This window comes from Ranitomeya variabilis, chromosome 6, assembly GCF_051348905.1.
Source record: "Ranitomeya variabilis isolate aRanVar5 chromosome 6, aRanVar5.hap1, whole genome shotgun sequence".
Taxonomy (NCBI): domain Eukaryota; kingdom Metazoa; phylum Chordata; class Amphibia; order Anura; family Dendrobatidae; genus Ranitomeya; species Ranitomeya variabilis.
Genome location: NC_135237.1, coordinates 166,323,681 through 166,467,859, shown reverse-complemented (window position 1 = coordinate 166,467,859; position 144,179 = coordinate 166,323,681). Strand labels below are relative to the sequence as shown.

Here is a 144,179-nt window from a genome sequence, read left to right as displayed (position 1 = left end):
ATGTACGCTCTGCACCCCATCTTGACTGGAAAAAAACCCAGAAATGTAGTAATTTTTGGAAATAATTTAAAAAAGAAAAACTGAAATTTCAAATGGTCTTAAGTATTCAGACCCTTTGCTCAGTATTGAGTTGAAGCACCCTTTTGAGCTAGTACAGCCATGAGTCTTATTCAGAATGATGCAACAAGTTTTTACAAGTGGATTTGGGGATCCTCTGCCATTTTTCCATTCATATCCTCACCAGTTCCATCAGGTTGGATGGTGAACGTTGGTGGACAGCCATTTTCAGGTCTCTCCTGAGATGCTCAATTGGGTTTAGGTCAGGGCTCTAGCTGGGCCAGTCAAGAATGATCACAGAGTTGTTCTGAAGCAACTCCTTTGTTATTTTAGCTGTGTGCTTAGGGTCACTGTCTTGTTGGAAGGTGAACCTTCGGCCAAGTCTCAGGTCCGGAGCACTCTGGAAGAGGTTTTCATCCAGGATATCTCTGTACTTGGCCGTATTCATGTTTCCTTCAATGACAACCAGTCGTCCTGTCCCTGCAGCTGAAAAACAGCCCCATAGCATGATGCTGCCACCAACATGTTTCACTGTTGGGATTGTACTGGGCAGGTGATGAGCAGTTGCCTGGTTTTCTCCACATACACCACTTAGAATTATCACCAAAAAGGTCTATCTTTATCTCATCAGACCAGAGAATCTTATTTCTTATAGTCTGGGAGTCCTTCATGTGTTTTTTAAGAAAACCCTATTCGGGCTTTCATATATCTTGCACTGAAGAGAGGCTTCCGTGGGGCCATAAAGGCCTGACTGGTGGATGGCTGCAGTGATAGTTGACTTTGTGGAACGTTCTCCCATCTCCCTACTACATCTGTGGAGCTCAGCCACAGTGATCTTGCGGTTCTTCTTTACCTCTCACATCGAGGCTCTTCTCCCACGATTGCTCAGTTTGGCTGGACGGACAGGTTTAGGAAGACTTCTGGTGGTCCCAAACTTTGTCCATTTAAGGATTGTGGAGGCCACTGTGCTCTTAGGAACCCTGAGTGCTGCAGAAATTCTGTTGTAGCCTTGGCCAGATCTGTGCCTTGCCACATTTCTGTTTCTGAGCACCTTGGCCAGTTCCTTTGACCTCATGATTCTCATTTGGTCTGACATGCACTGTGAGCTGTGAGGTCTTATATAGACAGGTGTTTGCCTTTCCAAATCAAGTCCTATCAGTTTAATTAAACACAGCTGGACTCCAATGGAGTAGAATATATCAAGGAGGATCATAAGGAAATGGACAGCATGGGACTTAAATATGAGTGCCCGAGCAAAAGGTCTGAATACTTATGACCATGTGATATTTCAGTTTTTCTTTTTTATTAAATTTGCAAAAATGTCTACATTTCTGTTTTTGTTCAGTCAAGATGGGGTGCAGAGTGTACATCAATGAGAAAGGAATTAACTTTTTTGAATTTACCAAATGGCTGCGATGAAACAGAGTGAAAAATTTAAGGGGGTCTGAATACTTTCCGTACCCACTGTATATTACTACTTACCCTCAGTATCAAAGCCAATTTTCTTTATTTGAACTTCCATTTTTACATTTTGTATTTATTTAAGAAACTAAAATTAATTTCTAAAGTATTCTGTTGGATTACAATATTAATATACAGTAACCTTGCAGTATAACATGAAATTTTGATTTCCATGTATGGACAAAAGATGTGCAGACTAGACATGAGTCTACTGACCCAAACTCAAGAGTATCATACTGTACATGCCTAGGAGACCGTTGTTATGGGGTCAGGAGACCCATGGCTTGTCTGTACATTATGGTCCATACACGGGCTGTGCTTCAGTGAAGTTTAAATTCAATGTTAACAGAAGGAAAACAAAATTGTTGATCTGGATTTGTTCATTTTTACATGAACCACAACCTAGTGCACCCAATATAAATAAGTGCATCAATTCAAGTAATCCTCAGAAACCAATGCTCCATATATATCTCATTTTTATGTACTACATCCTCTAATTATTGGATTACTGCTGCTTGTGAATTGAATAATTCTGATAATAACCATATATTAGGTAATTGTCAGACTTAAATCACAGTAATTATATAACTATGAATACAACCTTCCCAGCGCAACAATGTGTATGCCCTTCATCTGCACTGGATATACTAAACTTTCTAATCCCTTCAATTTCGATGAGTAATAAAAAAAACCTCCCTCATTTCTGTCTTCAATAAATTTTATAATTGTCAGAGATTTTCAATCAGTGTAAGTTAGGAAAAGATGTGGGGCCAATACGAAATGTGAAAATACATTGTGAGAGTAATGAAAATGATCTGATCAGTTTATGGTCTCTAACCAATAACACAGTGAGAAAAAATATTCACTAATAAACAAGTGCAAAACGTACTCGCAAAGTGAATATAAAATAATCCAAATTTCGGAAACTTAAAATAATTTTATTGATCACAGTATTAAAAACAAGGAGAAACTGACAACAGATAACATGAAAAATACCATATGTAATGCAGTGACCCCTGTTACAGCTAGGGGGCGCTGTATGTGCTCCTCAGGATGCACATGGAGGCGTTTCTCTGATTATGATGGTGAAACAGTGACCGGCAGGATTGTAAATGGCTGGAGTATGTGTCACAGAGGGAGTCTGCGCTGTAAGCCAGTAATGTTGTTGTTCTGGGACCTGTAGTCCCACAAGTATTTGTGTAGTTGTAAAGGGAGGCTTGCAGGGTTAGTTTGAGAGCTGGGCAGGTCAAACTAACCACACACACCACTCACCTATGGGAGTGGTTACAGGTTCATAATGTGACCATGGTGTGGTCACATGGGCTCTGTAATGGAGAGTGTGTAGATCCTGGATGGCTTGTGTGTTGGGAGGTCCTGTGTGTGGACTGGATCCCTGAATAGCGCACTGAGAGGCCATGGATCTGAGAGACTTGTGTGTTGGAAGATCCTGGAAGTAGGATCGGATCCCTGAATAGCGCACTGAGTGACCTGTGCTTTGGACGGTCCCAAGTGGAAACGGACATCCTGAACTGCACACGCAGATGGGGACGGACGTCCTGAAGAGCGCACAGAAAGGCCAAATGTATGCAGAGTCTACAACGGCACTGCATTGGGGGAGCTACAGGTCGTCTGAGGATCTGGACTGTCAGGTGGCCTAGTGAGCAAGGCATTGTTCGGGACGTTGAACTCAGTTCGTCAGCTTCCCTGGGAACAAAGACCGATGAGGAGTCAGCGTGTGGAGCAGAAGCTCCAGGAAGGTAACCCAAAGTTGGGGAACTGTGTGCACTGACAGGGGTCAGCTAATGAACTGTGGGGTCACCCATGGTAACTGGACGGAGACTGCAACTTAATGTCATCTGTTGGTGCCTATTGTGTTCTATGAAGTATATAATGAACTGTGCATAACCCGGTTTATGACTGCATAATAGATTGCATGGACTGTTTTTGTGAGAAAAACGTGCTTGTGTGACTGAATCCCGTTGCTAAGTGTCCTTCAACACATGCAGTAAGCGGTATCTCACACATAGTATAAGGAGATAATAAATACATGATTGGATGCACGGATCACATAACATAAAAATATATACCATCCCTGAATAATCTTCTTAAAGTGCAAAAATAGGAAGACTATGTGCAAAGCCTGGAATAAAGTGCATAAGAAATATATAAGGGAAATTATAGATACCAATTAGCAGTGATCCGTGACTCCCCAGGACTCCAACTCCAACATATGTTTCGCCAGCGTGGCTTTTTCAAGGAGACAGTTTATGGTCTCTGTTATAAGTGTGGCCTTGGTTCTATCTACTATTACAGTGATGGCAAAACTTTTAGAGACCGAGTGCCGAAATAACAACCCAAAACCCACTTATTTATCGCAAAGTGCCAACACGGCAATTTAACATCACATTACAGAAGACTTGCAAAATACTCCCCCTTACACACACACACAACCTCTCTGCAAAAGATATATATATATTTATACACACACACTGTCCCTTTGCAAAACATACGGTATATATATATACACACACACACTGTCCCTGTGTAAAACATACATACACGCACTGCCCTTCTGCAAAAAAACATACACACACACATGCTGCCGCTCTGCAAAATACACACACATGCACATACTGCCCCTCTGCAAAATACGGGCATCGCCGAGGAGGTACTGTACATAGATCACTGGGGGGACATAGAGATCATGGGGGGCACAAAGATCACAGGGGGGGCACATAACTGGGGGGCACAGAGATCACCAGGGGGTAGCACAAAGATCGCTGGGGGGGACAAGTATCACAGGAGGGCACATAGGTGAGGGCACAGAGATCATGGAGGGGCACATAGCTGGAGGGGACAGAGATCACAGAGGGCACAGAGATCACATGGGAGCACAAAAATCACAGGGGGAACATAGCAGGGGGGCACAGGGATCACAGTGGGCACCAAGCTGGGAGCCACAGAGATTACAGAGGTGTACATAGCTGGGGGGGCACAGAGATCACAGGGGGCATATAGCTGGAGGGCACAGAAATCACAGGGGGGCAGAGAGATCACAGGGGGAACTGAGATCGCTGGGGGCACAGAAATCACCTGCAGACAGGCACAGAGCTGCTGGACTCTCTGGCAGCAGCTCCTGTTCCTGGACAAGAGGACCGGAATGCATTGGGCACCGATGATGTCATCAGTCATGTACAGGCGGCATTCTGTAATGAACGCTGCGTACTGTGCACTTAGGGGTTAAAGCGCTGGCAGCTGGCAAGATACGGCTACCGCCCGAGCATTGCGGTCTCCGGGGACCGGAGGTTCCCCACCCCTGGTTTACATATATTAGCATCTCAAAGATGCAAATACATTTGAACATCGGAAGGGAGTGTAATGTGTGCGGTGGCAGGCCTGGCGTGCATGCCCACAGAGAGGGCTCTGCGTGCCCCCTGTGGCTCGCGTGTCATAGGTTCGCCATCACTGTACTATTATGATCTTAATTGGACTGTTCCTAGTCACATGGCTTTAGTGAAAAAATCATCACATTGGGATTGCTAAGGTCTGTGTTCCATATGATTTGTATTTCAGGTAGTGAACAAGCAGGAAACTGATATTCTTTTGTTTTCATAATGCTTTGTTTTAAAAAAAAAATTATTAGGGGATTTTTACAGTATAGGGGATAAGGGATCGGGGAAAAAATGACAGGAAAGGAAAGGCAACCAAACAAAGGAAAAAAGAAAAGGGGGTCGGGTGGAAGAGGGGAGAATACAAAAAAAAGGGAAAGGAAATAAAGATCATCTTAGCATAACTGTACCACAACAATTAACATACCTAATGCAAAGCAACATAAAAAAGTATAAATTAAAATAATTCTGACAAAGTAATAAATCATCATATAAAGAGGCTTTTCTTGCTTAGAGGAAAAATTGAGCTCCAAAAGGATCATTTGTAATTATATTTGGGATGAGAGTTATTCCTTAAAGCTTAGGAGATTTCAAAGGAGTTATGGGAGAACATAATGTCAATTATGTTGGATATACAGGGTGGGCCATTTATATGGATACACCTAAATGAAATGGGAATGGTTGGTGACCCAGATCGGCATGCTGAATTTGCAGAATGGGCAAAACAAAAATTGGAACAGTTTACACAGAACATTATGTTCAGTGATGAGGCAAACTTTTTTGGGTGGGACATTTATATGGATACACCAAAATAAAATGGGATTGGTGACAGTTTTCTTGCGTAGGGTGTCATTCATTGAAATCTGCTGCAATGACCCGGGTACTGCGTTCATCAGACAGCAACACAATTTATATCCGCACCTCACGTGTTAACCTCTGCGACATATCAATGGCTGTAAACAAAGAGAAACTTGTAAATAACTCATGAAAGAATAAAGTTACTTTAAAACCAAGCACACCATTGTTCCATTGTTTTTCTTGTGAAATTCTCAATAAGTATGATGTGTCACATGACCCTCTTCCAATTGAAAAAAAAAGTTGGATCCAAAATGGCTGACTTCAAAATGGCTGCCATGGTCACCACCCATCTTGAAAAGTTTCCCTCTCCCATGTACTAATGTGCCACAAATAGGAAGTTGATATCACCAACCATTCCCATTTTATTTAGGTGTATCCAAATAAATGGCCCACCCTGTAGAGGATGGGTATACATAATAAAAACAAGTACAATAATCTTAAACAGTACAAGTCACGACTGGTACAGTAGGCGAGAGGACCCTGCCCACAAGGGCTCACAATCTACAAGGGATGGGTGAGGATACAATAGGTGAGGGTAGAGCTGGTCGTGCAGCGGTTTGGTCGATCGGTGGTTACTGCAGGTTGTAGGCTTGTCGGAAGAGGTAGGTCTTCAGGTTCTTTTTGAAGGTTTTGATGGTAGGCGAGTGTCTGATATGTTGGGGTAGAGAGTTCCAGAGTAGGGGTGATGCGCAAGAGAAATCTTGTATGCGATTGTGGGAAGAGAAGATAAGAGGGGAGTAGAGAAGGAGATTTTGTGAGGATCGGAGGTTGTGTGCAGGTAAGTACCGGGAGACGAGGTCACAGATGTATGGAGGAGACAGGTTGTGCATGGCTTTTTATGTCATGGTTAGGGTTTTGTACTGGAGTCTCTGGGCAATGGGGACCAGTGAAGAGATTGACAGGGGGGAGAGGCCGGGGAATAGCGGGAGACAGGTAGATTAGTCGGGCAGCAGAGTTTAGAATAGACTGGAGGGGTGCGAGAGTGCTCGAGGGGAGGCCACAGAGCAGGAGGTTGCAGCAGTCAAGGTGGGAGATGATGAGGGCATGGACTAGAGTTTTTGCAGATTCTTGGTTTAGGAATGTACGGATCCATGAAATATTTTTGAGTTGAAGGTGGCAGGAAGTTGAAAGGGCTTGGATATGTGGTTTGAAGGAGAGATCAGTGTCAAGGATTATGTAATAACTAGATGGTGGCCCGATTCTAACGCATCGGGTATTCTAGAATATGTATGCGTAGTGTATAGCACAGGCCACGTAGTATATTGCACAGCCCACGCAGTACATTGCACAGACCACGCAGTACATTGCGCAGACCACGCAGTACATTGCGCAGCCCACGTTGTACATTGCGCAGCCCACGTATATTGCGCAGCCCACGTTGTACATTGCACAGCCCACGTTGTACATTGTGCAGCCCATGTTGTATATTGCGCAGCCCATGTTGTATATTGCGCAGCCCACGTTTTACATTGCGCAGCCCACGTTTTACATTGCGCAGCCCACATTTTATATTGCGCAGCTCACGTTGTATAGTCACGTAGTATATTGCCGAGCCACGTAGTATATAGCACAGCCCATGTAGTATATTGCCCAGCCACGTAGTATATAGCACAGCCCATGTAATATATTGCCCAGCGCACGGAGTATATTGCACAGCTCATGTAGTATATTGCCCAGCCCACGCAGTATATAGCAATGTGGGCATCATATTCCTGTTAAAAAAAAGAAATAAAATAAAAAATAGTTATATACTCACCTTCCGGAGCTCCTGGATCCAAGTGAGGCCTTTACCGACGCGAGGCCTTTACCGACGCTCCTCGTGCGCTCCGGTCCCTACGTCATCATCTCGCGAGATCGCAGCATGGAGCGGTCACCGGAGCATCGGGCAGGCCTGTTGTCGATCAAGGGGCCGACGGACGGTGAGTATATAACGATTTTTATTTTTTTAAATTATTTTTAACATTAGATCGTTTTACTATTCATGCCGCATAGGCAGCATGAATAGTAAAAAGGTGGTCACACAGGGTTAATAGCAGCGGTAACGAAGTGCGTTACCCGCGGCATAACGCGGTCTGTTACCGCCGGCATTAACCCTGTGTGAGCGGTGAGCGGAGGGGTGTATGCGGGTGCCGGGCAGTGAGTGCGGGGAGTAAGGAGCGGCCATTTTCTTCCGGACTGTGCGCGTCGCTGATTGGTCGCGGCAGCCATGACAGGCAGCTGCTGAGACCAATCAGCGAACGAATAACCGCGACAGAAAGAAGGACAGACAGAAAGACGGAAGTACCCCTTAGACAATTATATAGTAGATTATAGGGGATAACTCAGGAGACTCTTTGCGTGGAACAAGACAACTACAGGACACAGTTTTATAAGTGGTAAAGTCTATATTATCACACGGTGATTCAAATAGGTGCAGAGAGAAACTCAAATCCACAACACTTGGTGTAAATATTAAACGCAGCTTAGCAGTCTATAGGAAACTTCAGAGGAAAATGCAATCAAGCAGAAAGTCTATGAAGCACAGTTATTCTTGAGGATACTTGACACGAATAACTCCTTGTCTTAGTCCAAACACAGATAGATAAGCTTATAAGGCAGTTCAAATCATATCTTAGCTCAACCAGGGAGGCCTGGTTAATAGTCTCAGGTTTTTGCAGAGCAGAAACAGCTTACATGTCCAGCAAATGAGATGGAAGTAAACACGAACAGCAGATGAAGGAGGATTACTGGAAACTGGTGTATGCAGCAGGAACTCAGAGCAGAGTAGCAGGATCACCACACAGGTTCACAGGAGCAGGTATATAGCCAGGAAGTAATCAGAGGTCAGGAGCTGGATGCAAGGCAGAATACTCTAGAACAGACTGAAGGCTGGGGTGGAGTTTTATAGCAGGAAGACACAGTGCACATGAGACCAAAGACGCCATCTTGGAAAAGGGCAGTAATGCACAAAAGGTAAAAAATGTTCAGAGTCCTGACAGATTACTCCAACGCAACGAGCTTATGGGAATGGGGAGAGTGGGCAGCTGTTTACTGTAATGGATAGGTTCGTTGGGGGGGGTCGCGTGAGATGAGGGAAAGATGATAAACTCTGTTTTGTCCATGTTACGTTTGAGAAATCTAGAGGAGAAGAAGGATGAAATAGTGGACAGACATTCATAGGATTCTCTAAAAGAATAACAAGTTCGCTTGAAAGGGTTAAAGATAAAGACAATTTATTTTTACTATATTTCCTTAAAGAGAACCTGTCAGCAGTTTTGGCCGATGTAAGATACGGCCATCACTTTTCAGGGCTTATATACAGCATTCTATAATGCTGTATACGTATAGCCCCCTACCCGACCTGGACAAATTGAAAAATAAGTTTTATTATACTCACCTGTGGAGCGATCTGGTCCAATGGGTGTAGCTCGTCTTGGTCCGGCAACTCGCATCTTCTTATGATTGCCGCCTTCCTGCTTGTTTCTTGTGGTTGATGCGACCCTGCATCATCCACACAGGCTCCCCAGCATTGCGCACGTGTGTAAGCGTACTTCTCTGTCCTGTTGAGGACAGAGCAAAGTACTGTAGTGCGCACTGCAGTACTTTGCTCTGCCCTCAACAGGGCAGAGAAGTACGTCTGCACAGGAGTGTGATGCCGGGGAGCCTGTGTGAATTATGCAGGGTTGTGTCATTCACAAGAAGCAAGCAGGAGGGTGGCGATCATAAGAAGATGGGAGGCGCCGGACCAAGACGAGCGACACCCATTGGACCAGATCGCCCCACAGGTGAGTATAATAAAACGTATGTTTCAGTTCTTCCAGGTCGGGCTGGGAGCAGATATGCAGCATTATATAATGCTGTATATAAGCCCTGAAAGATGATGGCCGTATCTTATATCAACCAAAATTGCTGACAGGTTCCCTTTAGCTCTAAGAATTATAGCATTCTTGGTCAGGAAGATTGTAAATTTTAAATTGTTTTTAATGAATGAAAGTTTATAATTGAATCTAATTTATGCCCCATTATAAGTGAAGAACAGTCTAGAATTCCAAGTTTTTACAATTTTTTACATGGAAAATTTGGTAGAGCTGTATGAAAAATTGAGGTAGGAAGTTTGTTGAGATTAATGTTACATTTATTGTGCTTTGAGATACTATATAGCTTTTTACAAAGTAGATTTAATCAAAGAGTAATTAGGTAATGGAAGAGATTAATCCAATAAATGGAATATTATCAATGACGATAAAGAGCAATTATTATAAGCTTTTTCAAGTTCCATCCAGCCAGGTTTGTCAGACTCAAGATACCAGTATCTACTTTGAAGAATGATATTGAAGCATGGTAGGCATAGATTTTGGGTAGGCAGATTCCACCATTTTTCTTATGCTTAAACAGTGAAAGGTTTGTGATCCTAGCGGGTTTAGATTGCCATATAAATCTGGAGTTTAGGATGGATAATCATCTTAAAAAGAATAATCATGCCTAACCAAGATGTATCGGATTTATCAAAGTTGTCAAGATTATCTTGTATGGATTTCTGATTATTACATAGATTTTTATCTAAGATTTTGTATCTTGGATTAGTAATTTTTATCCCCAAATATGGAATATAAAATTTCTCCCATGAGTATGGAAATTCCTTTTTCAGTGATTTCCTTAATCTAGAATCTATGAAAAAACAGTGTTTTTTATTTCTTTATATTTATTTTATAATGAAAAACAAGGAAAAGAAATTAATCACTGAGGAAATTGCTTGTAACGAATTTACAGGATCTGAAAGGGTAATTGGTAATTAGTGTATTATCTGCAAAGAGCCTTATTTTATGGCGTCTTGAAGTTGCAACAATATCCCCTATTAAATTATTAGACCTAATAGATTCAGCAAAAGGCTCCATTATCTAGGTGAAGAGTAAAGGAGATAATGGGCACACCTGCAGAGTACCGTTGGAGATGGAGAAGTAATTAGAGAAATTATTATTAACAGAGACATTTGCTGAAGGAAAGGAGTAAAAAGCAGAGATAGCTTTCAGAATTTGCTCTTTAAACCCAAATTTTTCAAGGTTGGCAAATGTGTAGTTTATCCGGTCAATTGTCTTTTCGCCGTCCGGTGATAATAAAATTGACGGGGATCTCCTCTCCATTATGGATAATAACAAATACAAAATTATTCTTGTTCTATCCAATGCCTGCCTTCCCTTAACAAAGCCAACCTTGTCCGAATGTATAAGGCTTGGAAGAACTTTTAGCAGTCTGTAGGCAATTGTTTTAGCATAGATCTTTAAATTTGAAAGCAGATTGGCACATACCATCCCATGCAACAAAATCCTTTATTGTGGCATCATCATACCAACAGCAGGCAGATAAAACAGTGGAGCAAATACAGATGACGATCGTTTCACGCTTACATTGCGCTTCAACAGGTCATATGTAGGACAGAGCTCAAAGAATATTTATAAGCAACCATTGCCCTTGTTCCACCCACCATCAGGTGAAAGCATATCATTAATTGTGAACAAGTGAAAAGCAGATACATGCAATACAAAAAATACTGTTAAAACAAATAAATAAAAACAAGTCACAAAAACACAGCCATGTCGAGTTTGTCATCAAACCCTGATGGATCTTGAGCACGAGTCTGAATAATCCATCTAGCCTCCTTTCTTAATAATAATTTATTGAGGTCACCTCCTTGCGCAGCCATTTTAACGGTTTCAATCCCTGCAAACCGCAAAACTTGAGTATTGCCTGCATGTTTTTTCCTTATATGTTCAATTAGTCTAGGGACCCCTTTACCTGAGGTGATGGAATTAAAGTGGTCACGGCAATGTACAAATAAGGGACGAATAGTGTTTCCGATATAATGAAAACCGCATGGGCAAAAAACAACACATACAACGTAATTTGTGCGGCATGTGTGACGCCCCAGGGTCCTGGTTATCACAGTGGCATTGCTTCCCTCACAGGGAGAGTGATGTCATGCTTGGAAGCGACGGAGGATTCCTTTTAACAGGTAATTAGCACATACAACACCATTCTGACTTCAGGCCAGAAGGGGGAGCTCTACACCCCACTTCAGGGGAGCTGCTCTCTCTTTGGTCGGGAGGAGGAGTTAGTTGCTGGGCAGTTGCTAGGCAGTTAGGAAGATTTGGACACATGGTGCCAGACAGCAGACTGGAGCAGTCTGAGGCAGAAGGGCGGGTGAGGGGCCGTACAGCCTGAGGTACTGTAGCTCCCAGATGGTGAGATACAGAAGGAAGAACAGCTTTTAGCTAACGTGCCGGAGAGCGAAGCACAGGAGAGTGACAACAGGGGAGAATAGCTGGGACTGGGCTACATCCCTGATTGAGTTCAGACACCGGTAGCCGGAAGACCGAGGCTTTTGTGGGACTCTAAGACACATAGCAGAAACCGGCAGGACGGCTGGATTATACATCACCTGTTCGCCCTAACACTCAGGAGAGACAGTGACACATAGAGCCCTGGTCATGATAGAGACCCTGTTAAAAGTCTTGCGTCATATGGGTTTGTGTCCCAGTTCAACAAAGGACAGAGATAACTGAGAGGACCTTGCTACAAAGCCATAGGCAGTAAGGGACTATAACAACACAGCTCTAGAAGGAAGGCTTTTAACTCCACCTGATAAAGCTGGACTCTGAACTCGCTTCCAAGCCGGCCGGACCCTGCCTGTACCTGTGATCTGGTGCCCTGGACTGTGGCTACTTGCTAGCATCAGTAAACCAGGTAAAAAGACAGCACAACTGTGTCTTTCATTCTTTACTGCACCACTCACCATCCTCCATCTATTCACCCGGAGCCCTGGGGACCTACTTTACCTGTGGGAAGTTATAACATCTGGCTGCCATAACATCACCCCAGAGGACCCCTTTAAGCAGCGTTGGTCATCCCTGACCGAATACCACAGGTGGCGTCATGAACATTCCTTATTTCCACAACCCCTTTAAAGACATTCCCTTTAACATGGGCGCCCAGGGCCACGGACCGGGTCACCGCCGCCGTGACACGTCCCTTTAACCCCTTAACCCCAAGGGTGGTTTGCACGTTAATGACCGGGCCAATTTTTACAATTCTGACCACTGTCCCTTTATGAGGTTATAACTCTGGAACGCTTCAACGGATCCTGATGATTCTGAAATTTTTTTCTCGAGACATAGTGTACATCATGTTATTGGTAAAATTTCTTTGATATTACCTGCATTTATTTGTGAAAAAAACGGAAATTGGGGAAAAATTTCGCAATTTTCCAAATTTTATTTTTATGCCCTTAAATCACAGAGATATGTCACACAAAATACTTAATAAGTAACATTTCCCACATGTCAACTTTACATCAGCACAATTTTGGAACAAAAATTTTTTTTTGTTAGGGAGTTATAAGGGGTAAAAGTTGACCAGCAATTTCTCATCTTTACAACACCATTTTCTTTTTAGGGACCACATCACATTTGAAGTCACTTTGAGGGGTCTATATGATAGAAAATACCCAAGTGTGACACCATTCTAAAAACTGCACCCCTCAAGGTGCTCAAAACCATATTCAAGAAGTTTATTAATAGTGATGAGCGAATATACTCGCTAATCGAGCATGCTCGGAGGTCCTCCGAGTATATTTTAGTGCTCAGAGATTTAGTTTTTCTGGCCGCAGCTGAATTATTTACATCTGTTAGCCAGCATAAGTACATGTGGGGATTCCCTAGCAACCAGGCAACCCCCACATGAACTTATGCTGGCTAACAGATGTAAATCATTCAGCTGCGGCAAGAAAAACTAAATCTCTGAGCACTAAAAAATACTCGGAGGACCCCCGAGCCAGCTTGAGAAATCTCGAGTAACGAGTATATTCGCTCATCACTATTTATTAACCCTTCAGGTGTTTCACGGGAATTTTTGGAATATTTAAAAAAAATGAACATTTAACTTTTTTTCACAAAAAATTTACTTCAGCTCCAATTTGTTTTATTTTACCAAGGGTAACAGGAGATACTGGACCCCAAAAGTTGTTGTGCAATTTGTCCTGAGTGCGCTGATACCCCATATGTGGGGGTAAACCACTGTTTAGGCGCATGGCAGAGCTCGGAAGGGACGGAGCGAAGTTTGACTTTTCAATGCAAAATTAACTGGAATTGAGATGGGACGCCATGTTGCGTTTGGAGAGCCCCTGATGTGTCTAAACATTGAAACCCCCCACAAATGACACCATTTTGGAAAGTAGACCCCCTAAGGAACATATCTAGATGTGTGGTGAGCACTTTGATCCACCAAGTGCTTCACAGAAGTTTTTAATGTAGAGCCATAAAAATAAAAAATGATCTTTTCTCCCCCAATTTTTTATTTTCCTAAGGGTAACAGAAGAAATTGGACCCCAAAAGTTGTTGTGCAATTTGTCCTGAGTACGCTGATACCCCATATGTGGGGGTAAACCACTGTTTGGGTGCATGGCAGAGCTCGGAAGGGAAGGAGCGCCGTTTGACTTTTCAATGCAAAATTGACTGGAATTGAGATAGGACACCATGTCGTGTTTGGAGAGCCCCTGATGTGCCTAAACATTGAAACCCCCCACAAATGACACCATTTTTGGAAAGACCCCCTAAGTAACTTATTCAGATGTGTTATGAGAACTTTGAACCTCCAAGTGTTTCACCACAGTTTATAACGCAGAGCCATGAAAATAAAAATTCTTTTTTTCCACAAAAATTATTTTTTAGCCCCCAGTTTTCTATTTTCCCAAGGGTAACAGAAGAAATTGGACCCCAAAACTTGTTGTCCAATTTTCCCTGAGTACGCTGATACACCATATGTGGGGGGGAACCACCGTTTGGGCGCACGGGAGAGCTCGGAAGGGAAGGAGCACTGTTTTACTTTTTCAACGCAGAATTGGCTGGAATTGAGATCGGACGCCATGTCACGTTTGGAGAGCCCCTGATGTGCCTAAACAGTGGAAACCCCCAATTCTAACTGAAACCCTAACCCAAACACACCCCTAACCCTAATCCCAACCATAACCCTAATCACACCCCTAACCCGAACATGCCCCTAACCCTAATCCCAACCACACCCCTAACCCTAATCCCATCCCTAACCACACCCCTAACTCCAACACACCCCTAACCCTAATCCCAACCATAACCCTAACCACACCCCTAACCCTAATCCCAACCATAAATGTAATCCAAACCCTAACTTTAGCCCCAACCCTAACTTTAACCCCAACCCGAACCCTAACTTTAGCCCCAACCCTAACTTTAGTCCCAACCCTAACCTTAGCCCCAACCCTAACTGTATCTCCAACCCTAACTGTAGCCCTAACACTAACCTTAGCCCCAACCCTTACTTTAGCCCCAACCCTAACCCTAGCTGTAGCCCCAACCCTAGCTGTAGCCCCAACCCTACCTGTAGCCCCATCCCTAACTTTAGCCTCAACCCTAACCCTAACTTTAGCCCCAACCCTAACTGTAGCCCTAACCCTAACTTTAGCCATAAACCTAACCCTAAGCCTAATGGGAAAATGGAAATAAGTACATTTTTTTAACCCCTTCCCGACCTGTGACGCCACGTAGGCATCATGAAAGTCGGTGCCAATCCGACCTGTGACGCCTATGTGGTACCATGGAGGGATCGCATCCCTGCAGATCGAGTGAAAGGGTTAACTCCAATTTCACCCAATCTGCAGGGACAGGGGGAGTGGTACTTCAGTCCAGGGGGGGTGGCTTCACCCCCCGTGGCTACGATCGCTCTGATTGGCTGTTGAAAGTGAAACAGCCAATCAGAGCGATTTGTAATATTTCACCTATGAAAACTGGTGAAATATTACAATCCAGCCATGGCCGATACTGCAATATCATGCAACCCTGATCTGCCCCCCCCCCACCGCCACCGATCGCCTCCCCAGTCCTCTGTCCTGTGCTCCGCTCCCCTTCGTCCGCCTGTCTGCTCCCCCGTCCTCCTGTCTGCTCCCCCGTGCTCTGATCCCCCCGTGCTCCAATCCCCCCTCATACTTACCGAGCCTCCTGGTGTCCGTCCGTCTGCTCCATGGGCGCTGCCATCTTCCAAAATGGCGGGCGCATGCGCAGTGCGCCCACCGAATCTGCCGGCCTGCAGATTCGTTCCAGGTACATTTTGATCACTGTGATAAAACCTATCACAGTGATCAAAATAAAAAAACAGTTAATGAACCCCCCCTTTGTCACCCCCATAGGTAGGGACAATAATAAAATAAAGAAAATATATTTACTTTTATTTTTCCACTAGGTGTTAAAACTAGGGTTAGGGTTAGAACTAGGGTTAGGGCTAGGGTCAGAATTAGGGTTAGAATTAGGCTATGTGCACACGGTTCGGATTTGGCTGCAGATCCGCGGTGGATTGGCCGCTGAAGATTCATAGCAGTTTTCCATCAGGTTTACAGTACCATGTAAACCTATGGAAAACCAAATCTGCTGTGCCCATGGTGCGGAAAATACCGCGCGGAAACGCTGCATTGTATTTTCCGCAGCATGTCAATTCTTTGTGCGGATTCCGCAGCCTTTTACACCTGTTTCTCAAAAGGAATCCGCAGGTGAAATCCGCACAAAAACACTGGCAATCCGCGGTAAATCCGCAGGTAAAACGCAGTGCATTTTACCTGCGGGTTTTTAAAAAATGGTGCGGAAAAATCTCACACGAATCCGCAACGTGGGCACATAGCCTTAAGGTTAGGGTTGGAATAAGAGTTAGGGTTGGAATTAGGGCTATGGTTGGAAATAGCGTTACGATTAGGTTTGTGGTTAGGGTTTTGGTTGGGGGTGTGTTGGGGTTAGGGTTGTGGTTAGAGTTGGGATTAGGGTTAGGGTTGGGATTAGGGTTAGGATTAGGGTTGGGATTAGGGTTAGGGGTGTCGGGGTTAGGGTTGTGGTTAGAGTTGGGATTAGGGTTAGGGTTGGGATTAGGGTTAGGATTAGGGTTGGGATTAGGGTTAGGGGTGTCGGGGTTAGGGTTGTGGTTAGAGTTGGGATTAGGGTTAGGGTTGGGATTAGGGTTAGGATTAGGGTTGGGATTAGGGTTAGGGGTGTCGGGGTTAGGGTTGTGGTTAGAGTTGGGATTAGGGTTAGGGTTGGGATTAGGGTTAGGATTAGGGTTGGGATTAGGGTTAGGGGTGTCGGGGTTAGGGTTGTGGTTAGAGTTGGGATTAGGGTTAGGGTTGGGATTAGGGTTAGGATTAGGGTTGGGATTAGGGTTAGGGGTGTCGGGGTTAGGGTTGTGGTTAGAGTTGGGATTAGGGTTAGGGTTGGGATTAGGGTTAGGATTAGGGTTGGGATTAGGGTTAGGGGTGTCGGGGTTAGGGTTGTGGTTAGAGGTGTGTTGGGGTTAGGGTTGTGATTAGGGTTATGGCTAGAGTTGGGATTAGGGTTAGGGGTGTGTTGGGGTTAGTGTTGGAGTTAGAATTGAGGGGTTTTCACTGTTTAGGCACATCAGGGGTCTCCAAACGCAACATAGCGCCACTATTGATTCCAGCCAATCTTGCGTTCAAAAAGTCAAATGGTGCTCCCTCCCTTCCGAGCCCTGACGTGCACCCCAACAGTGGTTTACCCCCACATATGGGGTACCAGCATACTCAAGACAAACTGGGCAACAACTATTGGGGTCCAATTTCTCCGATTACCCTTGCAAAAATAAAAAATTACTTGCTAAAACCTAATTTTTGAGGAAAGAAAAATGATTTTTTATTTTCACAGCTCTGTGTTATAAACTTCTGTGAAGCACTTGGGGGTTCAAAGTGCTCACCACACATCTAGATAAGTTTCTTGGGGGGTCTACTTTCCAAAATGGGGTCACTTGTGGGGGGTTTACTGTTTAGGCACATCAGGGGCTCTGCAAACGCAACATGACACCCGCAGACCATTCCATCAAAGTCTGCATTTCAAAGCGTCACCACTTCCCTTCCGAGCCCCGACGTGTGCCCAAGCAGCGGTTTACCCCCACATATGGGGTATCAGCGTACTCAGGACAAACTGGACAACAATTTTGTGGTCCAATTTCTCTTGTTACTCTTGTGAAAATAAAAAATTGTGGGCTAAAAAATAATTTTTGAGGAAAAAAAAATGATTTTTTATTTTCACGGCTCTGCGTTATAAACTTCTGTGAAGCACTTGGGGGTTTAAAGTGATCACCGCACATCTAGATTAGTTCCATGGCAGGTCTAGTTTCCAAAATGGGGTCACATGTGGGGGAGCTCCAATGTTTAGGCACACAGGGGCTCTCCAAACATGGTATCCGCTAACGATTGGAGCAAATTTTTTATTCAAAAAGTCAAATGGCGCTCCTTCCCTTCCGAGCCCTGCCGTGTGCCCAAACAGTGCTTTTACCCCCACATGTGAGGTATCAGTGTACTCAGGAGACATTGCCCAATACATTTTAGGATCCATTTTATCCTGTTGCCCATGTGGAAATGAACAAATTGAGGCTAAAAGAATTTTTTTGTGAAAAAAATAGGTATTAGTCCAACCGGTAATTATGTTTCCAGGAGTCCATACTGACAGCACCCTGGAGGACGTCCTTCTCCTCCTTGCAGGGACAGGAAACACACGAGAGTTCAAATATCCGGTTCCACCCACCAATCCTCAGTGTTGTAACAAGAACCAAATCATGGAATAATGCAAATAAAACATTTTAATGACAGAATCATATTACAAAATAGTATATAGGCACAAATCTGGGTATACCTGAGTTTATTACATACATGGGGGGGAACTACCGGTGCTGTCAGTATGGACTCCTGGAAACATAATTACCGGTAGGACTAATACCTATTTTCCAGGACGTCCCTCCTGACAGCACCCTGGAGAGTACCAAAGCACCTCCTCAGGGTGGGATTACCGCTTGGAGGACTTTCCTCCCAAAAGCCGTGTGCTGACCAGATGTAACATCGAGCTTATAATGTTTACAGAAAGTGTCAGCCCTGGCCCATGTTGCGGCCTTACAGATTTGTTCTACAGAAGCCCCTGCACGCTCCGCCCAGGAGGCAGACACCCCACGGGTAGAGTGGGCTTTTAAGCCTAAAGGAGGGGACATACTTTCTGACTGATAAGCATCTGAGATCACCTCTGTGATCCAACGTGAAATTGAGGCCTTAGAGGCCTTCTTGCCCTTATTATCTTTCCCCCAAACAGAATAAAGAGGTTTGGATCTGTACGCCAAGAGTCTGTGGCTTTAAGGTAGTCCAAAACCCCCTTTCTAACGTCCAGTGAGTGGAGGACTCTTTCTTTCTCATTAGCAGGGTTATTACAAAATGAAGGAAGTATTACTTCCTGATTCCTGTTTTTAATAGAGGCTACTTTCGGGATAAAAGCTGGGTCTAATCTCAGAATTAGGCTGTCTTCCCTGATCTGTAGATAAGGATCTCTGATACATAGAGCCTGAATCTCTCCAACCCTCTTGGCCGTAGTGATCGCCACTAAGAAAGCCGTTTTACGAGTGAGAATAGAAATAGGCATATTATCCCCCGAAGAGTAAACGCCCTTACATAGTGCCCTAAGAACCAAGTTAAGGTCCCAGGATGGGGACAGCTGTCTAATGGTGGGACGCATTCTCTGAGTGGCCCGAATAAACCTTATTATCCCTGGGTGAGATGCCAAAGGGTAGTCCAGGAATGAGCTTAGCGCAGACACCTGGACTTTTAATGTGCTGGGTCGAAGACCCAAGTTAAACCCTTTCTGTAGAAAGTCTAAGATACCAGGGATGTCCGGAGAGCCTGATACAACATTGGACCTGCCACCTTCTAGACAAAAACGTTTCCAGATTTTTTGGTAAATGGCTGAGGTAATGGGTTTTCTACTACCCTGGATAATAGATATGACCTGGTCTGACAAGCCTTTTGACTTCAGGATGTCCCTTTCAGGATCCAAGCTGAAAGACGGAGTTTGCTTGGGTCTGGATGGTACACTGGGACCTTGGTGGATGACTCTTCCCCTGACGGGCAATTCGACTGGATTGTCGATTGCTAACGTCCCCAACACCAGAAACCAGCTTCGTATTGGCCAATACGGGACAATCAGGATGACCGTTGCCTGATCTTCCTTGATCTTTCGAAGTATCGCTGGAATTAATGCCAGGGGTGGAAATGCATATGACAGCGGTTGATCCCATTGGTGGCTCAGGGCATCTACCCCTTCTGGCAGATCCGAGGGGTTCAGGGAGAAGAATCTTGGGGTCTTTGCAATCCTCCTGCTTGCAAATAGGTCGATGTTGGGGGTTCCCCATCTGTGACATAATCTTCGGAAGATGCTCTGTTCCAATTCCCACTCTGTTGGACACAGATTCCGTCTGCTTAGGTAATCCGCTATCACATTCTGGGATCCTTCCAGATGGATAGCTGTTATAGATAGCACAGTGTCCTCTGCCCAGCTGAAGATCATCTCTGCTAGATCCTGCAGTGGTTGATATCTTGGACCTCCCTGATGGTTCAGGAATGAGACTGTTGTTACATTGTCGGAGAAGATTCTTACGTGGTGATCTGAGAGCATGAGCCGATTGTGTCTCAATGCTTGCCATACGGCGTAGAGCTCTCTGAAGTTGGACGATCTGTTTCTTATGCTTTCTGGCCACTTGCCTTGCAAGTTTCTGCCTTGTAGATGAGCTCCCCAGCCCCATGCGCTGGCGTTCGTAGTGATAACTACGTAAGGGGAGGTGATCCACAGAACTCCCACCTTTAAGTTCTCTGACCGTGTCCACCAGAGGAGAGATCTTCGCGTTAGAACAGTCAGCCTCAATGGCGCCTCTCGGGAAGACCGACGGCGATCCCAATCTGACAAGATCTGCTTTTGTAGATGTCTTGAGTGTGACTGCGCCCACCTGACGGATGGTATGCAGGCTGTCATTAGGCCGAGAACTTTCATAGCCATCCTTATGGTAATTCGATGTTCCAATAGATACCAGACCTGAGTCTGAATTATCCTTCTCTTAACTTCGGGTAGTAAAGATATTCTGCGTCTGGAGTCCAGATGCACCCCCAGGAAGGTTTTCCTTTGTTCTGGTAGAATGATCGGATTTCTGCCAGTTTAGTACCCAACCGAGATGCTCCATTAGTGCGATAGTCCGCTCTCTGTGATCTTCCAGGAGCTTTACGGAATCTGCCACGAGAAAGAAATCGTCCAGTTACGGAATTATTATGATGCCTTGTTTTCTCAGGAAGGCCACCATCTCTGATACGAGTTTGGTAAAAATACGAGGAGCAGAAGCCAGACCGAAGGGGAGGCCTTGAAATTGATAGTGGCAGGTCCGGGTTGGCAGAGCTACTGCAAATCTCAGCAGGTTCTGAGACAAGGGATGTACTGGGACCTGGTAGTAGGCCCTCTTTAGGTCGATAGTACACATGGCCACGTCCTGGTTTATAAGCGGAATTGCTGAACGAATGGATTCCATGCGGAACCTTTTGTATCTCACCCAGGCATTTAAAGGCTTTAAATTTATTATTGTGCGGGAGTCGCCCGATGGCCGAGTGATAGTGAATAGGGATGAGTAGTGACCTTTCCCCAACTCTGACTGAGGGACAGGAATTATTACCTCTGTCCTGAGCATGTCCCGTAAATCTTTTAGTATAGCCGTATCTGCCGAGACTATCGTAGGTGTAATGTACCTTTCTGGGGGAGGAGAGTAAAGTTCTATGCTGTATCCCTCGGAAACAGTACTGAGAACCCACTGATTTTGAGTAATCTGAGCCCAATTTTCGGCGAACATCCGAAGCCTCCCCCCGATGCAAGTGGCGTCATAGTGACTTATTTTTATAGGATGGGCTAAAGAACCTCTGTTCCTATTACTCTGTCCACGGGAGCCTCTGTAGGATCCTCTGCTGGACTGACCCTGACCTTTAGGATCGAACTGCTTTCTGGAGAAGAAACCTCTCTGAAAGGGCTGGGAACGTTTAGGTTTGTCCTCCGGAAAACCTTTCTTTTTGTCACAAGCTGACTCCAAGATAGAGTCCAAAGCAGGTCCAAACACCCTCTGTCCCGAAAATGGAATAGAGCAGAGTTTGGATTTAGATGCATTGTCACCTGACCATGAACTTAGCCACACCGCCCTCCTAGCCGCATTAGATAGTGAACTATTACGGGCTGAAAATCTAACGGATTCGGCTGTCATATCCGATAAGAAAGCCATTGCGGACTTCATTATGGGAAGGGAATGCAAAATATCTGATCTGGGGGTCTTATTGGATAATTGCTCTTCCCACTGCCCCATCCATAAGTACATAGATCTGGCCACCGAAGTGGTCGCTATGTTCGTTCTAATCAGGGCTGCAGAAGCTTCCCAAGCCCTTTTAAGGAGGATGTCGGCCTTCCTATCCATAGGATCACGAAGACTAGAGGAGTCTTCGAAGGGTATAGCAGTCTTTTTTGTGACTTTTGCTACGGGAACGTCAATTTTAGGGATCTCTTCCCAAAGCTTGACTTCCTCAGGATCGAACGGCAGGCGACTTTTGAAGTCACGAGATAGCACTAATCTGCGCTCAGCCTCCTTTCATTCCTCTAGGATCATAGCTTTGATATGATCACTAATGGGAAACACAGTCAGGTTTCGTGCCACAAGTCCCTCGAACATCAAGTCCTGTCTGGACTGTGGTTTAGAAGTATCTTCGATCTGCATCGTATTCCTAACGGTCTGGACCAGTTCGTCCGTCTCTTCAGACTGGAAGAGATACCTCCTGGCTCTGTCCTGATTTTCTACAGGAATTTCTCCCTCCTCCTCTGACAGCGAATCCCTGAGCTCGGAACTTTCATCAGAAGAGTACTCTGGCTCCCCATGGGCTTCCTCCTTCCTGGCACGCTTGCGACCAGCTATGGGACTGGCAGGCCGAGAATGCGAAAGGCTGGATATAGAAGCCTGCACCTCTTCCCGTATAAGGGATCGCATCTCAGAAAACAGTGAAGACTGCTCGTCCTTCATAACTTTAGACGTGCATGTGGCACAGAGGGTCTTGCCGTGGGAGTCTGGGAGTTTAGTATGGCATACAGGACATCTGTTGCTCTTCGCCGTGACCTTCCCAGATCTTTTGGCCGTGGCTGGGGGAGCAGCGGGGGTTCCCTTATCCTAAACAACATAAGATAGGGAGTAATAGGCTAGAGGGAGAGAGGGATTTTCTCAGTAAAAGGGGTGTACTGCCCAGGGCAGACTTACCCCCTCCTCGTCGTTTCTGTCTTCCATAGCCGGTTCTGACGCAGACGATACAATCCCCTCTGCAGGTGCTGGACGCTAGCACAGTAGCGACCGCTCTGTCAGCGTTCTCCTGGTGGAGCAACTGCTTTCCCCGCTCATAGAACACCACCGGAAGTGACGTTTCGCCGGCTCTAATGAGACCGGAAGTGACGCGGCTCCCCAGACCCGGAAGTGCCGTGCGGCTGCAGCGTCTCCTGACTGCGCGCTCTGCCGGATGAAGGTCTGCCTGGATCGCCGCCACGTCCTGAACCGAGAGCCCCCCACCGGGAGGAGCGGTTCAATCCCAGAGCATCGTCCCACTCCGGGCCTCTGGGGTAGAGGGACTCCCCCTCCGGGGAGTTTCGACCCTGAGCCACTTGACAGGGGGGAAGGATTGGATGACCGCCCGATCCCCCTGAGCTCCGTAAGCCTGCTGCTTCTCTACGTGTGTCCCTCCATGCAGGGACAGGAAAAAACACTGAGGATTGGTGTGTGGAACCGGATATTTGAACTCTCGTGTGTTTCCTGTCCCTGCAAGGAGGAGAAGGACGTCCTCCAGGGTGCTGTCAGGAGGGACGTCCTGGAAAAAGTACCTTTTCATTTTTACGTATCAATTTGTGAAGCACCTGGGGGTTCAAAGTGCTCACTATGCATCTAGATAAGCTCCTTGGGGAGTCTAGTTTCCAAAATGGGTCACTTGTGGGGGAGCTCCAATGTTTAGGCACACAGGGGCTCTCCAAACGCGATATGGTGACGCTAAAGATTGGAGCCAATTTTTCTTTGAAAAAGTCAAATGGCGCTCCATCCTTTCCTGTCGTGCGCCCAAACAGTGGTTCCCCCCCATATGGGGTATCGGCGTACTCAGGACAAATTGTACAATAACTTTTGGGGTCCAGTTTCTCTTTTTACCCTTGGGAAAATAAAAAAAATTGTTGCTAAAAGATCATTTTTGTGACTAAAAAGTTAAATGTTCATTTTTTCCTTCCATGTTGCTTCTGCTGCTGTGAAGCACCTGAAGGGTTAATAAACTTTTTGAATGTGGTTTGAGCACCATGAGGGGTGCAGTTTTTAGAATAGTGTACTTTTGGGTATTTTCAGCCATATAGACCCCTCAAACTGACTTCAAATGTGAGGTGGTCCCTAAAAAAAATGGTTTTGTAAATTTCGTTGTAAAAATGAGAAATCGCTGTTCAAATTTTAACCCTTATAACTTCCTAGCAAAAAAAAAGTTTCCAAAATTGTGCTGATGTAGACATGTGGGTAATGTTATTTATTAACTATTTTGTGTCACATAACTCTCTCGTTTAACAGAATAAAAATTCAAAATTTGAAAATTGCGAAATTTTCAAAATTTTCGCCAAATTTCCATTTTTTTCACAAATAAACGCAAAAATTATCGACCTAAATTTACCACTAACATGAAGCCTAATATGTCATGAAAAAACTAACTCAGAACCGCTAGGATCCGTTGAAGCGTTCCGGAGTTATTACCTCATAAAGGGACACTGGTCAGAATTGCAAAAAACGGCCAGGTCATTAAGGTCAAAATAGGCTGGGTCATGAAGGGGTTAATTTTATTTTTCCCTAACTTAAAAGGCTGGTTTCACACTTGTGTTTTTTGCCGCTACGTTTTAGCGCTAAAAAACGCATGCGTTTTTTTTCTATACTTAACATTAAAAACGCATGCATTTTTTTGCATGCGTTTTGACGCGTTTTTGGCAACGCATGCTTTTTTTATGCTTGCGTTTTGTTGCAGAAATGTAACCTGTAGTAATTTCTAGCGGCGTTTTTTTGCCGCAAAAAAAAAGCATGCGTTTTTTCGCGGCAAAAAAATGTATTGCTGTCTATGTAAACGCATGCGTTTTTAAGCACATGCGTTTGCATGCGTTTTTAAACGCATGCGTTTCTATAGAAAAACACAAGAAAACACAAGAAAAAACAAGAAAACCCTAACCCTAACCCTAGGGTTACTAGGGATCCTAACCCTAACCCTAAGGTTAGGATCCCTAGTAACCCTAGGGATCCTAACCTTAACCCTAACCCTAGGGATCCTAACCCTTAGGGTTAGGGTTAGGATCCCTAGGGTTAGGGTTTGGGTTAGGATCCCTAGGGTTAGGGTTAGGGTTGGGATCCCTAGGGTTAGGGTTAGGATCCCTAGGGTTAGGGTTAGGATCCCTAGGGTTACTAGGGATCCTAACCCTAACCCTAGCTATTTCAGTTTATAGTGGGTTTTGTAGTTGATTTTGATGATTGGCAGCTGTCACACACTTCTCATCATGCGTTTCAAAAACGCAAACGCAGGAAAAAATGCTTGTAAACGCGTCAAAACGCCGCTTTTTTTTACCACATGCAAAAACGCATGCGTCTAAAAACGCAGCGTTTAAACGCGTTTACATGCGTTTTTGCACCAAATGCGTTTGCATTAAAAACGCTGCGTTTTTAAAAGCAAATGTGAAACCAGCCTAAGGGGGTGATGAAGGGGGGTTTGATTTACTTTTATAGCAGGTTTTTTAGCAGATGTTTATGATTAGCAGCTGTCACACACTAAAAGACACTTTTTATTGCAAAAAATAGTTTTTGCGTCTCCACATTTTGAGAGCTATAATTTTTCCATATTTTGGTCCACAGAGTCATATGAGGTCTTGTTTTTCGCGGGATGAATTGATGTTTTTATTGGTACCATTTTCGGGCACGTGACATTTTTTGATCGCTTTTTATTTCAATTTTTGTGAGGCAAAATGACCAAAAACCAGCTATTCATGAATTTCTTTTGGGTTGGGAATGGCGTTTATACCGTTCCGCATTTGGTAAAATTGCTAAAGCAGTTTTATTCTTCGGATCAGTACGATTACAGCGATACCTCATTTACATCATTTTTTTATGTTTTGGCGCTTTTATACGATAAAAACTATTTTATATAAAAAATAATTATTTTGCATCGCTTTATTCTGAGGACTATAACTTTGTTATTTTTTCGCTGATGATGCTATATTGTGGCTCGTTTTTTGCGGGACAATTTAACGTTTTCAGTGGTACCATGGTTATTTATATGTGTCTTTTTGATTGCGTGTTATTCCACTTTTTGTTTGGCGGTACGATAATAAAGCGTTGTTTTGTGCATCTTTTTTTTTTACGTGTTCACTGAAGGGGTTAACTAGTGGGACAGTTTTATAGGTCAGTTCGTTACGGACGCGGCGATACTAAATATGTGTACTTTTATTGTTTTTTTATTTAGATAAAGAAATGTATTTACTGGAACAACATATATATTTTTTTATTTATTTAGGAATTTTTTTTTTAACACATGTAAATATTTTTTTTTTTTACTTTATAACATTGCCCCAGGGGGGACATCACTATATATTATCAGATTGCTGATCTGACACTTTGCAGTGCACTGTGTCAGATCAGTGATCTGACAGGCACTGCAGGGAGGCTTGCTGGCGCCTGCTCTGAGCAGGCGCTTGCAAGCGACCTCCCTGCAGGACCCCTGCGGCCATTTTGGATCCGGGTCCTGCAGGGAGGAGGAGGTAGGAGACCCTCTGAACAATGCGATCACATGGCGTTGTTCCGAAGGTCTCAGGGAAGCAAGCAGGGAGCCCCCTCCCTGCGCGATGCTTCCCTATGCCGCCGGAACACTGCGATCATGTTTGATCGCAGTGTTCCAGGGGTTAATGTGCCAGGAGCGGTCCATGACGGCTCCTGTCACATAGTGTCTTATGTCGGCTGTAATTATCAGCTGATTCCCAGCGGTGATCGGCCGCGCACCCCCCGTGAGCGCGGCCTATCGACTATGACGTACTATCCCATCAGTGGGAATGAAGTCCCAGGTCACCTTGACAGGATAGTACGTCAGATGGGATTAAGGGGTTAAAAGGTTTGTTTGGGGGGGTGGCTTAAAACCAGTTTCTGGACATGTTTACTCATAAAACTAGTGATGAGCGAATATACTCGTTACTCGAGATTTCTCGAGCATGCTCGGGGGTCCTCTGAGTATTTTTTAGTGCTCGGAGATTTAGTTTTTCTTGCCGCAGCTGTATGATTTACATCTGTTAGCCAGCATAAATACATGTGGGGGTTGCCTGGCTGCTAGGGAATCCACACATGTAATTATGCTGGCTAACAGATGTAAATCATACAGCTGCGGCAAGAAAAACGAAATCTCCGAGCACTAAAAAATACTCAGAGGACCCCCGAGCATGCTCGAGAAATCTCGAGTAACAAGTATATTCGCTCATCACTAATAAAAACGCATGCGTACACGAAAAGGCAATCGTACTCATGTCCTTGCGTACCTTTGCCTTCCCATATACTGTAATGCATTTTTTAATGCGTTCTCTCCACAAGCGTCTGCATGCGTATAGCAGTGGAAATTTGCCGCCTCAAAAAATGCAACATGTTGCGCTAGCCGCGCCCCGACGCATGCGTACGCCAACGCAGACTAACACATCCAAACCCATGTCCCTGAGTGCACAATGTTAAAGATATGTACACTGGACGCATGCGGATGTAACGCTGCGTTGACGCAAATGTGAAACCAGCCTAACACATCCAGTGTGCACATTATTATGTACCATGTGATGTCTGTAGCCATAGAATATATTAATCTGTATACTGTCTGCGCTTAGTGTGTGCACAGAGGTCGGATGGTCAGTGTTCTATGGGCCTCCGATGCAAAATTTTGACTGGGGCCCCGACCAGCATGTTGGTCAGGTCTATGTGCCCGTTATATTATCTGTCCTGGCCCTATTCTGTAATAATATTCCTACTCTGCATGTAATAATGTCCCTGTCCTGGGCCCTGTATGTAATACTGTCCGAATGTAAAAAAAAAAAAAAACACACAAAAAAATATTTTGTGGTACAGTAACTGTGTAGTACCCTATACATGTGTGTGGCCAGCTTTACTCCAGATGTTTTTTTTAGGAATGTCGAAAAGCACAGCATACCCTGCGTTACTGCGCTTCTAAAAACGTATCCTTAGCTTGAAGATAGTAATATGGTAGAATGTGTACTACATCTGACCACAGCAATCTGTGGCTCTGCAGAGCAGAACCTTAAGTCTATGTGCACACGCTGTAGATTTTGCTGCAGATCTGCAGCTGTTTTCCATGCGTTGTACAGTACCTACAGTACCATGTAAATGTATGGAAAACAAAATCCGCAGTGCACATGCTGCGGAAAAAAACACGGCAGGGTTGTTTTTTCCACAGCATGTCAATTCTTTGTGCGGATTACGCAGCGGTTTACACCTGCTCCTCAATAGGAATCCGCAGGTGTAAAACCACAGGTGGAATCAGCACAAAAACCGCAGGAAATCGGCGGTAAATCCGCAGTAATTCCACGGTAAATCCGCAGTGCGGTTTACATGCGGATTTACCAAAAACAGTGCGGAAAAATCTGCACACCAGTCCGCACTGTGTGCACATAGCCTTAATTTTTTTAAATTTTTTTTTTAAACACGTACTCACTTGGCCAATTGCTGCAACTGTAAAGCTGGGGTCTGATAGCCGTTGTTTTCTCACAAGAATCTGGAAGATGATGCTAATGACACTTGGCTTAAACTTTTTCTATCTGATCCGAGTGTCATCTTATTGTGATCCAGTTGTCTCGCATAAGAGTATCAGAGCACATGTGCGCAGAAAACAAGAGAACGTAATTTATCCATCTTCTCCACTGTCAGTGTCCACAGTAATTGGACTACACTCGGATGTTATCCAAATGCAGTCCGATGTTTCACAAACACCCATAGACTTGTATGGCGACATGTGATCTGAATATCGGAACCACTCATAGTATGCTGCAATTTTTTTCTCATGTCAAATCGACATGAGCAAATAATTGCAGATCTGCACTGCACCATAGTACAACACTGGGCCAAGTGGCAGCAGATAAAGCATCAGATGGCACGAGCCCTAAGGCTGAATATGCACCAGATTTCTAAATGTAATCAGGTCCACTATAAATAAAAGAAATAACATGGGGACAGTGATGATAATGTATGTAAAGCGCTGCGGAATAAGATAGCGCTATATAAGCAAAGCAACATAATAACTTTGTCAATTTTATTCTGCTTTAAAGAAGCAAATGTTTTTTCCCCCTAAACGTGTTTATACAGTGTGTCCGTAAAGTCATGGTGCACTTTTGACCAGTCACTGGAAAGCAACAAAATACGATAGAAATGTGAAATCTGCTCCAAGCAAAACTCTCCCAGTTTCATACCTATTCAGTGCGGTTCGATGTGCGCTCCATTTGTTGCCCTACACAGATCCAAATGATAGGGACGTTCTTGCCACACACGTGTAAAGTCTGGTGTAACAGAGTGAATAACATCTATAATTCTCTGTTTTAAGTGATTAATGTCATTGAAACGTTCAATGTACAGATGTTGCTTCACATTACTCCAAAAGTAAAAGTCTAAGGGCGTCAGATCTGGGAATCGATTGACAGAACCCCTGCCTATCCACTGCCGGAGGAATGTTCTATCCAGAAACTCACAAACAATGGTGGTGTAGTGTGGAGGAGCGCGGTCCTGTTGAAAGATGACACCTTCTGGAAATTGTGGCACTGCATACAATTCCAACATGTCAAGATACGTGTTTGCCGTCACAGACAGCTCAGTGTAAAAAAAATGGGTCTATCACGGGGCTTCACCACCAAACTGCTGGTTTCCTTCAACTGCTTATCTCCATTCCTATGTGGTGGCGCTTCGTTATAAACGCGCCAATATTCACGTAGCACTTTGGTCACAGATTCAAATTTCGCGAGCCACAACACACACTGAACTTTCCTCTGTACCATCCACATCTCGACTGGCATGGAAAACCACACAGCTGGCATAAGTTATTGGTTGCATGATGTCACAGACCTGGCAGTGTATTAATCAGAGTTCAGTTAATCAGAAGTTAATCTGACTGGAGGCTCAGCAACAGCTTAAATAAGTTTGTGTTGTTTGATTGGTTCTTGTTACCTCTCATGAACAGGTCTGATATGATTGGGACAGTGAAGGGGCGCCAAAATGTAAACTATAAATAGATCCTGTGACTGGTCAAAAGTGCACCATGACTTTACAGACACACTGTAGTGTACAGTCAGAGCGGTAACACATTCACCTTCCACCGTCTTCTCCAGTGTCCAGCGCTGTTCTGCTCCTCTTCTGATGGTGATTCAGACTCTACACATTACAGTGCACTCTATATGTCAGCTGGAAGTCTCTGTAAGGCCTCTTTCACACATCAGTATTTTTGAAAAGTATTTGTATGCCAAAACGTGGCTTTGGCGCTAAATGTGTCACGTCTTCTAACCTCTTCCGTTTCCAAACCCTAAAAGAGGTAACAAAACACCGAACACATGAACCACATTACCGTTTTTACATTGCTGTGCTTTATGTTCATTTTTGCATCCACCTGAAAGATGTCATAGGTATATACCCTAAGGCTATCTTAGATGCAGGGGTTGTGTTTTTTGCTTTGTTTTTATGCACATTAAATGCTGCCTTTTACTGTAACAACAAATGCTACAAGATTTCTGAAATCTCATGCACACAACTCATTTTTGTAGCTTTTTTTTCACCCATGGAAAGCAATGAGAAAGTGAATAAATGTTTCAAAAACACACAAAAGCATTTTTGGCTCTGTTTTGGTGAATAAAACTAATTTTATAAAACGTACTGTAGACAAAACACACATGTAATATGTACCCAAAAATGCCACTAAAGCACTGAAAATTGGAGTTTCACTGCTGAGAGAACAATTTTGGCTGCAGAGAAAAAGAAAAAAAAGAAACGCAGCAAAAACGCTGCATGCGACTATAGCCTAAGCTTTGTTTTGGTACCATATCTGTGTAGCAGGCTTGTGTTCTTACTGCTTCTAGTATCATTTCTGTGTAATGACCATGAGATTTTTGGCAAGGTTGTTTCTGTGGTCTGCGCCTTCTTCCCAGCACTCTGTTCTATCACCGCTGTATATTTGTTCAATAGAAAATTGTATTCACATCAATGACCACAATCCCGGTTCTCCCCTTTTTTCTGTCTATTCATTTCTATGTAAAAATGACTTGCTGTTCACACATTCAGGCCCTTGAGTGCCTTTTAACCGATTCAGGTTTCGATTCTTCAGCTGTCTTCTGCTCTGGGAAGGCTCTGTACTGTACAAGTCTATATGGGAAGGCTCCAGATGTCTTTTTGACCATTTCCCCATCGTTTATGCTTCAAATCCCGCTAGATTTTCTTCATCGTTGAAAAGAGTTAAAAGAAAACACCAGTGAATAAAAAATACACCACAAAAATGTGACGTCCCAGGGTCCTGGTTGTCACAGTAGCATTGCTTTCCTCACAGGGAGAGTGATGTTACGTTTGGAAGCGATGAAGGAATATCTTTTATCATGTAAACACAATGCATACAACATGTTCACACTCCAGATCAGAAGGGGGAGCTCTAAACCTGTTTAAGGTGAACTTCCCTATAAATACATCCTGATCTGGAGAGAAAGAGTTCAGTTTCAATTCAGAAAGTGAGACACACAGAATAGAGCAGACTGACAGAGTGTCAGAAGGTCTGAAGGGGCGTGTAGTCTGAAGGACTGCAGCCTCCGGAGGAAGAGACATACAGAAAGCCGAACATTGTTCAGTGAGTGTGCAGGAGAGCGAAGCACAGGAAAGTAACATCAGGGGAGATGAGCTAAGATCAGGCTGCCTCCCTCTGAAGCGCAGATAACCAGTAGCCGGACCACCGAGGTTGTATGGACTCTACGACTTACAGCAGAAACCGGCAGGACAGTTGAATTGCAAGTTATCTGTCCCCACACACACCTGAAGACACAGTGACACCTTCAGAGCCCGGGGCGTGCTAGAGTTCCCTATAAACAGACTCAAGTCACTGGTCATACGGGTTATTGTCCTATCCTATACGGGGGACAGAGAGAACATCTGTGAGGACCTTATCTGAAGCCATAGGCAGTAAGGGACTACAACACCACCGCGCTAGAGGAAGGCTTTTAACTCCACTTGGTAAAGGGGACTCTGGATTCGCTTCCAAGCTGGCCGGACTGTGCCTGCCCTGTGATCTGGTGCCCTGAACTGTGGCTGCCTGAAGTCTTCAGTAAACAAGGTAAAGAGACTGCAAACCTGCGTCCTCGTTCTTTACTGCGACATTCACCATCTTCCATTTACACATCGGGAGCCCTAGGGATATACTTCACCTGTGGGAAGTTATACCATTTAGCTGCCATAACATCACCCCAGAGGACCCCTTAAAGCAGCGTCGGTCCCCACTGATCGAATACCACAGGTGGCGTCACAAACTTTATTCCCTTTAAAGACCTTTCCCTTTTACATGGGTGCCCAGGGCCACGAACTGGGTCACCGCCGTGACATCCCCCTGTGTTCTCAGGACCCGGTACCGAGTACCCCACGGCCCATGCAGGGCGACTCATCTTGGCGTCACAAACAGGACGCTGAAAAGTGCAGAGCGACGCACCGGAGGAACCGCTACAAACTTCGGAGGAGAGACGCCAGCCCCTATAAGGTTAGCAAGGGGGAGAAGCTATGTCAGACCAGGGGGAAGAAATGGTGGCGGACGCAGCCGCAGCCCCTGTGATGCCCCAAGACCTCCGGGTGGACACAGCCGCTGGACTCCTGGCACCACCAGGCCCCGCCGCAGACGCACCGGCAGGCCCCGCCGCAGACGCACCGGCAGGCCCCGCAGCTTCTACCAGCAGGCCGGACCCCGCTGTAGCTACAGTGCCCATCATGCCGCTGTCCATGCCCTATATTCCTGGATCAGCCTGGCTTCCACAGTATTCCGGGGAGTCCCATACATTGACTTTAGGGAAAGACATTGCAGCCTATTTGAGGTATATCCCCTGACCGAGCATCAAAAGGTAAGCATCTTAATTGGACAATTGATAGGCGCAGCCCTAAGAGAAGTGAAATCCTGGCCAAATATGGAAAACGGAACTGTGCAGTAGATATTTGCTAAACTTAAAACCACCTTTGACACCTGCACCGCTTTAGAAATCAAATGAAGTTCTTTGGGTGTTAGCAGAGAGCACAGGACAGCATACGGGACTATGCCCTTAATCTCCAGGAGGCACTGCGGGCTGTCAGACAGGCTTACCCTAACAGCGTGCAGGATGGAGACAAACTCTTAAAGGAACAGTTCATTGAGGGTCTCCTGTCCAGCAACCACAGGACACAGCTGCGCCTCCTGGCCTTGCAAAACCCTGACCTGGACTTTGCGCAATTTAAGGACAGAGCCATCCGGGTGCTGCACGAACCTCAGCCCAGCCGCACAGTGCCCCATAGGCGTCCAGCTCTCACGTACCACCAGGAGGTGGCATCATATCATCAGGTCCCAGTTGAGGCCGACGCACAGATCCTGGATGATGACTCTCCCACCGGACTACGCCTTCAGATCCAGGAACTGACTAAAAGTGTAGCTGCACTAGCCAAAACAGTGCAGTCCCTGCAGGAGTCGCAGAAAGAAAAGATCAAGCTGGCTTCCAGACAGGAGGACGACCCCTGGCGACAACAGAAGAGGATCCCGCCGACCAGAGGGAGAGACGACGATCGCTATCATCAGGACGGACGACCCATCTGCCGCCGCTGCGACCAGGCAGGACACATCGCAAGGTACTGTCATTTAAACGAGCGACCCATGGGGCAGAGGGCCAACCCCCAGGAGGACAACCAGGCCCACAAAACTGGCGAGCCAAGTACGTCGGAGGACGACCTGTCCTTCCCATTGTAATTGACGGCATCCCGATGAACGCATTATTGGACACCGGTTCTCAGGTGACAACTATGCCTTATATTCTATATAAATGGCACTGGGCTGACACAGACATTAATCATGGCCCAGATGATGATTTGACAATAGTAGCCAGTAACGGTCAGCCGTTGCCACAGATGGGGTACAAAGAGGTCACCAGTAAGGTGGGGCGGGTAGAATTGAAGGCCCAAGGAATGGTGATTGTTGATATTGACCAACGTGAATGTAACCCCATGATGACCATTGGTACTAATGTCATAGAAAATTGTCTTGCAGAGGTTATTGTCTTATTGCAACAGGTGGCCGAAACTGCTGGTTCCAGTGAACAACAAATCCTGCAGAAAGAAATCAGAGTTCTGGTGCAGAGACAGCAGGTAGAACTATCTGGTGGAGAGATTGGCCGTGCCACAGTGAGTGATTCAATCCCAATCGCAATACCCCCCAGGAGTGAAATGTTAATATGGTGTTGGGCAGCAATAGGCCTCAGAGGGAAAGACTACCAGGCCCTGGTAGAACCTGTGTATTCAGATAGTAGGCCCACAATCCTGACAGTCAGAAGGGTGGTTAAAGTCCGCAAGGGAAGGGTTCCAGTACATGTCCTTAACTGTGGAGAGAAGGAGGTCCACCTAACCAAATATGCCACACTTTCCAAACTGTTTACTGTTGATAATAATGTAATACAGGCAACAGAACCCTTGGTCCCGTCCAACCAGGCGGAGGACAATGGCTCTGTAGGACAAATGGAAGATTGGTGTCAGAAATTACACGTGGGCACTGACTCTACACCATCACACCAAAACAAGGGGCTTACTGAGTGGTCCATGAGTATGAGCGAGTATTCAGCAAACACTCACTAGATTTTGGGCAGGTAAAAGGGATCCAACATCATATCCCCAGGGAGATCATCCGCCTATTAAGGAGAGATACTGGCCTGTACCTCCAGTTCATTATCAGTGCGCCAAAGACATGTTATGAGAGATGAAAGAGGCTGGGGTAATCAGAGATATTTGTAGCCCCTGGGCAGCTCCACTAGTCCTCATCAGGAAAAAGGACGGCACCATGAGAATGTGTGTAGATTATAGGCAGATAAACCGCATTACACACAAAGATGCATACCCATTACCTAGAATAGAAGAGTCATTAGCTGCTTTAAAATCTTTAACGACTTTTCCACCTTGGATCTCACCAGTGGGTACTGGCAGGTTCCCGTAGCAGAAGCGGATAAGGAAAAGACGGCCTTCACCACACCGATGGGTCTCTGCGAATTCAACTACATGCTGTTCGGACTGTGCAATGCCCCAGGAACGTTTCAGAGGATGATGGAGTGCTGTCTCGGGCACAAGAACTTCGAAACCGTCTTGCTGTACCTGGACGATGTCATCGTCTTCTCCAAGACTTATGAGGACCACCTGAAGAATCTAGCCGAGGTGTTTGAAGCTCTGTCCAACTTTGGCTTAAAGGTAAAACCATCCAAATGCCATCTGTTAAAGCCCAAAGTGCAGTACCTGGGCCATGTGGTGAGCGCCGGAGGAGTGGCACCAGACCCTGACAAGGTCACCGTGATCAGAGGCTGGCCAAAGCCCAGCAAACTCCACGAAGTCCGGCAGTTCCTCGGGTTGGTAGGCTACTACAGATATTTATCAAAGACTTTACTAAGATAGCTGCACCACTATAAGACCTGTTAGTGGGCCAATCCAAGAAGACCAAGGGTAAAAATACCCCATTTGACTGGGACGAAGGGCTGGAGAGATCCTTCATGCGATTGAAGTTGGCTCTCACAGGAGATGAAGTACTGGCTTACCCTGAATATGACCAACCGTTTGTGCTGTACACGGACGCCAGCAACATGGGACTGGGAGCAGTGTTGTCCTAGGTACAGAAAGGCAAAGAAACGGTAATCACCTACGCCAGCAGGAAACTTTGCCCCACCGAAAGGAACCCCGAGAACTACAGTTCCTTAAGCTGGAGTTCCTCGCTATCGTCTGGGCAGTGACAGAGAGGTTCAAACACTATCAGGCCTCGGCAAGGTTCACCGTCTTCATGGACAACAATCCGCTGACACACCTGGAGAAAGCAAAACTAGGTGCTTTGGAGCAGCGATGGATGGCCCGGTTGCCCAATTACGAGTTTACCATCAAGTACCGTGCGGGGCACAAGAATGCAAATGCCGATGCCTTGTCAAGAGATGGGAGAAGATTCAGAAACACTTGAAGAAATAGAGTTGCCAGCTTTCCATCACCCTAAGGTGACTCAGTATTCCCATCATGTGAGGAACAGGCACCGAAACAAGCAAGACACCACGCTGAACCCATTGCCCCACCATGGGTGGACAGAGACGCAGGACAGTGACCCCGCAGTCCGTCTGGTCAAAGAGCTGCTGACAAGCCAAATCACACCCTGGTCCAGATGCTCCACAAGAGACTCAACAGCTGTGGAAAGAAAAAGGCAAACTGTTTATGTTTGATGGTAAGCTGTGTCGGAGTATTGACCCACGCACTCACGAGGTAGTCTGGCAAATAGTGGTCCCAAGACAAGATGCGCCAATGGTTCTAGAAGCGTACCACGATGGAGCAGGACACTTCGGATGGAAGAAGCTAGAGACCCTACTTTGTGGACGGTTCTACTGGATGGGCATGAGGAAAACCATCGAAAAGAGGTGCCGAGAGTGTGGCCCATGTAGCTTGCACAGAAAGGACCGTGACAGCCAGAGGGCTCCCCATAGTCACCAAACAGCCACTTGAACTAGTGGTCTTAGACCACGTGAAGCTAACTCCAAGCCGGTGAGGCTATGTCTACGCTTTGACTATTGTGGATCACTACTCCAGATTCCTGGTAGTCATACCTGTCAAGGACTAGACAGCAAAGACAGCAGCCAGAGCCCTCCAACAACACTTCTGTAGACCACATGGATATCCTGAGAATGTACTTACTGATCAAGGACCAGCCTTTGAAGCGAAAGTGTGTCAAGAGTTTTGCAACCTCTACGAATGTAAAAAGATCAGAACCACACCGTACCACCCACAAACCAAAGGTATGTGTGAAAAGATGAACCAAGTAGTGATTGACTTACTGAAGATCTTGCCTCTACATGAAAGAAACTTATGGTCAGAAAAGTTAACAGACTTAGTAGACTTGTAAAACCACGTACCAGTAAATTCCACCAACTGTACTTGGTGAATACCTGATGAGAGGAAGATCCAGCAAACTACCTGTTGATCTAGACATGGGAGTCCTAACCCCAGAAAATACCTCATCTGATGCAGATTGGGATACCGAGAGACAACAAAAGTACCGCCAAATACAAGAGTGCGTTGAAAGAAGTCTATCACAAGCGAGACAAAAGAGACTATAACCAACGTGCCCCTGCAATTCCCTTGTCACCAGGTGAACAAGTGCTAAAACGTAAAAGAAGACTGCACAAACTTGATGACCAGTGGGAAGCAGAACCGTATACTATACTACCTTCAAACTTCGACATCATGAAAGTCTGCCTTATCAGTAAAGATGGAGGAAAAACTTCAACTGCAGTATTCCGAGACCATCTCAAAGTATGCCCTGAAAACAGGAACAAAGAAATAGACCCAGGAACATCTCCACCCATGGAAGAAAATTCACACTGTTCTTGAAGATTTTCCCCAGTCTTGGACTCAAATACATTAGGCCATAGTGATACCTGTTTTAACTTTTCCCCAGCTGGAAATACCAGAACAAAATGTGATTCCAGACCATCCTGAATCAGAAGAGACTTTACACCAGCAGGTTCAAGCAGCAAATGTCACCCCAGCAGTTGAACCAGACAATCCACCCTCTGCTATTGGTGAATCTGTCAGACCTATGGTGAATCTACGACGCAGACGCTTGCCCAGTTTGCCAATTCAATTCAGACCTACAAGTAGCACACACACTAGTGGGTCCACTACAGTAACAGCAGACATGTTAGATCAGGGACTACGCAGGTCTACTCGTAGTACCAAAGGTCAAATCCCAGCTCGTCACAGGGATTAAAAATGTCAATAATTGCTGTTATTTGTTTGAATTGCTTACTTACATTTGTTACAGGATGAAAATGGACAATAGGGTAATGGACAGTGAATTACCCAAAAACTGTATTTGTACATAGTTGGCACCCTCAAGGTGCACCCTGGTTCTACCCACTTGCCGGCGTGGGTAGGGCCTTGTTTGCTTGCTTCTTCACAGACCCGAAGCAAAACTGTCTGGCGTGGCGAGCCCTGGGTCTGGATACGCCTTATAGTCCGCCCAATACCTACGTTGGGAGTTTATGACGGGTCCCTCGCATCGGTACTTTCATTTATAAACAAAGACACCCTGGTATAAAACCAGATGTACTTTTATAAACTTGTTTTTGCAACGTTCAAGCCAAATATACCTCCCATAAAGGGAAGCCAAAGTTCTAGAATTGTTCAAATGTTTTTCAAAATGTTTGCATTATTTAACCTGTAACTGTTTTTTTCTTTTCCCAGTCCGGGAGTACTGGATTTAAGGGGGAAGGGGGGGAAGAGTGTGATGCCCCAGGGTCCTGGTTGTCAAAGTGGCATTGCTTTCCTCACAGGGAGAGCGATGTTACGTTTGGAAGCAATGAAGGAATATCTTTTATCAGGTAAACACAATGCATACAACATGTTCACACTCCAGACCAGAAGGGGGAGCTCTAAACTTGCTTAAGGTGAACTTCCCTATAAATACATCCTGATCTGGAGGGAAAGAGTTCAGTTTCAGTTCAGAAAGTGAGAGACACAGAAGAGAGCAGACCAACACAGAGTGTCAGAAGGGGCCTGTAGTCTGAAGTAACGCAGCCTCCGGAGGAAGAGACATACAGAAAGCCGAACATTGTTCAGTGAGCGTAGCACAGGAGTAACATCCGAGGAGACGAGCTAAGTTCAGGCTGCCTCCCTCTGAAGAGCAGATAACCAGTAGCCGGACCACCGAGGTTGTAAGGACTCTACGACTTACAGCAGAAACTGGCAGGACAGCTGAACTGCAAGTTATCTGTCCCCACACACACCTGAAGACACGGTGACACCTTCAGAGCCCCCTGCTAGAGTCCCCATAAACAGACTCAAGTCTCTGGTCATACGGGTTATTGTCCTATCCTATACGGGGGACAGAGAGAGAACATCTGTGAGGACCTTATCTGAAGCCATAGGCAGTAAGGGACTACAACACCACCGCGCTAGAGGAAGGCTTTTAACTCCACCTGGTAAAGGGGACTCTGGATTCGCTTCCAAGCCGGCCGGACCCTGGCAGGACCCTGCCTGCCCTGTGATCTGGTGCCCTGAACTGTGGCTGCCTGAAGTCTTCAGTAAACCAGGTAAAGAGACTGCAAACCTGTGTCCTCGTTCTTTACTGCGCCATTCACCATCTTCCATCTACACAACGGGAGCCCTGGGGATATACTTCACCTGTGGGAAGGTATACCATCTAGCTGCCATAACATCACCCCAGAGGACCCCTTAAAGACCTTTCCCTTTTACATGGGCGCCCAGGACCACGGACCGGGTGACATCCCCCTGTGAACTCAGGACCCGGAAAGGAGTACCCCACGGCCCTGGCAGGGCGACTCAAAAACAATGGAAAACCGAACAAAAAAACCCACAGGAGGCCAAAAACTTTGAAACAGCCTTCAAGAAATGACCCTCCAACAAAAACTGGTAAGGCTACGTTCACATTTGCGTTGTGCGCCGCAGCGCACAACGCAAACAAAAACGCAGCAAAACGCATGCACAACGCTGTGTTTTGCGCCGCATGCGTCGTTTTTTTCATTGAATTTGGACGCAGCAAAAATGCAACTTGCTGCGTCCTCTGCGCCCCGACGCGGGCGCCGCAGCGACGCATGCGGCGCAAAACGCAAGTGCGCCGCATGTCCATGCGCCCCCATGTTAAATATAGGGGCGCATGACGCATGCGGCGCCGCTGCGGCGCCCGACGCTGCGGCGCTGGCCGCAAATGTGAACGTAGCCTAAGAAACAACATTTCCTAAAGTTCCTTCTTGAAAATTCTGCAGGTTCGCCCACCCAAAAAAGACGTCATGTGCACATATCCCAAAACTCCTCCAAAAACTCCAGAATGGAGCGATTCCTAAAGCCATGATCATGCGAAAACTTGTCCATCTGAATAAACCAGTGTTTACATTCCCCAAGGTGGAGGAAAAGCGCTGAACGCGATCCTCGAGCTGGCGGAATAGCACACCCAGGCTGCGGCTGCGGTTCCCGCCCTTCTGTGAATAATGGCTTCTCCGTCATCCAAGTTTCTGGGGTCCGTGGTCCCCAGTCTCCTCAGCTGGAACAGCTGCAAACCGGCGGGCGGGTGAGCGCCTTATGTGAGCTCGGCCTGTACACAGCAGCATCATCAGTAAGGGCAGCCCCCTCCTCCTGCTCCTCCCGGGATCGCCTCTCCTCACACACAGCTGCACTGGGCCCCACCGGACGCTGCCCCCCGCCCTAGTCCTTGGCCCCTCATCCCCACCACACCAAGCAAGACACGCGGGACTGAGGAGGAAGGGAGGAGAAACGAGGAGGCAGGATCGGGGGATTAGGGCCCCGACCAACCGGGTGTGGAGAGACAGGGAAGGAAGGAAGGCTGCTGCTGCTGGAGTGCTCAGTGTGGCCGAGGTCCAGCCCGGAGCCGGAGGTGAGTGCGGGGCGTCATACATCCCGAAGGACAATGCCGCCTAAATATAGTCCTGCCCGGCGGCACATGTCCGTCATGTCCCGGCATTGTGTCCTCACTGAGCGGCGGCCGCTCACCTCACACCGTCCTGACGTGTAGTGTGGGCACTGACGGTGCTCAGCCCGGCATCCCTGCGTGTGTCCTGACAGGAAGCCTGACAACTGCCATAGCTGTGTATTATACGGGTGTTATGTACGTAGCTGTATATGGTGCCCAGGTATACTTATATATGTACATCTCTGTGTGCTGTATGGGTGTTATGTACGTAGCTGTATATGGTGCCCAGGTATACTTATATATGTACGTCTCTGTGTGCTGTATGGGTGTTATGTACGTAGCTGTATATGGTGCCCAGGTATGCTTATATATGTACATCTCTGTGTGCTGTATGGGTGTTATGTACGTAGCTGTATATGGTGCCCAGGTATACTTATATATGTACATCTCTGTGCGCTATACGGGTGTTATGTACATAGCTGTATATGGTGCCCAGGTATGCTTATATATGTACATCTCTGTGTGCTGTATGGGTGTTATGTTATATGGGTGTTATGTACGTAGCTGTATATGGTGCCCAGGTATACTTATATATGTACATAGCTGTGTGCTGTATGGGTGTTATGTACGTAGCTGTATATGGTGCCCAGGTATACTTATATATGTACATCTCTGTGCGCTATACGGGTGTTATGTACATAGCTGTATATGGTGCCCAGGTATGCTTATATATGTACATCTCTGTGCGCTATACGGGTGTTATGTACATAGCTGTATATGGTGCCCAGGTATGCTTATATATGTACATCTCTGTGTGCTGTATGGGTGTTATGTACGTAGCTGTATATGGTGCCCAGGTATACTTATATATGTACGTAGCTGTGTGCTGTATGGGTGTTATGTACGTAGCTGTATATGGTGCCCAGGTATACTTATATATGTACGTAGCTGTGTGCTGTATGGGTGTTATGTACGTAGCTGTATATGGTGCCCAGGTATACTTATATATGTACGTAGCTGTGTGCTGTATGGGTGTTATGTACATAGCTGTATATGGTGCCCGGGTATACTTATATATGTACATCTCTGTGCGCTATACGGGTGTTATGTACATAGCTGTATATGGTGCCCAGGTATACTTATATATGTACATCTCTGTGTGCTGTATGGGTGTTATGTACGTAGCTGTATATGGTGCCCAGGTATGCTTATATATGTACATCTCTGCGCTATACGGGTGTTATGTACGTAGCTGTATATGGTGCCCAGGTATGCTTATATATGTACATCTCTGTGCGCTATACGGGTGTTATGTACGTAGCTGTATATGGTGCCCAGGTATGCTTATATATGTACATCTCTGCGCTATACGGGTGTTATGTACGTAGCTGTATATGGTGCCCAGGTATGCTTATATATGTACATCTCTGTGCGCTATACGGGTGTTATGTACGTAGCTGTATATGGTGCCCAGGTATACTTATATATGTACATAGCTGTGTGCTGTATGGGTGTTATGTACATAGCTGTATATGGTGCCCAGGTATACTTATATATGTACGTAGCTGTGTGCTGTATGGGTGTTATGTACGTAGCTGTATATGGTGCCCAGGTATACTTATATATGTACATAGCTGTGTGCTGTATGGGTGTTATGTACGTAGCTGTATATGGTGCCCAGGTATACTTATATATGTACGTAGCTGTGTGCTGTATGGGTGTTATGTACGTAGCTGTATATGGTGCCCAGGTATACTTATATATGTACGTAGCTGTGTGCTGTATGGGTGTTATGTACGTAGCTGTATATGGTGCCCAGGTATACTTATATATGTACATCTCTGTGCGCTATACGGGTGTTATGTACGTAGCTGTATATGGTGCCCAGGTATACTTATATATGTACATCTCTGTGTGCTGTATGGGTGTTATGTTATATGGGTGTTATGTACGTAGCTGTATATGGTGCCCAGGTATACTTATATATGTACATAGCTGTGTGCTGTATGGGTGTTATGTACGTAGCTGTATATGGTGCCCAGGTATACTTATATATGTACGTAGCTGTGTGCTGTATGGGTGTTATGTACATAGCTGTATATGGTGCCCAGGTATACTTATATATGTACATCTCTGTGTGCTGTATGGGTGTTATGTACGTAGCTGTATATGGTGCCCAGGTATACTTATATATGTACTTCTCTGTGCGCTATACGGGTGTTATGTACATAGCTGTATATGGTGCCCAGGTATGCTTATATATGTACATCTCTGTGCGCTATACGGGTGTTATGTACATAGCTGTATATGGTGCCCAGGTATACTTATATATGTACGTAGCTGTGTGCTGTATGGGTGTTATGTACATAGCTGTATATGGTGCCCAGGTATACTTATGTACATCTCTGTGCGCTATACGGGTGTTATGTACATAGCTGTATATGGTGCCCAGGTATGCTTATATATGTACATCTCTGTGTGCTGTATGGGTGTTATGTACATAGCTGTATATGGTGCCCAGGTATACTTATATATGTACGTAGCTGTGTGCTGTATGGGTGTTATGTACATAGCTGTATATGGTGCCCAGGTATACTTATGTACATCTCTATGCGCTATACGGGTGTTATGTACATAGCTGTATATGGTGCCCAGGTATACTTATATATGTACATATCTGTGTGCTGTATGGGTGTTATGTACATAGCTGTATATGGTGCCCAGGTATACTTATATATGTACATCTGTGTGCTGTATATGGTGCTCAGGTATGCTTATATATGTACATCTCTGTGTGCTGTATGGGTATTATGTACGTAGCTGTTTATGGTGCCCAGGTCTACTTATATATGTACATAGCTGTGTGCTATATGGGTGTTATGTACATAACTGTTTATGGTGCCCGGATGTACTTATGTGTACATAGCTGTGTGCTGTATGGGTGTTATGTATGTAGCTGTATATGGTGCTCAGGTGTACTTATATATGTACATAGCTGTGTATTATATGGGTGTGTATACTTATAGATCTACATAGCTGTGTGTTGTACCTGTGTGTGTGATATGTAGATAGCTGTGTATGATGCCCGGGTGTACTTATATATGTACATAGCTAGTTGTATAGTATCTGTGGGTATGTATATTTACAGTAGCTAGCTGTGTGTGTAATATGTATATAGGTGTATACGATGTGTGCATGTATACTTATGCATATAGCTAGCTGTATGTTATATGTATGTGTGTGTGTGTATATGTATATGTATATATATATATATATATATATATATATATATATATATATATATATATCTATAACTAGCTGTATATCGTGTGTGTGTATATAACTAGCATTGTATAAGGTGTACAACTATAAAACGCATGCACGATGTACATATCTGTATATTTGTGATTATATATAATGCGTTTATGCAGGCATAGCTAGGTGTGTATATATGTGTGTGTGTGTGTATATTCCACATTGCATGTTCATATTCACATATCTAGTTGTACGTGGCACATGTAATATGCATCTATAAGATACATGACCATAGTGATACATGTGGCTGTATTTGATACTTGCACTATGTATATATGTATATGAGACATTTCCATATTGATACATGGAGCGTATACATATACTATATATACTATTCCTATAGATTATATACTTGAAGCCTCTAGCTATGTAAGCTTTGTTTATCCTACATCTATTTATTATACACTTACTTGTATATTGATGGGCCATGTGTGTACACTTATAAAGGCTATAAATATTGAACAGTCTATAGATTGCATTTTATATAATTGAGTATACTTTATACACACGATTGTGATTGTTACACTTGCGTGTATGGTGTAGCTTGTTAATATTTATAATCAGAAATATGGCTGATTGTCCTTAGGTTTGGGGTTACATGTGCAGACATGTATGCTGTGCGCTCCTCTGTGGAGACATTTATGGTTCATGTACTGTGACAACTTCCAGGCCGTACTGGTGGGGTGCGGTGCAGCAGCTCATCACTGTCAGGTCTGCACTTTATTTCTTCGTTTGATAGTGTAATTGCCGTAAGGCAAGTTGTTTATGACCTATAAAGGAAGCTGGAAATGGCATACAGGTGCTCTATTCATAAAAGTCACCACCACCCTCCTCCATGTCATGGATGATGGAAGGTGTTCTTTAAAATCACTAAGATCATGTTACATACAGCCTTTGGAAGACTGGAGGATAATAGGCTGTAGTCTCCCAAGTGATGCTGCCTTGTAGAAGAGCTAATGGAAAGAAATCTGTGGGAATTCAACTTCATTTCTTATCTGGAGTATGTGACCTTCATATGTAGCTGCACTTGGGTAGAAGCAATGATTACTAAATCATTTCCTAGTGCTATAGAGTCCCTGACATTACAATGAGTGGCAATTTATATCTTTCTTGTATTCCTTCTGTCCAGAATATATGAATGATTTTTGACACTTGAATTTTGTTACTATGCAATACATGTTCTAGTAGGATACAATAATTCTGTATTTATATTTGTTTATCCCTTTAAAGGGAATCCTTAACCTCCCAAACTACCGTATTTTCCGGCGTATAAGACGACTTTTTAACCCCCGAAAATCTTCTTAAAAGTCGGGGGTCGTCTTATACGCCGGGAATCGACTTGTACGCCGGTGTATATGGTGGGTGGGGAGGGGGAGTGATCCTGATGACGAGGGGGCGTCTCACAGGAAAGTGAGTAATCCCCATTACCTTATCCTAGCGGTGCAGCGTGGGGGTGTCAGTGCTGGGAGCGGCGGCAGCTGCTGTGTTCTGGTGCGGCGGCTCCTCTTCTGTGTGGGGCCTCTGTGCTGTGAGGTGGCGGCGGCAGCGGCGTATCTTTATCCAGTTGGGGCTCCTCCGGCATCTCCTTAGCCCTGGAGGCCCCGCCGCAACTCCATCGGTGCAATGTGGTGGCCTCCGGGAAAATGGCCGCTGCTCAGATTCAGATCTCGTGTCCCGAGATTTCGGGACGAGATCTGAATCTGAGCAGCGGCCATTTTCCCGGAGGCCACCGCATCGCACCTATTGAGCTGCCTCCGGGAAAATGGCCGCTGCATTGCACTCATGGAGTTGCGGCGGGGCCTCCAGGGCTAAGGAGATGCCGGAGGAGCCCCAACTGGATAAAGATATGCCGCCGCCACCGCCACCGCACAGCACAGAGGCCCCACACAGAAGAGGAGCCGCCGCACCAGAGCACAGCAGCCGCCGCACCAGAGCACAGCAGCCGCCGCACCAGAGCACAGCAGCCGCCGCACCAGAGCACAGCAGCCGCCGCACCAGAGCACAGCAGCCGCCGCCGCCACTCCCAGCACTGAGACCCCCACGCTGCACCGCTACGATAAGGTAATGGGGGATACTCACTTTCCTGTGAGACGCCCCCTCGTCATCAGGATCACTCCCCCCCCCCCCCCCCCCAAAAGGCACATATTCACCGGCCCTATAAGACGACATAGGGTGTATAAGAAGACCCCCGACTTTTAAGAAGATTTTATATTTTAACTGGTAAAGTTGGGGGGTCGTCTTATACGCCCAGTCGTCTTATACGCCGGAAAATACGGTAATATATAAGTCCATCAGTACCTTAAAGGGAACCTGCCAGATCCCTGATGCCCTCCAACCCCACAGCATTCACTTATGTGTCAGTAAATTCCCTGCCAAATCAGCCCTGTAACGTATAATGTTTTTAGGTAACAATTAGGTTTAAAAAATAATTTATATTGTCCCTGTTTTCTATGCTAATTAGGTCTTTGACTGGTCGATGGGGCGTTAGTTGCCCCAGACTAGTCAGCCCTCTTTCCATGTTATCAAGCCCCTGTGGGTGTGACAACATAATTTGCAGGAGCTGTCATCATGGCCAGCCCCTGCAAATCTCGCGCACTGCACATTTCACCAGCATCACTGCACCGCTGCAGTCTTTGTACGCTTCCGGCTTCACACTGCGCATGACCAAAAGCCATCTTCTGAACTTCTGGTCATGCGCAGTGTGCCTCTGAAGCTAGGAAGCATACTCCTGGCTGCAGTGACGCTGCTGAAATGAGCAGCACGCATGCGCAAGATTTGCAGGGGCTGGCAATGATGACAGCTCCTGTAAATTATGTTATCAGGCCCACAGGGGCATGATCACATAGAAAGAGGGCTGACTAGTTTGGGGAAACTAACGCTCCATCTACCAGTCAAAGCTTTGGTTAGCACAGAAAACGAGGACAATATAAATTATTTTTCCAGTTCACCATCCTGACAGCACCATTGGAGGACGTCCTTCTTACCCTCAGTGGGACAGGAACAACAAGCGGTTAAAAGGACCCTCCCCACTCCACCCACCAGTGTTTTTCCTGTCCCACTGTTGATAGGAACGGCAAGCTTTTCCTCCGACGGTGCTGTGCAGATGGTGGGGATCGGGGGGCCCAGCCTTTCCCTTCCCTGCCGCAAGATATCTGCGGCTGATACCTGTTATGGGGGGTCCCTGAGCCTCCCCAGTGCAGCGCTGCTCCAGGGGTCAGGTCCGTCTCCTCCGCTCAGGGGGCTCTCGGTCCGGGCGCTTTCTGCCGGGGGTGAGTGCGGCGGCCGCTTCCAGCAGCGGCCGGTTCTGGCATGCGGCCGCAGCGTTCCCCAGAGTCAGCTTCCAGGTGGTCACTTCCGGGTCCAGCGGCCGCGTCACTTCCGGTCGCTGCAGCGATGGCGCCGGCGGCAGCGTGGGAGAATGGCGCCGGCAGCGGTGCCGGCCTCGGGGCATTACAGCACGGTAAACCGCAGCAGCGGTAACGAGGACAAGATCAACCAGGTAAATCCTATATAAACGTCTTATGGGGGTCTTTATGCCGCCAGCCACCCTGACAAAAGGAGCACTCGGCTATATGGTTAAATTGTCCTCACTATGGAGGAAACAGCCAGACCTGAGTGGACTGACCAGCTTCAGGGGCACGTGAGTAGGCTATACTAAGCCATACCACAATGCTCACCCCTCCCCCTACTTCCCCATCTACAAGGTGTATCTATGTATTTCTATCTATCCTAGGCAGAGCCTCCTATCCCCACATCCGAAAGGAAAAAATCAGGGAAAAATAAATGCCCGATATGTGCTGCTAAATTTCCGGAAAATTGGCGGAAGCCACTATGCAAGTCGTGCACATCTAAAATTGTGGGTGATGAACAGACTGCATTATTAGCCAGTATGAGGACAATGATTTGTCAAGAGGTTCAGGCATACATCTCCAGCTTGAATCTTCCCCAGACAAGCCAGTCGGAACCGCAAACATCACGGAAAAGGCCAAGAGAGTCTAGGCCCTCTTCCGAAGGAGAGATTTCGGAGGATTCAGACCAGGAGGAAAGAGACGGATCATTGGGCAGAAGGAAGAGATATCTCTTCTCGGCGGCAGATACAGATGAGCTTCTTCATGCAGTTCGTAATACCATGCAGTTACAGGACACGCCAGAGGAGACCTCGATCCAGGATGAAATGTTTGGCGGTTTACATGCCCAGGTCACAAAGGTTTTTCCAGTCAACAATCACATGCGTTCCATGATTCTAGAAGAATGGCAGGAAGTGGAGAAGAGACTAGTAGTACCCAGAGATTTCAGACTCCGTTTGCCTTATAATCCAGAGGACATTAAAGTGTGGGATGAAGTTCCCAAGATTGATGTTCCGTTGGCAAAAGTGGCGAAGAAGACCTCAATTCCGTTTGAGGACTCCTCCGCTTTAAAGGATCCAATGGATCGCAAAGCAGATGGACTGCTCAGGAGAACTTGGGAATCCTCCACAGCAATAATACAGGCCAATATAGCTGCAACATCGGTAGCCCGGTCAATGCATCTATGAATAGATGATTTGGAGGAACATCTCAAAGCTAAGACTTCCAGAGATGTTGTTCTCAAATCTCTACCATTACTTAAGCTCACAACAGGCTTTATGGCAGACGCTTCAGCAGAATCTGTACGCTTCGCCGCCAGAAGCGAGTCCTTATCCAACGCGGCCAGAAGAGCTATCTGGCTAAAGACTTGGTCGGGGGATATCCAATCAAAAAATAAATTGTGCGGAATCCCATTCTCAGGGAATAAAGTATTTGGGCCTATTCTAGAGGACATCTTAGAAAAAGCCTCAGATAAAAAGAAGGGGTTCCCTGAGGAAAATACAAAAAAGTACCAGCCCTTTCGTAGATCCCGACCTAGTCAGAAGGCAGACTACAGGGGGAAAGGGAAGACTTGGGAGGTGGTCTTATCCCAAGGGGGGTGGAAAGGGTAGAGACTCCATCTTCCCAAGTGCAGGTGCAGGAAAGCCGAATAAATGACATCAAGGTGGGTGGTCGGTTACAAAAACTTTCTGCCAACCCCCCTAGAAATATCCCCAAATCCTTGGATTCTGCAGGTAATTGCTCAGGGGTGCAAGCTAGAGTTCCCCAGCAATCCCCCAGAAAGATTTGTTGTAACCCGACCCTGTCCGCTCTCAGACTCCTCTATGTGGACAAACATCCAGGAGTTGATAGAGTTAAACGCAATAATCCCAGTACCCATCTCAGAAAGAGGCAAGGGCCATTACTCTCACTTATTTTCAATAAAAAAAACGTCGGGGGACTCCCGAACGATAATAAATTTAAAACCCCTAAACAGGTGGGTCCGGTACAAAAGATTCAGGATGGAATCTATAAAGTCCACAACGCCTCTCATAGACAAGGACATGGTGATGTGCACCTTAGATGTAAGCAATGCATACTACCATGTCCCAATACACACTTCCTACCAAAAGTTTCTGAGATTTGCCCTAATGAACAAGGGAATAATGTATCACTTCCAGTTCAGATGTCTCCCCTTCGGGCTTGCTTCGGCGCCCAGAATATTCACCAAACTAATGTCAGAGGTTGTGGCCTATCTAAGGAACCAGAATGTGACCATAGTGCCATATCTGGACTGCTTTCTGATAATGGCGAGATCAGAGAAACTTCTCAAAATAGACTGCAGCTTCACACTTTCCATCCTACAGGACCTGGGGTGGATTGTGAATTGGAAGAAATCTTGCCTGGTCCCAAATTCCAGAATTACATTTTTGGGGGTCATATTAGACTCCAACGTCAGAACATCTTTTTTACCAGAAGACAGACAGGAGGCCTTGATCAGGGACATAGATCAATTCAGAAGGAGTACCCCCTCCATAAGGGAGGCAATGAGGATTCTGGGCTTTATGACGGCATGCATACCCTGTGTGAAATGGATCCAATTCCACTCGCGGGGATTACAGAGAGAGGTTTTGAAGTCTTGGAACAGGAAGCAGAGTTCCCTAGACAAGAAAATGATTCTGTCTCCGTCAGTAAAGAGATCCCTAACCTGGTGGACCACACCGGAAAACCTAAAAGAGCGAGTTCCATGGATCCTCGATCCCTTTGTTACGGTTACCCCAGACGCCAGTCAATTCGGATGGGGCGGACATATTACCAGGGAGAATGGACTCCTCAGATTGCCGCAAGGTCGTCAAACTTCAGGGAGCTATATGCGATCTGGAAGGTGTTATACCAGGCCCAGTCACAGGTCAGGGGCAAACACGTAAGGATACTGTCCGACAATGTCACAGCAGTGGCATTTCTAAGACACCAAGGAGGTCCGAAACATCCACCGCTGCAACACCTAGCAGACCAAATTTTCAGATGAGCGGAGAAATCTGTCAAATCCATCTCGGCAGTTCACCTGGAAGGCGCCAAGAATCAAGTAGCAGACTTCTTGAGCAGAACGTCTGTACATCCTGGAGAATGGGAACTGAACCCAGAAATATTCAGCAGTCTGTGCCAGAAGTGGGGAACATCTCAGGTGAATCTTTTTGCCACCAGGTCAAATACAAAGACAAGAGCATTTTTCTCTCTCAATCCTCTAGACGGAGCCACAGCAGTAGACGCCTTGTCTCAGTATTGGGGAGAAGGTCTCCTGTACGCTTTTCCGCCTCTTCCTCTGATACCGAAAACACTCAGGAAGATACGAGACGAGAGAGCAACCGTAATACTGGTGGTTCCTTTTAGGCCAAAAAGGAGCTGGTTCTCTCTACTATCCAGAATGTCAACAGAGAGACCAATCTTATTACCGAACAGGCAGGACCTTCGACTACAGGGGCCGGTGTTCCACGAAGACCCAGACTCTCTTCACCTGTCTGCTTGGATCCTGAACGGCGAACCCTAAGATCCAGAGGCCTGTCAGATGAAGTCATTACCACACTCCAGGCAAGCAGAAAGCCGGTGACTTCAGCGATTTATTACAAAATCTGGAAGCGGTATTGTTCCTTTCTGGGAGAGGTTTCTATGGATACTTCAAAACCTGACATTCCCAGAATCTTCGACTTCCTACAACTCGGTTTTGAGAAGGGCCTCCGGCCTACTACTTTAAAAGTACAGATTGCAGCGCTTAGTCTTTTTTGATACGTCACTAGCCTCCCATCCTTGGATAGCAAGATTTTCCAGGGCCACGCAGAGAATGAGACCACTTGTGAGAAAATCAACTCCTCCTTGGGACCTAAACCTGGTCCTTAATGCCCTGTGTAGAACCCCGTACTTGTTATCAGAAGATATGAGCATAGCCAATCTCTCCTTTAAAACTGCCTTTCTGATTGCCATCACGTCAGCTAAAAGATTGGGGGCAGGCTCTTTCTACTCAGGACCCATATCTTCAGATCTTTGACGACAGGATAGTCTTAAGACTTAACCCAGCCTTCCTCCCCAAGCTAGTGTCCTCAACAAATATAAATCAGGAGATAATCCTTCCCTCATTCTCCCAACACCCTAGAAACACGAAGGAAGGGGTCTACCATAACCTTGACGTTAGGGAGACTGTTCTAAAATACCTGGGGGCGATGGAAGGTTGGAAACGAGACACTAACTTGTTCATACAGTACGGTGGTCCAAATAGAGGTTGCAAGGCAGCAAAATCAACCATTGCTAGGTGGATCAGAACCATGATAAACCTAGCGTAAACAGACCAAGGGAAAGATCCCCCAGATATTCTTAGAGCCCATTCAACCCAAGCTATCTCTACATCATGGGCGGAGAAGGGGGGAGCCTCAGCTGAGCAAATTTTTAGGGCGGCGACTTGGACCACTCTTTCTACCTTTGCTAGACACTATAAATTAGATGTCTCATCAGATCAGTTAGCTTTTGGTAGAAAAGTATTACATGCAGTAGTCCCACCCTAGTTTAACATCCTTTGGTATTTCTCCAATGGTGCTGTCAAGATGGTGAATTGGAAAATGGTAATTGGTCTAACCGGTAATTGTATTTCCTGGAATCCATCCTGACAGCACTACTAGTTCCCTCCCACTGCAAGTTTATACTATTGACTAATGGGATGTAACATTGGTATATGACTGTTAATAAACTCTCTCTTTGCATCCATCCAGATGTGGTACTTAGAAAATCACTGGTGGGTGGAGTGGGGAGGGTCCTTTTAACCGCTTGTTGTTCCTGTCCCACTGAGGGTAAGAAGGATGTCCTCCAATGGTGCTGTCAGGATGGATTCCTGGAAATACAATTACCGGTAAGATTAATTACCGTTTTTTAAACCTAATTTTTACCTAAAAACGTTTTACAGGGCTGATTAGGCAGGAAATTTACTGATGCATAAGTGAATGCTTTTGGGATGGAGGGCATAAGGGACCTGGCAGGAGGGTGCCTCAGTGTTGTGTTACTTGAATCAATATTGCTATCCACTCAAGCAGAATGAGTTGGCACTGGGCAGGGAATAGAGCTGGAATGACAGATGAGCCTTCTGATCTACTGCCTCATTTACATATTAATTCAAACCCTGATTTCTCTATACTGGAGATATTGCTGGACTTGTCTTTCAAAGAGCTACATGTGCATATAAATAGTTTGGGGTGTGAAATCCTGATGACAGATTCTCTTTAAAGAAGTTGTCCACTACTTGGACAACTTCTTGTCATACCCCTCGTTTGCCCCAATAAAATAATGAAACCTATATTCGCCTCCTGTGCAGCGCCGTCTCCGCGGTGTCAGCACGCGCTCTTGTGCGGTGTTGTGTCAGGCGCCCTATCAGAGCTGGCGTCCCTGCCCCCGCCTTCGGACAAATCAAACATGAAGAGATAGTCCAAGATCAGCTGCAGCCCGGATTTTCTCTTCATGATCAATGTGTCAAAAAGCGGGGACAGTGACACCAGTGCTGATTGGCCGCCGGCGTTGCACCACCCAAGTGCCCCGGGTAGAATGAGTGCCGACACCACAGGAACGGCGACGGGGCACAGTAGGTTTTATTATTTTATGAGGTCCAAACATTTTCATCAAGAAGGCATTGTCCTAGTAGTGGTTAACCCCTTTAAAGGCCGTTTTCAGGCGTCCGTTTCTCATGTACCGTATTTTCTGGTGTATAAGACGACTGGGCGTATAAGATGACCAAAAAGAAAAGAATGTCCAGCTTCACCGAATCCGTAAAAAAGAGTTTTCTTTATTCACATACTATTGAGCATAGAGGATACAGACTTCAGCACAAGCCATATGGGTAAGAATCTCAACGCGTTTCTGGAGACTAAGCTCCCTTAATCATGGTCATGATTAAGGGAGCTTAGTCTCCAGAAACGCGTTGAGATTCTTACCCATATGGCTTGTGCTGAAGTCTGTATCCTCTATGCTCAATAGTATGTGAATAAAGAAAACACTTTTTTACGGATTCGGTGAAGCTGGACATTCTTTTCCCTTTGGACTCTATACGCCTGAACACAGCGGGTCCGTGCTCCCGAGGATTGGTTTATGCATCACGGGTGAGCTGGTTTATATTTCTTCTTTCAAAGTATAAGATGACCCCCAACTTTTCCATATAAAATATGGAATTTGGGATATGCCCGCTGTATAAGACGGGGGTCATCTTATACGCCCAGTCATCTTATACGGCGTGTGGTTCCCAGGGTCTGAAGGAGAGGAGACTCTCCTTCAGGCCCTGGGATCCATATTCATGTAAAAAATAAAGAATAAAAATAAAAAATATGGATATACTCACCCCTCCGAGAAGCCTGGCTGTCACCGCTGCAAGCGTCTGCCTCCGTTCCTAAGAATTGCAGAGCGTGAAGGACCTACGATGACGTCACGGTCTTGTGATTGGTCCATGACCACTCATGTGACCGGTCACCTGACCGCGACGTCATCGAAGGTCCTTCACGCTCTGCAATTCTTAGGAACAGAGGCAGACGCTTGCAGCGGTGACAGCCAGGCTTCTCGGAGGGGTGAGTATATCCATATTTTCTATTTTTATTCTTTATTTTTTACATGAATATGGATCCCAGGGTCTGAAGGAGAGTTTCCTCTCCTTCAGACCCTGGGAACACCCAGGATCGCTCCCTGCACACGCCGTACCCGGCGTATAAGACGACCCCCGACTTTTGGGACAATTTTTAGGGGTTAAAAAGTCGTCTTATACGCCGGAAAATACGGTACGTGTGTTTCACAGCTAGAACACATGTCTACTATAGTCTGTGGCTGTGCCGATAAATGTCTGTCCTTTTTGTTGTGTTTTTTTTTACTGGCCCTGGGCTCTCAACAAAAAAAAAAAAAAAATCAGGGACGTGTGTTTTTAATCCTCTTCATGGATCAACATTACCCATGCAATCTTCTGGGTCCATGACAATCACTGATGACACACAGAAGGCATCAGTGTGCAGACTATCTGCTGTCCTTTATAAAAACTGTAAGGACTCGTTCAGACGTGTATTGTCTGTATGCAACACTGATAACATAAGGACAGCACAAGGATCACGCTAGTCACTGTGGTAATTCACATGAACATTTTTCACAAAAACCGATGGTTGGCATATAAAAAAAAAAAAAAATAGCATGCACTATTTTGATTTGTATTCTTGATCAGACTCGCCCATTATGAGTCACTAAAAAACAGATCATATACTGGCTACCATCTGCATTCTTGCGTCTTTCATGAATGCGTTACAATTTTAATGCTAGTGAACTGTATTTGACCTTTATTTATATAATCTTTCTGGTAAAGCAAATAGCATACAGGCATTTAAAAAAAAAAAAAAAAAAAAAAGCTTACGGTTAACAATACAGATGAAAAATTGTCATTTTTTTCCTGGATATAAAGCAGAAGATTTTGCATAGACTTCTGTGTGCGCAGCCTATTATCTTATTCATACATCCGATTTTTCCATATGAGTGCTATTTGTGAAAACCATGGATAGCACTCATACCCATGATTTTCTATTGGGCTGTACAAACGTCCATTTGTTTTTTGTTTGGATTGAGTGTTCTGTGGAAAATATCAGCAACATGTCCGAGGGTCGCATCAAATTCGGCAAGGCAGGTCAGTGGGTCTGTGAAAAAATCAGACCGCAGTCTGATGTCATCAAGTGCGGTCCGATTTTCAAGGACTGTCTGAATTAAGAAAGTAGAGAAAATTTGACAATCGGACCACACTCTCATTTGATTCTGATCAGAATAATTAGTCCGTTTTTCTAGTATGTGAAAAAAAAATAAATGTGAATGAGGCCTAATGGATAGGAGAGGCTTTGTGCTTTTTTTTGTTCTTGATCAGAGAAAAATCACTGATGAAATACTGATGGTAAAAACTTGCACACTGCCCAGTGATCAAATGTGATCCAATGTGAGGAACAAAAGGGACATCCCGGTGGCAAGGCATGTTTGGGAATGTCACCATGGTAATGGTGACATTCTAAAATTTTGCGTCTTGGAAGTAGACCAAATGGGAGACAGGGTGACTGGGACAAACTACTACTACAAAAGGAATCTCAGTGGATCTTTAAAATGGAGTCAGTTACCCCTAAGGGGTTAAATGAACAACACGCCTATAGTTGCTTTATCTGAGATTACTCGATCTGTTTTTCACGGTTATAATTGGTGAATACTCTATCCATTAACTTTTTGGGATCCGACCATAGAACATACACTTATGAGATATTGTGTGAGTGTTAACTAGTATTGACTGTAATATGGTCTTTGTTTCATTTATTTATATTCTATCTGTGACAAGTGTTTACAAATGGTGTCGGTTATATAGAAAGTGACCTTTTGGCTTCTTTGAGGTACTTTACATCATACATCGGTCACTGAACATCTATCTTGTAACCAGTATGATGGATCGATTATTACTTGGCACTTTCAGTATTATATATGGGGGCTAGTCTCCTGGGATATTGTATCCTTTTATCTGGGGGGACTATGCTGACGCGAGAAGTGCTCGTTCACCCCATCATCCCGTTAAGCTGCTTTTGCTCGATAAGGGGATGGTGTCATTCCAAGTGCGCATGCGCAAGATAATAGCGGCGCTTACTTATGTTGGATATATCAGGTTTTTTATGTGGGTGGGAGTGCGCTGGTTGAAGTGCTGCCTACCTGTTTATGATTATCACGAGGTGGATCTGTCTGTGCGTTATTAAGAACAGAACTGTGATGGTCGCACACATGTGGTCATGACTGACTATCAATGCCCATTATATGAACGCGCGTGAGCTTAACTGCACTGATTGCTGCGCGCGCGCTTCTATGGCTGAGAGGATAGTGCGATCTGCGCATGCGCGGTCATGACGTGTCATTACCTAAGTGTGCGTGCGCTATATGGAACGCAGTACTGAGTTCGGCGCACGCGCGGACATGGCTAAGACATGCACATTATTATGACAGATTCAGTTCTGCCTCTAGCGTCTGGGTGGTGATGAGACATGCGCAGCTGTGAATAGAGGACACGGCTTCATGGTTACTATGTATGATAATGCTAAACCTATCCTCAGGTGTCCTTACCCTCAATCCTTTGGTCTGATTTAAGCGGGCTACTTAAACCCCCACACTTACCTGGCACACCTTACACCTGCAACTAGGATGTCTTGACGGTCATGTGTCTTGCTATCTTCTGACACTGGCCTATTCATCTGCCTCCTGATGAACTTACAATATGGTTCCACTCATTTTGTTGTTTATAACTTGGGGATAAGTGCAATATGGGTTTAGTGCAATCTTTATATGTTGTGCAAGCATTTCCAGTGAGCCTGGGGTTACAATAAAGATACCCTGAAAAGGACACCCAGATGTTGTTGGCTCTGTTATGAGTTTAAGGTGTGTTTCTTGAGTGGTTTCTCCACCCCATACCTGATATTACAGAGACTCTTTAACCCCTTCATGACCCAGCCTATTTTGGCCTTAATGACCTTGCCATTTTTTGCAATTCTGACCAGTGTCCCTTTATGAGGTAATAACTCAGGAACGCTTCAACGGATCCTTGCGGTTCTGAGATTGTTTTTTCGTGACATATTGGGCTTCATGTTAGTGGTAAATTTAGGTCGATAATTTCTGAGTTTATTTGTGAAAAAAACGGAAATTTGGCGAAAATTTTGAAAATTTCGCAATTTTCACATTTTGAATTTTTATTCTATTAAACCAGAGAGTTATGTGACACAAAATAGTTAATAAATAACATTTCCCACATGTCTACTTTACATCAGCACAATTTTGGAAAGAAATTTTTTTTTTGCTAGGAAGTTATAAGGGTTAAAATTTGACCAGTGATTTCTCATTTTTACAACAAAATTTACAAAACCATTTTTTTTAGGGACCACCTCACATTTGAAGTCAGTTTGAGGGTTCTATATGGCTGAAAATACCCAAAAGTGACACCATTCTCAAAACTGCACCCCTCAAGGTGCTCAAAACCACATTCAAGAAGTTTATTAACCCTTCAGGTGTTTCACAACAGCAGAAGCAACATGGAAGGAAAAAGTGAACATTTAACTTTTTAGTCACAAAAATGATCTTTTAGCAACAATTTTTTTATTTTCCCAAGGGTAAAAGGAGAAACTGGACCACAAAAGTTGTTGTCCAATTTGTCCTGAGTACGTTGATACCTCATATGTGGGGGTAAACCACTGTTTGTGGGCACGGCAGGGCTCGGAAGCGAAGGAGCGCCATTTGACTTTTTCAATGAAAAATTGGCTCCAATCTTTAGCGGACACCATGTCGCGTTTGGAGAGACCCTGTGTGCCTAAACATTGAAGCTCCCCCACATGTGACCCCATTTTGGAAACTAGACCCCCCAAGGAACTAATCTAGATGTATAGTGAGCACTTTAAACTCTCAGGTGCTTCACAAATTGATCCGTAAAAAATGAAAAAGTACTTTTTTTTCACAAAAAATTTTTTTTAGCCTCAATTTTTTCATTTTCACATGGGCAACAGGATAAAATGGATCCTAAAATTTGTTGGGCAATTTCTCTTGAGTACGCCGATACCTCATATGTGGGGGTAAACCACTGTTTGGGTGCACGGCAAGGCTTGGAAGGGAAGCCGCGCCATTTGACTTTTTCAATGGAAAATTAGCTCCAATCGTTAGTGGACACCCTGTTGCGTTCGGAGAGCCCCTGTGTGCCTAAACATTAGAGCTCCCCTACAAGTGACCCCATTTTGGAAACTAGACCCCCCAAGGAACTAATCTAGATGTATAGTGAGCACTTAAAACCCCCAGGTGCTTCACAGAAGTTTATAACGCAGAGCCATGAAAATAAAAAAATATTTTTCTTTCCTCAAAAATGATTTTTAGCCCGGAGTTTTTTATTTTCCCAAGGATAATAGGAGAAATTGGACCCCAAATGTTGTTGTCCAGTTTGTCCTGAGTACGATGATACCCCATATGTGGGGGTAAACCACTGTTTGGGCGCACGGCAAGGCTCGGAAGGGAAGGCACGCCATTTGGCTTTTTGAATGGAAAATTAGCTCCAATCATTAGCGGACACCATGTCGCGTTTGGAGAGCCCCTGTGTGCCTAAACATTGGAGCTCCCGCACAAGTGACCCCATTTTGGAAACTAGACCTCCCAAGGAACTAATCTAGATGTGTGGTGAGCACTTTGAACCCTCAAGTGCTTCACAGAAGTTTATAACGCAGAGCCATGAAAATATAAAATTATTTTTCTTTCCTCAAAAATGATTTTTTAACCCACAATTTTTTATTTTCCCAAGGGTAACAGGAGAAATTGGACCCCAAAAGTTGTTGTGCAGTTTCTCCTGAGTACGCTGATACCCCATATGTGGGGGTAAACCACTGTTTTGGCACACGTCGGGGAGCGGAAGGGAAGTAGTGACGTTTTGAAATGCAGACTTTAATGGAATGCTCTGCGGGCGTCACGTTGCGTTTGCAGAGCCCCTGATGTGCCTAAACAGTAGGAACTCCCCACAATTGACCCCACTTTGGAAACTAGACCCCCAAGGGAACTTATCTAGATGTGTGGTGAGCACTTTGAACCCCCAAGTGCTTCACAGAAGTTTATAACGCAGAGACGTGAAAATAAAAAATGTGTTTTCTTTCCTCAAAAATATTTTTTTAGCCCAGAATTTTTTAATTTTCCCAAGGGTAACAGGAAAAATTTGACCCCAAAAGTTGTTGTCCAGTTTCTCCTGAGTACGCTGATACCCCATATGTGGGGGTAAACCACTGTTTGGGCACATGGCGGGGCTCGGAAGGGAAGTAGTGACGATTTGGAATGCAGACTTTGATGGAATGGTCTGCGGGAATCATGTTATGTTTGCAGAGCCCCTGATGTGCCTAAACAGTAGAAACCCCCCACAAGTGACCCCATTTTGGAAACTAGACCCCCCAAGGAACTTATCTAGATGTGTGGTGAGCACGTTCAACCCCCAAGTGCTTCACAGAAGTTTACAACGCAGAGCCGTGAAAATAAAAAATCATTTTTCTTTCCTCAAAAAAGATGTTTTAGCAAGCAATTGTTTATTTTCACAAGGGTAACAGGAGAAATTGGACCCCAATATTTGTTGCCCAGTTTGTTGTGAGTACGCTGGTACCCCATATGTGGGGGTAAACCACTGTTTGGGCGCACGTCAGGGCTCGGAAGGGAAGTAGTGACATTTGAAATGCAGACTTTGATGGAATGGTCTGCGGGCGTCACGTTGCATTTGCAGAGCCCCTGATGTGCCTAAACAGTAGAAACACCCCACAAGTGACCCCATTTTGGAAACTAGACCCCAAAAGGATCTTATCTAGATGTGTGGTGAGCACTTTCAACCCCCAAGTGTTTCACATAAGTTTATAACGTAGAGCCGTGAAAATAAAAAATAATTGTTCTTTCCTCAAAATTATGTTTTAGCAAGTATTTTTTTATTTTTGCAAGGGTAACAGGAGAAATTGGACCCCAATAGTTGTTGCCCAGTTTGTCCTGAGTACGCTGGTATCCCATATGTGGGGGTAAACCACTGTTTGGGCGCACGTCGGGGCTTGGAAGGGAGGGCGCACCATTTGACTTTTTGAACGCAAGATTGGCTGGAATCATTGGTGGCGCCATGTTGCGTTTGGAGACTCCTGATGTGCCTAAACAGTGGAAACCCCTCAATTCTAACTTCAACACTAACCCCAACACACCCCTAACCCTAATCCCAACTGTAGCCATAACCCTAATCACAACCCTAACCCCAACACACCCGTAACCCTAAATCCAACCCTAATCCTAACCCTAATCCCAACCCTACCCACAACTGTAACCCCAACACAACCCTAACCCTAACCTTAACCCTAACCACAAGCCTAATCTTAACCCTATTTCCAACCCTAGCCCTAATTCCAACCCTAAGGGTACCGTCTCACATAACGATTTACCAACGATCACGACCAGCGATACGACCTGGCCGTGATCGTTGGAAAGTCATTGTGTGGTCGCTGGGGAGCTGTCACACAGACCGCTCTCCAGCGCCCAACGATGCCAAGGTCCCGGGTAACCAGGGTAAACATCGGGTTACTAAGCGCAGGGCCGCGCTTAGTAACCTGATGTTTACCGTGGTTACCAGCGTAAAAGTAAAAAAAAAAAAAAACGTACATACTCACATTTTGGTGTCCTTCAGGTCCCTTGCCGTCTGCTTCCCGCTCTGACTGAGTGCCGCCGTACAGTGAGAGCAGAGCGCAGCGGTGACGTCACTGCTGTGCTGTGCTCTCACTTTCCGGCCGGCAGACAGTCAGAGCGGGAAGCAGACGGCAAGGGACCTGAAGGACACCGAAATGTGAGTATGTACGTTTTTTTTTACTTTTACGCTGGTAACCACGGTAAACATCGAGTTACTAAGCGCGGCCCTGCGCTTAGTAACCCGATGTTTACCCTGGTTACAAGTGAACGCATCGCTGGATAGCTGTCACACACAACGATCCAGCGATGACAGCGGGAGATCCAGCGACGAAAGAAAGTTCCAAACGATCTGCTGCGACGTACGATTCTCAGCAGGGTCCCTGATCGCTGCTGCGTGTCAGACACAGCGATATCGTATGGATATCCCTGGAACGTCACAGATCGTACCGTCGTAGCGATCAAAGTGCCACTGTGAGACGGTACCCTAACTCTAATTCCAACCCTAACCCTAAGACTATGTGCCCACTTTGCGGATTCGTGTGAGATTTTTCCGCACCATTTTTGAAAAATCCGCAGGTAAAAGGCACTGCGTTTTACCTACGGATTTACAGCGGATTTCCAGTGTTTTTTTTTGTGCGGATTTCACCTGCGGATTCCTATTGAGGAACAGGTGTAAAACGCTGCGGAATCCGCACAAAATTGACATGCTGCGGAAAATACACAGCGTTTCCGCACGGTATTTTCCGCACCATGGGCACAGCAGATTTGGTTTTCCATAGGTGTACATGGTACTGTAAACCTGATGGAAAACTGCTACGAATTCGCAGCGGCCAATCCGCTGCGGATCCGCGGCCAATCCGCTGCGGATCCGCGGCCGATCCGCTGCGGATCCGCGGCAATCCGCTGCGGATTCGCAGCCAAATCCGCACTGTGTGCACATGCCCTAACCCTAACCCTAACCCTACCCCTAATTCTAACCCTAATTCTAACCCTAGTTCTAACCCTAACCCTAGCAGAAAAAAAAAAAAATATTTTATTTATTTTTATTATTGTCCCTATGGGGGTGATAAAGGGGGGTCATTTACTTTTTTTTCATTTTGATCACTGCGATAGGCTATATCGCAGTGATCAAAATACTTCAGAAATGAATCTGCCAGCCGGCAGACTCTGCGGGCGCAGTGCGCATGCGCCCGCCATATTGGAAGATGGCGGCGCCCATGGAGAAGCCGGACGGACATCGGGAGGCCCGGTAAGTATGAAGGGGGGGTGATCGGATCACGGGGGGGGGGGACCGGAGCACAGGGAGGGGGCACCGGAGCACGGGGGGGAGCGGACAGGAGGACGGAGGAGCGGACAGAACGAATTAGGGGGGCGGACCGCGCATCGGAGCACTGGGGGGGCGATCGGTGGGGTGGGGGCAGATTAGGTTTTCCAGCCATGGCCGATGATATTGCAGCATCGGCCATGGCTGGATTGTAATATTTCACCGTTTTTTTGGGTGAAATATTACAAATCGCTCTGATTGGCAGTTTCACTTTCAACAGCCAATCAGAGCGATCGTAGCCTCGGGGGGGTGAAGCCACCCCCCCTGGGCTGAAGCACCACTCCCCCTGTCTCTGCAGATCGGGTGAAATCGGAGTTAACCCCTTCACCCGATCTGCAGGGACGCGATCATTCTGTGACACAGCATATGCGTCACAGGTCGGGAAGGCACCGACTTTCATGACGCATACGCTGTGTCACAGGTCGGGAAGGGGTTAAGGTCTGTTATTGGCTCCTTATTTTAATGTCTCTCTACGGTATTATGCTGCACGTGACGTTGTTCTGATTTTACTATATACCGTGGACACAAAATGAGACCTAACCCTTGAGCACACGATGAGTTAATTGTGGGATCTGTATTCACTACCTGCCCCTATCACTCACCAACTATATCCTATGCACGTTGTTGTTTTTCTTCTCTCTTGATATTTTGTCCACACTGTTGGAGAACAGAGAGGGTGAGTACGAAGGGAAAGTGAGGGCTAGTCGATGAGAGCGGTGGTGCCACATTGCGTATAAACTTAGGGTGCCAACCTCCGCAGCCAGGTAGGGACAGTAAAACTAGGTTGGACTAGCTTAGGCTTTTTCGCCCCCCACCCTTGAACAATTTTCAAAAATCTGGCTTTTGGATTATTTGTTTTTGGTTTTCTCTGATTTAATTGCTGTTGTTGTGTAGCTCGGTATGAGGAGCATGTTGTCAGTTTGAGGACATCATCTCAATGGGTTCACTTTCACTACCCCTTCATCTCCTCCTATCACTGCGGCACTATTTTTTGGCTTTAGGTCATTTGGTTGGTACCTCTTGCACCCTACACCTATATAGGGATTATCACGGTGCATATAGGGCTAGACGTCGTTGAGCGGGGGCGCCATTTTGCTAGAGTGCCAACCTCCGCTGGTAGGAAGGGTTCAATAGGGTCCATCAGGGCCATATAGGGGGATTTTTCATATTAGACAGCAATAAATCACCTTGTTTGCAGGCCTAGGGCCTTTTTGTGTGTTGTTGTCTTTTCTATACCATTTAATAAAATTATAGTTTTAGGTATTATATGTGAGTCTGATGAAAATGTGATCCAAACCATCAATGAACAATGGTCCAGATTTTACGTATAAGAAATATCACGGATATCTGAATGAGGCCTAAATAAATTGGTGTATTATCATTTAAATAGTTTACACACCTTCCACAGGTGACTATATTTAAAAAAATTTCACTTTCATTTTTTCGTCCCCAATTTCTAAAGATGGCCATTAACATGAAATACCTAGCTGCTGAATCTTTGTTCGACTAATGGCTGTCTTTCCTGACTTCCTCCGTACACATGAACACTTCAAGGGGCAAATAAGCAGCCGGTAGGCAAAACTCTTGAGTCGGGCGAATGGCATGGATCTGATTTCATATGCAGCATTAAAGTGTTACCGTATTTTTCTGACCATAAGACTCACCTTTTTTTCCTCCAAATTTGGGAGGAAAGTGTGGGTGCTTCTTATGGTCGGAATGTAGCATGTGGGGAGGAGGCAGCGGCGAGTGGGATCGCACTGTGATCCCACTGACAGGAGGCAGAAAAATGTCCCAGCTGTCGGAATCCAGCGCTGGGGAAACCACGTGGTTCCCATGATTAAAGTGCAGTGAATATTCATTAGCCTCTTCCCCGCCCACCTGTCATCACTGAGCAGTGAGCGGGGAGCAGCAAATGAATACTCCTTCACTGAAACACACATGGTTTCCCCAGCACTGGATTCCTGCAGTGGCTGGGGAGATCTGTGTGTCCGGTGGAGGAGGCAGAAGCAGGGTGGCAGAGGAGACAAGATCGCGGCATACCTGCCGGGCTGTGCTGGATGCTGAGGCATAAGGACCTGTGTGATGTCATGAAGAGGGCGGGCTGGAGCATCACATGACGGCACAGAGCCCCCCTCTTCTGATGTCATCACAGGTCCTTCCGACACCACACTTGAATCTGCTGTCTTCCTCTTATGACCTGTGCTGTGGAGAGGCAACAAAAGGGAGGACTCTCTGTGTGCAGTCATGGAATGCTCCAGCTTTTCACCTCACCACAGTGGCTGGCTGCCACAATTAAAAGGTTAGTCTTTACAACACACAATAAAGCACTGTGCCACTCCTGTGGTGAACTATAACTCCCAGCATGCCATAGTGTCAGGACTCTGAACATTTTTTACCTTTTGTGCATTACTGCCCTTTTCCAACATGGCGTCTTTGGTCTCATGTGCACTTGTCTTCCTGCTATAAAACTCCACCCCAGCCTTCAGTCTGTGCTAGATTATTCTGCTTTGCATCCAGTTCCTGATTACTCCCTGGCCTTGCACCTGCTCCTGTGAACCTGTGTTGGAGATCCTGCCACTCTGCTCTGAGTTCCTGCTGCATACACCAGTGTTGAGTAATCCTCCTTCATCTGCTGCTCGTGTTTGCTTTTATCTGCATTTGCTGGACATGTAAGCTGTTTGCTGCTCTGCAAAACCTGAGACTATTAACCAGGCCTCCCTGGTTGAGCTAAGATATGTTTTGAACTGCCTTATAACATATCTGTCTGTGTCTGGACTAAGTCAAGGATCTATTCGTGTCAAGTTTCCTCAAGAATAACTGTGCTTCGTAGACTTTCTGTTTGTTTGCATCTACCTCTGAAGTTTCCTATTGACTGCTAAGCTGCGTTTATTATTTGCACCAAGTGTTGTGGACTTGAGTTCTCTCTGCACCTGCTTGAATCACCGTGTGATAATATAGACTTTACCACTTATAAAACTGTGTCCTGTTGTCTTGTTCCACGCAAAGAGTCTCCTGAATTATCCCCTATAATTATTACATATAGGATCTGCAGGACATGCTGGGAGTTATAGTTCTCCCAATGGGATCTTAAAGCTGCACTCCAGTGTTATTTTTCAGTGCTGGAGTGGTGTTTTAAATATAAGCCTTGTGCCCCCATTCTTATACTCGCCCTCCAGCGTCTTCATATAGTACTTTACAGACACCACACTGGTCCCGCAGCTCCATCTTCAGCCCGCAGCTTCCAACATAATAACATACTATTATATATAATAACACTACATATAATAGCATGTTATTAAATTTTACCACATTTTTTTTTTTTGCTTCAAATATTTTTTTCCCTATTTTCCACCTCTAAAACCTGGGTGCGTCTTACAGTCCGGTGCGTCTTATAGTCCGAAAAATACAGTAATTAACACTTGTAAGTAGAATAGAATTCTTTGTGGAGAAGGTCATTATCTGCGGGCTGTCGCAATCGGAGGTCACGTCCTCTTTCTCTGTTTTAGAAATGTAAGACAAGTGTAACCATGAGATTTGACAGAATGGATTTTGAGGAATTATAACCTATGCATTCTATCTTGGGAGAGTGTGAAATTGTAATATCTCTTGGTGATGGTTCATACGGAGAAGAAGAAATTGTTTCTCACAACGATACACTACCGTTCAAAAGTTTAGGGTCACCCAGACAATTGTGTGTTTTCCATGAAAACTAATACTTTTTATTAATCAAATGAGTTGCCAAATGAATTTAAAATCTAGTCCAGACATTGACAAGGTTTGAAAAAAAGATTTTTATTTGAAATAATAATTTTCTTCTGCAAACCTTGCTTTCGTCAAAGAATGCTCCCTTTACAGCAATTACAGCATTGCAGACCTTTGGCATTCTAGCAGTAAAATTACTGAGGTAATCTGGAGAAATGTCACCCCATGCCTCCAGAAGCCCCTCCCACAAGTTGGTTTGGCTTGATGGGCACTTTTTGTGTACCATATGGTCAAGCTGCTCCCACAACAGCTCAATGGAGTTGAGATCTGGTGACTGCGCTGGCCACTCCATTACAGATAGAATACCAGCTGCCTGCTTCTTCCCTAAATAGTCCTTGCATAATTTGGAGGTGTGCTTTGGGTCATTGTCTTGATTGGAGCCAATTTCATCCTACAACAAGCGCTGTCCACAGGGTATGGCATGGCGTTGCAAAATGGAGTGATAACCTTCCTTATTCAATATCCTTTTTACATTGTACAAATCTCCCACTTTACCAGCACCAAAGCAACCCCAGACCATCACATTACCTCCACCATGCTTGACAGATGACGTCAGGCACTCTTCCAGCATCTTTTCACTTGTTCTGCGTCTCACAATGGTTCTTCTGTGTGATCCAAACACCTCAAACTTGGATTCGTCTTTCCATAACACTTTTTTCCAATCTTCCTCTTTCCAATGACTGTGTTCTTTTGCCCATAATAATCTTTTCCTTTTATTAGTCAGTCTTAGATATGGCTTTTTCTTGGCCACTCTGCCCTGAAGGTCAGCATCCCGGAGTTGCCTCTTCACTGTAGACGTTGACACTGGCGTTTTGCGTGTACTATTTAATGAAGCTGCCAGTTGAGGACCTCTGAGGTGTCGATTTCTCAAACTACAAACTCTAATGTACTTGTCTTGTTGCTCAGTTGTGCAGAGGGGCCTCCAACTTCTCTTTCTACTCTGGTTAGAGCCTGTTTGTGTGCTCCTCTGAAGGGAGTAGTGCACACCGTTGTAGGAAATCTTCAGTTTCTTGTCAATTTCTTGCATGGAATAGCCTTCATTTCTAAGAACAAGAATAGACTGTCGAAATTGCATGAAAGTTCTTTTATTCTGGCCTTTTTGAGAGTTTAAGGGAACTAACAAATGTAATGCTCCAGATTCTCAACAAGCTCAAAGGAAGGTCAGGTTTATAGGTTCTCTAATCAGCCAAACTGTTTTCAGCTGTGCTAACATACGTGCACAAGGGTTTTCAAGGGTATTCTAAGCATCCATTAGCCTTCTTACACAGTTAGCAAGCACAAAGTACCATAAGAACACTGGAGTGATGGTTGTTGAAAATGGGCCTCTATACACCTATGAAGATGTATTACAAACCAGACGTTTGCAGCTAGAATAGTCATTTATCACATTAACAATGTATTGAGTGTATTTCTGAATCATTTAATGTTATCTTCATTGGAAAAACTGGTGCTTTTCTTTAAAAATTAAAAAAATAAGGAAACTTCTAAGTGACCCTAAACTTTTGAACGTTAGAGTGTGTATATACAGTCATGGCCAAAAGTATTGACACCCCTGCTATTCTGTCAGATAATACTCAGTTTCTTCCTGAAAATGATTGCAAACACAAATTCTTTGGCATTATTATCTTCATTTAATTTGTCTTAAATGAAAAAACACAAAAGAGAATGAAGCAAAAAGCAAAACATTGATCATTTCACACAAAACTCCAAAAATGGGCCAGACAAAAGTATTGGCACCCTCAGCCTAATACTTGGTTGCACAACCTTTAGCCAAAATAACTGCGACCAACCGCTTCCGGTAACCATCAATGAGTTTCTTACAATGCTCTGCTGGAATTTTAGACCATACTTCTTTGGCAAACTGCTCCAGGTCCCTGATATTTGAAGGGTGCCTTCTCCAAACTGCCATTTTTAGATCTCTCCACAGGTGTTCTATGGGATTCAGGTCTGGACTCATTGCTGGCCACCTTAGAAGTCTCCAGTGCTTTCTCTCAAACCATTTTCTAGTGCTTTTTGAAGTGTGTTTTGGGTCATTGTCCTGCTGGAAGACCCATGACCTCTAAGGGAGACCCAGCTTTCTCACACTGGGCCCTACATTATGCTGCAAAATTTGTTGGTAGTCTTCAGACTTCATAATGCCATGCACACGGTCAAGCAGTCCAGTGCCAGAGGCAGCAAAGCAACCCCAAAACATCAGGGAACCTCCGCCATGTTTGACTGTAGGGACCGTGTTCTTTTCTTTGAATGCCTCTTTTTTCTCCTGTAAACTCTATGTTGATGCCTTTGCCCAAAAAGCTCTACTTTTGTCTCATCTGACCAGAGAACATTCTTCTTTTTTTTCAGGTAAGTTTTGGCAAACTCCAGCCTGGCTTTTTTATGACTCGGGGTAAGAAGTGGGGTCTTCCTGGGTCTTCTACCATGCAGTCCCTTTTCATTCAGACGCCGACAGATGGTAAGGGTTGACACTGTTGTACCCTCAGACTGCAGGGCAGCTTGAACTTGTTTGGATGTTAGTCGAGGTTCTTTAACCAACATCCGCACAATCTTGCGTTGAAAATCTCTTGTCAATTTTTCTTTTCCGTCCACATCTAGGGAGGTTAGCCACAGTGCCATGGGCTTTAAACTTCTTGATGACACTGCGCACGGTAGACACAGAAACATTCAGGTCTTTGGAGATGGACTTGTAGCCTTGAGATTGCTCATGCTTCCTCACAATTTGGTTTCTCAAGTCCTCAGACAGTTCTTTGGTCTTCTTTCTTTTCTCCATGCTCAATGTGGTACACACAAGGACACAGGACAGAGGTTGAGTCAACTTTAATCCATGTCAACTGGCTGCAAGTGTGATTTAGTTATTGCCAACACCTGTTAGGTGCCACAGGTAAGTTACAGGTGCTGTTAATTACACAAATTAGAGAAGCATCACATGATTTTTCGAACAGTGCCAATACTTTTGTCCACCCCCTTTTTTATGTTTGGTGTGGAATTATATCCACTTTGGCTTTAGAACAATTCTTTTTTTATTTTTTTCATTTAAGACAAATTAAATGAAGATAATACCAGAGAATTTGTGTTTGCAATCTTTTTCAGGAAGAAACTGAGTATTATCTGACAGAATTACAGGGGTGTGAATACTTTTGGCCATGACTGTATATACACACACACAGTACAGACCAAAAGTATGGACACACCTCATTTAAAGATTGTTCTGTATTTTCATGACTGAAAATTGTACATTCACACTGAAGGCATCAAAACTATGAATTAACACATGTGGAATTCTATACTTAACAAAAAAGTGTGAAACAACTGAAATTATTTATTTTATTCTAGGTTCTTCAAAGTAGCCACCTTTTGCTTTGACTGCTTTGCACACTCTTGGCATTCTCTTGATGAGATTCAAGAGGTAGTCACCGGGAATGGTTTTCACTTCACAGGTGTGCCCTGTCAGGTTTAACCCCTTTACCCCCAAGGGTGGTTTGCACGTTAATGGCCAGGCCAATTTTTACAATTCTGACCACTGTCCTTTTATGAGGTTATAACTCTGGAACGCTTCAGCGGATCCCGGTGATTTTGACATTGTTTTCTCGTGACATTTTGTACTTCATGGTAGAGGTAAAATTTCTGTGATATTACCTGCGTTTATTTGTGAAAAAAACGGAAATTTGGTGAAAATTTTGAAAATTTCGCAATTTTTCAACTTTGAATTTTTATGCAATTAAATCACAGAGATATGTCACACAAAATACTTAATAAGTAACATTTCCCACATGTCTACTTTACATCAGCACAATTTTGGAACCAAAAGTTTTTTTTGTTGAGTTAAAAAGGTTAAAATTTGACCAGCAATTTCTCATTTTTACAACACCATTTTTTTTAGGGACCGCATCTCATTTGAAGTCATTTTGAGGGGTCTATATGATAGAAAATAACCAAGTGTGACACCATTATAAAAACTGCACCCCTCAAGTTGCTCAAAACCACATTCAAGAAGTTTATTAACCGTTCACGTGTTTCACAGGAATTTTTGGAATGTTTAAATAAAAATGAATATTTTACTTTTTTTTCACAAAAAATTTACTTCAGCTCCAATTTGTTTTATTTTACAAAGGGTAACAGGAGAAAATGGACCCCAAAAGTTGTTGTACAATTTGTCCTGAGTACGCCGATACCCCATATGTGGGGGTAAATCACTGTTTGGGCGCATGGCAGAGCTCGGAAGTGAAGGAGCGCCATTTGACTTTTCAATGCAAAATTGACTGGAATTGAGATGGAACGCCATGTTGCATTTGGAGAGCCCCTGATGTGCCTAAACATTGAAACCCCCCCACAGGAGACACCATTTTGGAAAGTAGACCCCCTAAGGAACTTATCTAGATGTGTGGTGAGCACTTTGACCCATTAAGTGATTCACAGAAGTTTATAATGCAGAGCCGTAAAAATAAAAAATCATATTTTTTCACAAAAATGATCTTTTCGCCCCCAATTTTTTATTTTCCCAAGGGTAAGAGAAGAAATTGGACCCCAAAAGTTGTTGTACAATTTGTCTTGAGTACGCTGATACCCCATATGTGGGGGGGAACCACTGTTTGGGCGCATGAGAGCGCCGTTTGACTTTCAATGCAAAATTGACAGGAATTGAGATGGGACACCATGTTGCGTTTGGAGAGCCACTGATGTGCCTAAACAGTGGAAACTCCCCAATTATAACTGAAACCCTAATCCAAACACATCCCTAATCCCAAAGGTAACCCTAACCACACCCCTAACCTTGACACACCCCTAATCCCAACCCTATTCCCAACCGTAAATGTAATGCTAACCCTAACTTTAGCCCCAACCCTAACTGTAGCCCTAACCCTAGCCCTAACCCTAATGGGAAAATGGAAATAAATACATTTTTCTAATTTTTTAATTTTTCCCTAACTAAGGGGGTGATGAAGGGGGGTTTGATTTACTTTTATAGCGGGTTTTTTAGCGGATTTTTATGATTGGCAGCCGTCACACACTGAAAGACGCTTTTTATTGCAAAGAAATATTTTTTGCATTACCACATTTTGAGAGCTATAATTTTTCCATATTTTGGTCCACAGAGTCATGTGAGGTCTTGTTTTTTGCGGGACGAGTTGACGTTTTTATTAGTAACCTTTTCAGGCACGTGACATTTTTTAATCGCTTTTTATTCCGATTTTTGTGAGGCAGAATGACCAAAAACCAGCTATTCATGAATTTCTTTGGGTGAGGCGTTTATACCGTTCCGCGTTTGGTAAAATGGATAAAGCAGTTTTATTCTTTGGGTCAGTATGATTACAGCGATACCTCATTTATATCATGTTTTTGTTTTGGCGCTTTTATACGATAAAAACTATTTTATAGAAAAAATAATTATTTCCAGGTCACCACCTGACAGCACACTGGAGGACGTCCTTCTTATCCATGATGGGACAGGAAACACGAGAGGTTAAAAGGACCCTCCCCCTACCACCCTTCAGTGTTTTTCCTGTCCCATTATGGATAGGAACGGCGAGAGGAGCTACCGTTCTGTGCGGGGGGATTGTGGATCGGGGGGCTTTGCCTCACCCTTCCCTCCATGAGGCACCCGCTGGCCGACACCCGCCCGAGGGTCCCTCTGCCTACCAGTGTAGTGCTGCTCCTGGATGAGGATCGCTTCCCCCTGCCGGGGGCTCTCGATCCTTCCGTCACGCCCCCTGGTGCATGCGATCCTGCCGGTTGCCTCTGCGGACGTCGGCGTCTCCATGCGGCCGGCATGAGGAAGCAAATCGTCGCTGCACCATCCTCTCTTTCCGGCCGCGTCACTTCCGGTTTGCGGCTGAGGGAGGCGGGCGGCGTCTCCGAAACAGGAAGCGGTAGTGAGCGCAGGAGCGCTGTACAGATGAACAGACGAGCAGAAATATAAGGTATGTGCAGTAAGCGATCTCCGGTGCATCATGGAGGACGCAGCTAGAGAAGGGCAGGAGTCCACGGCGCTAGTGAGTAGACCAGGGGACCGGTATTATGGACATTTTAAAAAAAAAATAAATAAATAAAAAATGGGGCATTATCCTGGAGTTTTGTTATTTTTCTATAGGCGGCCTCATTACCAGAAAAACCGTTAAAGAAGCCTGGCAAAAGCAAAAAATGTCCTATTTGCGCAGCTAAACTGAAAGATACCTGGCAGAAACCCCTATGTGAAGCGTGCACCTGCAGAATCATAGGAGAGGAGCAGGCTTCTCTTATGTCAAATATGAGAGCCATGATAAGAGAGGAGGTCCAGGCTTCTGTATCAGGTCTGGCACTACCTCAAGCCTCACCTTCAGAGAGACCGAGCAAAAGGCAGAGGGTCGATTACTCTTCAGGAGATTCGTTATCTGCTGTATCGGATATAGAGGAGGAAGAGGAGAGCAGAGACCCCCCACAGAGAGGGAGAAAATACTTATTCTCTGCGGCAGACACAGGAGAACTGTTGGAGGCTGTGCGGCATACTATGCAGATTGAGGATCCACAACCATCTTGTTCAGTTCAGGACGAAATGTTTGGTGGCTTGCGCTCACAGACTGCAAAAGTGTTTCCACTAAATTCCCATATCAGATCCATGATTTTGGATGAATGGGAGGAGGCGGAGAAGAGATTGACTATCCCTAAAGATTTCCGACTCCGCTTGCCGTTTGACCCGGATGAAGTTAAAGAATGGGTCGATATACCTAAAATAGACATTCCATTGGCTAAAGTGTCCAGAAGAACCTCAATCCCTTTTGAGGACTCTTCCAATCTAAAAGAGCCCATGGACAGAAAGGCAGATGGACTTTTAAAAAGGACCTGGGAGAGTTCTTCGGCGGTTATCGGAGCTAATATCGCAGCAACATCAGTGGCTCGCTCCATGGACCTGTGGCTAAATGATCTTCAGGATCAATTAATAGCCAAAACTCCTAGGGATACTATCATGAAATCTCTACCTCTGTTAAAATTGGCAACCGCCTTTTTGGCAGACGCATCCGCGGAGACAGTTAGGTTCGCGGCTAGAGGTCAATCTCTCTCTAATGCAGCCCGAAAAGCTATCTGGCTCAAAAATTGGTCGGGTGATATGCACTCCAAAAATAAATTGTGTTCCATACCCTTCTCTGGGGGCAGGGTCTTCGGACCGGTCCTCGACGATATATTAGAGAAAGCCTCAGACGTAAAAAAGGGGTTCCCCGAAGAAAAGCCTAAAAAATTCCAGCCCTTTCGGAGACCCCGCTATAATCAGAAACAGGATTACAGGGGTAAAGGGAAGCAAGGTAGATGGAGCTACCAGAAAGGGGGAGACAGTAGACCCAAAACCAAAGACTCGAGTTACTCAGGTCCGAGGTCTAGCTACCATAGGAAATGACGCCATCAGAGTAGGGGGTCGTCTAGCCGGAATCCTAGAAGGTTGGAAGGGAATAACAACGAGTCCTTGGGTGTTACAGGTGGTGTCCCAGGGGTACAAAATCGAATTTTCCTCCCTTCCGCCCGAAAGATTTCTGGTGTCCAGCACACATCTAAAATCATCATCCCCCTTGTGGTCGGATATACAGGACCTCCTAAAAATGGCGGCAATTGTTCCGGTCCCCTCCCAAGAAGAGTACAGGGGTCATTACTCGAATCTCTTCTCAATAACAAAACCATCGGGAGAGTCGAGAACGATAATAAATCTGAAGCACCTAAACAACTGGGTGGTATACAAAAGATTCAAAATGGAGTCAATTCGGTCTACCATTCCTCTGTTGGGAAGGGGTATGGTGATGTGCACTCTAGATCTAAAGAGTGCATATTACCATGTTCCCATTTGCCTAAACCACCAAAAATTCCTGCGGTTTGCGGTAAACATGGAAGGGAAGGTCTATCACTTTCAATTTCGCTGTCTCCCCTTCGGCCTGGTGTCGGCTCCCAGGGTTTTTACAAAACTTATGGTAGAGGTAGTCGCATATCTGAGAAATCGGGATGTGATGGTAATCCCTTATCTAGACGACTTTTTGATAGCGGCAGAGTCAGTAAACCAGCTCAGGGTCAACTGTCAGTTCCTCATCTCCACACTAGAGAGTCTCGGTTGGATTATAAATTGGAAGAAATCGGATCTAATACCGAAATCCAGAATAAAATTCCTAGGAGTCATGCTCGACTCAGAAACAAGAATGTCTTACCTTCCGGAAGACAGGCTAAAGGGTATAATAAAAAAGGTCCATCATTTCTCCCGAGGCCGAAATACGATCAGAGACGGGATGAGAATACTGGGATTGATGACGGCCTGCATCCCTTGCGTGAGATGGAGCCAGTTTCATTCCCGACAGCTTCAGCAGGGAGTTCTGAGGAGCTGGAACAGGAGGCAAAATTCTCTAAATCAAAGACTGAATCTTTCTTTTCAGATCAAGAGGTCTCTGGTGTGGTGGACTCTCTCCAAAAATCTCCGGGTAGGAGTGTCATGGCTTCAAACCCCAAGTGTGTCAGTCACGACAGACGCAAGTCAGGAAGGTTGGGGAGGTCATGTCCTAGGAAGATATTTCCAAGGTCGTTGGGGAAGAAAGGACCACAGAGAGTTGCATGCGGTTTGGAAGGTCCTAACGGCGGCACAACATTTGCTGAAGAACAAGCATGTAAAAATCTTCTCGGACAATACGACGACTGTAGCCTTCCTTCGACATCAGGGGGGCCCAAGACATCTGGCATTACAAGATCTGGCGGAACAGATCTTCAAGTGGGCAGAGAAGTCGGTGCGGTCAATCTCGGCTGTACATCTGGAGGGATCCAAGAACCAGTTGGCAGATTTCCTGAGCAGGAAAAGTGTATCCCCTACAGAGTGGGAACTGAACAGCGAAGTATTCAGGGATCTTTGTCATCGTTGGGGGAAGCCGACTGTGGATCTATTTGCTACAAAGCAAAACGCAAAAGTCGAAACCTTTTACTCCCTAAACCCCTGGGAAAGTCCAGCTGCGATCGATGCCCTGTCACAACCCTGGAGCAACGGTCTTCTCTATGCGTTTCCGCCTCTAGCATTGATTCCAAGGACACTCAGGAAAATTTGCGAGGACGAGGCCAAAGTCATCCTCATAGCTCCTCACTGGCCGAAACGAAGTTGGTTTCCATTGTTAAAAAAATTGTCAGTGGAAGAGCCTCTCCTGTTACCAGTAAGAGAGGATCTTCTTCTACAAGGTCCAGTTCTACACCAGAACCCAGGAGCACTTCAGTTGGCAGCATGGATCCTGAACGGAAGATCTTGAGAGCAAAAGGTCTTTCAGATGACGTCATTTCTACCCTTCAAGCCAGCAGAAAGCCGGTGACATCTGCAATCTACACAAAAATATGGAAAACATTTTGTGGATTCTGTGGGGAGATGACAGTTGATACTGACCATCCAGATATCCCGAAAATTCTTGATTTCTTGCAGTCAGGATTTCAAAAAGGTCTTAGACCAAGTACATTAAGAGTCCAGATAGCGGCCCTAAGTACATTCTTTGATTTTTCTCTATCTACCCACCCCTGGATTAGTAGATTCTCTAGAGCAGTCCAGAGGCTAAGGCCATTCATTAGGAAATCAGTCCCGCCGTGGGATCTTAATCTGGTCCTGAATTTTCTGTGTGATCAGTCCTGGGATATAACTGGAGACATAGATATTAACAAACTCTCTCTTAAAACCGCGTTTTTAGTTGCGATCACATCGGCAAAAAGATTGGGGGAACTACAGGCTCTTTCGGTACAGAACCCGTATTTACAGATCTTTGATGATAAAATAGTACTAAGGCTAGATCCGGCCTTTCTCCCTAAGGTCGTCTCCAATACTAATATGAATCAGGAGATTGTTTTACCGTCATTTTGCCAATTCCCTAAAAACCAAAAAGAAAGATTTTTTCATAACCTTGATGTAAGAGAGTCAGTACTCAGGTACCTTGATCTATCTAGACCCTGGAGACAGGACAATAACTTGTTCGTTCAGTTCAGGGGTTCAAATAAGGGGAAAAAAGCGTCTAAAGCGACTATCGCACGGTGGATGAAATCTACAATTGATTTGGCCTACAAAGCTAAAGGTTTGAATTCCCCAGTTAATCTTAAAGCCCACTCATCTAGGGCCATGGCCACATCATGGGTGGAGAAAGGGGGGGGCTACGGCAGACCAGATCTGTAGAGCTGCATCATGGTCTAATCTTAGTACCTTTTCTAAACACTATAAGTTAGATGTAGTTTCGCCTCAGTTGGCCTTTGGTAGAAAGGTACTTCAAGCAGTGGTCCCACCCTAAATACCATTCTCCTTTGGTATTTCTCCAGTGTGCTGTCAGGTGGTGACCTGGAAAACAGTAATTAGACTTACTGGTAATTGTATTTCCAGGAATCCATCCTGACAGCACTGTTAGTTCCCTCCCTATTGTTTGATCTTTATACTTATGTGATGTAACATTTGTATGATTGATTATTTTGTTGTAATAAAACTTGTTTTTGCATCCATCCAGATGTGTTACTTTGGAAAAACACTGAAGGGTGGTAGGGGGAGGGTCCTTTTAACCTCTCGTGTTTCCTGTCCAATCATGGATAAGAAGGACGTCCTCCAGTGTGCTGTCAGGATGGATTCCTGGAAATACAATTACCAGTAAGTCTAATTACTGTTTTTTGCATCGCTTTATTCTGAGGACTATAACTTTTTTTATTTTTTCTTTGACGCTGTATGGCGGCTCGTTCTTTGCGGGACAAGATGACGTACCATGGTTATTTATATCCGTCTTTTTGATCGCGTGTTATTCCACTTTTTGTTTGGTGGTATGATAATAAAGCGTTGTTTTTTGCCTCGTGTTTTTTTTTTGTTTCTGTTTTTTTTTTTTTTTTTTTTTTTTTACGGTTTTCACTGAAGGGACTAGTGGGACAGTTTTATAAGTCGGGTCGTTACGGATGCGGCGATACTAAATATGTGTACTTTTATTGTTTTTTTTAATTATTTAGATAAAGAAATGTATTTATAGGAACAATATATATTTTTATTTTATTTTTTTGGAATTTTTTTTTTTTTTTTTTTTTACACATGTGAATATTTTTTTTTTTACACTATAACATTGCCCCAGGGGGGGGTATCATGTTATAGAGTTAGATCGCTGATCTGACACTTTGCTGTGCACTGTGTAAGATCAGCGATCTGACGTGCACTCCTGGAGGCTTCCCGGCGCCTGCTCTGAGCAGGCGCTGTGAAGCCACCTCCCTGCAGGACCCGGATGCAGCCCCGCGGCCATTTTGGATCTGGGCCTGCTGCAGGGAGGAGGAGGTAAGAGACCCTCGGAGCAACGCGATCACATCGCGTTGCTCTGGGGATCTCGGGGAAGCACGCAGGGAGCCCCCTCCCTGCACCATGCTTCCCTATACCGCCGGAACACTGCGATCATGTTTGTTCGCAGTGTGCCGGGGGTTAATGTGCCGGGGACGGTCCGTGACCGCTCCAGGCACATAGTGCCAGATGTCAGCTGCGATAGTCAGCTGACACCCGGCCGCGCTCCCGCCGAGAGCGCGGCCGATCGAATATATGACGTACTATCCCGTTGGTGGTCATACGGGCCCACCCCACCTCGAAGGGATAGTATGTCTAATGTCAGAAAGGGGTTAATAAGTGGTATTTCTTGCCTTTATAAATGGTGTTGGGACCATCAGTTGTGTTGTGCAGAAGTCTGGTGGATACACAGCTGATAGTCCTACTGAATAGACTGTTGGCTGCTTTTTTTCTTGTCATAATACAAATTCTAAGTAAAGAAAAACGAGTGGCCATCATTACTTTAAGAGATGTAGGTCAGTCAGTCTGAAAAATTGGGCAAACTTGAAAGTGTCCCCAAGTGCAGTGGCAAAAACCATCAAGCGCTACAAAGAAACTGGCACACATGAGGACCGCCCCAGGAAAGGAAAACCAAGAGTCACCTCTGCTTCTGAGGATAAGTTTATCCTAGTCACCAGCCTCAGAAATCGCAGGTTAACAGCAGCTCGGAATAGTGACCGGGTCAATGCCACACAGAGTTCTATCAGCAGACACATCTCTACAACAACTGTTAAGAGGAGACTGTGCCGCAGGCCTTCATGGTAAAATAGCAGCTAGGAAACTACTGCTAAGGACCGGCAACAAGCAGAAGAGACTTGTTTGGGCTAAATAACACAAGGAATGGACATTAGACCAGTGGAAATCTGTGCTTTGGTCTGATGAGTCCAAATTTGAGATCTTTGGTTCCAACCACCGTGTCTTTGTGCGACGCAGAAAAGGTGAACGGATGTACTCTACATGCCTGGTTCCCACAATGAAGCATGGAGGAAGGAGGTGTAATGGTGTGGGGGTGCTTTGCTGGTGACACTGTTGGGGATTTATTCAAAATCGAAGGCATACTGAACCAGCATGGCTACCACAGCATCTTGCAGCGGCATGCTATTCCATCCGGTTTGCGTTTAGTTGGACCATCATTCATTTTTCAACAGGTCAATGACCCCAAACACACCTCCAGGCTGTGTAAGGGGTATTTGACCAAGAAGGAGAATGATGGGGTGCTATGCCAGATGACCTGGCCTCCACAGTCACCAGACCTGAACCCAATCGAGATGGTTTGAGGTGAGCTGGACCACAGAGTGAATTCAAAAGGGCCAACAAGTGCTAAGCATCTCTAAGAACTCCTTCAAGATTGTTGGAAGACCATTCCCGGTGACTACCTCTTGAAGCTCATCAAGAGAATGCCAAGAGTGTGCAAAGCAGTCATCAAAGCAAAAGGTGGCTACTTTGAAGAACCTAGAATATAAGACATATTTTCAGTTGTTTCACACTTTTTTGTTAAGTATATAATTCCACATGTGGTAATTTATAGTTTTGATTCCTTCAGTGTGAATGTACAATTTTCATAGTCATGAAAATACAGAAAAATCTTTAAATGAGGTGTGTCCAAACTTTTGGTCTATACTGTGTGTGTGCGTGTGTGTATATATAATATATATATTATGCACTGCTCAAAAAAATAAAGGGAACACTTAAACAACAGAATATAACTCCAAGTGAATCAAACTTCTGTGAAATCAGACTGTCCACTTAGGGAGCAACACTGTTTGACAAATCAGTTTCACATGTTGTGCAAATGGAATAGACAACAGATGGAAATTATTGGCAATTATCAAGACATCCCCTATAAAGGAGTGTTTCTGCAGGTGGGAACCACAGACCACATCTCAGTACCAGTGCTTTCTGGCTGATGTTTTGGTCACTTTTGAATGTTGGTTGTGCTTTCACACTCGTGGTAGCAGGAGACGGACTCTATAACCCACACAAGTGGCTCAAGTAGTGCAGCTTTTCCAGGATGGCACATCAATGCAAGCTGTGGCAAGATGGTTTGCTGTGTCTGTCAGCGTAATGTCCAGAGGCTGGAGGCGCTACCAGGAGACAGGCCAGTACACCAGGAGACGTGGAGGGGGCCGTAGGAGGGCATCAACCCAGCAGCAGGACCGCTACCTCAGCCTTTGTGCAAGGAGGAACAGGAGAAGCACTGCCAGAGCCCTGCAAAATGACCTCTAGCAGGCCTCAAATGTGCATGTGTCTGCAAAAACGGTTAGAATCCGACTCCATGAAGATGGTCTGAGTGCCCGACATCCACAGGTGGGGGTTGTGCTCACAGCCCAACACCATGCAGGACACTTGGCATTTGCCACAGAACACCAGGATTTGCAAATTCGCCCCTGGCACCCTGTGCTCTTCACAGATGAAAGCAGGTTCACACTGAGCACATGTGACAGACATGACATGGAGATGCCGTGGAGAGGGATCTGCTGCCTGCTACATCCTTCAGCATGACTGGTTTGGAAGTGGGTCAGTAATTGTGTGGGGTGGCATTTCTTTGGAGGTCCGTACAGCCCTCCATGTGCTCGCCAGAGGTAGCCTGACTGCCATTAGGTACTGAGATGAGATCCTCAGACCCCTTGTGAGACCATATGCTGGTGTGGTTGGCCCTGGGTTCCTCCTAATGCAGGACAATGCCAGACCTCATGTGGCTGCAGTGTGTCAGCAGTTCCTGCAAGATGAAGGCATTGAAGCTATGGACTGGCCGCCCGTTCCCCAAACCTGAATCCGATTGAACACGTGGGACATCATGTCTCGCACCATCCACCAACGTCACGTTGCACCACAAACTATCCAGGAGTTGGCAGATGCTTTAGTCCTGGTCTGGGAGGAGATCCCTCAGGAGACCATCTGCCACCTCATCAGGAGCATGCCCAGGTGTTTGTACTGCACCGCACAGGGACACATCCCCTATATACTGCACCGCACGGGACACATCCTCTATATACTACAACACACGTACACATCCTGTATATACTTTGCAGGGCGAGACAACGTTTTTATTAGTACCACTTTGGGATAGATGTGATGTTTTTATTAGAGTTGAGCGAATTTGATAGGGTCCCTGCTTATTCGGCAAGCTATAGCGCTTACCGAATAAGCTGCAGAGGGAACCCGGATATCTGGAGCACGCCGACTATTCGGCTCTGCAGCTGCATGTGTCGTGGCTGTTTCACTGTCACAGCACATGCATGGAGATCCTGTGTGTTGTGACTGTGACGTGTGTTAAATGCCGCTGTCAGAGATTGGCAGTGGCATTTAACCCACACCATACATGTAATGCTAATGTCATAAAGGTGTTAAATGACTGAATATCCCTTTCCCCACTGTGTCACCCAATATCCTGTGGGCCCCCCTCCCCCACTGTCACGCGACTCAATATTCTGTGGGCCCCCTCCCCCACTGTCACTCAATATTCTGTGGGGCCCCTCCTCCACAGTTTCACCTCTATTTTCCTGTAGGCCCCCCGCCCCACTGTTTCACCTCTATTTTCCTGTGGACCTGCTCGGAGGGAGAAAGGTGACCCACAGCAAAATAGAGGTGGTTGACAGGATGCGGGAAGGGGCCCACAGGTAATTAGAATTTTACTGCAGGGCCCCTTCCCCTGTGTCACTTTTAGGTTGCATAGGGGCCCCGTCCCCTAACTGCATCAGTGGGTGGAGATCTAGTCAGGGTGCAAGCATAATATATTTATTTACTTACACTCACACTGCAGCCATCAGACTCCCTCTGCTCCTCTGTGCAATACATGGCTGTGTTGCTTTGGCAGGACCTTGACCAATCACAGCACAGCTCCTTGCCTGACCTGGGCTGTGAGATCACACAAAGAAAACTAACCCTGAATCGCAGCCAATCAGCGTTTCCTCTGCTGTCCAGAGGTTTGTGGACGAGGAGCAAGACACGCAGCAAAGGGAACGGGTGACTGCAGATTAGCTGTGTGCGTGTGTGTCTCCTCTCAGACAGCCTCATAGTTAGCTGCCTCCGCACGCACACACACACTGCTCTCTTTAGTAGAGTATTTGAAGCCGGCAGCGGCGCAGCAGGTGATGTGAAGGAGGTGCCCCTGCACTATACAATAAGGAGTGCATTGCTTGGCCCACGCTATTAGCAAGCATGGCAGGCTGGAATGAAGGAGGCAGGAGCTGGGCTGGGGGCAGGCCTGGGCCCCCTGGAGGATTCTCCGGTGCCCCAGTCCGACCCTGAAGTCCACTAATCCAGGAAATTTTACATTTAAAGAGTCAAGTGACACGCCTTTCCTTCTGAGCCCTGCCATGCGCCCAAACAGGAGTTTTCTCCCTCATATTTGCTATCGGCATACTCCAGAGAAATTGCACAACAAATTGTATGGCGCAATTTCTCGTGTTACCATTATGAAAATGCAATATTTTGGGCTAAAAACGTCTCAACATTATATACTTCTGTGAAGCACTTGGGGGTCAATGTTCTCACCACAAATCTAGATCAGTTTCCTGAGCGGTCTAGTTTGCAAAATTGTGTCACTTGAGGAGGATTTTCACTGTTTATGTACATTAGAGGCTCTCCAAACGTGACATGGCATCTGCCAATTGTTCCAGCAACTTTTGCATTAAAAAAGTCAAATGGCTCTTCTTCGAGCTCTGCCATGCGCCCCAAAAGTGGTTTTCGGGGTACTCAGGAGAAATTACACAACAAATGTTGGAATCCACTTTTTTTTGTTGTTCTTGTCAAAATAAATAAAAAAAATGGATCTGAAGTAAATTTTTTGTGGAAAAAAGTTTTATGTAAATTTTTTTCAAAAAATTCCTGTGAAGCACTTGAAGGGTTTATACACTTCTTGAATGTGGTTTTGAGCACCTTGAGGGTGCAGTTTTTAGAATGGTGTCAATTTTGGCTTTCTTCTGTCTTATAGACTCCTCAAAGTGACTTCATATGTGATGTCCCTATAAAAAAAAAAAAAATGGTTTTGTAAATTTTTACTGGAAAAATGAAAAATCGCTGGTCAACTTTTAACCCTTATAACTTTCTACCAAAAAAAAAGTTGGTTCCAAAATTGTGCTGATGTAAAGTAGACATGTGGGAAATATTATTATTTTGTGTGACATATCTGTGATTTAAGGGCATGAAAATTAACCCCTTTCTAACACCAGACGTACTATCCCGTCGAGGTGACCTGGGCCTGTATGACCGTTGATGGGATAGTACGTCATACGCAATCGGCCATGCTCACGGGGGATCGTGGCCGGGTGTCAGATTATCACAGCTGACAACCGGCGCTGTGTCAGGAGTGGTCACCGCTCCTGGCACATTAACCCCCTGAACACTGCGATCAAACAAGATCGCAGCATTCCGGTGGCATAGGGAAGCATCGCACAGGGAGGGGGCTTCCTGTGTGCTTCCCTGAGACCCTCAGAGCAACGCGATGTCTTCTTCCCCGGCGGCTGTCCGTGTGGTACTGTGCGGCACACGGTTGCCGCAAGTATTACACACACGGATATCTCCGGCACTGGAAATATCAGGACGTGTGAAACCAGCCTTATTCCTATGACAATCTTTGGGGCTCTTCACATGACAGAAATTTTCCTTGGACTGAGTGGTCTGTGCAAAATCGCAGGAACAGATCTGATTTTGATCTAAGTGTCTGATCAAAATCGGCAATGCAAGTCTCTGAGTCAGTGAAAAAATCTGCCAGCATTCGGATATTGTGTGTGTGCTGTCCAATTTTCCCTCACTGATAGGAGAAGGCGGAGAAACTTATATACCGTATATACTCGAGTATAAGCCGAGATTTTCAGCCCAAATTTTTGGGCTGAAAGTGCCCCTCTCGGCTTATACTCGAGTCATGGTCGGCGGGTGAGGGGGAGAGGGCGCTGAGGCATACTTACCTGCTTCCGGGGCTCCTGGCGCTGTCCCTGCAGTCCCACGGTCTCCGGGTGCCGCAGCTCTTCCCCTGTTCAGCGGTCACGTGGGACCGCTCATTAGAGAAATGAATATGGACTCCACTCCCATAGGGGTGGAGCCGCATATTCATTTCTCTAATGAGCGGTAACGGTGACAGCTGATAGAGGAAGAGGCTGCGGCACCGAAGACCAGCTGTCCGGGGGAAGGAGCGGGACGCCGGGAGCAGGTAAGTATTACATATTCACACGCCGGGCGCCGCTCCATCTTCCCGGCGTCTCTCCGCACTGACTGTTCAGGTCAGAGGGCGCGATGACGCATATAGTGTGCGCGCCGCCCTCTGCCTTATCAGTCAGTGCAGAGAGACGCCGAGACTGGACGCTGAGGAGCTGCAAGCAAGAGAGGTGAGAATGTCATTTTTTTTTTTATTGCAGCAGCAGCAATGGCACAGCTTTCTATGGTACATCTATGGGGCAATAATGAACGGTGCAGAGCACTATATGGCACAGCTATGGGGCAATAATGAACGGTGCAGAGCACTATATGGCACAGCTATGGGGCAATAATGAACGGTGCAGAGCACTATATGGCACAGCTATGGGGCAATAATGAACGGTGCAGAGCACTATATGGCACAGCTATGGGGCAATAATGAACGGTGCAGAGCACTATATGGCACAGCTATGGGGCCATAATGAACGGTATGGAGCATCTATTTTTATTTTTGAAATTCACCGGTAGCTGCTGCATTTTCCACCCTAGGCTTATACTCGAGTCAATAAGTTTTCCCAGTTTTTTGTGGCAAAATTAGGGGGGTCGGCTTATACTCGAGTATATACGGTATATATACAACTGTGACAAAACTCTGTTGATACTCTGATGATACTCTTAAGAAAATCGAATCAAAATCATTGATGAAACTTGGTCCATTTTCCTCATGTAAAAAAAAAAGACTTCTGAATGAGGACTTGGTGGTAAGTGTGAAAATTTCATAATATGATTGATTTTTCTTTTTTTTTAATATACCGGTAACTAATTATATGTAAAATTTAAAAAACCCTTTTAATGTAAAAACTTGATTTAAATAAGGTATTGTTTTGATGGAACGTCTTTTAAGGGAGCTGTTTAATACCTATAATGCTATATATATAAATTTTACTTTTAAGATTTATTATTTTTTATTTAATTCAGAGTCCTGAAAAGGGCCTTTTGAGTGTATCTTTAGCTTCTAATACTTTATTAGCCAGCCTTTGCTCTTGAGCACCAGCTTGCATCTCTGTGGCATTGAGTGAACAAGCTTCTGCAGATGTTCACGAGTGATGATGTGGTTCCAGGCCTGTATCAGAGCGTCAATCAACTCACTCTTGGTCCTTGGCTGTTTTCTAGATATCTCTAATGATACCTTGTGCTACAAATTTTCAATTGGATTGAGGTCCGGGGACTGAGCTGGCCAGTCAATAGTAGCCACCTTGTTCTTTTTTTTCCATTCCGTTACTGTCTTGGCTCTGTGACAAGGAGCATTATGATCCTGGAAGATATAATCCCCTGAAAACAGGTGTTGAGCAGAAGGCAGCATTTTCTTAATAAGGATGTCTATGTATTTTTTTTGCATTAACCATAGTCTCCACAATATGAAGCCTTCCAACACCATTGGCTGCCATACAGCCCCAGACCATTACTTTCATCGGATGTTTCACAGAGAAGCTCAAACACTCTGGCTTGTACTCTTCATGTGGGAACCTTCTCACATAAGACTTGCCATCATTTCCTAAAATGCAAAAAGTGCTTTCATCACTAAATAGCACTTTTTCCCACTCCTCCTTCCTCCATTTTAAATATTTCAATGCCCACGATCCTCCGCTGACAAAAATCTGAAGGCTCCCATCATAAAACTCTACAGTATGATTCACTAGATAGACCAACAGATAAAACAAACAAAGCAGCAGATGTGATGCAATGTGATTGGCTGCCATATCCAGGTTATGATTGGTCACAAGAACCTCATCTGTGATTGGCTAATTTTGGATCTGAAGCTGTACAATATTCAGTTGTGCTTTTAATTATTCCCATATTGTTGCAATAATTTCAGGCAAAACTGCTTCAAAAGCTAAAAATATTACAGGGAGAGAATGCAAAATTGTATTCTGAACAAAACCATATATAATATGTCATATTAGCATCGAAGATATTCGACAGAAAACGTTTAAAACTTGAAAAATCTATTTATCCTTTGCAGAACTTTTGAACACCACTGTACAATTCTTGGATGTTTCCATTAGACAGGTAAATGGAGAATTGACAACCACTCTATTTGTTAAGGAGACTGATAAAAATAATCTCCTAACTTATGATAGCCAGCATCCCCGCAGTTTGGTGAGGTCAATACCCCTTAGCCAATTACTGAGGGTACGTAGAATTGTGAAGGAAGAAAGGGAGGTAAAGGGAGTCATAGATATCCTAGTGATGAAATTTCTAGATAGGGGGTACCCAAAGGAATTATTGAACATGGCTAAACATACAGTTCTAAAGAAAGACAGAAGGGAACTACTCAGAAGAAGTAGTGAAAGGAAAACATTGACTACTATATAGAATACCGTGTGTGATGACATATACGGAGGAAAGTGGTGATATAGCAGAGATCATTAGAAAACACTGGGGGATGTTGAGCAATTGCTTATCAGGAATAAAAGAATTTAGGGAACCTCCACTGTTCTCATACCGTAGAGGCAGGAACATTAGAGACCATGTAGTAGAATCAGATATTGGTCCTCTCAAAAAAAAAAAAAAAAACCTGCCAGACCACACTAACTGGGATGGGCCATGAAGGCTGTTTCCCTTGTCTTTCATGCGTGAATTGTGCATATATGATAAAGGGTTCCTCCTTCAAACACCCAGATACAGATAAGAGATATACAATTAAACAATACTTAACGTGCAACTCTGACCATGTGATATACCTATTAGAGTGCCCTTGCAAATTATGGTAGGTTGGTGTAACAACTTGCGAGTTAAAAACACGTATGAATAATCACCGACATTCCATAAGGAAAAAAAGATTAGACCTTCCGGTCTCAAAACACTTTGTGGATCAGAAACATACAGAGAAAGATCTTAGATTTAGGATAATAGATATGATCCCTATACAAAGGAGGGGGTGGGGGGATAGAGTACGCCTCCTGAAAAGACAAGAACTCCGATGGATTTGAGTTATATACCCTGAAACCGAAAGGACTCAATGTGGACTTCAAAATTCACCCTAGTATGTATTAGTCCCTCAATGGTGCTCTTAGGACACAGATGTATATGGACTCCGGTTTAAATCTTGGGGCACAATGCATAAATGAATTTTGTTATTGTGCTCTAATTTTAATATTTTTATTTTTTGATTTTTTTTGTGTGTGTGTTATCTCCACTACTAGCAACTATTATACAAGTTTCAGCCTGCCGGAGGATGAGGTGTAACCATATGGAGGATGGAAGACATATTTACCAAAAAGTCTTTTCTTTCATTTTCTCTTTTTCTTTTTTATTTTGTTATTATAATTAACTTGGTATAAGCTTAAAATTTCCAGTATATTAACATGCCATGTGTGAGACTGTCGGCCAATAACAATAATTTATGTTAATAATAAAAATATAATGCATAGTAAAAAAAAAAGCCAGCGGTGTATGAAAATTTGTTGTGCATATAAATTGGATACTAGGCAAGAGATATGCCCACTTATATGGATCCTCTAATGGTGATGTTGTAGCCTGGAAGGGCTATTCATCATTACGGAGGTACATTGGCAACTGGAGACAACCCGAGCAGGGTGCCGTCCGGTGTGTCAGAGTGGATATCAATATCTGTGGTAGCCTATTAAGTATCTACAATCCAAAAAAGGTAATATGGATCTGCACAGCTGACTTATGATATTAGTATATATCCAAGATAAGATGGCTCCTTCATCTAATTTAACAGAAAATAAATTGGGAGTATATATATATGTTTCTCTGACGCCCATGACGGCACCACGGAGAGAGGGGATCCACCCACCAAGGACAGGAAACCTACAGATAAAAAGGACGTACCACTCTCCCGCAGCAGTTGGTTTCCTGTCCTTGATGGGAGACCTACAGCTTACCAACATGAAGACATCGTTGGATTCCGGGACCAATCAGTCCGACTCAGGCAGCGGGTGTCCCCCTGCCTCAGCTAGTGTGACCCGAAGCGCCACCACTGGGGCTAGTGGGCCTCTAGCCTCTAGGGTGTGCGGGAGAGGTGGCATGGAGTTCGCGGCCACCTCCTCAGATAAGATGCTGCAGCAGCGATAAACATCCAGGGGGGTCCCTCTGTGGTTGCGGGGAGAGTGGCACTCTCCCTCCTGAAGCGTCAGCCTGCAAGCTGCAAAAGCCGGGGCCTCCGGTGTGCAGCGTGAAAAAAAAAAAAAAGCCGCATGCTGCCCTTCCCAGAATCTTCTCCAGAGAACGCCGGAGTTAAGCCCGGGGCTGAAACCCTCCTAGGGGGGGGTCTCTCAGCCACAGAGACCAGTGAGCGGACGAGGCTCCTGGGTGGAGCCGCTTCCTCCCGCAGCGGAGGCACTCTGCGCCAACGCCGACTGGCAAGCCACAGCTGCTTCTGTTGCCAGGCCAGACTGATCCAGGCGGCGAGGGTTCCCTGCCTCGGCTGACGTGGTATCCTGAGGCGCCACTGCTGGGGCAGCGGGCCTTTAGGGTGTGTGGGGAGAGGCGGCAAAGAGGAACGAGACAGGCAACAGGCTGGTTACCTGGATCTCATGGGGCAGAAGAGAAAATCATTGACAGCAATGCAGCGTTCCTGATGGGACGCCGCTTCCCTTCATGATGGGCTCTCGGCATTACCAGCTCCCCCTGTTTTTTTAGCAGGTATGGAGCCAGCACAGGTAAGTGCATGGTGGAATGTTCTGTTGATAGTCTCATGCCTTTGTGCCAAAGCTGTGCTAGAGCCTCATGTGCGAGGTATGTTTTCACATACGCAGCTAGGCCTTGGACCTCTAGGCTATGATAAGGCCATATGTCCAGGCTACATCTCATGATTTGACTTAAGTTGCATATCTTGTCTGCGCTGTCTGCGCAGAGCCTTATGATTGGACTAGTGACTTTTGGAAGCATGTTTTTCATTTTTTTTGGTTTGATAAACAGGTGTCTCACTTTTCTTTGCAACTTAACTACTCTATGCCTTGGGAGGACCCATGGTGTTGATGGAGCACTTTGTCTCCATGAAGACTGGCCTTCAGCTGCGGCTCATTAGTTAGCTCCTTCGGGTGGGGTCAGTCTGACAAATGAGATGTACTATTCAGAGTGGAGGCTTATCTGGATATCTGAGAAATTGCTCTTTTGCTTGTAACTGTGGGCCTGTTTGGCATCTTCAAGCATGACTGTAGCTCTATGCATTATATTGCGTGCCTGTGTATCATATTGCATCATAGTGCTTCTATGCATTATATTGTGTGCCTCTGTGTATCATATTGCATCATAGTGCTTCTATGCATTATATTGAGTGCAACATGTTGCATCATGGTGCCTCTATGCATTATATTGCGTGCCTCTGCATCATTTTGCATCATAGTGCCTCTATGCATTATATTGCGTGCCACTGTACATCATATTGCATCATAATATTTCTATGCATTATATTGAGTTCAACATGTTGCATCATAGTACCTGTAGGCATCGTATTGAGTGCCTCTGCAAGTTGTATTGCATCATAGTGCCTCTATGCATCATACTCAGTGCCTCTGTGTCATATTGTATCATAGTGCATATATGCATCATACTGAGTGCCTCTGTGCATCATGTTGCATCATACTGCCTTTATGCATCATATTGAGTGGCTCTGTGCTTCATATTGCATCAGTGCCTCTATGCATCATATTTAGTGCCGCTGTGCATCATGTTGCATTGTAGTGCCTTTCTGCATCATATTGAGTGCCTCTGCATCATGTTGCATCTTAGTGCCTCTATGCATCATATTGAGTGCCTCTGTGTATCATATTGCATCATAGTGCCTCTGTGCATCATGTTGTATTATAGTGCAAAAAGAAAAAAGAAAAAAAGCATGAACCGCACATTCCAAAATCATACGTTGATCTAAAGCCGCTAGGCAAAAATTTATATACTGAACATGAGGTTTTCAGTTTAACATTCTGATCAGACTGTATGAAGCCCACTGCCACTTCACGGCAAACCTCGTAGTGGGTCCTAACGCCCTAACGGAGCGGAGCCGTGCGGCGACCACCGCCGCAGCGGCCATGCACCAGCAGGGCGGACGGCCTGTTGTCCCACAGCACCCATGCTGCGAGACTGAGCCCCCATGACTCCAGACCGCGCCGCCCCACCAGCACAAAGCCACAGCAACAATGGCCGCCACACAGCACCAAAATGAAAGGAGCATTTAAACTCACCTTCCTCCAGCTCTTCAGTGAGAGCCAAGATGGGCTAGACCCCTTACTTTGCAGTCTCCTGCTAATTAAAGTCACCTGTGCCAAATGGGAGGAGTGCTGGTCCAAGAAAAAGACAAGAACATGCTTTGTGCAAAAAGAAAAAAAAAGAGCATTAACCGCACATCCCAAAATCATACGTTGATCTAAAGCCGCTAGGCAAAAATTTATATACTGAACATAAGGTTTTCAGTTTAACATTCTGATCAGACTGTATAAAGCCCACTGCCACTTCACGGCAAACCTCGTAGTGGGTCCTAACGCCCTAATGGAGCGGAGCCGTGCGGCGACCACCGCCGCAGCGGCCATGCACCAGCTGGAGGAAGGTGAGTTTAAATGCTCCTTTCATTTTGGTGTTGGTGCTGTGTGGCGGCCATTGTTGCTGTGGCTTTGTGCTGGTGGGGCGGCGCGGTCTGGAGTCATGGGGGCTCAGTCTCGCAGCATGGGTGTATTATGGTTACCAGGAACGGCATGTCTGCCTTTGGTACCTTGTGGCGAATCAGCACCTCTCTAGTGGGAAGAAACCTGCTTTTCTCTATCCATAGAGTATGGCTTCTCCCTCCATGGCTGTCTGGGTGGATAAATAACACTGACAAGCTTGCCTTTAAGGATATGTATATGTGTGTAATATCAGTAAAATAGGAGTGATGATCCACGTTTCCCTTTCAGCGCTTCTAATGAGAAGGCCAACTCTGGTAATGTCAGGAAATATTACCTGCCGGATTGTGTATTCCTTAGTTGCAATAATATCCAACCCTTGCTTGGGGTTTAGACACCTCGGGATTCGGAATAGACGTGATCTCCTGGATGAGTAATGTGTGTACATCCTAATGCTCTGCCATTATCCATGTAGTAACTGTTATTGGTTTCATCTTCCCGCAGTCAAGGACCGGAGGCTAGTGCGCACGCGCAGGGTGAGCGCGCGCCCCTATGACGCAAGCAGATGCCGCGGTGCATGACTGGGTAATCCAGTCTGAACAGGCACATGTTGCTCATCCAAGTCCCCTCCTCGTGGAAATATGGTGCAGGTGGTCGGGGGCCGGTACTCTGAGCCGTAATACATGGCAATGGTCAAAAGGCTGGTCACCCAGACTTCACTGGTGCAACTCCTCAGAATGTTAACCATAATATTGATTGTGAATGTTTCCAGGAGTGGAGAAGACCATATAGGAACCACCAAACTGCTGGGGGGAGAAACCTGGAGGAACTTCTTTCCAGGTTCCTAGTTAGAAGAGGGAGTTTCCAATAACAGCTGTCTTAGCGTTTCTGACCAAGGGGATGGAACAGGGACTAGCCACAAATACTTTAAAAGTTCAAGTCTTGGCTTTAAGGGCCCTGTACAATTACGACCCGGCTGGGAATCGGGGGATATCCAGGTTCATCAAAGCGTTGGCCAGGTCTAGACCCATCCCCTCTCGGTTTACTCCTCCTTGGGATTTAAACCTGGATCTTATATCCCTATCCAAACCTCCTTTTGAACCCCTGTCAGAGGCTTCTCTGGGAATCTGTCCCTTAAAACATCACTTTATGAATCGGTGGGTTTCCAGGTTCATCAGGGCAGCAGGTAGATCGAGACCACTTCCAGTAAAAGTTACCCCTCAATGGGATTTATATTTGGTCCTTAAAGCCCTGTCTAAACCTCCCTTCGTGCCCTTAGGAGATATCGCATTGAAATTCCTATCCCTCAAAACATCCCTGCTCATCGCCCTCACGTCTGCACGTAGAGTTAGCGACATACTCTATCTGCTAACCCTCCTTACACACAGTTCTTGGAGGATAGGGTTGTTCTCAAAATAGACCCAGCATACCTCCCGAAGGTAGCATCCCGGTTTCATAGAACTCAAGAGATATCTCTTCCCTCCTTCTGTCCCAACCCTAAAAACAAGGAGGAAGAATCCTTACACACACTAGATGTCCGGAGATGCCTCATGCATTACATAGAAGCCACCAGAGAGAGTAGGGAGGATGCCTCTCTCTGCGTGTTTCAGGGTGCCCGGAAGGGGAAAAAAGCCTCCAAAGCCACTTTGGCGAGAAGGATCACGGATGCCATCAGCCTATCATATTCATCAAGTGGAATGTCTGTCCCGGGAGATGTCAAGGCTCACTCAGCGAGAGCAGTAGCAACTTCTTGGGCGGAGAAGGCCGGAGCTTCAATTGAGCAGATATGTAGAGCTGCTACCCGGTCCTCACCATCTACATTCTATAGGCACTATAGATGGGACCTTATCTCCTCTTCAGACCTTACCTTCGGTAAAAGGGTTCTGGAAGCGGTGGTCCCTCCCTGAATGTACAATTTATGCAAATCTCTCCGTGGTGCCGTCATGGGCGTCGGAGAAAAATATAGTTCTTACCGATAACGGTATTTCTCTGAGCCCATGACGGCACCCGTACATTCCCTCCCTTCACTTATGGGTGTGCACACTAACATAGTGCCATATGCTATTTATATGATTAAGTCACGCGGTATCTCAATTAAGTTAAGTAATGTTAAATCTAATACGCTATTCCCTAGTCTCCCATCGTTCTCTAGTAAACAACTGATGCGGGAGAGTGGTACCGCCTTTTTATCTGTAGGTTTCCTGTCCTTGGTGGGCGGATCCCCTCTCTCCGTGGTGCCGTCATGGGCTCAGAGAAATACCGTTATCGGTAAGAACTATATTTTTTGCGCTAACAAGTATCTTGGCCACATCCAAGATGGGGTTATCCCACCGACAAGATGATAGTGCGCATGCGCAAGGAGATGAGAGCCGCACATGTATTACGATTGGCTGACAGTCCACGACAGGGCAGAGTGACATCATGACATGCGCAGTGTATGCAATAGAACTCTGGAAACAGCAGATATAGCGTCCTCCATGTGATTTAACCTGGTCTCGGCAGGGTAAGAGATAAAAAATTATTATGAACACAGCTGCACGTTATATTTTACTAAAAAGGAAACATAATTAAGTGCCACTAATCACTGAGATATATGAATATGAGCATTAATGTATTGTACTAGCACTTTAGCACATTGTACTTTCATAATATATGTAAAGGGATTGCACAGAGGACTTTAGATTTGATATATTTTGAAAAATATGTGATTATATATATATATGGCTATTGTTGTAATATGCAAATGATTGTTGATTGTGCCTATAAAAACACAGCTGTTGGTTACACCCACTGCTTGAGAAATGCTCAGTGTGAGCCGAAACGTCGCCCAGACATGTGGGTCTGAATAAAGTACATACCTGTTTCACCCTGAAAGGACTTGGAGTGCTGTGCTGCCTTCATTTTTCTATTTGGTATACAATTTGGATAGATGTGTGGACCATTCTACCCAGGAGGCCAGGCACCCACCGGTGAGCATTGTGCTGTTCCAATTTTTATATATATATATATATATATATATATATATATATATATATATATATATATATATATTGTATATGTGTGTGTGTATGTATATATGTGTATATATATATATATATATATATATATATATATATAATTTATTTCTATTGATATAAAGGTTGCCATGGCGAAGATGTCATAATGGTTGCCATGGCGATGATGATGTCCTAATGGGTTGCAGTGGTGATGTCATAATGGTTGCCATGGTGACGATGTCAGAATGGTTGCCATGACGAAGATGATGTCTTGATAGGTATATGGGCACGGAACCATGGGATGGAGGATGTGTGATGGGTATATGGGCACGGGACTATGGGATGGAGGATAATCATTATAATTTGTTATAACTAACCACAGTTAGTTACTATGCCTGAACAACACTGGGCTCTTCAGCTAGTAAATAACTATTTTTAAGCCCTAACCATTTTTGTAATTTGCTTTATTTTATAATACTACTCTCCTTCTACAGCCGATCCTTACATGTGTGTATTATTTTATATATATTTCCTGTGACGTTTTGTATGATGCAGTAATGGGAGGATGGCCCCACAGTCCCTTCCCTGCAGCTTCTTTCACCTCTGTCCCCTGAAACATGACATCATTGAGTGGCAGCTCCTTGGTAACTTTCCACAACTTTTTTCACCGTCATCCCCTGATGTCCCGAAACAACTGTGGTAATGGAGGATGAATTGACTGCTGCTTCTTTCCCCGTCTCCTCTCATCTTCTGTCCCCGCTGCCTCATTCCCTGAGAAGATGGTTAAAGGCAGGTCACACTTTCTGCTTCTATCATCGCCCCCATGGTGAGATCTCGTTTGGTTTAATGAGGCACTGGGGACAGACAGAAGCTGTGGTCACTTCTCCCTGCCTCCATCACTGCGGTTGATTTCACATGTCGTCAAGAGATAGCAGGGATAGAAGATATGGTAAGTGACAGTGCAGCCCCATGGTGACCACCTGTTTCAGAACGTGATATACGTCGCCAGAAGTGACTCAAAGGCCATCCTCCTGTGATGTCCCATATAAGACTCGCCCCATCAGAGTAAAAACATGATGTCTACATTGCCACAGAGTAAAACATACAGGAGATATAAACTGTCTACACACCCCTAGTTAAATGCCGAGTATTTTTTTTTATATATATATTCACACCCTTAAACTAATACTTTGTTAAAGTACCCTTTGAATTTATGACAATATTCAGTCTTTGGGTAGAACTCTATCAGCATGGCACATCTAAAAGTGGCAATTTGCCCCTTACCCATGATAGCACATGAGCGCGTAGGATCCACCCTGATCACTGGACAGAAAGCCAAGAGCACAAAATGAAAAGGCAATTTCCACTTCCTCCTCCTATGTCATGTCATTTCCTGTCTTTTGGTTGTAAGAGGCTTGAGCACATGGCTGGAGTAGCCATAAATCATGGAACACTATTGGGTGTTCTATAGCAACCTCTAATAAGAATGGCAATAAGTACAGGGGTCCAGTTGGGCGCTGAAATGCTAACATCAGTTTGTTAGAATCTGCATTTAATGCTTTAGTATCTACCCATGTTTGGTGTCTAGCATTTGGCCTTGTCGTTCTCTCATGTCTTGCAGCCTTGTTGTCATGTCGGACGTTAATCACACTAGGGCGTCCGACAGGCAGCGGTAATTCCACATATGTCCACTATACGTTCAGTGGCGCCGGCAAGACTTTATTCAGGTTGTCCGGGGTTAATCTAGCTGGTACTCGGGTTGGAGTCTGGGTCACGCCCACGGCCTTTAAATAGTCGTGCTGGACTTTGGGCGTCGCTGATTATAGCTTGTGCCTAGTGATTCCGGTCTGGAGTGGTGGCCTTGTAGAAGATATATTGTATCTGGTGGTGTATTAACCTTTGTTATATTTTTCCTTCCTATATTTGTATTTGCTTTGCCCTGAGCACATTATAGTGTTTTCCTGTTTGTCTGCGGCGTGGTGTGCTTTAAGTTTACCCTGTCTGTGCTTTCTGTGGGGGTTGGTGTGATAACACTTCACTGGGTGGCGGGTGGTGGTTTCAGCTTAGGGTTGAAACAGGAGTCAGGGCCAGGCCTGGTGGCCCAGACAAGCACACCATTAGTGTAAATTCTGGGAGAGGGACAGACAGGGTTTCCCCTAGTCTGAGGGATATCACAGGGTCCCGGGTAACCAGCCTTAACTTCCCTGGGCTGTATGTAACATTTGGCATTTCTCGTTTGGTGTGCAGCCTGGCGTGTGGCCTTGTAGCCTGGCACTTCTCGTCTAGGGGCTGTGACTAAGTTTATTAAAGCGCCTTTGTGCTCAACAGATCCTGTGTTTGAATCTCAGCATGTCTGGCCTCGTGTCTTGTATGTTGGACCAGCTACCACGTCTGGCCTCTTGTCTTGTTGGTTCCGCCGGCCGCCTCGGGTATGGGATCTTATCTTGTGTGTTGGGCCTGTATGCTTCCTGTTTAGGTGATTTAACAAGTACAGAATATCTAATTAAATCCGAGAAAGATGACCAAACGTTAGTCATGGCCGAAAGTGTTCGCATCCTTGAAATTGTTACAGAAAATGAAGTATTTCTCCCAGAAAATTTAAATTTCATATGTTTTGTTATACATGTTTATTTCCGTTGTATGTTTTGTAACAACATAGAAAAAAAAGCAAATTGGACATAATTTCAAACAAAACCCCCAAAATGGGCGGGACAATATTGTTGGCACCTTTCCAAAATTGTGGGTAAACAACTTTGTTTCAAGCATGTGATGCTCATTCAAAATCACATGTGCAAGTAACAGGTGTGGGCCATATGAAAATCACACCTAAAACCAGATAAAAAGGGGAGAAGTTGACTCAATATTTGCATTTTGTGCCTGTGTGTGTGCCACACTAAGCGTGGAGAACAGAAGAGAACTGTTTCAGGACATGAGAACCAAAATTGTTGAACAATATCAACAATCTCAAGGTTACAAGTCCATCTCCAGAGATCTTGATGTTCCTTTGTCCACTGAACGCAACAATCAAGAAGTTTAAATCCCATGGCACTCTAGCTAATCTCCCTGGACGTGGACGGCAGAAAATAATTGATGAAAGGTTGCAACGCAAAATAGTCTGGTGGATAAGCTGCACCAATCAAGTTCTAAAGAAATTCAAGCTGTCCTGTAGGCTCAGGGTGCATCAGTGTCGGTGCAAACTTTCCATCAACATTTCAATTAAATGAAATGCTATGGCATTAGACCCACTGCTGATACAAAGAAGTAGACTACAGTTTGCCAAAATCCTTCTGAGAAAGCATCTTGTGGACAGATTGACCCCAAGATAGAGCTTTTTGGTAAAGCACATCATTTTATTGTTTACTGAAAACAGAATGAGGCCTAAAAAGAAAAGAACACAGTACCTATGGTTAAATATGGTGGAGGTTCAAATATGTTTTGAGGTTGTTTTGCTGTTTCTGGCACTGGGTGCCTTGACTATGCAAGGCATCATGAAATCGAGTTTCTAAATATAGCCTCTCAGAAAAAAAGGTTGTTATAACCAGTAAAAGTATTCCTTTTTACTCTTATTGTTGGTGCTTTTTTTTTGTTGAAAATCAAAATTGATAGAGACATTATCTTGATTGTTAAAGTTTTAGAAATCATTCAATCTTCCTTCCTGGAGCACTTTGTTTTGAACTAGGATATTCTTGGGATTTTTCTTTAGGTTCTCTCTCCCTATCGGAGGATTCCTTGGTCATTTTTTTGGGTGGGCGGAAAAATTATAATTACTTACCAGTAATTCAAGCGCTGCGGAATATGTTGGCGCTATATAAATAAATATTATTATTATTATTATTAATTTGATTTTCCTGAAACCCATGACAGTATCCTCCTTTATTCCCTCCTTGTGACTTATGGTTGGTGGTGGTTCTCAATCTTCTCACAATGCAGAATGGGCTTGAGTGAATGTATACTTTAATAACAAGAATAGTGATTATAATTTGGATGACTCCTATTTTTGTGCACATGATGAGTTTTTCTCCGCGAAAAAACGCATCGCGGTAAAAAAAAGCAGCATGTTCATTAATTTTGCGGATTTTTCACGTTTTTCCCGCTATTTAATTAATTGGGAAAGCTCCGCAAAAAAACGCATGCGGATTTCTGGCAGAAATGTCTGTTTTTCAGGAAATGTCTGCAAGAAATCCTGAACATGTGCACATACCCTTAAGGTGGAAAAAGTTCTGAAATGACTCTTCTCCTTGTGATCTTTTTTTTCTTCTTTTATGAGTGAATCCTGGCATTTTAACGGGGGGGGTAGACTTTTTATATCCACCGTACATGCTGTAGTAACACAACATGAAATAATTATGAATCAGCCTCTTATATGGCAGTGAATCGGGTGTGTGCCAAATTATTTCAGAGAGGCACAAGGTAGCAATATGTGTGTGTGTGTGTGTGTCTGTATATATGTATGTATGTATATTTAATATATATTTATTTTTCTCTCGGTTTTGGGAAACCTCCATTCTGCATGATGTGCGCTCGCTATGGAATTGGACCAGAGTGTTTTGGATCAGTGTATGGTCCGTGTGTCCGATTTTACCATTAATGTGTCATTGGTGTTTTTCACAGATGGATAATAAATACCGTATATACTCGAGTATAAGCCAACCCGAGTATAAGCCGACCCCCCTAATTTTGCCACAAAAAACTGGGAAAACTTACTGACTCGAGTATAAGCCTAGGGTGGAAAATGCAGCAGGTACCGGTGAATTTCAAAATTAAAAATAGATACTCCATACCGTTCATTATGGCCCCATAGATGCTCCACATAAAGCTGTGCCACATATAATGCTCTGCACCGTTCATTATGGCCCCATAGATGCTCCACATAAAGCTGTGCCATATATAATGCTCTGCACCATTGCCCCATAGATACTCCACATAAAGCTGTGCCATATATACAATGCTCTGCACCGTTGCCCCATAGCTGTGCCATATATATAATGCTCTGCACCGTTGCCCCATAGCTGTGCCATATATATAGTGCTCTGCACCGTTGCCCCATAGCTGTGCCATATAGTGCTCTGCACCGTTGCCCCATAGCTGTGCCATATAGTGCTCTGCACCATTGCCCCATAGCTGTGCCATATAATGCTCTGCACCATTGCCCCATAGCTGTGCCATATAGTGCTCTGCACCATTGCCCCATAGCTGTGCCATATAGTGCTCTGCACCGTCCATTATTGCCCCATAGCTGTGCCATATAGTGCTCTGCACCATTGCCCCATAGCTGTGCCATATAGTGCTCTGCACCATTGCCCCATAGCTGTGCCATATATATAATGCTCTGCACCGTTGCCCCATAGCTCTGCCATATAGTGCTCTGCACCGTTGCCCCATAGATGTGCCATATATATAATGCTCTGCACCGTTGCCCCATAGCTGTGCCATATAGTGCTCTGCACCGTTGCCCCATAGCTGTGCCATATAGTGCTCTGCACCATTGCCCCATAGCTGTGCTATATAGTGCTCTGCACCATTGCCCCATAGCTGTGCCATATAGTGCTCTGCACCGTTGCCCCATAGCTGTGCCATATAGTGCTCTGCACCGTTGCCCCATAGCTGTGCCATATAGTGCTCTGCACCGTTGCCCCATAGCTGTGCCATATAGTGCTCTGCACCATTGCCCCATAGCTGTGCCATATAGTGCTCTGCACCGTCCATTATTGCCCCATAGCTGTGCCATATAGTGCTCTGCACCATTGCCCCATAGCTGTGCCATATAGTGCTCTGCACCATTGCCCCATAGCTGTGCCATATAGTGCTTTGCACCGTTGCCCCATAGCTGTGCCATATAGTGCTCTGCACCGTCCATTATTGCCCCATAGCTGTGCCATATAGTGCTCTGCACCGTCCATTATTGCCCCATAGCTGTTGCTGCTGCTGCAATAAAAAAAAAAAAAAACACATACTCACCTGTCTTGCTTGCAGCTCCTCGGCGCCATCTTCCCGGCGTCTCTCTGCACTGACTGATCAGGCAGAGGGCGGCGCGCACACTATATGCGTCATCGCGCCCTCTGACCTGCACAGTCAGTGCGGAGAGACGCCGGGAAGATGGAGACAGCGCCCGGCGTGTGGAACGAGGACAGGTGACTATGTAATACTTACCTGCTCCCGGTGTCCCGCTCCTTCCCCCTGCCTGTCTTCGGTGCCGCAGCCTCTTTATCAGCGGTCACCGGCAGTGCTTCATTAGAGAAATGAATAGGTGGCTCCGCCCCTATGGGAGGTGGAGCCGCCTATTCATTTCTCTAATGAGCGGTCCCACGTGACCGCTCAGGGGAAGAGGCTGCGGCACCGAAGACAGTGTGACAGGCAGGGGGAGCGTCAGGATCGCCGGGACTAGGTGAGTATATGACAGTGCTCACCCGCCGACCCCACCACCGATCATGACTCGAGTATAAGCCGAGAGGGGCACTTTCAGCCCCAAAATTTGGGCTGAAAATCTCGGCTTATACTCGAGTATATACGGTACATTACAAAGTTTCTCCTTTTCTTTGTTGTATTAAATATGGACAGTGCATGGATGGCACACTGATTCTTTCTGTGTGATGTACTTTTTTTTTTTTTTTTTCTTTTCTTTTTTATGGACCCTTAGACTTGTATTGGCCCTTTTCATATGTATACTAATGTAACAAACCCTGACGTGTGAATGGCACCATAGATTATAACGGGTACCGGTTCTGTCTGTGAAAAAAAGACAAAAAATCTTCAATGGACTCTTGGATTAGTCCACGAAGATGTATAGTCCCCGGTCAGTTTTTGATGTATGTTCTCTATGAAGCTTTGCAGCTTTCAGTGTTGGGTACGTGCCCACGATTAGGACACTGCGTCCAAAAGACTGTGTTCTACATTAGAAGCACAGTGGATGGGATTTATACAAATCCTATGCCCACTCTGCTTCTATTTAACACTGCGTAAACTCGGGGTGCGGGTTTACGAGCTGCAGCATGTCAATTATCTGCAGTGGAGACACTAGTTTCTACTGCATCGTCTCGCCCATAGCCATTCATTACATGCAGTAAATCTGCATGGTTCGCTGAACACATGCAAATGTAACTGAGTGATTTGAACGCAGTGAAAATACGCTGCTTCCAAACGCTGCTATTTCCTGATATTGGGCACATAGACTTAAACATACATGGCCATGCTAACAGGTTCCTTTAATTATATTTCTTTTTTAATGTTTAAAGTGTAATCTAATACCTTTATCCAACTGCCAGAACACCTTGCTTCAAGCTAAATTATAAACGGCTACCGTAATGCATGACATTTCTAACTTCTGCTAAACCATAATGGTCATTTCAAGGCTACAGGGAGTTTGGCAACAGATGTTATCTTCTCAGAAAACTCATTACTGATAAATAGTGCTGACTTGTTTCTTGTATGGCTGAGTGCTCCTTTATGGTGGTGACTTTTTCCACATATACAGGGTGATTTAAAAGGATGTGCAAAATAATAGCTTTGGTATTCATAACTGAGAGGACATGGCGCAAATTCATTCACATGAAATGGTTCCACTATCCAAGTTATATCCATACACTACAGATGTTCAAAGAGATTTCCAGTGGGGACACGGCAGCAGTCTGGGTGGCAGTACAGTTCTGTACTGATGCGTGCCAGCATATCCTCTAATATGATTCCACTGCTTCAGTGAAATATTAAGATATGAGAGTCCTCAGTGGTTACAAATTGCAAGCTTTCAAGACTACTCAGGCCTCTTCATGAGGCATAGAATGACACAAAATCTGAAGAGTCACATATTTATGCACAACTGGTCACAGAAATAATGCAATAGATAAGACCAGTGACATGAAGCAGAACTATCATTATGGGAGAGGGAGAAACAATTATGGCCTTAAATATTTGAACACTTCAGTGTGTCAGAGGTTGTAATTAATTTATACTCCCAGACTTTTCTGTCTCTCTGAGAATTAATGTTTCTGTAACATCCCTCCTGGCATCACCGCATGGCTTCCCATCACTCACCATACAGATCCACCAACGTACTCACCATTCCAGGCCATGCGGTGAGTTCTGTCCTCTGCTGTCTGTATGCTGTAAGCCCCATGACCTCTGCTTGCTGTTTGCATAATTCCTGGCTGCATGCTTACGGCAGCGGCGCCTGCTTTTCCTGATTCTTAGAGACTGCGTGCATTCCTAATGTACAAAGAGGCACTTGGTACTTAAAACATCTCCACCAATGGAAAGATGCCTGAGCAACATTCTGAGTCTGTGTACAACTACTGAGTTGCCAGGTCCTGTACTGTCTCTGATCTTTCCTGTTTCCATTCCGGTCACCCTAGGGCCTGTATACCCAGGCCTGTACCATGATTCTGTCCTTGTCTGGATTAGGGCCTATCCCTGTATCTGTTTGCATCTAAGTCTGGATCTTTCCCTGCCCTGGTTTGTTTGTCCCTGTTACTACTTATTAAACCTGCAGTATCCGAACCAGCACCTATCTCTATTCTGTTGTCTCTGTACAATGTTAGTGATCTTTGTGTACACTTGCTTCATTGTAAGTACCTTGTGCAAATCTGGTCCTGCTTGCACCTGTCCTCGTTTAGGTCTAGTGTGAACACGATCCTGTCTGTCCTGTGGTTACCTTTCCTTTTAATTATCCTATGCTTGACGGTGTATGCGGTTTCCTATGCTTGACCATGTATTCGGTTTCCTTGCTTGCCCGCTCCTGCAGCTCTACCACTGTTCCTCACCTGTGGCTCTGCACCTGCGCTGCATCTGTGGCTTCTTGTCTGAACTGGGTCCTATCTGTTTCCGTATTGAAGTTGCAATTGTCTGTCTCAGTCCTTCCTGAAAATGCTCCTAGTCTGAACTGGGTCTCACCAATCCCTGTATCCTATTCGTACCTGCCTGTGTCCCAGTCCTTCCCGAAACTGTTCCTGGCCCTTCAGTCTGAACTGGGGCCCGCCTGCCTGCCAGAGTGTCCGCTGTTGTGAATTCTGCTCTTGGGCTCCCTCCGGTGGTTGTTTGTGATAGTGCAGTTGTCTCTGGGTTGTAATCCAGGGCAGGTGTTTCTGCTGATTGCAGCTCTATTCGGTATTTAGGTGTGCTGGATTCATTAGTCAGTGCCAGTTGTCCATTGTTCTTGGAGGGTTTACATCCCTGTCTGGTTCCTTCTGCTCTGCTGCCAATTCAGCCAAGATAAGTGTCTGGTTTATTTTCCTGCAGCACACATGCAGTGTGCTTTTCAGTTCAGAACAATTTATTGTTTTGTCTTGTCCAGCTTAGACTTGTTTGGATTTTTTCAGTCATGCTGGATTCTCTGGAGATGCAGATATACATTCTATGTCTTTAGTTAGATGTGGAATTTTTTATATTTTCTGCTGTGGATATTTTCAGAGTTTTAATACTGACCGCTTAGTACTCTGTCCTATCCTTTACTATTTAGCTAGAAGTGCCTCTTTTGCTAAATCCTGTTTTCAGCCTGTGTGTGTCTTTACTCTTATATTCGCCGTCAATATTTGTGGGGGGCTGCCTATCCTTTGGGGTTTCTGCTCTGAGGCAAGATAGAATTCCCATTTCCATCTATAGGGTTATTTAGTCCTCCGGCTGTGTCGAGGTGTCTAGGACGTGTTAGGTACACCCCACGGCTACTTCTAGTTGCGGTGTCAGTTTAGGGTTGCGGTCTGTACAGGTACCACCTTCTCCAGAGAAGGTCTCATGCGGCTCCAAGGCCACCGGATCATAACAGTACAACTGGCCAACAATGAGTTAAATGCATCTCAGAAGAAGGGAAGAAGGGTGTTGAGCCATTTTTTTTTCTGTAGTCTGCTTTGTCTCTCCTTTCCTCTTTCCTCTGGGTGGCTGTGGAGTCTTGTGCTAGTATGGATGTTCAGGGATTAGCTTCTCGTGTAGACCAGCTTGCTGCTAGAATACAGGGTATTGCAGATTATATTGTTCAGACTCCGGTTTTAGAGCCTAGGATTCCTACTCCTGATTTGTTTTTTGGGGACAGGTCTAAATTTTTGAGTTTTAAAAACAACTGCAAACTGTTTTTTGCTCTGAAACCTCATTCCTCTGGTGATCCCATTCAGCAGGTTAAAATTGTCATCTCCCTGCTGCGTGGCGATCCTCAGGATTGGGCATTTTCCCTGGAATCTGGGAATCCGGCCTTGCTTAATGTAGACGCCTTTTTTCAGGCTCTAGGATTATTATATGATGAACCAAATTCTGTGGATCAAGCGGAGAAGACCTTGTTGGCCCTGTCCAAGGGTCAGGAGGCGGCAGAATTGTATTGTCAGAAATTTAGAAAATGGTCTGTGCTGACTAAATGGAATGATGATGCTTTGGCGGCAATTTTCAGAAAGGGTCTTTCTGAATCCGTTAAAGATGTTATGGTGGGGTTTCCCACGCCTGTCGGTCTAAGTGATTCTATGTCTCTGGCCATTCAGATTGATCGGCGCTTGCGTGAGCGCAGAGCTGTGCGCGCTGTGGCGTTGTCCTCAGAGCAGATGCCTGAGCCTATGCAGTGTGATAGGATTCTGTCTAGAACAGAAAAACAAGGATTCAGACGTCAGAATAGGTTGTGTTTTTATTGTGGCGATGCTTCTCATGTTATTTCAGTCTGTCCTAATCGTACAAAGAGAATCGCCAGTTCAGTTACCATCAGTACTGTACAACCTAAGTTTCTGTTATCTGTGTCCCTGATCTGCTCATTGTCATCATTTTCTGTCATGGCGTTTGTGGATTCCGGCGCCGCTTTGAACTTAATGGACTTTGAATTTGCCAGGCGTTGTGGTTTCCCCTTGCAGTCTTTGCAGAATCCTATTCCTTTAAGGGGCATTGATGCTACACCTTTGGCTAAAAATAAACCCCAGTTTTGGACACAGGTGACCGTGTGTATGGCGCCAGCCCATCAGGAAGATTGTCGTTTTCTGGTATTGCATAATTTGCATGATGCTATTGTGCTGGGTTTTCCATGGTTGCAGGTACATAATCATGTGTTGGATTGGAAGTCTATATCTGTGACTAGTTGGGGTTGTCAGGGGGTTCATAATGACGTTCCTTTGATGTCAATCTCCTCTCCCTCCTCTTCTGAAATTCCTGAGTTTTTGTCTGATTTTCAGGATGTATTCGATGAGCCCAAGTCCAGTTCCCTTCCACCGCATAGGGACTGTGATTGTGCTATTGACTTGATTCCAGGCTGTAAGTTTCCTAAGGGCCGACTTTTCAACCTGTCTGTGCCTGAACATACCGCCATGCGGAGTTATGTTAAGGAGTCTTTGGAGAAAGGGCATATTCGGCCATCTTCTTCACCGTTGGGAGCGGGATTCTTTTTTGTTGCTAAGAAGGATGGCTCCTTAAGACCCTGTATTGATTATCGCCTCTTGAATAAGATCACGGTCAAGTTTCAGTACCCTTTACCTTTGCTTTCTGATTTGTTTGCTAGGACTAAGGGGGCTAGTTGGTTTACTAAGATTGACCTTCGGGGGGCATATAATCTTGTTCGTATTAAGCAGGGGGATGAATGGAAAACTGCGTTTAATACGCCCGAAGGCCATTTTGAATACCTTGTGATGCCATTCGGGCTCTCTAATGCTCCATCTGTTTTTCAGTCCTTCATGCACGACAACTTCCGGACTTATCTTGATAAATTCATGATTGTATATTTGGATGACATTTTGATTTTTTCCGATGATTGGGAGTCTCATGTGGAGCAGGTCAGGATGGTATTTCAGATCCTTCGTGATAATGCCTTGTTTGTGAAGGGGTCTAAGTGTCTCTTTGGAGTGCAGAAGGTTTCTTTTTTGGGCTTCATTTTTTCTCCCTCATCTATTGAGATGGATCCGGTTAAGGTTCAGGCCATTCATGATTGGATTCAGCCCACATCCGTGAAGAGCCTTCAGAAATTTTTGGGCTTTGCTAATTTTTATCGCCGTTTCATTGCTAACTTCTCCAGTGTGGTTAAACCTTTGACCAATTTGACGAAGAAGGGTGCTGATGTGACGAATTGGTCCTCTGCGGCTGTCTCTGCCTTTCAGGAGCTTAAACGCCGATTTACTTCTGCCCCGGTGTTGCGTCAACCGGACATTTCTCTTCCGTTTCAGGTTGAGGTTGACGCTTCTGAGATTGGGGCAGAGGCCGTTTTGTCTCAGAGGAATTCTGATGGTTCCTTGATGAAACCGTGTGCCTTCTTTTCCCGTAGGTTTTCGCCTGCTGAACGCAATTATGATGTCGGCAATCGGGAGTTGTTGGCTATGAAGTGGGCGTTTGAGGAGTGGCGACATTGGCTTGAGGGAGCTAAGCACCGTATTGTGGTCTTGACCGATCATAAGAATCTGATTTATCTCGAGTCTGCCAAGCGGCTGAATCCTAGACAGGCTCGATGGTCCCTTTTCTTTTCCCGTTTTGATTTCGTGGTTTCGTATCTTCCGGGTTCTAAGAATATTAAGGCTGATGCCCTCTCTAGGAGTTTTTTGCCAGATTCTCCTGAGGTCCTTGAACCGGTCGGCATTCTGAAAGAAGGGGTGGTCCTTTCTGCCATTTACCCTGATTTACGACGGTTTCTTCAGGAATTCCAGGCTGACAAACCTGACCGCTGTCCAGTGGGGAAACTGTTTGTTCCTGATAGACTAGTAGAGTGATTTCTGAGGTTCATTGTTCTGTGTTGGCTGGCCATCCTGGTATTTTTGATACCAGAGATTTGGTTGGTAGGTCCTTTTGGTGGCCTTCTTTGTCGCGGGATGTGCGTTCTTTTGTGCAGTCCTGTGGTACTTGTGCGCGGGCTAAGCCTTGTTGTTCCCGTGCTAGTGGGTTGCTTTTGCCTTTGCCGGTCCCTGAGAGGCCCTGGACGCATATTTCTATGGATTTTATTTCAGATCTTCCGGTTTCCCAGAGGATGTCTGTTATCTGGGTGGTTTGTGACCGGTTCTCTAAGATGGTCCATTTGGTGCCTTTGCCTAAATTGCCTTCCTCTTCTGATTTGGTTCCGTTGTTTTTTCAGCATGTGGTTCGTTTGCATGGTATTCCGGAGAATATTGTGTCTGACAGAGGCTCACAGTTTGTTTCTAGATTTTGGCGAGCCTTTTGTGCTAGGCTGGGCATTGATTTGTCTTTTTCCTCCGCATTTCATCCTCAGACAAATGGCCAGACCGAGCGAACTAATCAGACTTTAGAAACTTATTTGAGATGCTTTGTGTCTGCTGATCAGGATGATTGGGTGGCTTTCTTGCCATTGGCCGAGTTTGCCCTTAATAATCGGGCTAGTTCGGCTACCTTGGTTTCGCCCTTCTTTTGTAATTTTGGTTTTCATCCTCGTTTTTCTTCAGGGCAGGTTGAGCCTTCTGATTGTCCTGGTGTGGATTCTGTGGTTGACAGGTAACAGCAGATATGGGCTCATGTTGTTGACAATTTGGTGTTGTCGCAGGAGGGGGCTCAGCGTTTTGCTAACCGTCGTCGGTGTGTTGGTTCCCAGCTTCGGGTTGGGGATTTGGTCTGGTTGTCTTCCCGTCATGTTCCTATGAAGGTTTCTTCCCCTAAGTTTATGCCTCGGTTTATTGGTCCTTATAGGATTTCTGAGATTATCAATCCGGTGTCTTTTCGTTTGGCCCTTCCGGCCTCTTTTGCCATCCATAATGTTTTCCATAGATTTTTATTTCGGAAATATGTGGTGCCCGTTGTTCCCTCTGTTGATCCTCCTGCCCCTGTGTTGGTTGATGGGGAGTTGGAGTATGTGGTTGAGAAGATTTTGGATTCTCGTTTTTCGAGGCGGAAGCTTCAGTATCTTGTCAAATGGAAGGGTTATGGCCAGGAGGATAATTCTTGGGTTTTTGCCTCTGATGTCCATGCTGCTGATTTGGTCCGTGCTTTTCATCTGGCTCGTCCTGATCGCCCTGGGGGCTCTGGTGAGGGTTCGGTGACCCCTCTTCAAGGGGGGGGGTACTGTTGTGAATTCTGCTCTTGGGCTCCCTCCGGTGGTTGTTTGTGATAGTGCAGTTGTCTCTGGGTTGTAGTCCAGGGCAGGTGTTTCTGCTGATTGCAGCTCTATTCGGTATTTAGGTGTGCTGGTTCATTAGTCAGTGCCAGTTGTCCATTGTTCTTGGAGGGTTTACATCCCTGTCTGGTTCCTTCTGCTCTGCTGCCAATTCAGCCAAGATAAGTGTCTGGTTTATTTTCCTGCAGCACACATGCAGTGTGCTTTTCAGTTCAGAACAATTTATTGTTTTGTGTTGTCCAGCTTAGACTTGTTTGGTTTTTTTCAGTCATGCTGGATTCTGTGGAGATGCAGATATACATTCTATGTCTTTAGTTAGAGGTGGAATTTTTTGTATTTTCTGCTGTGGATATTTTCAGAGTTTTAATACTGACCGCTTAGTACTCTGTCCTATCCTTTACTATTTAGCTAGAAGTGCCTCTTTTGCTAAATCCTGTTTTCAGTCTGTGTGTGTCTTTACTCTTATATTCGCCGTCAATATTTGTGGGGGGCTGCCTATCCTTTGGGGTTTCTGCTCTGAGGCAAGATAGAATTCCCATTTCCATCTATAGGGTTATTTAGTCCTCCGGCTGTGTCGAGGTGTCTAGGACGTGTTAGGTACACCCCACGGCTACTTCTAGTTGCAGTGTCAGTTTAGGGTTGCGGTCTGTACAGGTACCACCTTCTCCAGAGAAGGTCTCATGCGGCTCCAAGGCCACCGGATCATAACAGTCCGCCATGCCTACCTGCCTGCCAGTGTCAGCCGTGCATGCCCGCCCCGATCTGTCTGTATACCAGCTGTGTCCACCTGCATATCACTTGTGTCCATTAGTACTTGCCTGATTATACAACACCTACGCCGGACAGTATATCTACAGTACTTGCCTGCTCATGTTGTCCAGCTGGACATTTGGTACATGTGATCTATATATGTATATGAGGCATCGTGATTACTCGCTAATCCCGCCCCATGCACAGTAGCTCCGCCCCCACATCACCACACATAATCCTGCCCCCACCCCATTATTACACACAATCCCGCCCTTACCACACACAATCCCGCCCCCCCACCACATTGCCACACACAATCCCGTCCCCCCACCACATTACCATACATAATCCCGTCCCCCCACATTACCACACGAGGCTCTGTCCCCACACATTACCATACGAGGCTCCGTCCCCACACATTACCATACGAGGCTCCGTCCCCACACATTACCATACCTGGCTCTGTCCCCACACATTACCACACGAGGCTCCGTCCTCACACATTACCACACGAGGCTCCGTCCTCACACATTACCACATGAGGCTGCGTCCCCTCACATTACCATACGAGGCTCTGTCCCCACACATTACCACACAAGGCTCCGTCCCCACACATTACCACACGAGGCTCCGTCACCACACATTACCACACGAGGCTCTGTCCTCACACATTACCACACGAGGCTCCGTCCTCACACATTACCACACGAGGCTGCGTCCCCACACATTACCATACGAGGCTCTGTCCCCACACATTACCACACGAGGCTCTGTCCCCACACATTACCACACGAGGCTCCGTCCTCACACATTACCACACGAGGCTCCGTCCTCACACATTACCACACGAGGCTCCGTCCCCACACATTACCATACGAGGCTCTGTCCCCACACATTACCACACGAGGCTCTGTCCCCACACATTACCACACGAGGCTCTGTCCCCACACATTACCACACGAGGCTCTGTCCCCACACATTACCACACGAGGCTCTGTCCCCACACATTACCACACGAATCCAGTTTGCTTTTGATTTTACACTGTGAATAAAATGTATTAGGCTAGGTTCACATTGCGTAAATGTGTGCACGCTAACAGACAGCGTTGCACGGCGAAAATGTCGCAATTAACGCCGTGCAACGGGTCCGTTAGCGCACCCATTGACAGCAATGTGAAGTTTCCCTGTAGCGCATCGCTAGCGCGTGCCTTTTTCGGCTCGCGCTAGCGATGTGCCGTTCTTCTGTGGCGCGCCTCGGACGCTGCTTGCAGCGTCCGCGGCGCGCCCGAGGTCCGTTCCCCGCTCTCGCAGATCGGGGATCTGCGAGAGCGGGGACGTTAACGCGGCCCCTAAAAAAACATTGCGTTAGCGCAATCCGCTAGCGCTAAACGGATTGCCCTAACGCAATGTGAACCTAGCCTTAGTAGTATTCTGATTTTTAATTATTATTATTGTTATTAACTTCATTTTAAGTTAATTTACCACCTGCGTAAGCGCTATTGAATGCTGTCATTATTTACTTTAGTTTAACCCCTTCCCGACATGTGACGGAATAGTACGTCACATGTCGGGACCCCCGCTTTGATGTGCGCTCCGGCGGTGAGCGCACATCAAAGTCGCGACATGTCAGCTGTTTTTTACAGCTGACATGTGCGCGCAATAGCGGCGGGTGAAATCGCGATCACCCGCCGCTATTAACTAGTTAAATGCCGCTGTCAAACTCAGACAGCGGCATTTAACTACCGCATCCGGCCGTGCGGCCGGATATGAGCGCATCGCCGACCCCCGTCACATGATCGGAGGTCGGCGATGCTTGTACATTGTAACCATAGAGGTCCTGGAGACCTCTATGGTTACTGATCGCCGGTGGCTGTGAGCGCCCCCCTGTGGTCGGCGCTCACAGCACACCTGCATTTTAGCTACATAACAGCGATCTGATGATCGCTGTTATGTAGCAGAGCCGATCGGGCTGTGCCTGCTTCTAGCCTCCCATGGAGGCTATAGAAGCATGGTAAAAGTTAAAAAAAAAAGTAAAAAAAAATGTGAAAAAAATAAAAAAAATATAAAAGTTTAAATCACCCCCCTTTCGCCCCAATCAAAATAAATCAATAAAAAAAAAACCCAACCTACACATATTTGGTATCGCCGCGTTCAGAATCGCCCGATCTATCAATAAAAAAAAAGCATTAACCTGATCGCTAAACGGCGTAATGAAAAAAAAAAATCGAAACGCCAGATTTACGTTTTTTTGGTCGCCACGACATTGCATTAAAATGCAATAACGGGCGATCAAAAGAACGTATCTGCACCAAAATGCTATCATTAAAAATGCCAGCTCGGCACGCAAAAAATAAGCCCTCACCCGACCCCAGATCACGAAAAATGGAGACGCTACGGGTATCGGAAAATGGCGCAATTTTATTTATTTATTTTTTTGCAAAGTTTGGAATTTTTTTTCACCACTTAGGTAAAAAAGAACCTAGTCATGTTAGGTGTCTATGAACTCGTACTGACCTGGAGAATCATAATGGCAGGTCAGTTTTAGCATTTAGTGAACCTAGCAAAATAGGCAAGCAAAAAACAAGTGTGGGATTGCACTTTTTTTGCAATTTCACTGCACTTGGAATTTTTTTCCCGTTTTCTAGTACACGACATGGTAAAACCAATGATGTCGTTCAAAAGTACAACTCGTCCCGCAAAAAATAAGCCCTCACATGGCCAAATTGACAGAAAAATAAAAAAGTTATGGCTCTGGGAAGGAGGGGAGCGAAAAACGAAAACGGAAAAACGGAAAAAGCTCCGGGGGTGAAGGGGTTAATCACTAGCAACGTTAATTAGATAGCAATGAGCGTGCCGAGCGTTAGCTGGCTGGAAACAGCTAGTTAAGTATATACGGTATATCGCATTAGATGTGATGCAGCTGAAACTACCTGGGATTTTGTAGTCCTGATGTGAGTTTATCCCTACCCCATAATGTCAGTTTTGCTTCATGTCACTGATCTTATCTATGGCATTATTTCTGTGCTGTGTTATGCATAAATATGTGACTCTTCAGACTTTCCGTTATTCTATGCCTGATGAAGAGACCTGAGTAGTCTCAAATGCTTGCAATTTGTTAAAATCTTTCCAGCCATTAAAAGGACTCTGAAATCTTAATATTTTTCCATCTACTGGCTAACACAGTACAAAGATATACGGTATATCATTTAAATTGCAAAGTCATTCCTTGCCATAAAATTAAACTTAACCACTGAAACCCTATTTCCACTGAATCTTAGTCCTGTCACAAAATGACCTGTTTAGATAATTTCAGTGATCTTCTCGTTAGCGCAGGCAAAACTGTTAACGAGGATAATGCAACTAATATCACTCCGTCTTGTTGATTGAATAATAAGAGCATGGTTTCTTTAAAAGAGGGCTGGCGTTTAAAATCAGTCTTCTGTTAACCCCTTCATGAGTTTGCGATTTTCCATTTTTGCGCTTTAAATTTTTTCCCCCCTTTTTCCCAGAGCCATAACTTTTTTTATTTTTGTGTCATTATGGCGATGTGAGGACGAGTTGTACTTTTCCATGACACCATTGAGTTTCCCATAGCCTACTGGAAAACGGGGAAGAAAGATTCCAAGTGTAGTGAAATTGCAAAAGAAAGTGCAATTGCACTATTGGTTTTTGGGTTTATTTATCATGTTAACTATATGGTAAAACTGACCTGGCAATATGATTCACCAAGTCAGTACGAGTATACAAATACCAAACACGTCAATATATTTTTTTTATTTTAGTAGTGGAAAAAAATTCCCAAATTTGTCAGAAATTTTCTGCTTATGCTGCCATTTTCCAAGACCAGTAACGTTTTCATTTTTTCGGCTATGGTGCAGTGAGGCTTATTTTTTGCTCCCTGAGCTGACTTTTTTTATTGATACCACCATGGGCTAGATACGATGTTTTGATTGCCTCTTATTAGGGAGGGTTCATGTTTTGAAAATCTTTGTTTTTCATACTTTTCACTGACTTCAGTGGTCCCCGTAGGAGACTTAAGCTGCGATCGCCTGGGCGATGCATTGCAGTGCTTCGAAACTGCTCTGTACAGCAGAAATTCTGATCTCCTATGAACGCCGTTCACGAGCCACCATTCACAGAAGATTCACAGTGAGAGGCATGGAGGTCTTCTGCAGACCCCCGGCTGTCATGACAACCCATCAGTGCTCCGCAATCACATGACAGGGGCGTGGATGGGTGGGATTTGACTCGCTTCCAGCTGGCGCTTGTTAAATCCTGCTGTCAGTGATTAACAGCGGGAGTAACAGGTTAACAGCCGCCGGTGGATCACCGCTCTACCCGCAGCTGTTAGTTGCTTGATGACTGATTAAATCAGCCATCAAGTGTTGGGAAAAATGCAGGCTTAGTCCGCATCAAAGGCAGGGACACAATCTTTGACGTAAATATAATTCAAAGATTGTGAAGGGGTTAAAAGGAATCAGTCAGCAGGTTTTTGTAATCTAAGAACAGCATAATATAGGACATGAGCGCCTGATTTCAACAATGTATCAGTTTCTGGGCTGCTTGGTGTAGTTTTGATAGAATCCCTGTTTTATCTGTTTGTAGATGTAGCAGTAGTCTTAATGCTGAGCTGTGTATAAGCCTTCCACCACAGCTCTCTGTATACACTGTGCATTGTCAGCAGCTGCCGATCTGTGGTGGGGGCAGAGTTACACAGAATAGCCTCACTGGTGTGCACCCGACACTTGGGGAGTGATGAGCTACTGCTGATAAAAATAACACTGATTGCAAATACAACGTACAGCCTAATAAGTGACACATCCTTGGAATCGGGCTCACTTGCCCTATATTATTCTCCTTTGAGCATGCTGTTGCTAGCCCCATGAGCCAGTAGGTATGGAGGTGGGTTTTCAGGCATTATATATTATTATACTTCATATGTATAGGTGTTAACCCCTTCACCCCGAAGCCTGTTTTCACCTAAGTGACAGGGCCAATTTTTACAATTCTGACCACTGTCACTTTATGAGGTCATAACTCTGAAAGCTTCAACGGATCCTGGTGATTCTGACATTGTTTTGTCGTGACATATTGTACTTCATGATAGTGGTAAAACTTCTTCGATATGACTTGCATTTATTTGTGAAAAAAACACAAATTTGTCGAAAATTTAGCAATTTTCAAACTTTTAGTTTTTATGCCCTTAAATTAGAGAGTTATATCACATAATATAGTTAATAAACAACATTTCCCACATGTCTGCTTTACATCAGCACAATTTTGGAAACATAAATTTTTTTTGTTAGGGAGTTATAAGGGTTAAAAGTTGACCAGCGATTTCTCGTTTTTGCAACAAAATTTGCAAAACCATTTTTTTTACGGACCACCTCACACTTGAAGTGACTTTGAGGGGTCTATATGACAGAAAATGCCCAAAAGTGACACCATTCTAAAAACTGCACCCCTCAAGGTACTCAAAACAACATTCAAAAAGTTTATTAACCCCTCAGGTGCTTCACAGGAATTTTTGGAATGTTTAAAAAAAATTGAACATTTAACTTTTTTTTCACAAAATTTTTACTTCAGATCCAATTTGTTTTATTTTACCAAGGGTAACAGGAGAAATTGGACTACAAAAGTTGTTGTACAATTTGTCCTGAGTACGCTGATACCCCACATGTTGGGGTAAACCATTGATTGGGCACATGGCAGAGCTCGGAAGGGAAGGAGCGCCATTTGACTTTTCAATGCAAGATTTGCTGGAATTGAGATCGGAACCCATGGCTCGATTGGAGAGCCCCTGACGTGCCTAAACAGTGGAAACCCCCACAAGTGACACCATTTTGGAAAGTAGACCCTCTAAGGAACTAATCTAGATGTGTGTTGAGCACTTTGAACCTCCAAGTGCTTCACAGAAGTTTATAATGTAGAGCCGTAAAAAAATTTCATATTAATTTTCACAAAAAATTATCTTTTTGCCCCAAATTTTTTATTTTTCCAAGGGTAACAGGATAAATTGGACCTCAAAAGTTGTTGTGCAATTTGTCCTGAGTATGCTGATACTTCATATATGGGGATAAACCACTGTTAGAGCACATGGCAGAGCTCAGAAGGGAAGGAGCGCCGTTTGACTTTTCAATGCAAAATTGGCTGGAATTGAGATCGGAACCCATGTCGCCTTTGGAGAGCCCCTGACATGCCTAAACAGTGGAAACCCCCCACAATGGACCCCATTTTGGAAAGAAGACCCCCTAAGGAACTTATCTAGATGTGTGGTGAGCACTTTTAACCCCCAATTGTTTCACTAAAGCTTAGAATGTAGCGCTGTGAAAATTAAAAAAATCATTTTTTCTTTCCACAAAATGATGTTTCAGCCCGCAATTTTTTTTTTCCCAAGGGTAACAGGAGAAATTGGACCACAAAAGTTATTGTCCAATTTGTCCTGAGTATGCTGATACCCCATACATGGGGGGAACCACTGTTTGGGCGCACGGCAGAGCTCGGAAGGGAAGGAGCGCAGTTTGAAATGCAGACTTGGATGGATTGGTCTGCAGGTGTCATGTTGCATTTGCAGAGCCCCTGATGTACCTAAACAGTAGAAACCCCCCACAAGTGACCCCATATTGGAAACTAGACCCCCCAAGGAACTTATCTAGATGTGTTGTGAGAACTTTGAACCAACAAGTGTTTCACTACAGTTTATAACGCAGAGCCATGAAAATAAAAAATATTTTTTTTTCCACGAAAATGATATTTTAGCCCCCACGTTTTTATTTTCCTAAAGGTAACAGGAGAAATTGGACCACAAAAGTTGTTATCCAATTTGTCCTGAGTACGCTGATACCCCATATATGGGGGGGAACCACCGTTTGGGCACACGGCAGAGCTCGGAAGGGAAAGAGCGCCGTTTGAAATGCAGACTTAGATGGATTGGTCTGCAGGCATCATGTTGCATTTGCAGAGCCCCTGATGTACCTAAACAGTAGAAACCCCCCAAAAGTGACCCCATATTGGAAACTAGACCCCACCAAGGAACTTATCTAGATGTGTTGTGAGAACTTTGAACCAACAAGTGTTTCACTACAGTTTATAACGCAGAGCCGTGAAAATAAAAAATCCTTTTTTTTCCACGAAAATGATATTTTAGCCCCCACGTTTTTATTTTCCCAAGGGTAACAGGACAAATTGGACCCCAAAAGTTGTTGTCCAACTTGTCCTGAGAACGCTGATACCCCATATGTTGGGGGGGGACCACTGTTTGGGCGCACAGGAGAACTCTGAAGGGAAGGAGCACTGTTTTAGTTTTTCAAAGCAGAATTGGCTGGAATTGAGATCGGACGCCATGTCGCGTTTGGAGAGCCCCTGATGTGCCTAAACAGTGGAAACCCCCAATTCTAACTGAAATCCTAACCCCAACCTTAACCCCAGCCCTAACCCTAGCCCTAACCCTAGCCCTAACCCCAACCCTAACCCTAGCCCTAACCGTAGCCCTAACCCTAATGGGAAAATGGAAATACATACATTTTTTAAAATTTTATTATTTTTCCCTAACTAAGGGGGTGATGAAGGGGGGTTTGATTTACTTTTATAGCGTTTTTTTGGCTGATTTTTATGGTTGGCAGCCATCACACACTAAAAGACGCTTTTTATTGCAAAAAATAGTTTTTGCATCACCACATTTTGAGAGCTATAATTTATCCATATTTTGGCCCACAGAGTCATGTGAGATCTTGTTTTTTGCGGGACGAGTTGACGTTTTTATTGGTACCATTTTCGGGCACATGACATTTTTTGATCGCTTTTTATTCCGATTTTTGGGAGGCGGAATGAACAAAAACCAGCAATTCCTGAAATTCTTTTAGGGGGGGGCGTTTATACCGTTCCACGTGTGGTAAAATTGATAAAGCAGCTTTATTCTTCAGGTCAGTACGATTACAGCGATACCTCATTTATGTAATTTTTTATGTTTTGGCGCTTTTACACAATAAAAACTATTTTATATAAAAAAATAATTGTTTTTGCATCGCTTTATTCTGAGAGCTATAACTTTTTTATTTTTCTGTTGATGATGCTGTATGGCGGCTTTTTTTTTGCGGGACAAGATGACGTTTTCAACGGTACCATGGTTATTTATATCCGTCTTTTTGATCGCGTGTTATTCCACTTTTTGTTCGCCTGTATGATAATAAAGCATTGTTTTTTGCCTTGTTTTTTATTTTTATTTTTTGCGGTGTTCACTGAAGGCGTTAACTAGTGGGATAGTTTTATAGAGCGGGTCGTTACGGACACGGCGATACCAAATATGTGTACTTTTATTATTTTTTTTTTATTTACAAAAATAAATGGAATTACTGGGAAATGGTTTTTTTTTCTTTATTTGGGGATTTTTTTATTTTATTTTTTATACATTGTATTTTTTTTTTTTACTTTTTACCATTGTCCCAGGGTGGGACATCACTGATTTAGATCAGATCGTTGATCTGACAGTGTGCATAGCACTCTGTCAGATCAACAATGTGACAGGCACGTTCCAGAGGCTTGCCGGCGCCTGCTATTAGGAACTCTCAGCAGGCGCCGGCAAGCCAGGTCAGTAAATGACCCGGAAGGAGTCCCGCGGCCATCTTGGATCCGGGGACTCCTTCCAGGTCACCGGAGCAGCGCGATCTCATCGCGTTGCTCCGGTGGGAGAGCGCAGGGAGCCCCCGTCCCTGCGCGATCCACCTCTATGCCGCTGTCACTATTGACAGCGGCATCAGAGGGGTTAAATGCCCGCGATCGGCGATAGCGCCGATCGTGGGCATTGCTGCGGGTTGTCAGCTGTCATATACAGCTGACACCCGATCTCCGCGGCGCTCAGCGCGAGACCGCGGTGATCGGTCCGCCGTACTAGTACTGCGGCTGGCACAAATGCAGTGCCGGCAGCGCCGTACTAGTACGGCGGATGGCGCGAAGGGGTTAATATGTACAAACACTGGATATGGACAAGGTGTTTTTTGCTGTTTTTAAATATGTTTTAAATTGTGTGGTGTGCCAATAAAGACCTCTATTTTCTATATATGGTTTATTGTTACTTATATATTCATGCATGTGGTGTGCATAATTGGAGTGGTGCCTTTCTCTTGTTTGTCGTTTAGTTTTACCACTCACTTGCATGGCAGTGCGCTTGGTTTACTTATTTTCATGTTTCGGTGAACAAGTCATTGGCCAGGAAGTTGCCAAAATCTAAATTTTATTTATTTATCCTGTAGTCCAGAGGTGTCAAACTGCATTCCTCGAGGGCCGCCAACAGGTCATGTTTTCAGGATTTCCTTAGCATTCTACAAGGTGCTGGAATCATTCTGTGCAGGTGATTAAATTATCACCTGTGCAATACAAGGAAATCCTGAAAACATGACCTGTTAGCGGCCCTCAAGGAATGCAGTTTGACACCTCTGCTGTAGTCCATCCTCAAAAGTGTGTGGACTATAAAAAAACACAAAAACTGAGATAAACGCCAAGAACGGATTAGGCAATAATGGGTTGTCATCAGTCATCAGGATTTGGCCTGGAAGCTGATGTCCAGCTGCTATAGCAAAGGGCAGAAGTCTTGAAAAATACGACTCAACACTGTAAATATTGAGACTGCATGGCCTAGATACATTTGTCAGTAAAAGTGTAAAAAGTTATGAAATACTTATAATTATACTGCACTAACCATAAAAACAACTCGCTAAAAGATCTAAAAATGCTCAAACAGCAAACTTTGTGAAAACCAAAGTTTGTCAGCCTCAAAACTGTTGGCCACCACTATTGTTGCCACTATCACTATTGCCAGTGGTGTCTAGTAGGTTTATATGTGCTAGCACCAATCGTGGCCAATGCAGTAGGTTGTCAGCTGTACCTTTCAGTTGGCAACTGCTGTGGGCGGCGAGGCGCTGGTCACTTATTCCTCAGCACAGTAAAAATCTTCTGAACAATTAATGAAAAAAGCAAGAGGGTCAGCTTACCAAACATGGTATATTCACTTAGTCATGGCAGGAGAATTTGCACGGAGCTGCAAGAGTAACTCCAAACATACAATTAAATGGATTAGATGAATCTAGCAAAAAAGGCTCTACAGTCATGAGCAAAAATTTTGAGAATGAGACAAATATTAATTTTTCCAAAGTCTACTGCTTCATTTTTTCTAATGTCAATTTGCATATACTCCTGAATGTCAGAGTGATCAGCTTAACAGCAATTACTGTACTTGCAAAGTCAATATTTGCCCAGAAAATGAACTTTAACCCCCAAAACACATTTCAACATCATTGCAGTCCTGCCTTAAAAGGAGCAGCTAACATCGTTTTAGTGACTGATCCATTAACACAGGTGTGGGTGTTGATGAGGACAGGGCTGGCGATCAATCAGTCATGATTAAGTAAGAATGACATCACTGGACACTTTAAAAGGAGGCTGGTGCTTGGTATCATTATTTCTCTTCAGCTAACCATGGTTATCTCTAAAGAAACACGTGCAGCCATCATTGCACTGCACAAAAATGGCCTAACAGGGAAGAGTATCGCAGCTACAAAGATTGCAACAATCAACAATCTATCGCATCATCAAGAACTCCAGGGCGCCCAAGAAAGACCAGCAAGCGCCAGGACCGCATCTTAAAACTGTTTCAGCTGCGGGATCGGACTACCAGCAGTGCCGAGCTTGCTCAGGAATGGCAGCAGGCTGGTGTGAGTGCTTCTGCACGCACTGTGAGGCGGAGACACTTTGAGCAAGGCCTGGTTTAAAGGAGGGCAGCAAAGAAGCCACTTCTCTCCAGAAAAAACATCAGGGACCGACTGATATTCTGCAAAAGGTACAGGGAGTGGACTGCTGAGGACTGGGGCAAAGTCATTTTCTCTGATGAATCCCCTTTTCGATTGTTTGGGACATCTGGAAAACAGCTTATTCGGAGAAGAAGAGGTGAGCGCTACCACCAGTCTTGTCTCATGCCAACTGTAAAGCATCCTGAAACCATTCATGTGTGGGGTTGCTTCTCAGCCAAGGGAATCGGCTCACTCACAGTCTTGCCTAAAAACACAGCCATGAATAAAGAATGGTACCAGAATGTCCTCCAAGAGCAACTTCTCCCAACCGTCCAAGAGCAGTTTGGCGCCCAACAATGCCTTTTCCAGCATGATGGAGCACCTTGCCATAAAGCAAAGGTGATAACTAAATGGCTCATGGAACAAAACATAGAGATTTTGGGTCCATGGCCTGGAAACTCCCCAGATCTTAATCCCATTGAGAACTTGTGGTCAATCATCAAGAGACGGGTGGACAAACAAAAACCAACAAATTCTGGCAAAATGCAAGCATTGATTATGCAAGAATGGACTGCTATCAGTCAGGATTTGGTCCAGAAGTTGATTGAGAGCATGCCAGGGAGAATTGCAGAGGTCTTGAAGAAGAAGGGTCAACACTGCAAATATTTACTTGCTGCATTAACTCATTCTAACTGTCAATATAACCTATTGGTACTCATTATATGATTGCAATTATATTTCTGTATGTGATATAAACATCAGACAAACACTAATAAAAACCAGAGGGCAGCAGATCATGTGAAAATATAATTTTGGTGTCATTCTCAAAACTTTTGGCCATGACTGTATGTGGTACTAACACCACGTTTATTGCAAGCAATTAAAAACTCCATCAAATATGTACAGCTCACACAAATAATACAGTTCTACCTACGGTACTCATTTCGTTATATTACTTTAATCATGGTACAAACATGGTTTAAATCATGTCAGTTACATACTCTGCATTTAGAAACATCCTAGTAGAGCTCAGCACCACTGTCTAAGATAGATTAAAAAAACATAGTATGTCCCAAGCTATAATATACATACTACAAAGGAATCTAATATATTGTGATGAGATCCTGCCTGACATTAGGGAAATCTGCTCCTTTCTTCTCCAGAACTGATTTTTCATTCTTAAAATCTTCAAGTCATGTGTAAAATTTGTCTTCGATGGATACGATTTTCCCATCACTGAGATAGATGACGGTTGGTGCCTGTTAAGTTCTATGGAGAACTGTAATGTTTCCGTAGAACTGGCAGCAGACTGTCTGTGCCTGCTTCTAGCTTCTCCATCCAGTAGAAGTACTCGCTGCCATCTCCTACCTCAGTGATCAGAAAGTCTGTCTTCACTAGATACAGATTTTATCCCTGAATTAAAAGTTCGATTCAGGAGGAGAAAGAAGCAGATATCTCTTAAGATAATTACAAAGTTGCTTATTTGCATATGCACTATTGATTTTGAAATAAAAATTAAAATAATGGTTACTCTTTAACCCAAAGGGCACTAGAGTCTCTAAAGTGAATATCCACTTAGGCCACGTGCGCACGTTGCGAATTTGCTTGCAGAGATTTCTGCAAGGTTTCTGCACCTCTTGGCAGCAAAAACGCTACGGACGAATACGCTGCATTTTTGGTGCTTTTTTTTTTCCTGTGCATTCAATGGGTCTCAAATGCACAAAGAATAGAAATGCTGCCGAAAAAAAACGCACTGCAAATACGGACAAATCATGTGCACAACAAGTCAGGATTGTCATTGAATTACATTGCGTGAGTATTCCGTTGCTTTTTTGAACCATTTATGTGCAGAAAAAAAATGCAGCGAAAAACTCATCAAATAAGCAACATGTGCACAAGAGGTTTGGGTGAAGTATTTCTTCTACATAGAGTCAATTCACTGTTAAGGCATTACAGTTTTCGGCAGTATTCAAAGCAAGTATTTGAGAATTGGGCCTTAGAGTCCCTATTTTAAGTTTTCTTTTGTGATATTCTCCTCGTATCAGTTTATAGATTTTGTATTCCTGTAAATCTAAATACTTATATCCACTTTGTTCACAGCAGCATTATTTAGATATTGTAGATGCAGTAGTCACCATAGGGTTCATGGAGAGATGTCTCCTAATGTGCATCTTCGGTGGTCCTGTGCACCTATCATTGGATATTGAAAATTGTACATTTTATCAAATATAAAACATATATGAAGTATTACTAGTTATAAAACCGCGGATTGCCGAAATCTGACCAGTATTTATAGATAGGAAATGTTGGCACTTATAAGTCCACATTTGCAGAATCCTGATCTGGAAAGCCATGTATTTCAGGATTTTATTTTTGTAAATTACAAAATAATCTATAAAATGAAATAGAACCTAATGTAGGCGCTTTCTTGGTTACATATCTGACCTCAATATCCAAAATACATTGGAACTTAGGATCTCGATTCAACAAGGGCAACTAATTTTTAATTAGTAAATATTAACCTTTACTTACGGTAAATTGATTGGTCCAAACGAATGGCAAGAAAACATGCTGGTTACATAAGCATGTATGGAAACATTGCATAATTGGGGATATTTAAAAATGCTGTTTCCATGACTTTTCTATGGTACTAAAGTTGAGGACCATGATCCCTTTCAGGAAGTGCGGTATATTAGGACCTAGATGAGACAAGCAAATCTCTGTTGCAGGATTAACATATTTGTTCCATGGACCTCATGATTTATTTATTTTTTTGCTGTATATAAAAAGGAAGTAAAAAATAATATTAGTATTCCGCTTTTTAATTACCGTACTTTAAATTAGGAAAGTACCTAAAACTTCCATGAATAAGACATTGATACGGTAAACAGGATATCTGTGTTGAGCCTGTTCTTCATTAACGGACAGCAATTGGAGATCCTGAAAATTGAAAAAAGAAATTGAACGCTGCAAACTCTATAATAATGAATCTTTGATTACAAACCCTAATACTGGACAATCTTTGTAAACCTGATGTGCACTTCAGTGGTCCGACATGACATTGACAGGTTTTCTTGTCATTCACTAGGATATTACTGTCCCAAGGGCCAAAATTGTAGAGGTTGTGTGCCAAGCATTGTGCACAAGGCCAAACGCCAAGGATCCAGAGCTTGCAGTATTTTGTGGGTGACATAATATTGCTGGGTGTATGGGCCCTATTTTAGATTTACGGTTTTGTCTTAAAGGAATGTTTCCATCTCCAAGATCCTATCCCAATATGTAGTAGGTGTAGTAATTAATAATAATATTAGCAAATACCTTCAATTAGAAATGTAGTATAGTTTTTTAAATTTGCTGTCTTTCCTCATGGTCAGGCATTGCGGGACCTTAGGTATCCATGGTTACAACCACTAGCAGCTAGCCAACTGGCACTTCATCAGTGTAAGTAACCATAGATACCTAAGGTCATGCAATGCCTGCACATGAGGAAAGAGACATGGCGAAGAAAAAAAACTATACTACATTTCTAATTGGCATTTGCTAATATTATTATTACACCTACTACATATTCGGATAGGAAATTGTAATTCAGTGTAAAATGGTCTTCATAAAAAAAAAATTTTTAGCAGTCTGTCTCTGGCTCATTTTTAATATTTTTGGAAGGGTTTTACACCAAATTGGTTAAAATATCTGTGAAAAGTCATAGCAAAACATTATTCAATGAATCCTGCAAAGTTTTGGGGGCTGAGATAAAAACTGGTCACCAGACATCATATATTGTCGGGTATGAAAAGGGATTGAGAAGAAGAAATATGTGGAGAATAAGAGAGTACAACAATAATGAAGCACCTTTAGCAATTGACTGCCCGAACCAGACCGGCACTATGGATCAAATGCAGGTTAACTCCCTAAAATCTGACAGCGTTTAACCAAGGAGCCTTTCATTATTTAGATGTGGATTCAGTACCTAAATCCTAACAACATTTGGTGTCACTCCAGCAGTAATTCATGTTATTGAGGTATTTCATAGCCCATGCACATGCTACGGAGAGGATACAGGTAGAATGATTAAAAATCTGCAGTTTTTAAAATTCAATGACTGTTCATTATTTGTTTGAAAAAACTGACCGTCACATCCAAACATAGATCAAGTGTGAACAGGTGCTGAACCTTAGAGTCACCAACTCCTATACAGTCAAGCAAAAAAGGCAGCACACTGCAGCGCTAACACATGCAAACATGAAACACAGAAATTGAACTGCATTACTGCACTAAAAATATGAAAAATGGGAGCGTTTAGCGCATAAAAAAGGCCAATTTTGTGTGTACCTGGTAGCCACTTTACGGCATCTCTCTTATACCATGTCCTACGCTTTCCTTCCTCGCTGAGAATAAACGTCTCCATGTGAATGGGTACCTATGTTCATTATTTGCTGCAGATTCCACAGGGAATGGCCGTAGAATGGAGCCGGTCCATTGAATTACAATAGTGGAAACCTATGGCAAAAAAACTAAATTGCCTATGGATGACTTGTGTACATTTTGACATAGAAATTCTTTTATTGGCGATGTGGAAGAGATAGAGGTAATATGATAAACATATGGTGGGACTGCAGTAGAATCAAGTCATTCTGGGAAAAAAAAATTAAAATTACTCTTTGGTTACGGGTAGTGATGAGCGAGTGTGCTTTCTGAGCATGCTCGGGTGTTCTCAGAGTATCTTGGGCATGCTCGTAGATTGTTTGTGTCCCCGCAGCTGCATGATTTGCTTCTGTTAGACAGCCTGAACACATGAAGGGATTGCCTGTTTGTTACTGAATCACCACATGTATTCAGGCTGTCTAACAGCCGCAAATCATACAGCTGCGGGTACTCAAACATAATCTATGAGCATGCCCAAAATACTCGGAGAACACCCGGGCATGCTCAGAAAACCCAAGTAACCAGCACACTTTCTACTGGTTAACATGATACCAAATCACCGTTTGTTTTTTTTCGTTTAACTAAATTGTGATCGTCACAGTATCTTTACCCCAATCCTACCCCCTACCAGGAACTGCTGCTGATATATCATGGCTGTGAAGGAAAGGTGGAAAAGGCGGTGTGAGGGGGAAAAGAAAAGCTAAGCACCAAAAAATGAGCACAAATGCTAATCAGTAGAGATGTGCAGATCACTTTGAGCAACCACAGCTTCTGTCCCGAGAACACTCACTGGACCAGGGTTGCACAAAGGATGCAGGAGCTCTTATGTACGGATGACTGCCAATCATGATCGCAAGTTCCAAAAGAAACATTGATATTGCCATTCTTCTATAGCGCTAGGTAACTTCACAATTACTCAGAATTAAAACCTACAGCAAAGTTATCTAAATGCTTGACACGTCTTCATTATAATGCAAAATTACACACTAGACCAATTCAACACCAGCACCGAGGCTTATTGTGCAGGTATCACTCCCACAACATTCTCCACATAGAAAATTCCCAAGCATTGTCTATGCACTAGTTAATAATACTACCAAGAGCGAATATCATTCGTGTGTGTATGTATGTGTGTGTGTATGTATGTATATATATATATATTATATATATATATATATATATATATATATATATATATATATATATATATATATATATATATATATATATATATATATATATATATATATATATATATATAGTGTGTGTTTGTATATATTCAACCTATTAACAAAGATGGTATGTGGCCTCTGCTGCACTTGGAATGGGGGTATGTTCTAGTAAGGGTGAGTTTGCTGGTCTTTAACCTAAAAGAGAAAGCAAGATGATAACATCATAGACCTATTTAAGGCGCTTAGTAGTAGTGAGCGAACGTGCTTGGATGACGTCTTACCAAGCATGCATGGCTTGCTCCTTTATTATGTTCCAGTCCCTGCAGCTGCAAGATTTGTGGCTGATATGCAAATTGCCTCTTCAGAGAAAGAGGACTTAAACTCTCTAGCGCCACGTGTTAGAAGTAGCAGTCCTACAAGTCACAATCAACCCTTTAACGCAGTGTTCCCCAACTTCGGTCCTCAAGAGCCACCAACAGGTCATGTTTTCAGGATTTCCTTAGTATTGCACAGGTGATGGAAATCCTGAAAACATGACCTCTTGGTGGCTCTTGAGGACTGGAGTTGGGGAACACTGCTTTAACGAGTCGTGCAATATGACTTAGGGTAAAAGCCTCAACACATGTTGGGATTCCCTAAGGCCTCTTTCACACTTCAGTTGTTTGGTGTCAGTCTAAATCCGCCATTTTCCTCAAAAAACTGATCCATTTTTTTTTCGACAGATCCGTTTTTTTCCTCATAGACTTGCATTAGCGACGGATTGTGACGGATGGTCGTCCGTTCCATCCGTCATGCAACGGATCCGTCAAAATTTGGCGGACGTCATCTAGACATTGACGGTCATTGCAACGTTTTTTGTCTGCGTTGAAATGGCGGATCGCGACGTATCCGTCGCGTCCGTCATTTCATAGAATGGCCACCTATGGGCGACGGATCCGTCGCGACCGTCATTTCGGCGGATCCGTCGCCCCAATCCGTTTTTTCAATTTTTTTCAATTGCGCATGCTCCAAAAAGTATATACAACCCCCGAGTAACGGATCCGTCAAAAAACCGGATCCGTTACATCCGTTTTTTCAACTATTGTGACGGATCCGTCATTATGTCGGAAGTGACTGACGCCAAAAAACTGAAGTGTGAAAGAAGCCTAACAAACAGGCAATCCCCTCATGTGCTAAGGCTGCCTAACAACCGCAAATCATGCAGCTGCGGGCATTCCAACATAATATCCGAGCACGCCCAGATGTTCGGATAAGACGTTATCCAAGCACGTTCGCTCATTGTTAGTGCTTAGCTTATGGCCCCTCATACATTTAGGGCTGGCATTTTCTGTTGGTCCCAGCTAGCTACACCTTCTTTTGGAACTAGTGGCGTTTAGCAGGAGGGGATGTTGTCAATTAATATAGACAAACTCCTCAAAATATACTGCACAAAGTAATGTTAATTACAACTGAAATGTACATTACTTACTCTGTCGCATGAAAGCTCAAATTCATTAAAGAGGACCCTTCACCAGGTCAAGTGTGGGTCATTTTTGCTTTTATTTTATACCCACTATTCCCGAGTACTTTTTTTTTTTTTTTTTTTTAATTCACTATGTGGCTCCAGAGATTTGGGGGAAAAAAAATGTTACTTGACATCGCAGCAGCCAAGCAGTGAGCTCAGCCACTGAGCTCAATAATTAGCTTCAGCACTCTCAGCATGGCGTCCGTGCCACAGCCAGTACCACATACCAGGAGCAGTGGCGGAGACTCGCCGGTGGACCCAGGTAAGGTGAGTACAGCGCGTTTGGGGTTAGGTTTTTTAAAACAAAGTCTACAAAAGGCGATTTATTTTTGAAAGGGAACCCTTCAACCACGAAGACTGTGCTTTAATATTTCTTGTGGTTTGGTGGTCAAAATGAGATTTCCAGGTTTGTCCTTTTTTAAAAAATTCACACTGGAAAACAGAATGCATATTATTTAATATCATTCAGCAAGCTCTGAAAAAAAGTTATTGATTAAACAGTTGGCAAATTGAAATAAAATTTCCAGCAGTGTGCGTCCATTGGCTTCTGTATAAGCGCTCTACACAAAAATGTAAAAATAAATAGTATCAACAACTTTTTCAGAATGCTGTCTACTTAAATGGCCTACAGTAGAGGCCTGGCTTATTACGTATGACTCTGATATAGCGGCGTTCACAGAAAGAATGCACCAATTTAAAAAATAACTTTTAGTAAATTCGTTAAAAATAACACACAAATAAAGACAATAAGTCATTGGCTATCCAATAAATCTACCAAAAGATCCCAAAGGAGAAGGTTTAAGAAAGTACAACCTGGGATACCCTACCGTATCCCTAAAGTACCCTACCTATCCACATAGGTTGGCACCTTAGATACGCAAGTGGCGACCCCACTCTACGATGGCTTACCCTAATATCCCCCCTAAGAGTCGCTACAAAATCATTCTATACCGCTAACAGGTAAACTATAATGAAATCCACAATAGTGAAATATAGTTTAGCAGCACAAATGTAGTCTTGCGTAACATAAGCTAATAGCAATATCCATATATGGTAACCTCAGTTTTTCAGTGTAAAAACTAGGAGTCTTTTAAAATTTCCATTAGCAAAAATTCAGTGGAAAAATATTTAATTTTTATTTCTTAAATCAATAGTACACATTAAAGTAATCAACTTTGTAATTCCTACCTACCCATATAAATGTAGGTTATCAGCCCAGGAGAGTAATCACATTAGGATAGGTTCTACCGAGAAAAATTGACCGATATCCATAAGAGTGTAGGTGAAATATGCTCCATAATCACACCATTTTCTTATGGATATCAGCAGCTGTATTGCCCCTTGGAACTTTCCTAAAAATGTAAGGAAAAATGTAATACAGTATTTCCCTAATTGTACAAATGTAACTTGTTACACCATATAAACAAAGCAAATAAAGGCAAATATATATATTTTTAAATTACATCCTTTCCATTTCATAAAGTGTAATCACTACATTTTTTAACACATATCTTTTAATATGGCTCTCATAACCTGAAACCCATCCCCCAGAAAAAAAAAAATTGCTCATTTCAGTAGGAGGTAGATGTGCAGTACCTCTCCGCAGCCACTATAATTGTGATGGAGCTGCTGTCTTCCGCCAGCATCCAAGAAATTTCATCCACTGCTGGTAACAGCTGATCGGCCGGGCTGCCGGGTGTCGCATCCCCAACAATCAGGTAATGATGGCCTATCGTAAGGATAGGCGATCAATTAAAAAAGTAGTGGCCAAGCTCTTTTAGGACACAATGTAAAACCTCTTTTCAATATCTGAGACGTTACCCTTGTCTATTTCTGTGGGGGGGGGGGGTGTCATCGTTTCTTAAAAATTCATGTCACAATTAATATGGCTTTATTTTTTAGAAAATTGATTTTCTTTCAAAGTAAAAATTGAAAAATAACCCAAAGATGGCTGCCAATAAGCCTAAGGGACAGAACTCTTTGGCACTGCATAAAGTCATCATGGTGGGAAGCGGTGGTGTGGGAAAATCAGCTCTAACTCTTCAATTTATGTATGATGAGGTAAGTGTACACCTGCTCTGCACGTCTAATTTGTGGCATGAAGACTTCCGGCTTCTGTATACTGTAACTTCATCAAACTGATCATCTGCCAAGAACCCTGATGAGTATTAATTATGTAAGTGTTTAGGGATTGCTTCAAGGGAATCAGTCGGCAGGATTTTTCACACCCCAAATTATTTTTTTATGCGCATGTAGCTCCTTCGAAGACAAATCCACCAATACCTTTACATGGCCAGTCTGTTCTTCTATTATTTAGAAATCCGCATTTGAATTGATAGGCAAATGTAGCTGTAGATCAAAAGCCTCTGTCACTCCAGCTCTATTCCCTGCCCAGTGTTGCCTCCTCCTGTTTAACTGAAGCCTCGTCTTCCTGAAGTCACACAGCATAGAGGGAGTCGGTCAAGTAGGAGGAGGCAGCACTGGGCAGGGAATAAGAGCTGGAGTGACAGAGGCTTTTTGATCTACAGCCTCATTTTCATATGAATTCAAACTCTGATTTCTCAGCAACACTGGATCAGACTTGCCATGTAAAGATATTGCTGGACTTTTCTTTGAAAGAGCTACATGCTCATAAAAATATTTTTTTTGGGGGTGAAATACTACTGAGAGATACCCTTTAATATTTACACAAGATAAAAATCTACCGTATATAAAAGATATTATTTCAAGTTGTGTTGATTAAAATAAACTTTTGTTCCTGGGAAAACCCCTTATAAGTCATTAACTCTGGTGGAGGGATATGCTAGAGAAATCGGATATACACTGGCTTGCAAAAGTTTTCACCCCCTTGGCATTTTTTCATGTCTTGCTATCTCACAACCTGGAGTTTCACTTTTTTGTTTTGTTTTTGTTTTTTGAGGGTTTGCATCAGTTTATGTAAAGAACATGTCTACAACTGTTAACATTTGGTTTTCTTGTTATTCTGCAGCAAGCAACAAATAGGACAAAACCTCAATGTGCATAGCTGCTATTCACCCCCCATAAATCAATACTTTGTAGAACCTCCTTTTGCAGCAATTATAGCCACAGTCACTTTGGATAAGTCTCTGAGATTTCCACATCTTGCCATTGGGATTTTTGCCCATTCCTTAAGCCACAACTGCTCCTGCTACTTCAAGTTAAATGGTTTCCTCTTTTGAACAGCAATCTTCAAGTTTGACCACAGATTCTTAATAGGATTAAAGTCTGGACTTTGACTAGGCCACTGCAAAATATTTATACTTTTCCCCTTAAACCACTTGAGTGTTGCTTTACCACTGTGCTTTGGGTCATAGTCTTGTTGGAAGGTGATCCTCTGTCCCAGTTTCAAATCACTGACACACTGAAACAAATTTTGCTAAACAATATTCCTGTATCTCTCACCATCCATCTTCCCCTCAACTCGGACCATTTTCCTTGTCCCTGCTGCAAAAAAAATAATCACCACAGCATGATGCTGCCACCACCATGTTTCACTGTGTGGATGGTGTCTTTGGGGTGCTGAGCAATGTTGCTTTGGCACCAGACAGTGTTTATTTTGGTGTCGAAAAGTTCAATTTTGGTCTCATCTGACCACAGCACCTTCCTCCATTCATGTGAGGAGTCTCCCACGTGTCTTTTGGCAAACTCAAAATGAGCCTTACAATTTTTGTGTAAGTAAAGGCTTTTTTCTGCCCACTGCTCCATAAAGGCCACCTCTATGGAGTGTACTATTTATTGTCGAAATATGGACAGATGCTGCAGACTCTGCTTGGGAACTCTGCAGCTCCATGGTTACCTTTTGGTCTTGTGCTGCTGATTAATGCCCTCTTTGACCGGGCTAAGAATTTTTTGGTGGGTGGCCTTCGCTTGCCAGTTTTGTTGTGGTACCATGTTCTTTCCATTTGATGGTGCTTCGGGGGATCATTAGAGATTGGGATATTTTTTTATAACCCAATCCTAACTTGTACTTCTCAACATCTTTGTTCCTGATTTGTTTCCAGATCTTCATGGTGTTGTTTGGTTAGTGTTGCTTCTTGCCTAATGGTGTTGCATCCACTATTGACAGACCATGTGACACTTAGATTGCATATATGCGGACTTCCTATCGTTAAGCATGTGACTTATGAAGGTAATTGCTTGTACAAGAAATTTTTAGGGGCTTCATAGCAAAAAAGGTGAATACATGTGCACATGACAATTTTTCATTATTTGATCCCATAAATTTAATTTATGCCTATATTTTTCTCACTTCAATAGCTTAGACTATTTAGTGATGATGCATTACACACAAATCGGATTACACGAATATTTAAGCACAGGTTGGAATTTAAAAAAAAGAAAACAAGGCGGGGGGGGGGTGTGAATACTTTTGCCAACCACTGTATAATGCTTTACAAACTTTCATCACCATAGTTTATTATATGATTTGTGCTTTTATGGCAAATTCCGGTGTTTACAAAGATCTTCTTTTTATACATTAGTGGCAGCAGTGGTAATCACTTTACTAGTTTTATCTAATTTTCGTTATTTATTTATTTTATTTTTTTTTTTAAGTTTGTAGAAGATTATGAACCAACCAAAGCTGATAGCTACCGCAAGAAAGTTGTGCTGGATGGAGTAGAGGTCCAGATCGACATCTTAGACACCGCTGGCCAGGAAGACTATGCAGCAATCAGAGACAATTACTTCCGAAGCGGTGAGGGTTTCCTCTGTGTGTTTTCCATCACAGAACAAGAATCTTTTGCTGCTACTGCAGATTTCAGGTGAGCACGCACCATGTCTTATCCCAAACACTTCTGACATAACAACTCTGTTCATTAATTTTTGTTTCTCTTGAACATACAGCAGTTAATTTGTCACTTTTCATTAAGATACAAACTGATGACACAATGCAGCTTCTTCCAGCCATATAAATAATCACTTCTTGGAAACAACTCTTCACTCCAGTGATATCAGTATGTCGTCCCGATTCCTAGGAAACTGCTACATAAAAACCATTGCTACCAAGATTGCATTGTAAAAAGGAGCTGTCCTTGCCTTCAAATGCAAGACCAGCATGCCCTCTACTTGAAGGAAATGTTCTGAGCTAAATGTCCATTTCCCTCCCCCCACACTCCAGAAACATAGTGACAAGTCAATCAACTTCATACGAAACTTGCCATGTGCTTCTAGGAGATAAAGAGATAAAGGGAAAGCTCTCGGGACCTTCCCAGCCAGAGTGTTGCTGAAGAGACCACCTCCCATTCTGGTTGCTAATTACTATAAATTTGTTGCCCACATAGGTCTGATGAACATTGCGGTTGCCTTTTTCACTGCAATCAGTTCCTTGTAGTTTCATTCTCACAATAAAATGCTGCACTAAATGCCAAGAAATGTTGAGTAAATTTAGTTGTTGGGAATAACTACAAACATGATCTAGAAACTTAACGTTACAGAACGTTATTACCCTGTTTTGCATGTCCCGCTCAATAATGAAAGTTAGTAGTATTTGAGGTGAAACAAAAAGATTTCAAAGAGTCTTTGTTCCTTTCCTGGGGATTGTGATTATATCAATATCGCTTCATGTTTCACTTCATACTCATTGCCCTGTACTATTGGGGGAAAATGTTATAACTTTATAAGTGGGGAATCTGTGAGAATATAAAACAATACCAATGAACCACCAATGATGGTCACAATTTATTTGGTAAGAGCCTCTATGCTTGGTGTGAAAAGGCAGATTGTCACTTACAGGTCTTTCTGTGAGCGAGGAGATGGATGGGTGGTGGTTTATGGTTTGTGTGATTGGGGCATATATTTTGGGTGAAGATTGGGGCTGACAGTCCTTTTATCGTTCATGTGGTGAGAGCTTTTAAAATGGGGGGGGGGGGATTTGCTGAAGCACGTGGTGCTTAACGTTGTGGTGAGAGCCTGTTTGCTGCACGGGGATTTGGAGGGCAGTGGTTATGTGACAAGGGCCTATATGCTGAGGCATGGAGTATACCATATTTTTCAGATTATAAGACTCACCTTTTTCCCCCCCAAATTTACAAATATACCTTACCGGCCACAGTGGAGCAGGTTTCCAGGGTCGCTGCTGGAGGAGGCAAGAGTGGAGCGTTGCTGCATGCTGGGATGAAGGGGGGTTCAGATGTGCGACGCTGCATGTATTCAGTGGTGCGGGGTCTCCGCTGACAATTTGTGAAAGCCTGAAGCCCCCGCACTTCCATAGTTTACTATGTGGTGGACTCCGGGAAAATGGCTGCCGGAGGCGGTGCATGCGCAGATGGAGATCTTGGCGCAGAGATCTCATCTCCTGAGATCTTGGTGCCGAGGTCTCCATCTGCGCATGCGCCGCCTGCGGCAGCCATTTTCCCGGAGCCCCGCACTTCCATGGTTGCCTGGGCAGCGCATGCGCAGATGGGTGATCTTGGCACCGGGCTTTCACAAAATGTTGGCAGAGCCCCCCACACCACCGAACACCCACAGCGTCGTACGTACGAACACCCCTTTCTCCCAGTCTGGGGTCCGCAGCATCACCCCATTCCTGCCTCCACCTGCAGCGACCTTGGGACCCCGCTTCACCGCAGCCACCACCCCGGTAAGCAATAAGACGCATGGATTGTAAATAGCGCCACCATTTTATTTAAAAGTTTTTTGTTTTTTTCCCTATTTTTTTCCTCAAAATTTGGGGTGCGTCTTATAAACCGCAAAATACGGTATGTCCTCTATTCTGATGTGCGGGCTTTTATCTATTTTTGGGTCCAGTAAAGGAGATCTTATGTAGTATTTGAAAGTCAAATGTTGTTTGTTTTAGGCATGACTTGTATAAATGAGTGGGCATAAGTAAAATAATTTAGAATGGTGCATTAGATGGGCTGCTATTTCTTCCCGTCTTCTGAGCACAAGCCATGACACAGTGTCCGATCCATTACACAACAAACACTAATTGTCCTCCACGACCCCCATTAACCTATAATGGGATTCATCACTTTCAATCATTCTATTGGGAAAAATAGTTTACCATGCTACGTTCCTCTTCTAATCAAATCTGAAGTAACTGTTAACAGAGGCTGCAAACGTGGCAGTGGGTTAACAACCTTATATTCTCATTCTTTATAACATTGCATTGGGGGCACTTGGCTTGAAAAAGTCAAGTAAAAATTATTTTAAATGACCAATTATAAATTAAATATTTTAGATACCACATAGCAGTACGTGAGTGATTTATATTGGAATCCATACAGATATCTCATTATAAGTGTAAACTTGTTTAGGGAACAGATACTACGTGTCAAAGAAGATGAGAATGTCCCTTTCCTTCTTGTCGGAAACAAATCAGATCTGGAAGATAAGAGACAAGTTTCTGTAGAAGAGGCAAAGAGCAGAGCTGATCAGTGGAATGTTAATTATGTCGAGACCTCAGCAAAGACGCGGGCCAACGTCGACAAGGTACATTAAAGAGGAGTCCGATCCTTTATTGTGGGTTATTTTATTTCCTCGTGTATTTATTATGCTTACTTATATAGCGCTAACATATTCCTTTCTAAGGCTACGTTCACATTTGCGTTGTGCGCCGCAGCGTCGGCGCCGCAGCGCACAACGCAAACAAAAACGCAGCAAAACGCATGCACAACGCTGCGTTTTGCGCCGCATGCGTCCTTTTTTTAATTGATTTTGGACGCAGCAAAAAATGCAACTTACTGCGTCCTCTGCGCCCGGACGCGAGCGACGCATGCGGCGCAAAACGCAAGTGCGACGCATGTCCGTGCGCCCCCATGTTAAATATAGGGGCGCATCACGCATGCGGCGCCGCTGCGGCGCCCGCCGCTAATGTGAACGTAGCATAAAAGCACACAAAAATCTCTATTCCCACTAGATTACAGAGGTGATTACCCATAAGACTGTAAACTTACCTCAGCCTGGAAGTGAAAGGGAATCTGTCTCCACATTTGACATCTAAACTATTAATATGGGCATACAGGTTATAGACTGCTGAAAACAGTGCTCCCTGTATGTCTCATATCAGATGTGTTGTTGTTGAGAAATCATCTTCTATTACTTTATATAAATGACCTCTTCCAGGCTCTGGGAAGGACGCTGCATGGAAGTTAACTCTTCCTCCAGAGCTTGATTTACATGATGGGGAGGACTGTTTTCAGCAATCTGTAATCTGTATGCCCATATTAATGGTTTAGATCTCAAATGTGGTGACAGAGTCATTTTAAAGCGAACTTGTCACCAGGTTTTGCTGATATAATATACGGCCACCACCTTTCAGGGCTTATCTACAGTATTCTATAATGCTGTAGCTAAGCCCCCGATCCAACCTGAAAGAAAAGAAAAATAAGTTTTATTATACTCACCCGGGGAGCAGTCCGATCCGATGGGTGTCGCAGGTCCGGGTCCAGCGCCTCCCATCTTATGAATGCCGCCCTCCTGCTTGCTTCATGGCTCCCCAGCATCGCGCTCCTGCGCAGGCGTACTTCTCTGTCCTGTTGAGGGCAGAGTAAAGTACTGCAGTGCGCAGGGGCTGAGAACGGTCAGAGATGCTCAGCGCCTGCGCACTGCAGTACTTTACTCTGCCCTCAACAGGGCAAATAAGTACACCTGCGCCGGAGCCTGATGTCAAGGAGCTATGAAGCAAGCAGGAGGGCGGTGATCATAAGATGATGGGAGGCGCTGGACCCGGACCTGCGACACCCATTGGACTGGACTGCCCCCGGGTGAGTATAATATAACTTATTTTTCTTATCTTTCAGGTCTGATCGGGGGCTTAGCTACAGCAATATTGAATGCTGTAGATAAGCCCTGAAAGGTAGAGGCCACATCTTATATCGGCCAAACCTGGTGACAGGTTCCCTTTAAGACTTGAAGAGATACTAGTTTTTCCATTGTGTAAATTAAGTGGTGTTATTTGCACATAAGTGCATTCATACAATAGTAGCTTTACAGCAGTGGTCTCCAATCCTTGGCTCTCCAGCTGCTGAAAAATGGCATTATTTTCCAACAAGACTTAATTCCAAAGCTTCTCCTATGCTTTGCGTTGTTAAAGATGTACAGCACACGTATCACACACAGATACCATCCATGTGCTGTATGTGTTTTACACGGACCCATAAACTTGTATTGGCCCTTGTCATCCGTGCTGCTCGTAAAAGAACCGATATGTCTGTCTGGTTAGTACGGATACACGGTCCCTGCAAACACAGGGATGTGTGCAGCACCATAGATTATAATGGTTACTTGTGGTATTCATGAAAAAAACTGATGCCACACGGCCCTAAAACATGGACATGTGAAGGGGTCTTACAGAGAGCTGAATATTGGCCTTCTAGAACTTGAGCACACGTATTTTCATGTATGCTAAACGAGGGATAGAAGATTTATCCTGGACGGGAAGTCTAGTCCACAATAATTTGCTCTTGAAATTGTCTCCTATGTGTCTGTTATTGAGTGTAATGCTTGTTATACAAAGTTGTTAAAGTGGTTTTCAGGTTTTTTAAAAAGCAAACGTTGCTTTCTGCCTTTCTGCACTTTTGCCGGGTGGAGCGCTGAGTCTCCACCGCTACTCCCGGTGTCTGTTACTTTCTGCATAACGTCAGCAGCATTGCAGGCAATCCATAGCTCAGCAGAGTGTGTCGTCGGCTCCAGCAGAGCCGCAGAGCTCAGTTACTGGCTGCAGCGCTATCGGCGTGATGTCAGCGCTGCACACAATAATAGACGTCGGTGCAGCAGTGGAGACTCCGTGCTGGGCGTGAGTAAGGTTATTTTTTAGTTTTGGTTTTTTCTTTTCTAAAGCAAAGTGTACCTGGGGAAAAGAGGTTTTCTAAAATGGGAAAACTATTTGAGAATGTTATTGCAAAAGACATAGCAACATGCAATTATTATTTTATCTTGCTTTTTACATTTTTTTTCATTTTCCATGTTCCTTTGTAAAGTTGTTTTATAATATTGCAGGTCTTCTTTGATTTGATGCGAGAAATTCGAGCCCGAAAGATGGAAGACAGTAAAGAGAAAAACGGCAAGAAGAAAAGAAAAAGCTTAGCCAAGAGGATAAGGGAAAGATGCTGCATTTTATAATGAAGGCACTGTTGAGTCCTCTTTTTTCCCCCTTTCTTTTATTGATGAGAACCATTACCTGTTGGCATGCCCCTCGCAGCTCAGCTGAGCGGCTGTGCTGGTCTGTACAAAGACACTACAATATACCCCAAGCATCTGGGCTCTGCTCTGGAAAGACATTCAACTCCACTGACACTGAAAGGGAAAAAGAAGAGAAGTGACCTCGGCGGTATCTGGAAACAGTCCATTTCCCCAAATATGTTTTGTTTGAATTTGTATAGTGTTTCTGAATGTACTCATTATGCGAGAACACTTACCATAAGCACTGGGGTTAGCAGCCATTCTGATAACAAGGATCAGCAGCGCTCTGTAGCAAACCAGGCTGAAACATCATCACAAAATGGCAGTCGCTTTCTGGGTACCCATGCCTTTCAGCCTCTGTCATATTCTCTGTAGCTCTGAATATGCCTTAAAGTAGACCTGTCACATTAAAGGGGCTGTCCTCGGTCACACATGTAGCGTTCAAATTTAGCAAAGTCAACTACTGTATGAACTGGGAGGTTGGGAATGGCTTCAGATCACTAAATCGCTGCATCCATCTGGAAATACAGTTTCAGGTCATTAAAGTGAATATGCAGCTACCCTTTTGAGACTTAGGTCCTGAGTTACAGAACTCATTCAGCTTAAAATGGCTAATTTACTAAACTTATTATTGAGAGCATTCAGTCCTTGTGCCTAACATGCATTTAGTCAGCATTTCGTAAAGTAACCATATGTAGTTTATTACCTGAGGACACCATCCCATTGTCATAAACTTCTGTTTATTTTAAAAGGATCCTGTTACCAGTTTTCGAGATCTAAGCTGCCTCCACCACCTTTTATGTTGCTTGATTAGAATCCTAACGATCCGTTCCCATGCATAAATGACCTTTTTACATCACGCACACGCTCTCCATGGGCGGGTGCGGACCCATCTCTGACCCTGCTTAATGAGCCCCTCTGTATTTGATTGGTAGGCTGGGTTAGCAGGCTCCTAGCAGCACTGAGCTTGGGCTCGTGCTCGCCCATTGGCGCTGATTACCAGGCAGAGATTTACTAGCCGAAGCCTATATAAAGTTCTTTTCTGCAGGGCTGTATTACTAACAGATTGTTAGGATCCTAAATAAACAACATAGGCGGTGGTAGCAGCTTAGATCAAGGAAACATGTTGACAAGTTCACTTTGAAGGAAATTAAATATTTTTACATTTGGAGTATTTCTTAATGCTATTGTAATCACATTTGTGCTTATTTCAGTTAAAATGGCAGATTATAGGTTTATATGGGAAATTGCTATGGTTTAGTTAGTTGAGAGAGAATAATTTATCCAGTGATCTGTTTCGATCAGATGGTCATAGCAACTCAAGATCTAAACTAAAAATGTTACATGTATAAGTAAGCTTTGGCATTGATACATATACATACATTAGTCTACTATGGATGTAATAAAAGACACCTCTGGGGTGCATGAGCAGTCAAATATACAGCACTTTGAATGTAATCCCTGGAGAACAATACAAAATGAGGGTAAAACCTTAGACCATCATCAGTATGTGAAATCAGGCAATGAATTACGCACTTGGCTAACATAACACTAAAATTGGTATCACAAGCAGCTATTTGTGGCAAAAACACTTGTGGTCAGATACTAGCTGGAAGTACCGGTGGTGAATAGTTTGGACACCTGTTCGTGAAATGATGTTCCTTGTTCTTACTGGGATGTGCACATGGCAGAGTCAGACTGAAGGCAGCATGACTACGAAACAACAAATATGGAGGCCAGGAGTAATAAAGTGTGTGAAACAAACAAGAATGTGGGTTAAACCTTAGATTTCTGAATATACTCCCTTTTTATACTAATGTCAGCTTTACACCCCCTTAGCATTTTCTCAAGCAGCTTCATCAGGTAGTCACCAGCAATGGCTTTCCAACAGTGTTGAAGGAGTTCCCAAAGGTGCAGGGCACTTGTTGGCTGCTTTGCCTTTCCTCTGTGTCCAACCCATGTCAATCAGGTTTAAGTTTGGTGGTTGGGTGATTATGTAGGCCATGTCATCTGGGATAGCACTACATCCCTTCTTGGTCACGTACCTGATACATAGCCTGGAGGTGTGTTTTGAATGATTTTCCTGTTGTAACACAAATGATAGTCCCCTAAGTGCAAACCATATAGCATGTCCGTGCACAATGCTTTGTTAGTCATTCTGGGTAAGTATGCGTTGAATTTGAAATAAATCACCAATAGTGTCACCAGCAAAGCTCCCCAAAGCCATCACACCTGCGCTTCCATCCTTCACTGTGGGCACCACACATCTTGGTAATGGCTTCGTTGCAGCAATTCCACCAAAAAGGCCTTCTTCTCATGGTCTCCTCGGGACAGTTGATGTTGACTTGCGTTTACTTGATGCATGCTTATGATTATTTTTTGAGGGCTATTCCTCTGCAGCAGAAGAAATTCTTGGTCTCCCTTCTTGGAGAAGTCATCTAAAGTGCCAGTTTTATCATAGCAATTGATGTTTTTATGACTGCCTTTGAGAATACCTTCAAGGACCTAGCATTTTTCCCAATAGACTGACCTTCAAGTCTTAAAGGGAACCTGTCAGCAGGATTGTGCTGAGTAACCTACAGACGGTGTCAGGTTGGTGCCATTATACTGATTAAAATGATACCTGGGTGATGAAATCCATCAATCCATCTTGTGGTTGTTGGGTAATCTTTATTTTCAGTTTTGAGTTAATTATATGCTTGTGCTCCAGGGTGGGGCTGTGGGCAGTGTCTTCACGTGGTGCTCTGATTAGGTATTCTTCAGTATGGATTCTGACAAGTCACTGATCTCGCAGGGACCTGCCTGCCCACTAGTTTACACAATGCAATATATATATATCACCTTCTGCTGTATTTAATTATTGTTTTTGATGGGTTACATTAATTTAAAAAAATAAAAAATAAAATCAGTCTGGAAATGGTGCCGGTTGCGATCTGATAGCTGCTCCTGCGTAGGCGCAGCTGGCGCCATCTTAGTGGAAACAATTTTTTTTTTTCCTAGGAAGATGGCACCACCTGCGCAGAAGCAGCTATCTGATCGCCAATAGCTGCTACCACACAGGCGTGGCCGGCACCGTTTTTAGACTGATTTTAGTTTTTTGTTTTTTTTTTTTTTTAAATTAATGTAATCAGTAGTGATGAGCGAGTGTACTCGTTGCTCGGGTTTTCCCGAGCACGCTCTGGTGACCTCCGAGTATTTGTTAGTGTTCGGAGATTTAGTTTTTATCATGGCAGCTGAATCATTTACAGCTATTAGCCAAGCTGAGTACGTGTGGGGGTTGCCTGGTTGTTTGGGAATCCCCACATGTAATCAAACTGGCTAATAGTTATAAATCATGCTGCTGAGGCGTTGAAAACTTTCTTGGAGCAGTCATAAATACTCGGAGACCACCCGAGCGTGCTCGGGAAAACCCGAGCAATAAGTACACTCGCTCATCACTAGTAATCAGAGCACCACATGAAGACCCCACAGTTCTGCCCCGGAGCACGAGTAGGTCATTAACTGCAAATTAGAGATTAAACAACAACTACAGGATGGATTTCATCAACCAAGGTATCATTGTAATCAGTATAACAGCGCCGACCTGACACTGTATGTAGGTTACTCAGCACAAGCCGGCTAATAGGTTCCCTTTAAAGTAATGAAGGACTGTCATTTTTCTCTACTAAGTTGAGTGGTTCTTGCCATAGTTTGTCTTAAAACAGTTTTGGATCAGGGCTCAATACACATACACGTCTCTGCAAAACATGCCTGATGGCCTCAGATACTGAAGACCGTTTATACCAAAAATGACCTCTTAATGAGGCATATCTGTTGAAAGTCATTCTAGCTGTAGACCTGATGAAGTTTAAAAGAATGCCAAGGGGTTGTAAAGCAGCTATCAGTGATAGGGGGATATGTTTAATACACATTCTTGTTTGTTTCACAAGTGTTTCTTTATTAATTGATACTGCGTGATTTTGGCTAAATCTATAATGTGCACATTCCAATAAGAACATGGAAAACAATTGCATGGACAGGTGTGTCCAGACTTTTCACTGGTACTGTGTGTGTGTATATATATATATGTGTATATATATATATATATATATATATATATATATACACACACACACACACACACACACACACACACACACACACACACACACACACACACACACACACACACACACACACACATACATACATACATACATACATACATACATACATACATACACATACATACACGCATACATACATACACATACATACATACACATACATACACGCATACATACATACACATACATACACGCATACATACACACATATATATATATATATATATATGTATGTATAATGATTTATGCTTTTATTTATACACTTTTGGTGATCTTCGGTCCCCATTTTTTTTTTTTTTCCAAGGCAGCATGACATTGTGTTTTGTTGTGTATTTTTCCATAGGCGTCTCTTTAGGGGAAAATACATGTATGTATTGGAAAAGAACACGCCTAAAGCCAGGCATTTTCTTTGCCTTCTTTTCCAAGCCAGAAAAACTGAGTCAAGCGATGACAAGTTGATTCTACATGTCCTTGCAAGCTTCACAAAGACCACCCAAATAGGGTTAACCAATCAAACAAAACAGTTTTTTGGAAAACTGCTCACAATGGTCAGAATAACAAAAGAAACCATGTTTACCATACTGGAAAGTTTTCAAAATGATTTTTGCTGCCTGGATGGGTGTACCTAATATTCACATTTGCTACTACCATTTAAAAGCAGGCAAGTCAAAATGGCAAAGTGTGGAGCTAATATTATTACCGTATATAGAATTGACTAACGCTACAGGTAAGGCAATTACTTTTTTTAAGTATTATATTTTTTCATAGAAAACATTTTTTTTTCTTTAAACTAAACTCTCCCAACCTCACTACTAGTCCACCACAATTTTATTATGTCTATGATGGGTAACAAAGGCCTTGATGTTTATCTTTTTCTTTGTAATATTGACTGTGTCCTTGTGTCAGCATAGCATTGCCCATTATCCAACACAGATTGTTCTCACATTTCAGTTTTTGAGAATTATATTCTTTCCATGTTTGATTTGCATAGTTTTGCAGTGATTTGTCCCTCTTGGTATATTTTCCATGCAGGTATAATTTGTTTTTGCACTTCACTCAGCTTGGGGAAATGAAGATGGTATGTCGCCTTTACTTTCAGGAGATTGAGTTTTGCTGATAATTTTTCATAAGTTGTTGCTAAGCAAAGAAATGCTGAATACATTGAAGCATAAAATCTTTCCAATGCTCTACTGTATATAATAGTAATTTGGTTGTTCATCAAACAACATATCCAGGAAGCATTAAATGTGATTTGGAGGTAACTAAAGAACTCTTTAATTTACTTACTGTGATTGTTTCTTTGTTGTAATCTAAGGTTTCTGACCACTAATGTTTAGGCTGGGGCTACACAGAAGTAGCAATATGATTTTACTAGATCTTTCTTTGGGATACACTCCATGGCTGATTCTTCTCATTGTAATGGGCCTTGCCTACTAGAACATGTATGAATCCTCTGCATCTCACTTCACTTCATCTGTATAGTCAGTCTTACGGCGGGGTTACACAGCGATTGTGGCCATGACACTTGTTTGCCAATGTTCGCTAGGTGTCACTGCTACTTTACAGTGCAATACAAGTGAATGGGATTGCATTGCCGCTCCGAGGGTACTGCGCCCGGGACAAGAAGTCCAAATAGTGACATTTTTTTTGAGACTGGCTAGTTGCACTACCCACAGGATCGCAACCCCATTCACTTGTATCATGCTGCAATGTAACAGCGACACCTGGCAAACTATGGCCGCACAACAGGTGTCGTGGCCAAAGTCAGAGTGTAGCAACAGCCTAAAGTGCTCTTGATGCCTGCACACAGTAAAGGCCATCGTTTGGTTTGGTGGACCATTGTTCATGAGACTGTATCCTGTGAGTTGAGCTGGAATAAGTGCCTCATGCCTGTAATCCCTGAAGTGATGTAGATAGATATTTCTCTGTACTAGTCAATTAAGCTGCTTTCTCATGACTAACTTTTCGGCACACAAAATATCTGCCTTTCCCGTGTGTAGGCACTGAGTTCACTGCTTTGCAGCTGTTATACTGGGTCCTGTGGTATTATGAAGCTACATGTTTCTGTAAACAATAGGCTGATTCCACTGCCCGGTTTTATATTTTTGCCATAGAGCCATTTCAACTCAAATAAAAGTTCATTTTTGTAATTATGTGGTCGTTGTATCTGTTCTTTACAAACATACACTGAATAGTCACTTTGTTTCGGACACTCCGCTAGTCGTGCGTTGGACCTCTTTTGACCTTACAAACTGCAGCAGTTGTGGCATAGATTCTACAAGGTATCAAAATCATTCTGTAGGAATATCGGTGGGACATGCGGGCAGTCTAGTTTTACATCAAGGCAAGTTCACACGACCGTATTTTCAGTCTGAGTCATGTTCGCCTATATCAAGTGCAAGCTATAGTCCTAATGTGTTGATCCAGAGAAATTCAAAAACCCCATGAGGCAGATGCTAATTGCCTGACATTAGGGGGGAAAATTTCTAATCTACTCCAAATATGGAAAAATCAATCCATAGATGAGAAGTCTAGTACACAGCCTGTAATGTGTTTTTAAAGAAAAGCATCCAGGTTCTTCTTGACCATGTTTAATAAGTGAGCAATCACAACATCGTGCGGAAAAGAGTCATAATCTTACTGCGGCTCCAGTAAAGAATCCCCATCTGTAGTGGGATGCCATCTTGACATTGTTGCAGTTAAAGCTCTCTATACTGTCCATTTATATATTTGCACTTGCATTGTTGTCCCTGTGCAGCGGCCAAGGTCATCCTGGCAAATTCTAGCCACATGTAGCTAACTATTCTTAACTTTTACCTCCACCTTCCAAATGAAGGCAACTTTAAATCTAGCTGACGGTAAAAGATGTGACGATTAGTGTTTTCATGTACAAATAGCACATTAATATATAATCTCATATATATGCTGAACTGTTAGTAACAGCACAATCATTTAAAGTGACCAGAGATTGTTATTTTTTACCATTAGTTAATTCTTGTGAAGTATGGTCCAATGCTATCAGTCAGACAGAATCAGCTGCGGGCTGACCCAAATAGCAGAGGTGCAAATGCCCACTCCAGGCTGGCCTCTAGCAGTTGTTCAGGACAATCTGCTGCTCAATTGTTGCTCATCTCTCTCACGGGATGAAACAGCGCCACTCACGCTTCGTGTCACTAAAGATGTGGCTGAACAGTATAGGTCGCCACATCACAGTCGGCCTGGCCGCATCACAGTATAGATCGACACACACACTTAAAATGTAGAGTAAAGCAGATCTAGCCATGCTGTTTGTGGTCGTGCCTGCTGAAGTGACATCACGCAGTGCTAAGCACTGATTCCAGCCAGCGGAGAGGATGCCAGTCACACAGGAATAGGTTAGTTCTGTCTAGCTGACTGCCCCATTGTCCATCTGTAAAATTGCCTCGATGTTTGTATGTGAAAGTGTTTGTGTTAGATGTATGCTTGTGTGTATATAATCATGTATTGTGGTGTGTATAAATACATAAATATAGCTGAATGTGCATATTTGCTAAATCTGTAAGAGCGTTTTAACCTTTGTGTTAGAGAATTCAATTTGTCTTTTCTGTTTTAGGACCAAGCAAGTGGAATTAATGTCCAAAATCGCTCCATTGCATAACTGATACAAATGGAAGCAGAGTGGACCCATTGGATATTATGGACAGATCCCAAAATGGTTAATAGGATCCATCAGACAACCATTAAAAACCTCATTGATAGTAGCCAAGGTGTATGTGCCTGTATTTCTGCGCGTGGCATTCATACTTGATATTGAATAAATCGAGAGGTTTTTGACAATTTTGCTTCCATGTTTTCATCACTTGAATAACATTTAAATTTCACAACTTTCCTATTGTTTGTTTCCTATTGTTGCAATTTCATGATTGAGAAGTGATGAGAACCAAACTTACTACAATACATACAGTACCAGAACCAAGCTTGAATAGATACAGTACCAGAACCAAGCTTGAATAGATACAGTACCAGAACCAAGCTTGAATAGATACAGTACCAGAACCAAGCTTGAATAGATACAGTACTAGAACCAAGCTTACTACATAAATTTGGCAAAAGAACCAAGCTTACATATAATTATGATATAAGAACTAAGCTTATTATATAGATACTAGATGGTGGCCCGATTCTAACATATCGGGTATTCTAGAATATGCATGTCCACGTAGTATATTGCCCAGCCATGTAGTATATTGCCCAGCGACGTAGTATATTGCCCAGCCACGTAGTATATTGCCCAGTCACGTAGTATATTGCCCAGCCACGTAGTATATTGCCCAGCCACGTAGTATATTGCCCAGCCACGTAGTATATTGCCCAGCCACGTAGTATATTGCCCAGCCACGTAGTATATTGCCCAGCCACGTAGTATATTGCCCAGCCACGTAGTATATTGCCCAGCCACGTAGTATATTGCCCAGCCACGTAGTATATTGCCCAGCCACGTAGTATATTGCCCAGCCACGTAGTATATTGCCCAGCCACGTAGTATTTTGCCCAGCAATGTAGTATATTGCCCAGTGACGTAAAATAAACATACTCACCTTCCGAAGTGCCGTTGAATTCCTGGCGCCTGTGTACGGTGCACGCTGCAGCTTCCGGTCCCAGGGTTGGTGTGAGCGCAGGACCTGTGATGACATCGCGGTCACATGACCGTGACGTCATGGCAGGTCCTTCTCGTGCAGGACATGTGATGACGTCGCGGTCACATGACCATGACGTTATGGCAGGTCCTTCTCGCATAGCATCCTTGGCACCGGAACCTGCCGCTTGCACTGCCGAGGACACCGCGCCACGTCGGAGGGTGAGAATAGCCTTTTTTATTATTATTATTATTTGAAACAGATCTTTTTACTAGGGTTGAGCGACTTTGACTTTTTTAGGGTCGAGTCAT

At 44.3% G+C, this 144,179-nt stretch overlaps 1 protein-coding gene across 1 annotated transcript; it reads left to right on the top strand.

Moving 5' to 3' along the window:
• The first annotated feature begins 40,048 nt into the window (after nucleotides 1–40,048).
• Nucleotides 40,049–136,327, top strand: RALA (RAS like proto-oncogene A). Its single transcript, XM_077269210.1, has 5 exons — nucleotides 40,049–40,341; nucleotides 126,906–127,064; nucleotides 129,579–129,787; nucleotides 132,281–132,455; nucleotides 134,964–136,327. The coding sequence occupies exons 2-5, from the start codon at nucleotides 126,951–126,953 to the stop codon at nucleotides 135,084–135,086; spliced, it is 621 nt and encodes a 206-aa protein (XP_077125325.1). The 5' UTR covers nucleotides 40,049–40,341; nucleotides 126,906–126,950; the 3' UTR covers nucleotides 135,087–136,327.
• The last annotated feature ends 7,852 nt before the right edge of the window (nucleotides 136,328–144,179 follow it).

Coding starts and splice junctions, on each gene's coding strand:
- RALA (XM_077269210.1), top strand. CDS start 126,951: ATGGCTGCCAATAAGCCTAAGGGACAGAACTCTTTGGCACTGCATAAA. Junction 127,065..129,578: donor TTCAATTTATGTATGATGAG/GTAAGTGTACAC, acceptor TTTTTTTTTAAG/TTTGTAGAAGATTATGAACC. Junction 129,788..132,280: donor GCTGCTACTGCAGATTTCAG/GTGAGCACGCAC, acceptor AAACTTGTTTAG/GGAACAGATACTACGTGTCA.